Raw genomic sequence first — 134,137 nt, forward strand, 5'->3', positions numbered from 1 at the left:
CAACAGCCTCCAGGTCACTGAAGAGGGGACAGACGCTGGTTCTAGTCTGGTTTGGGAGCAACAAGAGCAGATATTAAGTGCCTATGTCCCAGCATCTTAGCAAAGACATAGAAGCAACCATTCCAACCTGGCCTGGCAGCTGCACTGCCCCTTTTGGGGGTGACTCAGCAGGTGCTAGCCTCTGGCCCACACCTGGTCCAAGCCAAGTGCATGCAGTAAGGAGGTGGTGGTGCCTTAGAGGACCCATTCCCAGCCATGGCAGAGGACACAAGGGAGAGGAACGGTTGTCTATCTTAGCATCCAAACAGAACTTGTCTTTGGAGGCTATGCTTTTCATTTTGCAAAGGTTTCCATAGATGAGGAGGCTGGTCTGTCAATGATTAGGTATTAAGTGTGTCCTCTGGGCTTAGAGATGGAACCCTTTATTCCCAAAGGAATAAAGCACTGAGCTCTAGCAGTAGCAGACTGTTGAACTGGAAAATGTGCCTTCAAATGATCATCCCAAAGGAAAATGGCTAAGTAATTCTTTAGTATATACTCAAGAACTTCTTGATAATCAGCACTCTCATGGGTAACCCAAGAAGCTCTAGATGAAATGTCTCACATGAAAGCTGTGACTTTGACCGACAAAAATGACTTAAGCCATTTAGTGTTTAGCTAATAATGTGATGTTGTTGTTGTTATTTTAAAGAATCACTGTTGTTGCTTTTTGGTAGAGGAGGATGAGTTTCTTGGTAAGGGCTACTTCCTCAAACTTGCTATGGTTTCCTATCTGCCTGCTGTTTATACTTCTTGTGAAGCCTAATCTCTGAAAAACCTGTGTGCTTCACTCCTGGTCTGAGCATTGTGTGTGGGAAGCTCTGTCACGTTCCTTTAAGAGCATACTTCTACAAAGGTGGTAAGAGAGTTCGTACATCTATCATGATGTACCCAGAGATATGCTTACTGCAGGTTGTTTATACAATTCTCTTTCCCCTACTGGACTGAGGACTCTTAAGGTCACATGGATTAGTCATGGTAGTTTAACTGCTTAAAGAAGTCTCAACTTAGTGACTTAACATCATAAAGGTTTATTGTTGTCCTTGTTGCTACTTTTGTTTTGTTCTCATGTCAGAGTCCAATGAAGTCAGTTAGAAGTGATTTATACCACAGTCATTCAAGGTTCCAGTCTCTTCCATCCTGTGATTTCCTTTTTCCTGAGGAGGTACGAGTCTTTCACCAGGTCATCAATGTTTGGCTCATAAGTAAGGAAAAAGAGCCCATGTAATATTGTGAGAGAGATTTTACATTTTTAAGGGTCAGAACTGGAAGTGACATTTCTATTTATGTCCTACTGGTGCAAACTCAATCACAACACCTCCCCAGTAAAAACGGGAGGGTGCCAGCCATCATAAACTTTCCTTCTAATGAACTTCTTCCTGAAATTCAAGTAGGCATGCGATGTGCACAGGGAATGTCAACAAATGTTCTGCCTGTGAGCCTACTGCCTGCACACGAACTTTTCTCTGTGCTGAGCTGGAGCCTTGCTCTGCAGCTTCACTGGGCCTGTGACCTTCCTTTAGTCTGTTTCCATCTAGCTGTGCATTGGGAAAGAACAGGAAAGACAGCTGGGCTGGCCTTGTCTCTGTTACATGGAGGATTGTGGTGTATTCTTTGTGTTTGTGATGACCAACATATAGGTTATAATTAATAACCTGCCTCATTTATTTTTTGTGAAATATTTATTTCCTACATGAATAAGATGAGTATTTCCTAAATGAGTAAATTAAATGAAATTCGTTAAGATTTCTAATTAAAATAAATGAAATCTATGAATGTTGGATTTCTGTAGCCAAAGGAAATTGCTGATCTGGTTAGATTTAGAGGAGAAAAAGAGGGCTTGGAGAAAATGAGAATTCAAGTGGGCTGGAATACTTGTTGGTCTGTGTCCTTTGATTCAATGACTACAAGGATAATGAGAGTGCAAAACTAACCCTCTCTGTTTCATTTGCTTCTCATCTCAGTGAATTTCTTCTCTCCCTATTAAATTGCTTTCTGCCTATGTTTGTCCACTCTCCAAGGAATATGCCAAAGCTTTGCAAATTCGGATCCTACTATTCCTGTAGTGTCACCAATGGCCTTAAACACACTTCTACTTTGCAAGTCACTAGCAGCTTAGCAATGAATAATAACTTCAGTTGACTCTATGACAAATGCTGCATAGACACACACTGCAATGACACATCTCCCTTACATTAAGTCTGTGGTAACACAAACAATAGTGCCCATTATTATAGCGGTAGATATCTACCTTCATCCACAAAGTAGGAAGTGGAAAAGTGCAGTAATAGGATGGGGCTGGGGATGGATATAGGGTCCAAGGACATGACCCCAGTGACCCACTTTCTCTAAACAAGCTCTACCCTCCACAGTTCTACCACCTGTTAGAGGTCTCTTCAAAATTCTAGTCCATCAAGGGATGAACTTATTCATTAAGTCACAGCCTGGTGATCTAATCATCTCTGGAAATGCCCTCCCAGACACACTCCAGAGATGTGCTTTTGTCATCTCCTTGACATTTCTCTTACTCTTAATCAAGATTAGACTTAACTGTCTCTCCTTCTGAGCTCTTAACTACATGAAGGTGTTCAGAGGACCAAAGTTGGGAGCTCTTGATGGCAAAGAATAAAATCAATGACTACTAGTAAGAGTTGATCATCATTCTGGTTTGTGCTAATGTCAACATAGTGGTTATAAACAGATATCAGCTAAATTAGTCTTGTTATAGGATACTTTAAGGAGATAAAGTCAATAGATGGAAGAATCAAAGTTCGCACCCTGATAAGTCTGAATAAAAGCTAGGCCATGTTAATGTAGGAATACTCAGTGCTAGCCAGAATGGCTGAGTCCAACATACAAGCCTAAAGAAAACTGAACACAACATCTAAGCCTGGATTCCCCTGATCAATATTCCTCCTTGCTTTCTTACTTTATTTTGTGTTCTACTTCATTAGTCTTTCATAAGAATTTTATTTCCATGATTTTATTACATTATTGCTACCTAATTTAATTATACTTATCAGCCATAAACATGAAAGTATTAGGAACCTACTCTAGGATTTCAGATGTTACTTTACCCACAGAAAATAAATGTGGTCAAGGCACAAAGTGTTACACTTGGATTTTTCAACGGTGTTCAACTTCAATCTTTACCAAATGTTGTGTAAAGCTGAAACCAGGTTTTTAGACACCAGGTCCAAAGTCTAGGAATCCCAAGTTCATTCTGGCCATATGCTCACTCCCAGAAGCCAAGAAAGATGATTTACTACGTGGAAGCACTTCAATTTGTTTTCAGTCATCTTTCAAAGTATAGACATGGGCTTTGGGTTAAATAAGGAGAATTGGGGGGGGGGGAGTTATGCATGTTAAAGCAGTCCCAAGTCACATGTGTGGCCTGGTTGACTAGTATCTGGTTTTTGTTCCTGGAGGAGTTCTGAAGAACTTTTCACTTTATTACTGGTACAGAACAGGGACAGGTGGTCTCCTGAATTTTTGGCTGTTTACTTTAAGATGATAAGGAAAAGGCTTGTTTGGGGGTAGTTTGCCTTCCATATAAGATGGTTATCACAGAAAGTCTTCTCTTTCCTCCCAGAAACAAAGTGATTACAAAGGCAATATAGCAGAGAATAGCTCAGATCAAAGGTCACAGATTCCAAGTTGGGGAACTTGAAGTGAATTCACAGGAGCCAGCAAAAGCTTCCACTACCCTAAATCATATTCTGGGTCACTTGGTAACTGCAACAGCACCAGTACCTTACCAACAGCACTAGTACCTTACCAACAGCACTAGCACCTTACCAATAGCACCAGTACCTTACCAAAATTGCAAAGCAATTGTGCATCAGCCAGTTTGATCATTATCACAATGCAGTGTGGCAGAGACAGAGTTGTTTGTTGTAAATCCTATTTGGCAGGAGAGAACACAGAAATTATGTGATTGTCCCATGGTCATCTATTTATTATGTGGGAGACATGGAGTCATAAACCCAGGCTATCGTCTACAAGCCTTTAATCCTTTCTGTTCTCTTCTTATATACATCTTGAGTCTATTAAATCATATTGTTTTATTTTCCCATTTGCTCAAGGACAGAATCTTAGATGAACATCTGGATACAATATTCCTTCCATAAACTCTTCAGAGCTTGTTCATTTTAATGAAGCGGTTTTGTCAACAGTGTTAACCCCTTGGGTTGCTTCTCAGGAAAGAAAAAGTAGGACAATAGAAGCTTAAGAAAGAACATTATTGTTGCTGTTTTTAAAATGCAAGGAATAGAAGTTGCATCGTGTCATTCTGCAAAATTAAGCATTTGTAATCCAGTTGAACTTTAAAGCAACTTTATGTGTCTTAAAGTATTAGCTATTTCCAGAGTCCAGAAAGGAAAAGGAGTCAGACATGAGGGGAGGGAGGAGTTTTTCGTCATGCTCTGAGCAAACAAGAACAGTTGAGGTAGACCCCGGAAGTACTGAGTCCAATACATTTGCAGGGACAGGGATAGGAGGAAAGCGAAGGGAACCTTAGTCCTCTAACGGTGGCGGGCAATATCCAGGCAATGTGAAATCAAAAGTTAGTCTTAAATCAGGTTGTTTCTGGGAGTTGAGACCACTGATTATCAAGTTTTGTGGCAAAGGAAAAATGGCTGAGGCCAAGATCTTTGTCATGAGCTGTTTATGTTCCATTATGGTTGGCATAACACAGCCAGTGATGTTCAAGCCAGAACTGCAACTTAGGCAATCTGGCTCCAGAGTTCTAGAAACTTAATGGTGTAGACATTATTGAAAAGAGTTTTAAGTAAGGTGGCAATTGAGTGCTTTGGGGGGGTGTGGAAGGAGATAGACCATTTTGTCTAGAGGAAATTAGGGAATCTTTGGAACGTGAAGAGGAAATTTTTGATATATGGAAAACAGAGTATGAATGACAGAAGAAACAAAAATAGAAACAACAACACCCCCCACCCACACACACAAAAAAACACCCTAATGCCTGAAATGTTTAAAGGAAAAGGAAAACATTTTGGTTGATGTATATAAAAAACCTAGGAAGATTAGGCCTGAATTCAGCCAAATCAGGACTCTTGAACTACTATATCATACAGTTCCTCTCTCCTATATCTGCTTTCAGCCATGTTGGTTCCTCCATCCAGCCAGGCCTCTGAGCAACAAAGTGATTGTAGTGGGCTGGGAATATGGCCTAGTGGCAAGAGTGATTGCTCACCACATATATAGAAAACAACCAGAAGTGGAGCTGTGGCTCAAGTGGCAGAGTGCTAGCCTTGAACAAAAAGAAGCCAGGGACAGTGCTCAGGCCCTGAGTCCAAGGCCCAGGACTGGCCAAAAAAAAAAAAATGATTGTAGCTAAACAGTGGCTCAGAAGTCTCTCTAGGACTGCATTCTTAACTATTGCATCAGATCTACATCCTGGGCAAACTTTCTTAGACTATATTCTGAAGAGAGAAGCTTATGTGTGGAAATAATAGAGCAATTGCCTATATGTTTGGGAGTTATTTTAGGGGTTGGAGTGTGTTTCTTGCAGGGGTGGAGGGTGGAGGGCTGAGTGTTGGTTTCTTTTGTAGCTCCAGGAATTGAACTTGGGCTTTGTGCATGTTAGACATGCCATTCTGCCATTGAGTTACATCCCCGTGCTTGCTTGTATGTTTCTATACCTTAGTATTAGAATTTCTGTATTCAATGGTTTGCTTCACCTTCATACCTGCCCAACTTCAAGAAAATCTGGCTTCTGAATATTTATGAGTTGATAAGAACAATCAATATTGACTGTATATTGATATGGGTCAGCAATCCCAAATGGTTTCAGAAACTCCTTCCCAAGAGAAAACACACTGAGGGCCATTCAAAGGAAAACTGAGATGCCAAAGAACTCTGTGAATCCTCCATTAACTAACCAGGCCCTGAGTTTAACCCTCAGGAACAGCACAAAAACAACTAAAATAAAAAATAAATGAATAAATAAATATTCTGAGATGAGAAATGTCTTCTCCAAATTTATTCAGCCTAATTGATTAATGCTTACCCTTCATGCCTGGTGATAGAGTTAAAGATGGGAACTAGAAGACAAGAATGGAGGTAACAGAAAAGAATCAATAGAGATGGGCTATTGTTGAATAATGGTTGACTTTTAGCAAGCTCTTACATGTCTGCTCTAAAATATTTGAATGAATGATTGGCATGAAATTAAATTGAATGAACAGCCAAAGACTGACCATGCCTGTTCAATCATTTCAATATCATCAGAAAGGCCTAGCATTTCATTCTACCCAAAACTTTACAAATATTAAATTCCCATTCATTTAACTTCAAGTGATCTTCTATTAGGCAATCACACGAAGTTGCCATTGCATGACATGATGTGCGCCTTCCTCTTCCCCCTGTACTTCCAGATGACAGACCAACTGGCCAAGTAGATCGCCATCCTTTTCTGCACCATAGTAGCTCAAAGGCTTTGTTCTAAGAGCAAGGTCTGATGGCATATTTGTGCAGTGAAATCTCTTGGAACTAAGTATGATCGCTTTTGCAACCATTCTGCCCCAAAGCACATTTATCAGAAAGTAGGTTCCACTTTGTTCCTTTCAAATTCTCATTTCCATCAGTCAAGCACAGAGCTCTGGAAGATTAAATTATTTTAAACTATTTAAATGTCATTTGCTGACACTATGTGGTACTTTTCCTGGGCCAAATGGTTCAAGTTCATTTGGATTAAGGACTTCCATTAGCAGTTAAGTAAATTCCTTTGTGTCCTTCACCCTGTAATCAAAACAAATGAGGCTGTGACCCTGGACTGCAATCTGAGGAGCCTATATAAATGTTAATAGAGAGCCTCAAAGTTACTTCCAGTTCACTGGAGTGTGATTCAAACAAGATCCAGCTTTGCTTATAGTCCACAGGCTGAGTCAAATTCCCCCTTAGACCACAATTTAGTAAAAGTAAATTCTGTTAGAAACAATTACAGTTTTGGAGAGCTGAGATAGATTATTTGAAGAGGCATTATGATCACTCTTGTACATCTTGGAGTGGGGAAAGGACAATTAGGTAGCTCTGTTAGGACTAAGCAACGAAGTCTTGATTTCTACTCTGGCTTTCCTCTGGCCAAAGCCCTTTCCACAGAGTGAGCTCATCAAACCAAGATTTTCCTACCCTCCTTCTCCAGGCCATCACCGAATGGCCAGTAGCAAATGCTAGGTCCTATTTGATCCTCCCTGGGTCTCTCCTCCCAAAGGATGTCATTGGCATACACACACTCCTAGGCCTGAGAAAGGTACCATGTTTGTCTGGTGGGGGAAGATGCATGCAAAACTTCCTTTCAAATAAGTGATACATAAACCGAAGGCCAGTTCATTTGCGGTAAAAACTAAAGCCACCAAGTCAACTTAGATGCTGGTTCAAATATTTGGTTCCTCTAAGAAACTTGTCAGACTGCGATCAAAAGTGCTCTTGGCATACACAGAGTCAGAGCTAGAAGAGCTAAAGGCATGGCTCATGCAGCAGGTTGGTATATTGAGATATCTATCTCCAGGATTAGGGATACACCTCTTATGGACCAATGTGTATCATGTCATCTTGATATCTTCTCCTATGAACAATGCTAAACACTTATGGACAATTTTTGATCTTTGAATCCCCTGAAGACCATGCATACTTGGTTTATGAATCATAAATATACTAGTTCCAGTGATTAGTCAAACTTTTCTTTACCTTGTAGACAAGATTCAAATGCATTTCTAGGCTTTGTCTTTCTTTTGGGGTAAGTATGCCTTTTAAGATGGAATTGTTGGAAAGAAAAATCCCTATCCATGTTTTATTAGACTTAGTGCCAATAGCAAGCTCGTAAGTAAGCCAGGAGTCGCATTGCCATAGGAAGGTTCATGACTTTATGACAGTATTTTGAGAGAGATTCCTGTCCTTAGCCCAAAGGAGGCAGATGTATTAATAGCCTCTTCTAAAATTGTTGAATAACATAAACCAATGCCTATTACTAAGAAATATGAACAGAGAGGTAAAACAGTAAAAGAAAATTGTCTCTGGGGAGTATGAAAAGTGTGCAGATAAGAACTACAATTTCAGTATAATCTTACTAGTCCTATTCAGTTTCTGAAACTATGCACACATACTATACTGACAAAATGGTTTTCTATATTGAACTTTGCCGAATTCCAAATGTATCCAGATCAATGCATTGGGAAGTCAGCATGACTCATTATCTAAAGGCAAAGAATCACAGCCTCTTCAACCTTACTTACCCTGCAATTACAGCCCTTTATCCCCTGTAATCCAAAAGCACTGTATCTAGGGCAGCAAATTCCCCAGGGCTAGGGTGATGGCGAAGGTCTATTCCCAGTGTTTCTGGGATTTCTGCACACACGTTTCACATGCAGAAGACATCACTAATGGCATTGGTGAAGGAAGAATTGGTGCTATAACACTAAAATACTCTGCAATAACAGATAACCATTGGCAATAAGACACTTTGTTTTTAAAGGACTGTACCTATTCAACTGCTGCCAACCATCATACATTTGTGTTCTAAATGAAAAAGAAACTGCAAAGCTGGGAAATGTTAAGCAATCCGTGCTTTTTAAAGATGAGTTCTAGCCCCTTGGGAGATCATACAGCTCCTCTCACAAACTCATTTGCACTTCTTTGCTGTTTATTTGCACGTACCCAGCTTCACATAAGTAATAAAAGACTTATTTCTCTCTGTGCGTATCCTTTAGTTACACACCAGATGCCTTACCTGAAATTTGAAGACCAGGGAGAGGCTGTTCCAAACAAAAGTGCCAGAGCTCAGAGCCAAGGAATTCTCTGAAGACAAAGGCTTTAAATCTGGATGAAACAGAGAGCTGATGAATGTAGTAGGATGGTCAGTAACTAAATTCCTTACCCTCCTAATGTGTAAGAAAATAAAAGCTCAGAGAAGTTAACTAATTGGCCAGAGTCACATATTTAATAAGACACAGAACCAGGATTCAAAACCCCAGAGTAGCCGGGTACCTGTGGCATATGCTTATAATCCTAGCTACTCTGGAGGCTGCAATCTGAGGATTGAGGTTCAAACCAGAATAGACATCTCTGAAAGATGCTTGCTCTAATTAACCACTGAAAAGCCAGAAGTGGAAGTGTTTTGCGAATTGTGAACAAAGTGCTAATTGTGAACAAAGAAACTAAGCAAAAGCAGGGGGCATAAGGCTCAGAGTGCAAGGCCATGTACTGGCAAGAAAAATAACAGTTAAAAAGTGGATGTTTTCAACCTACTATACTTTGGTAAACTTATACTTTATACTGTTATCAGCCTCATTTTATTAAGTTATTGTCAATGAGAAGCTTTTTTTTTTTTTTTGGCCAGTCGTGGGCCTTGGACTCAGGGCCTGAGCACTGTCCCTGGCTTCTTCCCGCTCAAGGCTAGCACTCTGCCACTTGAGCCACAGCGCCGCTTCTGGCCGTTTTCTGTATATGTGGTGCTGGGGAATCGAACCTAGGGCCTCGTGTATCCGAGGCAGGCACTCTTGCCACTAGGCTATATCCCCAGCCCAATGAGAAGCTTTTTAATCTCTTAATTTTATATATTGCCTGTGTTACTTCTTATAGTTTGGTCTCTGTATTTATCTGTATTTATTATATCAATACATATCCATAAGAAGCCTGTATTTATAATTAAGACACCAGAAAGAACGGATTTTGCACCTGCCTGTGGATGGTTTAAAGTAAGGAAGACTAGCAAATAGGTTGCTAATGAGCAATGAAAAGCAACCACTTTCCCAAGATACAGCAGTAGGAATAATGTGGTGTGTTGATGAACAGGCTGTCTAAAAGCAGAAGCTTGATGTAAAGCCATTTCCTTAAGAAATGTCAGAGGCCAAGAATGGACTTGTGCTCAGGAGGCTACAGTTGAGTGGAAGGAAAGAGTTTAAGACTTGGATTAGCTGGCTGAATGAAAGTCTTGCTGACTGAGCAGCCCTAGGGTAATTATTTGCCTTGCTGAGCTTGCCTCTGTTGAAGATGGAGAGGAGCCACGTACCTCCTATATATATGGGTGTGTTGTAAGGATTGAAGGAGAGGATGTAGGAAACATTTAGTAAACTTGAAAGACATTCTCCTCTAAATGGTTTGAAGGTCAGCCATTATCAACTTTATCCAGCGGTTTGTTAGGAAGGTCAATGGTCAGGCCCAACTCATCCCTACTGAAATAGCATCTGCATTTCACCACAGCTCCAGCTGGGTTGTGTACATGGATACATTTGAGGAACCAGGCTTCAAGGCACTACATGAATGTAGCTTCTGATAACTTGAGGAGCTATTTTTTCTTCAACTCCCAAGGAAATATAACATGGCCAGATTTTAAGGACTGGGCCTTTTCAGAGGTTTCTTCCGTCTTTCTTCTTGGATCCTGACAAATGTACCAGGTGTGAGGGACAGACGCCAACCTCACAAGTGGATTTTTCTTTTGCTCAGGAAAGTACCACTTGAGAGAGTTGCTGCCTTATAAAAATTCTTCCTCATTTTTTTTATGTAGGAGAACCAATGAAATTCAAACCTGGAGAAGACTGTTAAATTTGATGCTAAACCTAAGTGTAGCCAAAGTGCAGTTGAAGTGGATTTTAATCTTTCCTCTCTGAGCACCTGAGAGCCACCTCTAAAGAAAGCAACTCAGAATGGGAGGTTCCTTATCATAAATTTCTCTTTTATATTCTGTTATGTTTAAGAGACCTATAACCAGTATTTCAAGAATATCTGTTAAATATTCCATTTGCTTCCTTCCTGCTTTGAGGTCTTTAATACAATAATTAAACTATTAGGATTCCAGGAATTGGATAAGTAACAAAGTAAGAACTCTGACTTTTGGCTAGTTTAACTCTACTGTAGTGGACACACACACACACACACGAACACCACCACCACCACCATCCCCACCACCACCATGCCTTTATTTCTTTGTAGTTAACTTTTTATGTCTTCACTTTCCACCTAAAATCAACCATGAGGAGAAAAGAAATCAAGATGGCAGCACAGTAGTGAGAGGAATTAACCAGCGCTCCCTCTGCTTTGATGAAATTCGCTTCATCTACATTACTCTTATTAATTCTCTGTCCTCCCCTTTCCTTTTTTAAACAGTCTTAGTGGGTTTCATTATGCTGTGCATACACACACACACACACACACACACACACACACACATCATACTCAGTCCCATCACCTTCTCCTTTTTCTGTCCTCCCTCCTGCTGGTCACCCATCACAATATATATAATTTAATAACATGTCCAAGCATCATAATAGAATGGAAATGGAATGATGCCACTTGTAAATCACTACAAAAGTGTTTTGCATTTCAAAAGTATTTAAATAGATATCCTAAATAAGGTTTAAGAAGCAGTCTGTTCCAGAAAGTCTATGACTAAGACATGAATAAAAAAAACTAAAACCCACTAATGGAGTGTCAGTGCACAGAATCAAGTCATTGTGCATTGTCCCAAAATACCAGGAATCCTAAAGTCCATGGATTTGTGTTGCACAGAAGTGTGTGAAGGAAGAGAAAAATCTTCCAGTTGGAAAGTGTCTCAACTGGAGGATATTCCAGTTGGATTTGTGTTCCTCAGGAACACAAATTTTAGATTGTATATTTATTTTAGATTGTATATTGTATTTTAGATTGTATATTTATTTGGACACAAAAGATCAGAGGCCAGGTGCCAGTGGTTCACACCTGTAATCCTAGCTACTCAGGTGGCTGACATCTGAGGAACATGGTTTGAAGTGAACCTGGACAGGAAAGTCTGTGAGACTCTTATCAACAAGTAACTACCAAAAAAGCTGGAAGTAGATCTGTGGCTCAATTGGTAGAATGCTAGCCTTAAGCAAAAAAAGCTCAGAGTCCAGGCCCTGAGTTCAAGCCCCAACACTGGCACCAAAATAAAAAGGAGGCAGGCCTATCAGAAGGGCCAATGAGCGACTCTACTTGAGCTTTAGCACTGAGCACCAACGGCTTCAATGCTAGACAGAGTGATCTCGGTCCCCAAGATGCTTCCCAAGTCCAGCAATATGAAAGCTAAAGTTGAACCATGTTTGTCCTGGGATCCATTGGAATTTCACAAAGGTGCCACAGGAGTTGTTTGTATTCTACCTCAGTGATGGGATTATGCAAAAGATTAATTTGGCAACTGGAAGTTCTAGAAAAGATGTCTATACATTTGCATCTATTTCTTTGCAGCATGTTCTAAACCCTACATTCACTCAAGTATCTTTGACCATAGGGTGAGTCCCCCGAGTCTCTTTATATGAAGACCCATGGGCTCGCAACTGAGAGCAAAGAGAGGCAGTAGCCATGGAGGTTAAGGCACCAAAGGTGGTGGTGGAGACAGACTCCTCAACATGGGCCTCCTCAATAGAGGCTGTGAGATACAGCCTCCAATGGCCAATAGCAGCAGCAAATTGAGTAGCTATTTGAGACATTTTTGCTAGTTATTGGAGGCTGAGTCAGTAAGTTTGGCAATGGTTATGATGAAAAGCTACTTCCTAAAGAGCTACCAGAGAGGAAGGAGAAGAATGGCAACTGCCTTATCCTGAGGTAAGGATGGGTCATGGTGTGCTATTGATTGACTTTCAGATTTTCAGAACTGGTTAAGGCGGGACTTGGAGGTGAGATTGGGGTAAGCGCAGGGCCAATGAGTTCTAAGTAGCAGGTTATATCAGAGAGAAATTTTGCAAAATAAATTAATTAAAATGTTACAATTTTGCAAAGGTACTAATAACGATTTTGCTTCCTTTTCTCTCCTGAGTCCAGTGGGATATGAAAAACAAAGGAGAAATAGAAATGTCTGTAGCCTGAGCTACAAATCAAAGAATGAGCCATTCATGTTCACAGAAGACCCTGATGGTTGATAACCAGATGGCACTTTATAACTGGAACCCAGTCATTCAGTTGGCAGCACTTGATGCTGCCCATCCATTAGCAATCAAATCACCAACTGACACAATCCAACTTCAGCAGCTACTCATGAACCACACAGATGTCCAAGCACCAGCCCACTGTTCCCCAACTGTGTGTAGCTTTAACTTTATCTAGCACTCTTACATCTTCATTATTGGATAGGAATGACTGTTCAAGATCTATAGTTCTGGGCTGGGAATATGGCCAAGTGACAAGAGTGCTAGCCTGGAGCAAAAAGAAGCCAGGGACAGTGCTCAGGCCCTGAGTCCAAGGCCCAGGACTGGTTAAAAAAAAATCTATAGTTCTGATTTTCTTCCTTGACTTTTATCTGGGTCACCAGTAATATGTTCTTTAAAACAAGGTGTTAATTTTCTTAACAAATGAAGATATAGCATTGTGATACTCCAGCAAATGAGACCATGAAAGTCCTCAGCAGAAAAAAATGGTGCAAGGAAAACTGCTGGAGATCTGAAGCAGAAAGTTAAGGGTCCTATGAGATCCTATGTTTGCTGTCTAGTAATTCCAGAGCCTCAGACAAGCTACTTACTCTGTCTTACATGAAATGAAAATAATAACAATTCTGCCTGGTATGGGATCAGTTGAGATGAAGAAGTGTACTGAAGATGCTTATTATTTCCTTCCCTCCACACTCCTTAGAAAATCTATCAACCATCACCAGCCTTAGCTTTTCAAGGGCATCTCTAAGGCCATATGATCCTTTTATCTGAGCCAGGTTGGACCAGGCAGATTCTCTTTATGAAATTTACCTCTTGAGAAACAGATATTTAGCCTTGAAGGAGAAGTTGATTGAGACTACTTTTGATGTAGCTGATGAAAGCAAACGAGTGGACAGACCAGCCAGACTGAAGAAGGAAGAATGATACCTTATAGAAAGAAGTAGGCAAGAGGAGCCAGGTGCTGGTGGCTCATGCCTGTAATCCTAGCTACTCAGGAGCCTGAGATCTGAGGATCACGGTTCGAAGCCAGACTAGCCAGGAAAGTCCATGAGACTCTTATCTCCAATAAATTACTCAGAAAAAGCCAGAAGTGGTGCTGTGGCTCAAGTGGTAGAGTGCTAGCCTTGAGCTGAAGTGCTCACAAACAGCACCATGCCCTGAGTTCAAGCTCCAGGATTGGCAAAAAAAAAAAAAAAAAATAGAAGAAGTAGACAAGAGGTATAATTCTGGTGGCTGTCTAATTCCTAGTAAGCTTGCCTATACTTCCTATATTGGTGTATGATTGTCCGTTTTTATACAATAAATCCACTGCTCTAGCTAGGTTGAGTAATTTTTTGTTCCTTGAAACAAAATAATAGGAAGAGGGAAATAATTATAAAACTGGGAAAAGGAGAGCATCATACAAATAACAAGGTTCTTTGATACAAGTTTTGTCTTTCATTTTTCATACTTTGGTTTTGTTTGTTTGTTTTGCCAGTCCTGGGGCTTGAACTCAGGGCCTGAGCACTGTCCCTAGCTTCTTTTTGCTCAAGGCTAGCACTCTGCCACTTGAGCCACAGAGCCACTTCTGGCCTTTTCTATATATGTGGTGCTGAGGAATCGAACCCAGGGCTTCATGTATACAAGGCGAGCACTCTTGCCACTAGGCCATATTCCCAGCCCCATACTTTGGGTTTTTTTTTGTTTTTTTTTGGCCAGTCCTGGGCCTTGGACTCAGGGCCTGAGCACTGTCCCTGGCTTCTTCCCGCTCAAGGCTAGCACTCTGCCACTTGAGCCACAGCGCCGCTTCTGGCCGTTTTCTGTATATGTGGTGCTGGGGAATCAAACCTAGGGCCTCGTGTATACAAGGCAGGCACTCTTGCCACTAGGCTATATCCCCAGCCCCATGGTTTTTTTTAATACTAAGTCACTTTTAGGGAAAGGGAAACTAGTAAAAGGACTAGCCTTCCAGGCAAGAGCAGCTCCAATCCCTCAAGAGGGACAAACACTCTCAAACGTAAGCTATCAGGATCTAGAATCAGCCACTGGCCATCTTGTGGGGAAAATGTTCAGTCTTGATCAGGGCTGGCATTCATACAAATACTTTGAGCTGCATAATAGGACCTAAATCTGATCTGGTTAAGAAGCAAAGTAGAAATGTTTCAGCTCATCTAACTACTAAATCCACAGGAGCAAATCTGACTATAAAATCTTGTTCCAATCTCAACCCTGCTTTCCTTTGATTAACTTCATTCTCAGGCGAGCAGTTAATTGGCCATGGTGATAAGATTGGTCTCTAGCAGCTCCAGACTTCTTCCTCACAGCTTGACTAGCTCTACAGACAGCACCTCTTTGCTCATAGTCTCAGGGAATGGTTCTTAATGACCCTAAGCCAATCACCGTAGCCAAAGCAAAGCAACCATTTCTCTGCTCATGTCTGAGTCATGTGTTTTTCTGGAAGGTATCAGCTTCACTGGAGGCCATGGAGATCCAGATTAGGATAGTTCACAAGTAGACAAATCTAAGCTGCTATAATAAGAAGGGGAAAGACATGTTGGGAGGATTTTGAAGAGATTTCCCTAAGCACCACTAGCCTTTGAGACTTAAGAATAAGAAGTAAATTTTCTTTAGAAAACCCTGGTTTTTTATTTTGAAGTGAGCCAAGTGACTGAAAGCATTATATTCTTTGCTGACTCCATGCATTTTATCAAGCATCTACCACAGACTGAAAGGGCAGTACCTGTGGGTGACTCACTCTAGTCCCAAGCTTAGCTACCCACCTACAGTCTCCCTGCCAGCTCACTGAGTCACCCCAGGCCGCACCCTATGTGTTTCCCCACAGTTTCCTTGACTCTCCTGGGACAGATGGCTAGCTGCTGGAGCTGAGGAAAAGAAGTAGTTTCCAGAAACAAGAGTGCCTCTCCTGGTAGCAAAGCTAGCAGGAAAGCTGGCAGTGGTGGGCGAGGTGGGAATTACTTGCTTCACAGTGTATGTGCATTTAAAGTCAGATTTTTCTTTTTCTTCTTTTTGTCAGTATTGGGGGTGGAACCTAGGCCCTCACACATGCTAAGCAATCCCTCTACCATGAAGCTATATCTTCATCCCTAAACATCAGATTCTTCATTATACAAAGTCAATTCATGTATATCTCCTCCCTTCTTCTGTTGCTCTATTTTAAAACAAATTCCTTTGCACCCAGTTAGATCCAGATGTTCAGGTTTCTCTTCTGCTTAAAGCTTCTCCTTGCTTGCCACTCATCCTCTTTCCCATTGCCCTGAGAGGCAGCATTTTAGCATCCCTTTTCTGCACTGCCAAAGCTTTTGTGATACCAATAAGGTGATGAATAGTCATGTGGCTGTCTGGCTAATCCATGATATCTCAGATAGCTCAGGAATGGCCACAAGTTTCCCTTGTTCCCCAGCACTTACACAGAACCTAGCATATCTCCACAAACAATTGTGAATGTGTGAGGAGGGAGGCAGTGAAAAGGAATGAATTATAGTATGGAAAAGGAAACACCATCCAAGCGGACATGGCCATCCTCCGCCAGAGCCACAAATACTCAGCTCCGAGCAGTTCTAAGAAGCTAAAACATTCGCCCTACTAAAACCAGGTTGGTTTTGCTGCTCTGTCACAGGGGAATGTGGAAGAGGCTTCCATTTGAGGGGACATGGCAGACAGAAAAATCTAAGGTCCTGATGGGATGAAGGTAAGCCAAGCATTTGAAGCCGGCCTTGCGGAAGGAGGAAGTGACTCAATCACATGAAATGGACCACATGGATTTAAGACATGGAAAGCAAGTGCTCAAGTGTTTCTCATTCCCATTTGTGCAAAGTTTGACCATGGTCCTAGAAAAACACAGCCAGTCAATAAAGAGCACAAAAAAAGGAGATAGTATCCTAATCAAAGTTAAACCTCACTTCATACTTGGTCAGAACTGTGTTCTTTGTTCTAGCTGCCTGTTAGATCTCTCTTGTAACAGTGTCCTAATAAACCTTCATTTCTCCTAGTTTCTTGTTCTGTCAGTTCTTTTTGCATATCATTCTTTTTTTTTTTTGCCAGTCCTGGGCCTTGGACTCAGGGCCTGAGCACTGTCCCTGGCTTCTTTTTGCTCAAGGCTAGCACTCTGCCACTTGAGCCACAGCGCCACTTCTGGCCATTTTCTATATTTGTGGTGCTGGGGAATCGAACCCAGGACTTCATGTATACGAGGCAAGTGCTCTTGCCACTAGGCCATATTCCCAGCCCCTGTCAATTCTTTTACCAATCCTTGGCTCTGAACAATATCTACAACATCTTGCAAAGCTCGCGGTAGAATATGTAAAAAGATCATTGACATCAGGAAGGCTTTGGTTTGGGGTTTGAAGAGGATTTGGGGGGCAGGGGAATGAGGAAGCATTGGAACTTGTTGATGTTTAGCCTAGTCTAGCCAGGAACTTGCAATCCCTCTGTTTTAGCCTCTAAGTGCTGGAGCTACAAGTCTCTACTACTATGCCTAACTTTTTCTTAGTTTTGCATCCAGGGGGTTAACTGAGAGCCTTTATCTTTTAAACATATCTGAGCAGCTTGTTTACTGTGTGTAATTCCAGATACTGCTCCTGAAAACCAAGAGTGCCCATATGCAACAGAGAACTTTTCTCAGTAATTGTGTAGGATGACAGGCTTGAGATTTTACAGTTCACATCAGTGGGAATACCACAGCAACCTAATTATGGATCTAATGTATTCAATGTTTGGATATAATAGGAAACCATCATTAAATGCTTTGTGATTAATCTGTAATTAATTTTGATGCTTAGGCAGTCATGCTGTACAGAATTAAATGCAGCAGTACAAATATAAATGAAGAATAAGAAGCTGTCATTGACTATCTGGGTTCTGGAATCCTCTATCAGACAATAGGCCATTTTATCCTCTGTGGTAGTCATTTAGGGGCATTTAATGGACTTGGAGAAAAGAATAATAATCCCTTATTCTACATAATAATAACATAACAATAATCTTATTATTCAAAATAGTAGAAATAAAGATAATCACAGTGGAAGAATGAGAAGAATTCAGATCAATTTGAGTATACTTTCTAACTCCCTGTTAAGTTGGAGGATAATATTTCTATTTACTTGCATGTCACCCAATAGATGCTCATTTATCATCTGTTACATTCAAAGTAACATGTTTTTGATCTATAGAAGATGGACATGTTAAATAATTTACCCTAAACATAACAAGCTGAAAGTCATTAGAGAGGAGAATTTCTAAAGTCTATTTACTTATTCAAAAAATATCTACCCAGAGATCAAACAATGATTCCTATAAGCATATAGTATCTTCCACTTTACAAAGAGGTTTCATGTAAATATCTCATGATGTGTTCACAAAAACCCTTAGTGACAGGTAAGACTATCACCAGTTTTATAATGGGAAGATGAAACACAAAAAAGGGAATTTTCCAAGATTACACCAATGAAAACTTAATTATGTCAGCTCTAACCCGAGTCTCCTAGCTCTCAGTTTCTAGACATTTAACCAGTTGGTCAGAATGGTATGGTTCAAAATGTCTGGAGCACTCAACTCCGGTAAAGACATGTTATCAAGTTATTCTAAAAGTCAATTTCATTTTATATTTATGTAGGGTCATAAAGAAATGTGGTCTTTAGCAGCCATCCCTTCCTCAGAACCCATCCAGGAAAAGGCAGGCTCTATACTCAACACTATTGGTAAATTCAAAGTCTCTGGAGCATTACACAACCCCTCATCAAAAATGCACCGGGTTCTAAATCCTTGGATGGTTCTTAAGAGCTTAACCAGCTCTTTAGAATCTGACACAAAAATCAGTGGTACTTGCCCTTGAACACATGAAAGCCAAAACACTTTTATCTCTGCCAAGTGAAGGTTACACCATAGTATTTCTATGAGTGAGGCTGATATTTAGCATTCCTAAGTGAGCTGTTAATCTCTGATGCAATATAAATAGATGTAACTTAGTGGCTGGTGACAGGAGGTTCCATTCTTCTCCATCTTTCAACCTTCCCTCTATCCCATGTTATGGCTAAATGACCTCTAATCAGCTAACAGACTCTGAAGAAAGAACACTTACCAGAGCCATTAGTGGGGTGGTGCATTTTGGTGGTCTCTTCTAAACTCCAAAGAGTACTGAAGAAATGACGAAATTCTCAAGGGATCGTGAAGTAGTCTAACAGACAGGGCTAAAACTTAGCACCTGAAAACATGGCTCAGTTTTTCTCCATGCATAACTTCTCTGTGCCTCAGTTTCCTAGTCTGTACAAGGTGAAAACAGGAACAATTTCCTTCCCTTCTCAACATGACAAGGTTGTGAGACTCACATGAGAAATCATGAAAGTGCTTTGAAAATGCCACCAGAGTTGTTTTCCTTTTGTAGATATTTAGTTTCATGACTCAAACCAGATATTGTTGGGAATGTGTCACTACAGAGGAAATCCAAAAATTGCATAGGGCAAATGAATTAGAATAAAAACTTTTTTTAAAAAGGCAGGTTAACAGTACTATAAGGTATTTTTCCTTATAAAATGATAGAGGGTTGAACACACGTAAGACAACTGTAAGTGAATTTTCATGTTCATTTATTTAGAACAAAACCCAGCAGGTTTAGTCTCTTTATTAGAGCTTACAAAATTATTGAAATTTCATTTTCTTATATGATTGTTTTATAATATTATAACTAAATTGATATATAGAATCTGACTGTAAATCTTGGCAAAGCAGGGAATTAAGATACGGGGAATCACTTGAAGATAAAAATGGTACTATTTTTCATGGTTGATCTTATGCGATTGATCTATTTTTTTGTGATTGAACTTATGCTATGTTATCACCAATGGCACCTAGCCTCAGTTTTGTAATATCTCAACTTGTCTTTAAAAAGCTGTTTTAAAAATAAATGACTTTTGGGCTGGGAATATGGCCTAGTGGCAAGAGAGCTTGCCTCGTATACATGAAGCCCTGGGTTCGATTCCCCAGCACCACATATATAGAAAATGGCCAGAAGTGGCGCTGCGGCTCAAGTGGCCTTGAGCAAACAAGCCAGGACCCAGGACTGGCAAAAAAAAAAAAAAAATGACTTTTAACTTTAGTGTTAAATTTACAGAAGAAAAAAGAAAGGTAGTACACAGATACCCATGGAGCCCCCAAGCAGTTTCCCTCTTACTAATCCCTTATATTATTACAGTATACTTACCATAATTCATGAGGTACTATTGATAAGTTATTGTGAACTAAAGTCCAGGCTTAGTTAATACTTTATTTAGATTTCCTTGGTTGTTATCTAGTATACTTTTCCATTCTAGGGGGCCTTGACAATTATCTAAATTAGAGAAGTACTGATTGACTGTTCAGTAGAATGTCTCAGAATTAGGCTGCTGATTTTTTTGTTTTTTCTTATGATTAGAGTGAGGTTATGAGTTTTGGAAAAGAAGACTCTTACAGGGTATTTTAATTACAAAGAGATAGGGATAGCCCAATGAAAATTCAGATATTTTTCTGGCATGAGGAAAAGCCTTTTGCTTGAAGCAACATGGTTTCAATGCTCATCTCACAGTTGGGAAAACAGTGCAAATCCTAAGGAAAAGTCTGTTTTCCCAGTAAGTTTAAGTTCAGCATGCCCAAGGTTACCACAGGCCTGAGCACCAATGTAATGCCTTTCTTTCTGAAAACCTACCATTATTACTATTATTATCATTATTTTCTTTAAGTAGTTGTATAAAGGGGTTTCAGATCTGAGGATGATGTGTTGCTAGCCAGGAAAGTTCATGAGACACTTATATCCAATTAAGCACCAAAAAAAAAAAAAAAAGCTGGAAATAGAGCTGTAGTTCAAGTGGTATAGCACTAGCTTTGAGCAATAAAACTCATAGATAGTGCCCATGCCCTGAGTTCAAGCCCTAGGACCAGCATATAAACACAAAAAAGAAAAAGGAAAAAAATTAACTATGAATCTAATGCAATGTGCATGTTCTACGTAGTTTTGTTTTTATATTTGAAGAAAATGTGTTGGTGTACATGCATTTAGTTACTCAATAACTTTATAATCTATTGCTATCTTTTTCTTTGTCATGATTCAGTTTATGGAAATATTATTTAAGACTTGTCTATTCATTATGTACTTTATCTCAGTTAATCTTATTGTACCACTGTCCTCTTCTATTAATGAAGGTAACCAAGGCTTAGGGAAGTTAAATAACTTGCCTAAGGAAACACAGATAGAATCAGGACTTGAACTCTGGCTTCAAAGTCTCAGCTCTTGATCACTCAGTTAAACTACCTTTGAGTAAAGAAGTTTATTTCAAAGTGCCTTCTGCGAGAGCAAGAACCATGTTCTTTTCTTGTTAGGGCTACACCATTAATTTCCCTCCTCATGGCCCTTATAAGAAAATGTGCCGTGGAAATAAAAAAGAAGAGAATGTATTACTCCTACTGACTACCATAATGAAAAGTAAAGAACCAAATAGCCTTGTCTAGGTCACCGCAGTCCAATAGTAAGACAAGGACACGCCAACCACTCAGCAGCCCACCTGTGCCCTGGGACTTCACGGACAGTGGCTTGGCTCTCCTCATTCTACAATATAGAATATTTTTGAAAATTAAGGTGTCATAAGGCCAACATACTAACAAAGAGACAATTGCCACCATCAAGGGGGTCATTTGCTTATCATTCTCAAGAAAGGCCTTGCCACAAGGTAGACCACATGCAGAAGCACCGGTTCAGTCAGGAGGAGGTGGGAAGGGAAGAATTGCAGGCAAGAGTTGTGACTGTGACACCAAGAGCATGCAAGAGCTAGTAGTACATGCAGAGTTAGGACTCTAAGTTTGTTTGAATATCAAGTTTAGCAACATGGGGGCACAAGAACTTGCATCTGCCCAACGGGGTACACCCATTACATAGAAATATTAGTGTTCCTCAAATGTTAGAAAGCAGGGCCATAACTCTTTCCCTCAAATCTATTTCATTAACACACTACATTTTATACTGTAGTATTTATATGTACATACACACGCACATACACATACACACACACACACACACACACACACACACAGTAATAATATATCTAAATGGGAGCCCAGCACCAGATAGCACTCATTATCTCCCAAAGCCCACCCCCAGAGCCACCAATCACAAGATATGATGTTTAGTGGGTCCAAGGTGATGTGACCTTTTTGTTGTTTTTATTTTCCTCAAAAGTTAAAAATACTCTGCGGCAACGTAACATCTAGACCTGTTTATTTTTACTTCTTTCCCAGCTTCTAAATACCAGAAGCAAGATTTTCAAATCCACAAGAACTGTTGTTAACTCCAGGAAATGTTTGCTTCGGAGTCATGGCAAAAGTCAAACACCTCATTCATGAAAGTTCCTGCAAACACTTTATTCTCCTCATTCATGTCTGGAACGGTTGGAAGCCAAACCTTGAAAAAAATCCTCCAGCAATAAAATTTAATGTATTTTACAGGAAAGACACAGTTGAAAGAAGATATTACTGTCTGTTAACTGAATATCTGGACTGTTTTTCCTCTGGTAAACTCCACACACTTGAATAAATTAGGCACAACGGCGATAGAAATAAAAGAAGTAATCTGTGAAGAATATCCCAGCAAAGAAAGGATCTGTCGAGCAGTCTGCTAAGTCCTGTGAGAACAAGAGGAAAGGGAGAAGAGGATAACAAAAATATTAACTATCATGAAAGTGTTTTATTTCGTTTATGTATTTAGTTGTCAATTTCTTACTTACTGAAAGAAAAGAAAATAAAGCAAGCTTACTGGTGCTGCTACACGGAAATGGTATGCGCTATCAGAGAATGGGGCTACAGGGAGGCTCCAAATGTGCTGGTACCCCTAAATAATGAATGAGAGAGATGCATCTCATAACCACGTTTTACACTCATTTGGAAGGCCCATAGGCTGGGCAAGCATTCCCGTGATGACTATAGAAAGGCCATCTGTGACAAGTGCTTTTGATTGCTGGGTTGCTAGAACCATCTATCTCGCAAGCTTCCAAAGGGAGGTGCAGAGCCTGTAACCAGGGTCTGAAAGGCCTAGGAAACACTGGCATCAGGCCCAATATACCCCCTTCCCCCAGTAGGAAGCAATTCTAAAATTAACTTTCACAAGCTCGGGGACACAATGGGGAGAAGCCAGAAAATCTTACCTGGGTCATCTCCTGGGTGACTTCCCCATGCATGGGGATCCTCTCTGTTTCCCTTTTACTATGGAAACATATATTCCCAAGGGTGAATTTGCACTGGAAGACTATCAGTGGCTCTGTGGTGCTTCAAGAGACAAAGGAAAGAGAAGACAAACGGGAAAGCAATTGCCAGCTCCTGAGAGGCTACACTGGATAAGAAGAGGGAAATCCCTCTGACACTCACAATTGGCATTCTATTAGCTAATGTTCGATGATGCTAACAGGCTAGGTCACATCACATTACTACAGAAAGAAATCTGCCTTCAGAAGACTCCTGAAATAGCCTGTGATGATGGCAATCATCTTACATCTGATGGCTTACATTTTTTAAAAGTAATTTTTTATATATCTCTCCTCTTGTCACTCACTGGCAGCTGAATTTGTACTTATCTGAAGCTCTTATGATTTTTAGATTCTGGAAACTGCTGGTTTGTGTAGATAGCATTTGAAATACCAAGCATAGAAATATAAGTAGGGACTTGTGGATGAGTCCCATTAGAAGTTCCTAGCTTTTCAACTTATCAGACTTGCAAGAAATGATTGTTCTTCTATAAAAGTCAACTCATTCATCCTCACTAAAAGCATGAGCTCCATCCTCCTATACAAATGTAGAATTTGCAGTAGTCCTCTCTTATTCATGAAGATACAGCGCAAGACCCTAGTGGGTCTTGTGTGTGTGTGTGTGTACATATATATGCATATATGTGCATATGTATATATGTTCACTGAGGGCTCATGTATGTATATATATGAATGTATTCTCTTTTTCTTAGACATATGTACCTATGTACATATGATGAAGTTTAGCTTAACTTATAAATTAGGCTCAGTAGAAAGGTGACAATAATAACAATATAAAATATGATCATTATAACAGCACATGTTTACATAGTAATCAGTCATAGGTAAGTAAAGTTGTAGAAAATGATTCTGTGGGAAAGTGGAGTACTGTTGTTACACATGTTGGTTTGTTTTTAATCACCACATTTGAAAAGTGGCCCATAAACCAAGAGGCCTGAGTTAGTAGCTGAAGGTGATCTTCCACTCCTTCGAGGGATATGTATATATCCTTCCACTGAAAGCTAGGAATGAAAAAGGAAACACCATTCCAAGTTACTTAGGGAATGCTAAAGAATAGTACATTTGACTCTCCTGAATAGTACCTTTGGCTTTCTCTCTGCTTTGAACTGTGTTAGTTTCTGAGTCAGGAAACATTAGATACTTGAAAGTAACCTTTCCAAGGAAAGCAGTTGAGTTGAGTATCATTACCTTCTCTTATGTGCTCAGTTGATGAGAAAGGAATATAAAGTCTGGGTGAAATGGAGGAGATGAGGGGGAGTGAACGATAGAAAAGCAGTAATTTGTCTTGATCTATTACTCTTGATCTCAGAGTAGGGGGAGAGTGAGAAGGACAGAAATGAAATAAAGGAGAAAGAGGAAGAATAAAGAAGGGAGAAGAAGTGGGGAGAGGAGAGACTAGAACCAAGACATGAAATAAAACTGTCTTCACAGTGCATAACTCACTGCATAGTCTTTGAATGAAGTGGGTATGAAGTGCCCTCATTATTTAAAATATGAGAGAATAAGCCAGGTGTGGTGTTGTCCACTCAGGAGGCAGAAGCAGGAAGAATAAGAGTTCAAGGCCAGTCTGAGCTACATAGTGAGACTGTATCTCAAAGCACCAGGGGCTGGAAATGTGGCTTACTTGAATAGCCCTTGCCTAGTATACACAAACCCAATTCAATCTCCAGTACCCCAAGTGAAAAAAATATATGTGAGATAAGAATAGGTAATGTTCTGTGATGTAAAAGGAAAGGAAGATACAATGAAAGCTACCATTTATTTAGCAGCTACTATGGGTCAGAAAGGATGATGTCCTTATATCTGTGGGAGAAGGCAGGACAGCCAAGGCTGGAAAGATGGGCTGTCTTTAAATACCAGTCATATTACTTACTAGATACGAAGAATAAGACATTTCTAAGTCTCTCTATAGCCAAGTATTACATCTGTAAAGCATAAACTAGGAAACAATATCTTGGAAGTATAGTGAGGGTGATATGATACAGTATTAGCATATCCACTATCTGCCAAATGCTCTGTGTTCAGCAAGTGGTAGTTATTATTTTCACCAATAATTATAATAATTTACACAGCAGCTCATGTATCCTATAATACATGGTATAATGTCATTTTTATTTTCCAGCTAGGCAAATGGTAGCTCAGAGAAAACAAGTGGCATTTTCCAAAATCATAGGATTAGTGACAAAGACAGAAGTAGAACTTTGGTCTTCTTCCTTTCTAACTCTGCCCCTCCCCACACTTTTTTTTTTTTTGCTTTGCTTTGGTTATTTTCCCGGGACAAATAGATGATATTTACATTTACACTGTTACCAAGATTCCCCAATATGTGCAGTCCTCCCCTCTAGGGCCATGTCCTGACTTGCATTCCCACTCCAGTTCAAAAGGAACTAGCCACAGGGAGCCTGTAGCTTGTGAGCCTCGGACCAGTCATCCTCTTCACTGACGTAAGGGCGCAGTGTAGAGCCCTCCTGTTTCTAGAAGGGATCTGGGGGGATCCCCATCCCCATTCTAAAAACTTCTCCTAGGCTGGCCACTTCGCCACCACCCTTAGTGAACACAAACTAACAGACTTTTATCTCCTGACTTACTGACCAAATTGTGAGGTAGCATCAGATTTGCTGTTCAACTAATGAGAAAACCAGAATTCTTTCTTACGGCCATACACTTACTTGATTTCCAGAGAGAGCTTGACGTTGGTGGGTGTGTTCTTATTAACTGGAATGTTGTAATTATAAAATCCAGGCCTAATTGTAGACGAAAATAAAACCACAAATCAAAGCATGCAGGAAAGGCTTCAAAATGCTTTTTGCTACTATGTACATATAAACTAAGAAATATTATATGAATAAATAATACATACAAGGAATGGAGATTAGCCTTATATAGTTGTTGGGGGTTTTTTTATTGGTGGTGGTGGTGCTTTTCAGAAATAATGATGGAAAGTCAAGACTGAGACCAAACATACAAAATTAAGCACACAGGAAATGACTTCAGTTCTCTTTATAGATACACAGATTTCAGAAGAAAAATGAAGCAAAGATCTCACTTACATCTCCTCTGACAAGACTGGAAATAATGCCACCTTTTCTATGACAATTTACTTCCTTTTCAACAATATTGACAGGAATACATGCCTTTAGAACCTGAGTCTGCTATAATGACAATAGCCCTGGTTATCTAGCAATGGAAAAAACTGTACGGCTGACTTGCTTATCCTTCAGTCCCTCCAATCCCCTCCCCCAGTTTAAGAAAGATGGTCAAGGAAATAGAAGATTCCTATATTGATTCCTATAATGAAAATCTCCAGCAAAATGACATGTCTGTATTGAATACAAGATCTCTTGTGACGCATCAACCTATAGATCATGTAGAAAGACAACTTAAAATCAGGTAAGTAGGAAAAAGGGCCATTTTAGCTTCTCTCTAAATAATCATAAACTCCATTGTTAGAAATGTGAAAGCAAAATACAAGATTTGAAAGAGCCGACATTTCATAGTGCATAAAAATACCAAAACAAAACAATACAATACCAATAGTGTACCTCAAAACAATAGTGTACCTCAAATGCAAACAATTTTTACTTGTCAAAAACAGAACTAAGGGCTGGGGATATGGCCTAGTGGCTAGAGTGCCTGCCTCGTATTCATGAGGCCCTGGGTTCAATTCCCCTAGCACCACATATACAGAAAATGGCCAGAAGTGGCGCTGTGGCTCAAGTGGCAGAGTGCTAGCCTTGAGCAAAAAGAAGCCAGGGACAGTGCTCAGGCCCTGAGTCCAAGCCCCAGGACTGGCAAAAAAAAAAAAAAAAAAAACAGAACTAAGAGAAAACAAACTAAAGAAAAAAGATAAGAGTATGACTTATATACTAAGTTGGAAACTGTTATTTCATTGAATGGATGTATTAAAAATATATATATATATATGTGTACAAAGATTTGCCTTGGGGTCAGCATTGTTTTATTTGGCTGGGAAGCTTGGATAAATGGAATTCATTTCCTATTATGTGCTTTCCAATATCTGTGTGCTCCATAGCCACCCAGCTCAGCTTGTAGCACCCCATCTTAAGAATCAGAAATGTGAGGAGAGTAAACATTTTGTCTGAGTCCCTGGGATTGAGCCTAAATCCTCTCATTCTTTTGCACAATAACCTCCTACCACATTGATTACTGGCTTCCTTTCTCACTGAGCACTATAAAAAGAGGAATAAATAATACCAACCTCTGAGGGTGTTTATAATAATTCAATGTGATAATAAATAGTATCATCATAAGCAAATCAAAAAGTACTATAACTCGGAACCATCCACTTTCCTAAGTTCTAAGTAATAAGGCTGGAAATGCAATGGATTTGTGACATCAGTTCAAAATATTGGTGTTGCCTTTACCTATCAGGCAGCCAATGGACATTTATCAAATGCAAACGAATTTCCCATGCATAGTGATGACAACTTTCATTGTTTACTGAAACAATGTATCCCTTGCCTCCAGACATACCATTACCTGATACAGGTGATAAGCAGACACTGGAGATAAGCTTCTGCTAAGTCTAGAGTATCCTTCCCTCCTACTGAAAAGGCTGAGATAAGCTACATTTTCAGCATTTAAATAATATCCCTGTGCTATAAAGGAATATAAATATCAGGTTACTAATCACTGGGGACCATCAGTACCTGGGTTTTTTTTTTTCTTCTTCTTCTTCTTCTCTATAAAGTTCCCGAGCAGCTCTGAGCCTATAGTAAATATTACCTCAGAGAGTCAGTCACAGAGTTCCTCCCCTGGCTTTACACTTTGCCCTTAGCCATTAAATCAGGAGAGTAGCATCATCGGGGTTGTGGTTTTATTGACATTTATTAATATCAGCTGTTTTATGATTCCCGTGGCCACTGCATAACCAATGTGTTTTCACTTAAAGAACAATGTAAGCACACATTGACTTCATCGTGTAGCTTTAGTTTTTGTTTCAGTCTCAAACCTAGAGTTCAGAGTAAATTCCACAAACAGAGGAGGTGTCATTGGGAAGCTTACCCACCCGCACCGAAGCATTCTACTGCAATACCGGTGGTCTATTATTTGCTGTATTTCCATAATCTGAATAGAACTGATGGTTGTATCAATCCCTGAATTGAGAAAAAAGAAGTAGAGAAAAGTCAACTCTTGTAAGAGGATGGAGTTCCAGAATAGTCCACATATAGCTGAGAGTAAAAGATGTTCTCTACGTGAATAGATTCCATTTTCAAATGAAAAAAGGAGTGAAGGCCAAGGATGTTTTGTTTTGTTTTTGCTGTAGTAAAATTTAAGAATGTTAGTAAAAATCCAGGCTCCCAATAAACAGCCCCATAACATCCAAAAGAAGTTCTGTCCCACAGAATTCCTACATAGTGAAAAATTACTGATAATAAAGAGGGTTCAAAATGAAATGCCCTCTACTTCAGAAAATAAATTGAATATAGCCAGAATTATTAAAAAAGAAAAGACAGGGACATCAAATAAATTATTAAAAATCCATGGAGCTCCACCACAACTAGTCTGGCATCCAGTGACAATTTCTAATGCCTCATGAATAGTCAGACTGGCACTGATTATATAAAACATTGCCCCAAGAATGTGGCATGGAGGTGGGGTGCAGCCTTTGTCCCTGTTTCCCACTCCAGTGATGCTTTTACAGCTGTGATCCTACTTGACCCCCACAAAGGCAAAAAGAGTGTCACTTAAATGCTAACTTACAATCACTCCTCCAGTCAGAGCTGATGAGCACATCTTTTGTCAGGAAGGATTTGCTTTTGTTTCCTGCAGAGTAAAAACAGGCATCCTTTTTGGTCTCTTTCTCTTTCCCACCTTATTTGCCTAGTCCTTCAATTCTTGTTCTCACCTACCTAGAAGAAGCTATCTACTATGGGATGGATTGCCTGTCCTCAATTATACACTTAGTCCAAAAGCCCTGATCCTCAGAATGTGATTGTACTTGGAAACAGGATCTTTAAAGAAGTGCTTAGCATGGTCACTAACCCAACCTGACTAGCTACTTTATAAGAGCAGGAGATTAGCATGTGTAGGGAGACATCTGGGACTAACAGGCACAGAGGAAAGCCATGTGAGAAGCCAGCAAAGAGGTAGCCATGTGCAGACCAAGGGGAGAGGTTTCCAAAGAAACCAGACCTGCTGCCACCAAGAACATGACTTCCTGTCTGCAGCTGTAGGGAAATGAACATGTGTTCTTTAAGGCACCCAGTCAGGTGAATTCTGTTGCAGCACCAGAGAAGGTCCTGGAACAAACAGTAATATCTATGGCATATTACAGAACAGTTGGGGTGGTCACCAGTCACTGATCTATCTGCCACTAGATTGCAGGATGTATTATCTCTGGATTATCACTTAAATTTGCACAAACGTTTGCCCTTTCTTGACCATTTCTGAGTAAAGAATTTCTGTGAACATTCTTTGAATGTATTATAATTCCTGACATATAAGTCTTGGTCATATTATAAAAGCCATTTTTCTCTGATTAATGACAATCTAATGGTAGTTTTACTTCTTCTCTAACTTCTGAATTAGTAACGTTGCTAAGTGATATCATAAGATTTAGATGATTTAAGTTCTTTACTATGCACTCTAGTGTTAGTATCTGACAATTTTATGCTAATGTAAAACATGAAAGTAGGTGAGCAGAGAATCTGGAGATATTCACACACAATATCGCCAGCTGCTGAAGACTCACAAATTCTAGGAGAGCCCATTCCTTTGCTGGGTGATGCTAAATACCAGCCTCCCCTTCAACTTTACCCCTTTATTTTAATTTTATATGAGTCTGAAGAACATGGTTTAAAGACAACTGCTCTGCTTGAACCAAGCCTGGCTCATTCATGGTTTTTGCTGATTTTATTTCCCTTTTTTCTTTTCCTTCCTTCATTCCTTCCTTTTTTTTTTTTTTTTGAGTGAAGGCAAAGATCATTACCAATTCAACATCCAGAAAATAGGAAGTGCAAAGGAACAATATCATGCAGGTTGGAATTAGACTTCTGAAATATAAAAATGCTCATTTCTCTTCACTTATTTTTACTGTCATTATCCCCAGGGAGGAGGCTCATACAGTAAATGTGTTTTGGGGCTTTCAAAGCTGTTATCTTATTATACTGCATCCCACTGAGGACTTTTTGAAGCTTTTAAAAAAAAATTTCATGAGTTTCCTTTTTACTTTTACTTCTTCATTTTAAATTGGTTTTTACTGCTTCAGAATCATCTGGTTGAAAGTGTCATTGTGTGGTTTTCTCTTCTTCCATGCATAGAAGCCCCAGGGTTCTGAGGGCCCTGGACAGAGGGAAAGAACACATGGCCTTGGAGGAGAGAGACTGTCAGGAATAGCACAGCCTGGGTGAGGGATAGCCTTTAACTCTAGGTGAACATGGTACAGGGGAGGATATGTAAGGAACTCTCTAGAACCACAGAGTAGATACAACCTGCATCTTTTAGATTTGATCCGTTACATGAAGACCCCACGTCCAAACAAACAGTGGGAGAGTGGCAGGTGGGAAGGCACGTAGGACAGAGAAGCAAGGGATCCACATTCCCATTTTAGCTTGCTGGTAACTCAACTGGGAAAATATTCATTTGCCTCTTTAGGATTGGTATGTTTTAGTTTCTGCTTTTGTTTTTTGTTGGTTGTTGGGCTTGAATTCAGGGTCTGGGCTCTGTCCCTAAGCTCTTTTGCTCAGGCTAGCACTATACCACTTGGAGCCACAGTGCTATATCTTGTTTTTCCATGGTTAATTAGCGATAGAAGTCTCACAGACTTTTCTACGTGGACTGGCTTTGAACTGTGTCTGATCTTCAGATCTCAGTCTCCTGTGTAGCTAGGATTACAGGCATGAATTTAAACTGACACATATTGACTGTATATAGTTACAGGGCTCAGTGTGATATTCCAATAGATGTATACAATTTATAATAACCTGATCAGGGTAATTGGCAGATCTATCATCTTAAACATTTCACATTTCTTTGTGGTAGGAACAATCAAATTTCTCCCTAGCTATTTTGAAATATACAAGTAAATGTGGTTGACCACAGTTACTCTCCTGTTAGAAGACATTAGAAGTTAATCTACTTGCTTTGCACCTAGAACCAAGGTGATGTGAAGTTCTGTGATATGATGTAAAGAAGTTCTGTGAGTGGTCCAACGAGGCCCTTCACACAGTGACAGACTGCAAATGGAGTTCTCTAGTCAGGAAGTTTAATGTGAAGAAATGGAAAATGGGCTCTGATCACCAAGTCACTTTAGCATTAAAATGTAATTGGTAGAGAAGGCATGGAGAATCACAGGGTAAAGCTGAACCTCCATGATTAAGAGCCTCACTGACTCAGAGTGGTCATGGAAGAGGGTGCTCTGACTTTATAGAAATTCACTGACATGGCATACAGTTTGAGGCCAGGCATGTGTTTGTGAATTAATTAGAATGAAGTGATTTTCTTCCAAAAATCAAAAAAGAAAGAAGTTATTCCTTTTGTCCAACAGGGCATTTGAAGCAGGATCCTGGGTGGGCACTGGTAGCTCACACCTGTAATTCTAGCTACTGAGGAGGCTGAGATCAGAGGATGGAGACTCAAAGCCAGCCCAGGTAAGAAAGTCTATGAGATTCTTATCTTCAATTAACTATCAGAAAACTGGAATTATGGCTCAAAGTGGTAGAGCACTAACCTTGAATGAAAACGCTCAGGGACAGTGCCCAGGCCCTGAGTTCAAGCCCCATGACTGACAAAAAATAAAATTAAAAAGTAGGATCCTGTACCTCTGTTTTAAGCTATAAAATAGGTCACCTGTTATATAAATTAGGCTTTCCTGTTCTGAGGCCTTTGAAACCCTGGGCAGTTGCCTAAACAGTCAGTGGCATTTTCTGTGGACTTAAAAAGTAATGTATCTCCTATACATTTATACTATTTTTCAAATAAATAGATTAATAAAAAGAATTGGAGGTCAGGTATGGTGGTTCATGACTGTAATCCCAGCTACTTGGAAAACAGAGATAGCAGGATACCAGTTTGAACCCAGCTCAGGAAAAAAAAAAAAAAAAAAAAAAAAAACAGGCATGGAAGTATACACCTGTAATCCCAGCAGCACAGGAGTCGTGGATGGAAAGATCACAATACTAAGGCCAGCCCAGGCAAAAACCAAGAGGCATTAGCTGAAAAATAACTAAAGCAAAAAAGGCCCAGGTACATCGAGTGTCTGCCTTCCTGAGTTCCAGTACTATGAAAAAAATGAGTAATAGCATAAATAAGTAGCAAGCATAAAATAAGTAATAAGCTTAATAGCATTTCCAGTTAGTTTTTCTTTCTGTTTTGCTCAATCAAATCATTCTAAAAGTATGTAAATAATGAATTCTTAGGATGCCATGAGTGTAGTTGTCTTCAGACACCATACAACTCTAAATCCCCAAAGTGAAGCAAACATGGAAATCCTTCCCATTTTTCTCCAGTTGAAAAAAGGAAGTGAGAGGGGCTGGGAATATGGCCTAGTGGCAAGAGTGCTTGCCTCGTATACATGAGGCCCTGGGTTCGATTCCTCAGCACCACATATACAGAAAATGGCCAGAAGTGGTGCTGTGGCTCAAGTGGCAGAGTGCTAGCCTTGAGCAAAAAAGAAGCCAGGGACAGTGCTCAGGCCCTGAGTTCACGGCCCAGGACTGGCCAAAAAAAAAAAAAAAAATAGAAGAAGAAGAAGAAAAGAAAAAAGGAAGTGAGAACAGTTTCCCATGCCCAGTGCCTGGAAGAGACTAGACAGAGGAGTTGCCAGCTATGTCTGGGGTGGAGGGGGCACAGCCAGGTATGAGGAAATGGGTGTACCTTCTTCAGCAATTTCCATGGATGTGGGCACAGAGTTGAGCTGCCAATGACTGGCATGGACAAGAAGTGAAACGTTGTACTGAGGTAGAAGCTTGTTCTCCTGGCATTTCCACTGCTAATGGGAAATATGTTTTCAGATGGAATCTCCATCAGCTGGAGGGCCCAGCAACTCTGTGTGTGTGTGTGTCTGTGTGTGTCTGTGTGTGTGTCTGTGTCTGTGTCAGTGTCTGTGTCTGTGTACACAAGCTGGTACTAGGGTTTGAACTCAGGGTTCCTGAGCTTATTCTGAAATCTAGACTCCCTCAAGTCTCCAGTATTTGCTCTAGTTGCTTGGGCAGAGGGCCCAGGTCCCACACTATTGTTTTGTTTAGTTCTTAATGAGCCAAAAAAGCAATCCACACATGTGCAAGTATTTCACTTGTGCTACTATTACCATCTTTGTTGGACATCGACAATAAGAGTCTTTCACTTCGTCAAGAAAAAAAAAAAAGTAAGGACTTGAATCTACCACCATTCAATTCCTGTGCAGGGATCTAGAGTTTATTGCCCATTTGTGTACCTGTGTTTTTAAAGATTTTTTTTTTTTTTTTGGCCAGTCCTGGGCCTTGGACTCAGGGCCTGAGCACTGTCCCTGGCTTCTTCCCGCTCAAGGCTAGCACTCTGCCACCTGAGCCACAGCGCCCCTTCTGGCTGTTTTCCATATATGTGGTGCTCGGGAATCAAACCTAGAGCTTCTTGTGTAGGAGGCAAGCGCTCTTGCCACTAGGCCATATTCCCAGCCCCCGTGTTTTTTAAAGATTTTGCAACCCCAAATTAGAAGAAGAATGGAACCATTTTCTGGAGTCATAACTAGACTATCTAGGTAAATAGAGAGGAGGGGAAAAGCTTCGTTTCCAAGTCCTGGTTGTTGATCTTTTTTTTTTTTTTTGGCCAGTCCTGTGGCTTGGACTCAGGGCCTGAGCACTGTCCCTGGCTTCTTTTTGCTCAAGGCTAGCACTCTGCCACTTGAGCCACAGCGCCCCCTCTGGCCATTTTCTGTATATGTGGTGCTGAGGAATCGAACCCAGGGCCTCATGTATAGGAGGCAAGCACTCTTGCCACTAGGCCATATCCCCAGCCCTGGTTGTTGATCTTTGAGCAACATTCACCTGTCCATTGCCTCGGGTAGGCATCCTCCTCCTCCTCCTCCAGTTGCCTTGGCCCCATAGTTGGAAAGCCTCTTGTCATGCCCCAGATGGGGCAGCAGTACGTCTCCTGACAGGGCAGGATCTCACAGAAAGTGATTTCAGGCACTTGTAGGGAGGTCTGTGTGGCAGCCAAGGATGTGAGAGGCACTGCAAGGCATGGGACAGAGGGGCGGGAGATTAACAGGAAAGGCTGGTTTCTTCTGTTGGCACTTTCCCTGGGATCACAGCCACACTGTGAGGGTGAGGAATACGAAGGCTTTACCTGAGCGGGTGGTAGTGGGTGACAGGGTTGGCTCCTGAGAGCCTGTGATGTTGCTGGGGGAGGAAAAGGAAATGGTTACTGAAAGAAGCCCTTAAGGATCCTGCTCCCAAAAGGAACACATGATCTGAACTCTCACCTTAGAGGGAGACTTGGGGCATGTTGGTCTTGATCTTTTAAGCTAAGTATGTAAAGGGAGACTATTGTCAAGGCACTGTTAAGGAGAGAAAGGGAGAAAGAAAGGAGAAAAAAAAAACATTACGTGGCAGCTTTGTTTCCAGATATAACTCATACCATCAGCTGGTCAAAGATGTACTCTCCCTCACGGGACACACAGATGGGAAGGGTGGGGGAGGAGAGGCCTAGCTCACCGGGAAACCAGCAACACCATGGAAACCAGCCCAGTTAGGCTTTTCTATCCCAGTAAGAGGCAGCCTGGGGCTTCCTGCACTCCCAGGCTCCTGGGGTGCACCACACGGATGGAGTTTTCCGCACAGCAGCCCCCTGGCCCTTGGCAGGCTAACACTAGTGGAAGATTACAAGAGGAAGCATGTAAACAGCTGGAAGCAGCCCTCTGCTCCTCACAGGATAAAGCCAGGGCAAAGCTCACATCCCCCTGGCACAGGCCTCCTGGACAGTCACACCAGGAGATGAAAGGAGGCAGAGGTTTAATCAGCTGTGGATGCCAAGCCCTTTGGTTACTTCTGACATCTATCGGCTGACTGTCTTTTCAGAGTACAATCCCTGACACTATGCAGAGAAAGGAAACAAATGCAATTAACTACTTATTTCCATACTCTCTGACTTCTAAATAATCTAAGTGTCTTTCTCTCATAATTTATACATCCAAATGGAAACTTTCCTTAAAGATTCTGGGGTTAGGAGAACTGATCCTAATAATGGATTCACAACACTTACTGTTCATTTTGGGGTGTCTTTAGCACTTTCCCTTAAGCCACACAAGAGAATCTTCTGATGATTTTATGGCCTCATTATTTGAAACATGGTTACCTGACAACTGCACCTTGCCAGCCTGACTCTACAACTCATTCTCCAAACTGAAGGTTTCATTATTCAGTTCCCCATCAAAGTGGGGAGTTTATTACTATATAATATACATCAAGGTGCCACCCATTTGAATGTCACTCATAAAGAGTAAATTCCTAAAGTGTGCTTAGCAAATAGCTAGTGACTGCCCAGAAGGCTCAGTCCTGCCTGGGAAAAACCATGCTGAGCCCCAAAGATGCATCTGTCAGAATCTGTGGTGTTGCCCTGGTAACTGTTTGCTGTGGTCCAGTCTCCCTTCCTCCATTCTCTCAGTTTCCATAGCCCCATTTCTAAGCTTTAAGTCCTTTATCTGATTTGCCTTGGGCATCTGCCTCAGTGCACAGCCCAGAGGACTTAAAGACCAAAGAATAAGATGAATATTTGCTTCCTGCATGAGTAATAAACCCTCATTTTGATTCCCCTCAGGTATGCCAGAGGCTAGAAAGGAGATAATAAGCCTAGTCAGTCCATTTAGGGCCTTCAGAGTCCACAACATTGGAATTGATAAGATCTGGTCAAACATGTTTGGAAAAAACAGTTGTCTTCACCTTAACAGATTTCCTATCAGCTCTCCATATTAAGCTAGGAATCTATGTCTCTGGGGAATGTAAAATATGACAGCTAACAGTAGTAACAGTGGGTTCAGCTTTCCTGTGTTGGGAATCCCAGCAGGGGAGGACCAGCACTCAGAACAGTGAATGAGGAAAGTGCCAAGGCTCCTGATGGGAATATTCTGTGTGATGTCACCAAATACTTGGACATCTTCCCACAAGGGGAGTAGCCAGGCATGCTGAGCTGGGGTATAGCCAGTGGTCAAGTTTGTGCAGTAAGACCCCGGGGTTCAATCTCTCCAACACTAAAATAAATGGGGAACTGGCAAGGGGGAGAGAAGGGTATAGCGGGACCTGAACTATCTTCTGTAGCTGGAAAGTTGCTATAGATCAAAGGACAGGAAGAACCTTGGGACTATCACTTACTTTGACTCCATGAATGATTGCCTTCCCTAAGAAAAGGTCCAGCTGCCAATCCTTTCCCACACTCACAAAGCATTTTCTTTCACCTTTCACCTTGTAAATAGACTAAACCTAAGAAAGGAGTATTCACAGGCCCAGAGAACACAGGCAGGATGACCAAGGGTCAAAGGGCAGGAGGCCATCACAGCAACAGGGTCCTGGAGACCAGAGGCCTGAGCCCTGCATTCTAACAAAAGACCCCCCCCCCCCGCCCCACTTCCCAGCACTGGGATGGTGGTCAAGAGCTGTACAGTTTGCTTAGCAAATACTGTTGTCCTTGATTTAATTGCTCAGGAGATTTGGCTGCAAGGTCAACATATTGGATGCCTTTTCATACATCTTGGTATCCCTTTTGGCATGAAGTCTTCACTGAAGAATCCACAGGAATCCTAATGGATATGAGTGGCCAAGGAGAGTGGGTTACTCTTGATTTTCCTACTCACTCCTTTCCCCATGTAGACAGGAAGGGGGAAAAAAGTAATTTGAGAAAGTTATTTGCAAAGCCAAGAGAAACCCATACACACACACACACACACACACACACACACACACACACACACACACTTTGCTGCTAAAATACAGCAGCAGTCAATTGAAAATGACAATCAAGCTGAACGTAATAGTTGTAGACCTCTAATCCCAGTTACTCTGGAAGAAAGACAGTAGGATTTCTCTTTGAGGCCAACCCAAGAAAAATTAGGAAGACTCTCTCTCTCTCAAAAAAAAAAAGTGGGCCAGACACAGTGGTTCAACTCAAGCCTACCTACCTGGCTACCTATCCTAGCTACCTGGGAGGCGAAGATCAGGGGATTTCAGCTAGAAGCCAGCCCAAGGGGAAGAGTGGTATTGTGAGGCCCTATTTTGGCTAATAAGTTGGATGAGGTGGCACAGGCCTGTTATCCCAGCAATGCAAGGAATCACAAATAGGAAAATCTCAGCTCAGACTAGCTCAGGCATAAAGTGAGATCCTATCTAAAAATCAACCAACACACACAAAACAATTGGTAGAGTGGCTCAAGTGATTGGCCTAGCAAGCGTGAGACCCCTGGTTCGAACAAACAGACGCTGTGGGAATGGGATCATGATTCAAGTGATAGATTCTCTAGCATAGATGAGGCCCTGGGTTCAATCCCCAATCTAAAAAACAAAACAAAACAAAAAAAAAAACTTGTTCCTGTCACAATGATGCACAGAATAAGCTCTAAAGATGCATCTTTATCTCTAAGCTACCAAAGGTGAGAGCCTGGTTTAGAGAGCTGCTTGTCTTCAAAGTAAATAGAAGGCCAGTCCCCAGTTCATAGGCAAGAAAAAGAAAACTTGGAGGGGGTAGGGAAGCTTGACATACAACACTGATAATATTCAAGTTTTTCTTACCAAACGGTCATCACAGCAATTAAACTTATAACCAAGGTCTGGAAAACCCAGTTAGGACACGACACTTTTTTTCCTGAAAAATAAACCTATAGAAAGGTTCATTAATGAACGATGACACATGGGCACAATAGATGTGAGAAGGAAGTCTAAAACTCTGCTCCCAGGCAGGAGCTTCGCCATCTCCCTTGGGATGGTTCCTAGCTTGTCCCAATTTACATCTCTCTCCGCCCGTGCTTCTAAAAGCAAGGCTCCTTCAAAGCCTCCCCAAGTTCTTTTCTCTCCTTGATATTCCAGCTACTACAATCCTTCCTTTCCCTGACACCCTGAAGGACAATTGCCATGCCATTCACTCGCCACTTGTTCTTTGCCTTCTGAGAGAAAGCAACTTGTGAGATGAGACACTGTCAAAATGCAGATGTCCATCTCACCACAAAAGACTTTGGAACATCAAAAGTTCTTCCAGAGGTAGAGGAATAAAGACCAATGGGAGAATTTGCATCATGACAAACCATGGAAAAGAGTTTTGTGCATAAAATACTAAGAACTCCTTGTATCAGTATCTAATGCTCCCACCTGTTTATAAAGACTGCTCTGGACGTCTTTCTTAATATATTCTTATATCCATCCAACCCATATTTATGGGATGCTACTAGATTCACACAGTAAGGGGCATGGAAATTAATAATTCAGTCTCTATGAAGGTAATATGACAAACCCTTAGGGCTAAAAATTACTGGTGTAACACCAGTATATATCCAAGAAGTACAGGATAGGCAGCTGAGTACCGTGTGGAAAAGCCAGCTTAGGTTCCCTGAGCATCTAAACAAGGAGCTCTTGGTCTAGAACCAGTGGCTCACACCTGTAATCTAGCTACTCAGGAGGCTGAAATCTGAAGATTACAGTTTGACATCAGCTCAGGCAAATAAATCAGTCTGAAGTTAGCCTAGGCAGAAAAAAAATCTGAAGGACTCTTATCTCCAATTAACCAGCAAAAAGCTGGAGGTAGAGGTGTGCTTCAAAGGATAGCCTTGAAGGGAAAAAGCCAAACAAGAGCGTGGGGCCCTGAGTTCAAACCCCAGTAGAAGAAAAAAATCTAGTTTCCCACCACACAGTGGGGGTATTGTGTTTGCTTCCTTGTAGGGAGATTGAATAGAGTCATATTTTTTTGTTGGAAGGCATCAGAGAGTGGTAGTAATTAAGAAATAGCTTAAAATTGGTCTTTAGTTTTAGTTTTTTAGGCTTGTTATCTGATGGAGGAAAATACCTTCAATGTAAGATGGGAGATTGATCACATAGAACTCGTTAACAAGTACACAAATGCTCTAGGCTGTTGTAACTGAGTCATTCATGCGAGCCGCCCAGGAAGCCATTCTGAATACCAAGAAGCCAATGGTTTGTACTATTCCTGTTTCACTGGAACTGATGTGCTAACAAGTATATTGTACAGAGAGGGTACTCCATGAAATTTGCTGAATCACTTGGAATTAAATAGTGTTTTTCTCAGAATAAGTGCTTCCCCATCCAACCTGGTATTGAAGTATTTTAAATTTCCATGGTTTTGCTCAAAAAGCCTTTGACCCAAACACATAGGGGCCTGGAGTCAGACTTAGAACTGAGTTTTGAACAAATCGTCTAAATGTTATTGGTCTTCATTTTTCTCATCATTAAAATGGAAACAATAATGTTATACTTGCTTACATTTCAGAGTTTTTAGGTGAGTCAAACTAATAGTGCAATGGTTCTCCAATTCAGACATGCAAAAGGATTACTATGGAACCTATTAAAAGCCCAAATGCTCCCTAAAATTCCGTTTCAATAGATTTTACATGGCATGGGGAGTAGGATCTCACCTCTGAGAGGAAGTAATGAAAAGTGTGTAGCTATGCCTATTCCTTTCCCTAGTCCCTTCTCCTCCATATACTCTAAATTGTAGCTTTAACTTGAGGGCTTCCCACCTCATCCCACATATACAGAGAAGGAACCAACCACCTTCTTCTAGGAGATGGAGAAAGAGAGGGAGGAACCAAGACCTGGATGAACAGCACACCAAAAGACCTCAATCTTCCTCTAGACCCTGTCTCTGCCAGCACTAGGAGCAGTGTAGAAATCAAAAGAGGTCCCAGCCCAGCTTCGTACCATCTTAGAAGGCTCATAAATGGCTCATGGTAGCCATTTTTCTCACTAACACCCCTTCAGCACCTAGTCTGAGTACCACTCCCCACCCACACTCATGTATTTCAATGGCCTAATCACCCAAAGAGGCCTTGGGGATCACAGGTCACTCAGAGCTGGTGGTGGTAGGAAAGGGAAAGTCAATTTTGCAGAAACATTTGAGGTGTCCTTCCAAAACTTCATAGAGGGAAGAATACTACTATTGTTTATATCTTGTCAAACTTCCTGGACAATTTGACTACACACCAGAGTAGGAGACCCATTAAAATGATAGGTTTGTAAATATTAACAAAAACAAACACACATCCAGCACTTACTGTGGTCCCATACACTCTTTTGAGTTCTTCACACACACTAGAGTATAAATCTTTATACTCATCCTCAACAACCCATTTTCAAGACAGTAAAAATAAGTCAAAGGAAGGCTAACTTCCTCACCTAAGACCTACAGCTAATAAGTCACCAAGTCAAGATTGCAATTGGAAATTTTTGTCTCCACAATCCATACTCTTTTTTTTTTTTTTTTTTTTTTTTGGCCAGTCCTGGGCCTTGGACTCAGGGCCTGAGCACTGTCCCTGGCTTCTTCCCGCTCAAGGCTAGCATTCTGCCACTTGAGCCACAGCGCCGCTTCTGGCCGTTTTCTGCATATGTGGTGCTGGGGAATCGAACCTAGGGCCTCGTGTATCCGAGGCAGGCACTCTTGCCACTAGGCTATATCCCCAGCCCACAATCCATACTCTTAAACATAATTTTTTTCTATCTGGCAAAAAAATAGGATACACAATGCAACTATTATTATTATTATTAGATGTCCTAATGACATATCAAATATTTGGGTCATTCCAGCCTTATCATCACCATCCTCCCTAACAAATACCAACCTATCCCTTCAATGAAGCCATTTCCAGCACCCAGGCTTTTACTTTTATGCCATTCCATCCAAAATCTCCTCCCCAGATCCATGGCTGTCTGACCACAGCACACTGTGCCTTTAAGGCCAGGCTCCCAGAAATGCTGGGTCTCTCTAAGCCTTTGCAGCATTTAGTACAACATATTCAACTGTTCTTTGTATGTTGTGCCTTTGAACTTTCTTAGAAGAGATCACATCTGACTTATCTTTGCCACTAGCCAGCGTCTTACAAGCATTAAATGGGTGTTTTTTAATGCTCCAACTCCAACTCTATCCACACACACACTGTGCCCTCTAACATTTTCAGTTTTCACTGTGAACCTTCAGGAATATCTTCAGACAGTGCTCTCCATTTCTGCATTCATCTTGCAAATATTTCTTGAGTACCTACTATGTGCTATTCCCTGAGAAAACAGAGTAAGGAAGTCAGGTACATGGCTTGTTCTCACGGACCATACATTCTATTCAATAGTCTGAGATAACTAAAAAATAAACAGAATCTCTGGATAAGGTTTCAGATGACTAAGATGCACTTATCTGGGCTGATGGAAATAAAGACCCCATTCCCTCCATCCTATTTCAATTTGGTTAGTATGAAGAACACCTTTCCCACCCTGTGATTTTAGTGTTTTGTGTTTATTGAACAATATGTGCTAGGCTCTGTGCATTATGGGAAGAAGAAGCATTTAAGCAGGAACTCAGGGCATTATGGGAAAAAAGTGCCATGCTGGGCCACATGTTCTCTGCCGTGTGTGTGTGTGTGTGTGTGTGCGTGTGTGTGTGTTCTATCACAATCTACCTAAGTGAGGAGGCCTAACTCTCCTTCATCACCCATCCCTGTCATCCCTAAGAGTATCTTCAACTTAATAAAACGATTAAGCTTCACATTTGACTGGAACTGTCCTACTTGATGTAAATTGTCTTTTTAATGAAACCATCATATTTTAATCCTTGCAGGTATGTGAACGTCTAGCCCTCCATTTGCACATTTAGAGCTAAATATCAAAGGAAAAAGAGGGATTTGAGGATTAACTGCAGTCCCTTTGGGGTCTTCTGAAAGACAAGGTAAGGCCTTAGATGAGGTAAAGCTGACTCACAGAACTTGTAGCACACAGCCTCCTGACTGTGAGCACCACTGGGCCCACCTGACTGGACAATGCAATCATAAAAACACCAGGGGGGTTCTGACATCAACATGTTCTGGATTCTTTTCTCTAAACATTTGCTATTTGAGAAATCATTAATACTCCTTAAAGGACTAATGAAGTACATTAGGATGGAAATTAGGGGGAAATACCAACCGTTAAATGGTAGGAACATTGTTGATCAGTTTCTCTAAGGACTTATAATTTTGTATAGAAAAACACAACTTTGGTTCATTATAAATTTAAGTCTATTTACCTTGTTGTTTTTTTTGGAAATGGCCCTTCTTGGAGAAGATGTGCTAACAGCTCTGCTAAATTTGCTTTAAAAAGAGAGAAAAGTTGATTACTATTCAAATGACTCTGTAGGAATTATATGACAAAGGCCCAGGCTGTCACAAACACAGCAGCATGGCTTTCTTTTATAAAACATAGATAATTTGAAGAGGGGAAAAAAAAGACAAAAGCAATTGGGAGTTCTTTTATTTGGGGGGGGGAGACTGTTTACTAAGCATAAATGAATGCATTCAATATTATATTGCTCTTTTTCTCAGAAATTGACCACAGGAAATGTACATTGACTTTCTTAATAAAAACCAAATAATAAAATTATTTTCCCAAGAGGAACGAACATGGCTTTCTAAACCTAGAAATGATCATTTCTCAAAGCTATCCTTTTTCTAAAATATAGCAGTTCTATAACAACTGCTATTGAACAGATGGCTTATATTTTATTGTATTTATTATCACCCAAGGGAATATGTCCAAAAACACTCCAAGAGAAGAGTAGGTACCTTAATATCATACAGTAATGACTGCTGCTTGATGGAAAAGACCAGTTGGTTTGATCTGGTAAAGAAACAAGCCCACTCCTTTCCCAGATTCCTACACAACTGGTAGACATACCTGATTGAACTTGCACCACTGGCTGAGGATTTCCAGCTACTAAGGCTCTTTAGCCTGGCCAGCTTCCTGTTCCATATTTCTAACTCTTCTATTCTTTCTTCAAGGTTGTTGGTTAGTTTACAGAGCTGCTTTACTGCCCCTACATTTTCCATGAAGATCTGGTCCTAGAAAGGAAAATAATACAAGCTGCAGACAGTCACAGTGTAAAGCCACCAGGGAACTGTCCATGGCACATTCAAAGACAATCAGAGCATACCTTTCCTGAACACACACATAACTGACAATGGCTATATACCCACAACTTCAAAGTCACTCACGATAAATCTGGAAAAGTTCAGCACTTAAAAGGGTTGTTTTTGTTTTTATAAATTTTCCTCTCTAATAATGTGGGTATGGTAAATAATTATAAAACATAATTAAACAAAAAAATTCCCATAAGAAAAGAGAAAAAGCAAACAAATTAGCCTAATTTAGTACTGAGTTTCTTGATGTGGTCTTACAGAAAGAAACATACAGCAAAAAAATCTTAAAGTTTTATTGACTATGTTATTAGTAATGATGGTATACACTCTTCTTCTATCATACACATTTATACCTGGATAAGACAAATAGCTACATTAGAAATTATGAATTTTTGCACTTAAGAAAAGAGCTATAGATACAAAAACATCAAGTAAAAATTATAGGAAAATTAAATTGAACCTAGATATGTTATTATGATTTTCTGGTATATTTGACTTTTTAAAAGAAAAAGATATTGCTATGCCCACTGAGTAGGATTAACAAGGTAATTTCCAAGTTACTAACGATGAGCACCTTCATTGTATGCTAAAAACCACTTCATGGAAAAGAATCAGGACTCTTTGGAGAATTAGTAATTCTTAGAACTGTTTGAAGAGAGCCTGGAACACCTAACAACCTGAGAAAGCAGGGAGCTATCATGGAGTACAGTGGTTATGCCAAAATAACTCTGGAGCCAACTGAAGGAGCTACCTTGGGCCAAAGATAGAAGATCAAAGTAATAATACTGCAATAGATCAAAGAAATGACTGTGTTTTAAGAATATGCAGAATCCTATTCAATTTTTAAAAGGAATTTTAATGGGCTAGGGAACAGGGTGCATGCTGGTAGTCCCAGCTACTGAGGAGGCAAAGGTAGGATTGTGGTTTAAGACCATCTTAGACAAAGTTGGCATATGATCCTATCTGAAAAACAAAATTAAAAGCAAAATGACTAGGGATTTGGCACAAGTTGTAGAGTACAAAGCCATGGGGGGGGTATATTTAAAGGATATTAAAATTTTAGCTCATTTAGTAAAAATTCATAAGTAAGAGAACCAATGAAGCTTTATTCTGCTTTTCCTGAATATCAGCTCATATTTGGGGAAGGAAAGTTTTTTGTTTTATAAGAACTCCAGAGAATAAAGAAGATATGATAGAGTATCACAATTTTCCTCCTCTGATAAAACAACGGATCTAGGCAGTAATTCCCAATGGCTGTGAAAACCATATGCACCATTTTCCTCAAGAGGCCTTTTAGCCATGAGAAGCAAGCAATGGCTAAAAATGTCCAGTTACTCATCAATAATGATGAAAAGCAGACTTTACTTTCTTTTTTTTGGCTAGTCCTGGGGCTTGGACTCAGGGCCTGAGCACTGTCCCTGGCTTCTTTTTGCTCAAGGCTAGCACTCTGCCACTTGAGCCACAGCGCCACTTCTGGCCATTTTCTGTATATGTGGTGCTGGGGAATTGAACCCAGAGCCTCATGTATATGAGGCAAGCACTCTTGCCATTAGGCCATATCCCCAGCCCAGACTTTACTTTCTTCAACTCAAACTCTCCAACACCCTATGTCTTCTCATAAGTCTAATACACAGGAGATAATTCATGTACTTTCCCATTAAGAGAAAATAAAGACAGGGAAAAAATTTACTGCTAACTTCCTGATTAAAATTTTGGCCTGCCATCACTTTATAGATCCAATGGAAAATTACCCAAACATAATTTCCAGGACATGTTTTAGAGATTAACTCTTGCTAACATATTTAAAGTTTTGATTTTTGTCCTCTACCATCACAAGGATGTGAATGTATTCAAAAGTATAAGCTAGAGTTTTCTGAAAATGTCCTTTCCTACACAAGTAATAGAAAAGGATTTGGACTAGGAGTGTGCATCATAAATGCATGAGGAATTTTTTTTTCCCAACACTCATGTCCAGGACCCAGGGAAAGGGTTGGACTTATTAGAGCTGATATGGGAATTTGCTGTGTTACTAGGGTATTTTGAAAAGTATTCTCATCTGATGCTTATCTTTGCTTATAAACAATTTTGTATTTGAACTTCAGTGAATTAATCAGCTGGGTCCCGATATTAATAGTTCTAACCCTGGCCCACTCCCTCAATTGAAACCCCATACCTTTACAATTGCAATGGGAAACATAATTACACTGACATTTACTGTCAAAAGAAAAAGGAGCAACTGCTTCAAATCACACAAAAATCTTTGACACACTTTGGGAAACACTTGTTTATTGTTCAACGTGTGTGCATCGACCACATGAGGGTATTTTCTGAACAGACATGTGGGGCTGTTTGACAGTTGTGGATACATATAAAAAAAAAAAACCATGCAGGCATTTGTGAAAGCAGAGCTATTACAGTGGAATCTTCATCTAAAGCTTATCTTTCACGTTTGTTCCTTTCACACTCTATCCTCTAACCATATTGAACATTTGCTGAACATTGTATACATCCTCCAGTCTCTGGGGCTAGCACATGCTGTTCCCTCTACTGGAATCACTTGTCCTCTCCTCCTCCACACGGCCCTACACTTGGTGTCATATTTACCTATATAATAAACACCTAGAGAAGGGGATCAGAAATTACAGCTTGCCTCTCACACAGTAAATCCTCAAGCAGACTAGTAACTGAGAACATAGTTAATAATCAAAAGAAAGAATATCCTCACTGTTCATGCCATGAGGCACTGAGAGGCCAAACCATTGCTCTCTAGTGAGATGAAGAGAGTGGTCAACTTTTGCTTCATTCTTTTATCTGATGTTTCTTTCAGAGAAGCAAAAATTATAATAAATAAGATCCAGTTTTCCTTCCCATGTTGGGAAATGCACATGAAAACGCAAGTGAATTAACAAACACTGGTGCTTATCATCTTCAGTGCAATAGTTAGTAATTTGATTGTATCAGGCTACTCGGCTCCATTCCAATTAGATCCTTTCCTTGTGGCAGGGTGTTGGCTTAGGAGACAGATAAAAACTCTCCAGTCTGAAGCGTGGCCTCCAGGAAACTCAAGGACTCTGCTTCTGCTCCTTTTGGACCTTGAAGGTCAGAACAATTGAGGCACAGCCAGGCAGGCAGTGGAGTTACTGTCTCTTCTTTTTGGAACTATAACTTGTTTACTTAACAACAGTGGATGAGAGTGACTTAGCCTCATCACAAAGGAAGTTGAGACAGGGCCTTTTTTCTTTCCCAGTAAGAGTCACAGACTGGAAGGTCTTTCCTTGTGGTAAATCATGACTTCAGTGTTACATGGACAGAATGGTATATAATAAAATCATGAGAACAAAATAACCTGCAATTGGCTAGGGTAAAAACAATTGCCAAAGGGAGAGAAACTGTGTTTAGCTAATGGGTGTGTGTGGCAATTGTTTGGACTTTGCATAAACACAGCTTTAGATCTTCTTCCAAGAGTTTGTTTTGTGTAGTGCTTACCAGGCTCCAACATGGATTAAAGAATAGAATTCCCAAACCAGAAAAACGGGCTATTGGGATGGTGTGAAAGTGCTGGCTGCCAGTGGAATTTTCCGACAGGTCCCTGGAGGAGAGGCTTTCCTCAGAGGTATGTTTCTCTTGCAAAGAGAACTAGTATGCCACATATCAATCAACCTCTGCCTTATATGGCAAGAGCATGAACTGTGCCCAAGTGTTTAAAATTCTACATATCATTGTTGTCCTGATTTTGCCTTGTTACTTTTGTTTAAGTGCAATTTTCTGTGGAAAGAGCTTGAATCCTTGGAAGCAAGTTTCCAGGTAAACTGACACATACTCAATGTAGTGTAATTCTTTGATTTGTTGGCTTCCCAGGGTGACTAGTGACTTTGTAGGCCAGTGATGATGCCTATTCCAAACCTGACACTTTCTTCCCCAACACAATTTTTTTTTTTTTGTCAGTTAGGGGCTTAAACTCTCAGCCTGGGTACTGTCCCTGAGCTCTTCAGCTCAAGGCTAGTGCTCTACCACTTAAGCTACAGCGCCACTTCTGGTTTGCTGGTCATTAATTGGAGACAAGAGTCTCACAGACTTTCCTGCCTGGGCTGGCTTTGAACTGCTATCCTTAGATCTCAGCCTCCTGAGTAGCTAGGATTACAGGCATGAAACACCGACACCTGGCTCCCAAGACAACTTTTTAACATTGCCTCATGAGAAATGAGAGATGAGCAATGGTTTCAAATATCCAGTTACTCATGAATAAAGATGAAAAGCACACTAACTCAATCTTCCTAAACTTCTACCACCATAAGTCTTCCAGGAAGTCCAATAGACAAGGAGGCAATTCATATCTCTCAATCTCCACCAACACCCGCTATTATTGGACTTGATAAATTTTGCAATTCTTCTTGAGTTAAAGTAGGACTCTATCATTTTAATTTTGCTCTTTTTTGATTCATAAAGTTGTACATCACTTTCTTATGTTAGCTACTTGGTTTGCTTTACTGTGAATTGTTGGTCTAATGTCCCATCAGTTTATCTGTCTTTTTCAGAATAATAATAAAACCTTTCACTTGGCTCTATTATTTTATTCTTTCCCAGTGGGCTCCAGAATAAAACTAATATGCTAAACATATAGCAATTGCTATGGATGGTGACATTATTTTCTGTCCAGGGAATTGGTTTCCTTCCTAGAGCTAATTACAACTTTAAACTTTATTTGTGATTTATACTTGTTACTCTTGGTCAGTCTCCTCTACTAGGCACTCTGTAGTGGCAGCAACGGTGTCTATTTTATTTGTTTTGTCTTCTCTTATTATTTAGGAGAATGTTTAGCACATCATAAGTGCTTGTCTAAAAAGAAAATGAGGGCTGAGGATATAGCCTAGTGGCAAGAATGCCTGCCTCGGATACACGAGGCCCTAGGTTCGATTCCCCAGCACCACATATACAGAAAAAAACGGCCAGAAGCGGCGCTGTGGCTCACGTGGCAGAGTGCTAGCCTTGAGCGGGAAGAAGCCAGGGACAGTGCTCAGGCCCTGAGTCCAAGGCCCAGGACTGGCCAAAAAAAAAAAAAAGAAAATGAATCCATTCCTTAATAAATCCATTTTTAAAGGCAACAGATGTGAATGTTAAATGCTATCAAGAAGGAGAAGGAGGAGAGGAGGAGGAAGAGGGGGAAAGGAAGAGGAGGGGAGGAGGAGAAAGAGAAGGAGAAGAAGACGCTGCTGCTGCTACCTTCTTGTCAGACTTGACTTGACCCATAGGCATTGCATCTGTGAGCTCCATCCATAATCTCTCCCTCAATATCTTCATCATGACCACAGCTTCCTCTCTACCCACGATACCTCTTTCAAGTTCCATATTCCTAGTCACTTCTTTTTGGACATGTCATCTGAATATTCAGTTGATACCTCAAAGTTAAAACTAAACATCTTTTCCCCAGAAAACCACATTTTCTTCCAACATCCTTATGTGAGTAGAACCAGAGCTCTTCACTTCACTGAGATTTGGAAACTGGGCATGAACAACTTCTGCCCAGTGCTGTCTACATCTTATCAGATGCTGTATAATCAGCATAAAGATTAAACAAGCTCTGACCTCCAGAATCTCATGTCTCATAAGGAGACAGTAATCGAAAGAAAATGACAATGCAAAGTGATAAACACTCTAGAAGATGTATTTCCATAAGCCTAAGGCAGTATAAAGACAGGATCATCTAAGTATCTTAGACCTCATTAATTCATCCTACCAATCTTTGCTGAAATCTTACTGTTCTCTGAGCCTCGAGGTAAAAGCCACAATAAAGTGCAATTTTGAAAAACACAGATTTCTTCTCTCACAAAACTACTTGGGGAGAGTGGCAACAAACAAGTGGGTAAATAAACAGATAATTTCAGTCAGGAATAACTTTCAAAGCCTCTGTGAACAACACAGAGGCCCAGCTGAGAGGGTGGGTGCTGTCTGCTGCCAAAAGAACAGGTTTTCATATCAAAGAATGAAAGGCACAAAGGTGCAAATAACCTCAGCCCCTAGCAGTGACCCTAAGCTTTATAAACAGCATGTGTCTCAGTGTGACAGGGATTATTTCAGATGGGTGGTTGGGAAGGCCTTGCACTGAGATCCCACAAAAAGATTTTAGGGCAGAAGACATTCAAAGGCACAGCTCTGAGACAAGAATAAAGGAGAAAATAGGACTGGGGTGGGAAAGGCTTGCAAACAAGAAGTGCCTGGTGCTGGGGTAAGGGAGACCACCAAATCCTGAGAGGGAAGAATCTCAGCAGTTTGGAGACAGAAACACCTGGCTTTTGAAAGAAAATAAAGGAATGCTCAGTACGGAGTGGTGAGAGGTGGCAAAGGCCAAGTTAAAGACATAGCATGTACAGACACATGGCATTCTGGAAAGGTCCAGCTTTTTAAAGAAGAAAATGAAAAAGTCATTGTTCAATGTGGCTTTGTCTGAAAGTGTAATGGGATTGATGGGACTGGTGTAAGAGTTTGGAATTGAATTACAAAGAGCAGATGCAATTGATGGTGTTGAAGGTCATTCTGTAACCATTAAAGATTCAAAACAGGAAAGAGACATCATACAAGCAGAGATGTTTTTCTCTAAGTTCTGTGGATTTATTTGTTAGTTTATTTTGGCTTTGTTTTATGTTGGGGGATGGCAGTATGGGTTTGAGCTTGCTAGGTGAGTGCTCTTCATTGGAATCACACTCTAGCTCTGGGCCAAGACCAGTGTGGAATAACTGATACCAAATGTCTCCACAGCTCAGTGAAGCATTCTGTTTAATGCTACGTTTCCTGGAGAGGTTTCAGCCCATGATGCTACCATAGGAGAAGCTAGTGGGAGATACCTACGAATTACCTTATCAACCATGAGGAAGTTCTCCAATTTCTCTCCATTTTCACAGGTGACTTCACCAACCTCTCTTACGGCTCTGGGCAGGATCTCTTGCACTTCCTGGGCAATCATTCCTATATACAAAACACTCCAACAGATTTAATCAGGAAAAGACCTCTGAGGAGAAAATTCTCACATGATTTATTCCTTCAGAATGAAACGCTGACAGCCACAGGACACACATCTTTGGAAAAAGATGCTCATCCCTTCTAAGCTCTTCTTTTCTCTAACTCTAAAATGCATTTGAAGCAAAAAAGGAGCTTTGAGCCAAGACTCACTATAGAATTAAAAGCAGAAACATTGTGTGTTCTAGAGGAGACAAAGGGGAGAATACATTAGAGAATCTCAGGATCACAGTGCAAAGTCAGCCCAGGCAGAAAAGTCCCCATGAGACTCTTATCTCCAATTAACCACTCAAAAACCAGAAGTGGTGCTGTGGCTCAAGTGGTAGAGCACTAGCCTTGAGCACAAACAGGTTCAGAGACAGCATCCAGGACCCGAGTTCAAGGCCCACAACTGACAGAAAAACAAAGAACAAAACAAAACTTAGAGATCATAAAAGTAAAAAAAGACTCTACCAAATGTCAAAAAAGTTAGTAAATACCTTAAAATTCCTGTACATAGACAAAAGACTCAAGCATTAACTTGATTTCCTTTTTTCTCCTATAGGAGGCTCTTGCCCCTAAACTTTCCTTCTCTTTATGTTTTCCTAAACTGGAGAATAAGCATCACTCTCTGGCTCTTTCTCTCTTACCCAGACCCACCTGCCCTTCCACCTGTTTCCATCCTGGCATCCTGTCGAGTGTTGTCATCACACAGGCAAAGCTACCATCAGCCCTGGAGCCCTCATCTCATATAGCAAGAAGATGCTCAGTAAAAGAAAGCATACATTCAATACACTGCCAAGACTTGGAGTGCAGGGGTGAGGACACTAAGTAAAGATGGCCTAGAAATTCTTTAACCTGTCCAGTTCTAGTGACTCCAGGTTTCATTGAGGATGCATTCGATCTACACGGTTTTGTCAAATGCCATAGCACACCTTAAAATAAATAAGGAAGTCAAATTTTGGTAGCTGATAGCAGAAAAATAAAAGGGGAAATTATGTGTTACCTGTTTGATGGGCAGTGTTTATTCCCATTGCAGATGCAAATTCAGGTTTGTAATCATATTCAACAATCCTCATCTGGGCTATTCTTCTCAGCTGTTCATTTGTGTCAACCTAGTTTAATTAAAGAAGAGAGATTTCACCCATCTAGATATTTGCTATTCAGATGAATGCCCAGAGAGACACAGAGAGATTAGGACAGTGACAAAAAAAACTGTTACTTCTCTTCTCTCTCTTTTTTTTAATGTACTGGTGTTTAAACTCAGGGCTAGTTACTCAGGAGGCTGAGAACTGAGCATTGCAGTTCAAAGTTAGCAGGAAAGTCCATGAGACCCTTATCTCCAGTTAACTACCAGATAACCTTAAGTGGCGCCGAGTAGTAGAATGTTAGCCATAAGTGAAAAACTCAGAGACAGTGCCCAGGCCTTGAGTTAAAGCCCCATGGCAGAGAAAGAGAAAGAAAAGAGAGAGAGAGAGAGAGAGAGAGAGAGAGAGAGAGAGAGAGAGATTGAGAGAGGAAGCAAGCAGTGCTTGGTTTAAGGACCAGCCTTTAAATGTTGATGAGCCTTTTATTATTAAATTGCTTGTGGACATATTGCTGGAGAAATTTTCTTGGAATAGATTGTAAGCCTAGATTATCTAACTACTGATATTTTGGGACCCGGACCTCTGTCTCTGCTAGAAAGCTACCTCCCTGCAGGTCTGGTTGATGAAGGCATCTTTGTCTGAGATCCCTGCTTTTTTACTTAACACTGTCCCACTGTCACTATAAAGCTCTTAACAAGAACAGAAATCCCCTCACTCCTCCCAGGAAAATGATAACCATCCAGACAATAGACTGAATTTCCTCTAAAACTAAATTTTTTTTGAACTACAGCTTTTTCCAGAAGCTGAGATTGGGAGTATTGTGGTTTAAGGACAGCCCAGACAAAAAGTTAGTGAGACCCCAGTAAAACACTAGGCTCAGTGGCATGTATGCCCGTCTATTCTACCAATGCAGGAAGTGAAAGTAGGCGGATCCCTGTCTAGGTTGGTCTAAGAAAGAAGTGAGACCTATGTGAAAATAGCAAAAGCAACAAGAGCAGAGGATGCAGCTCAGAGAGTAGAGCAAATCTAAGATCTGGAGGTCAAACCCAGTTCACATAAATGAATGAATGCATTCTTCATTCCTGAGGCTAAAGTTTGTGTCTTTTTCATTGCTGGGTCTGCACAGTTTCTACCAGACTATGACAAAACCGTCAGTGAAGAACAAGGGAATTGAAAGAAGGAAGGTTGTGAAATGGCAGGACAATTCCTAAAAGAAGTAAACAAAACTCAGTCAGGAGCCAAGACCAGCCTAGGACTACAGGGTCCTATCCAGTTTCTCACCCTGAGACCCCTGGAAGTTGTTCACCCTTTCCCTTACCCCTTTGTCTTCTGCACAACCTACATGAGCCCCCATCAGAGGACAAAATGGAGGCAGGCTCAGGTCTGCCCTCCAGGTGGAGAGCAGAGGAGCTGTGTTTCATGCAGCTGCCCATTCCTTCAAGATAGAAAATGCCCCTGGGTTTCTAAGTGGAATCTTTTTTTTTTTTTTGGCCAGTCCTGGGCCTTGAACTCCAGGCCTGAGCACTGTCCCTGGCTTCTTTTTGCTCAAGGCTAGAACTCTTCCACTTGAGCCACAGAGCCACTTCTGGTCATTTTCTACATATGTGGTGCTGAGGAACCGAATCCATGGCTTCATGTATACATGACAAGCACTCTTGCCACTAGGCCATATTCCCAGCTTCTAAGTGGAATCTTGACTACAATTTTCCCCCCAAACATTGTTAAATATAGCAAATAGATTCTCTAGTACTATTGCCACAATTCTTACTGTGGTTTGGACGCAATTCCTCAAAAGCTCAACTGTCAAGGCTTGGTCTAGCTGGTGGATGCAACCATTGAGAAGGGATTAGATAACGATAGCATCCACCTCATCAATGGACTCATCCTCAGAGATTCATAATTCAATGCCATGACTGGGAGCTGGTGGACAATAGTGCATGGTTGAAGGATATAGGTCACTCAGGGCATATCTTTGAAGGGCATCATGTCCCAGGTCCCTTCCTGTTTTGTTCTGTTTCCAGGGTATCATGAAGTGAGCAGCTCTGTGCCACTACCCTATCTTCCAAGATGTTTCTGACATGCCTCAAGCCTAAAAGCAACAGAGCCAGCAGACCAAGGACTAAAACTGTGATCCAAAATAAATCTTTCCACTAGGAATTCGTGGCTCACACCTGCAGTCCTAAGTACCTATGAGGTTGGAATCTGAAGGATCGTGATTTGAGGCCAGTCTGGACATAAAAGCCTGCTAGACTACATCTCCAAAGTAACCAGCAAAAATCCCTTGACAGGGGTGAAATTAAGATAAAAATTTCCTGATTCACAGGCAACAAAACAGAAAGAAGTATCAAACACCTCTGAAATAATATCCTAGCTACTGGACTCGAGATAAACCACCAGCCTCCTAACTCTAGTCAGATTCTCTTTATTCCTTCAGGCTGCTATAAACCAGAAGGGGATAGAAGAACTTCATATCTAGAGCCTGAATTGGGATGACATGCTATTTCTATGGAGAAAGCTTTCTAGGAGGAAATAGAAGTTCCAGTGAAGCTTATTTACAAAAATTTATTTTGTGCAAAGCAAGGCAAAATTCAGAAGACTTTGAGCATAGCTGGCAGGGCTGTGAGAGTGCACTCTGCCTGTTTAGCCCTCTGACATGGGGGAGAGTGGCGGGCAGGGTGAAGTCCTTTGCAAGGGTATCTTTGAAGTGGTGTGTTCTGAAATGCAGACAGTCTCGCTCAGGAATTCAAAGGCTCGATATCTAGGGCTAATATTTGGAAATACATGTGAGAACTTTCAAGTCCTGAATTTTCATTCAGCTAGAGGAGGAACTACTTAGCTCCTTCAGCTCAAGCTGCAGCTTTGCAAGCACTAGAAAACTCCACAGTTACAACGGTCCTTTGGAATTCTCTCAGCAGAGGAAGACATTCCTTGGCTGGTTCAGAAACGCCAGTGGAGATTTGCACAGAGAAAGGAATGCAGTCTGGAGGAAGGGCCAATGATTAACAGATTGGGTCTCCTGTTAGCTAAAAGAAGAAAGAAAGGAGAAGAGGAGGCAGTGATGGATGGGTAAAAACACAACAGCCTCACAAATGCTTCCTGGAGAAAGAGGGGACTTGGGGGGAAGCCATGGTAAAGAGCCAAAACCAGGAAGTGTGCTGGCTAAGTGATCAGAATCTTCATCCCAAATCAGACTGGCATGCATAGCAGTTGTGACTTTCCACAATGATTCTGTACAAATCTCAACTGGTGGGGGGAAAAAAAAGACGCAGAAGTCAGGCAGACGGGCACATTTCCATTTTAGAGATGAAGACCTAGAGTTCAGCCAGGGTAAGCATTTTGTATAGGGTTGCTTTGCTCAGGGGAGCCCCAAATAAAAAAGTGGTTTCCTGATAGCTAGGCCTGATTTTGATTTCAACCTGGCACTGCCTCTGCACAATGGGTAAAGTCTTTGCCCAGACCTAGAGGGCCAGAGGACGGATGGAGTAATGCTGAGCCTGGGGAGCTTCACAAAGATTATTCATGGAGAAGACAATGGCCAGCTGGTCCAGGGCCAAGGTCCCTGGGATACGAGGGTGGAGAGATCCCAGGTGAAATACAATGTGCAGCTGCACTAAAGCAGTGTGCAGATAAGCAGTGGAATTGAGAAGAAGAAGCAGGCTCCAGCAGCCTGTGGGAAATCACCCTGAGACTTGCTATGTGTGAAGCCAATGATAAGCTGCCAATGCCCACTGTGCTAGGTAAGTAAGTCCATTCTCTGAGGGTAGGAAATGCTTTCCAATCTCAGCAGAGATGCCCAACAGCTCCAGCAGTCATCATTTGTACGTAGTATGTCTGTCATGCACCAACAAGAGACATAGAAAGAAGCCCAATCTAAACCATCAGAGGCCAGGAGCCTCTGGGTGACCCCCAAGCTCACCTCGTGGATATTCTGTTTCACCCGGCTGTCAGAGGGATGCATGATTGTCCCCATCATTTTCAAGTTGCCACAGACAACCAAGGCTTCATCCGGTGTGTCTGTGTTTATCCCTACTCGACCATGACAGACAACAGATTCTGGAACTTGTCCTCGCTGCCATAATGCATCACTGTCATTTTCAAACTGCCCAGGGTTAGAGGCCTGGAAGAATACATAAACATATTGCCATTAAAGTTACAGTAACAGGAGTAGTGATCAGTTGGGTTCAGAGCAAAGCAAAACAGAATGTTTTCTCACACAAGATTCCTATACTGGGTAGGAGATCCTACCATGTCTGTATAACTCTGGTGCTGACAATAATAGCAGCTCTCTATGCTATGTATGGTTTAAGACATCCAATCGCTACTATATTGCCCTGGTACTGAGAATGTGTTTGGTTCTACTAGGTGGATGATATGAAAACAAAAGAAAGTTAAAAATAATTCTCTTTTCAGAATGATAATAAAAACAACAACAATAATGATAATTTAATTCCAAACATTACATCAGGAAATTTCGGTATTTTTAAAGCTCAAATAAATAACACCTTGCCTTAATTTATACTTTAAGATCCCTTATAGTCTCAAAGCACTCATTTTTATGATTTCACATGCAGTTAGCAAGCGAATGATAATATAAATGCATTTAAGGGCTGGGAATGTGGTTTAGTGGTAGAGTGCTTACCTAGGCAAGCATGAAGCCCTGGGTTCGATTCCTCAGTACCACATACACAGAAAAGGCCAGAAGAGGGGCTGGGGATATGGCCTAGTGGCAAGAGTGCTTGCCTCGTATACATGAGGCCCTAGGTTCGATTCCCCAGCACCACATATACAGAAAATGGCCAGAAGTGGCACTGTGGCTCAAGTGGCAGAGTGCTAGCCTTGAGCAAGAAGAAGCCAGGGACAGTGCTCAGGCCCTGAGTCCAAGTCCCAGGACTGGCCAAAAAAAAAAAGAAAAGGCCAGAAGAGGCACTGCTGTTCAAGTGGTAGAGTGCTAGCCTTGAGCAAAAGAAGCTCAGGGACAGTGCCCAGGCTCTGAGTTCAAGCCCCAGGACAGATAGATAGATGATAGATAGATAGATAGATAGATAGATAGATAGATAGATAGATAGATGTACGTATATGTATATATGTATGTATTTATATACATATACATTTAATTTACCCTCAACTATTCCCTAAACACAGACAGCACTAAAAGAAGACTAACAATAGCTATGTTTTGTGTGCTAATTCACACTACAATTCTTTGATTGACGTAGGGTATCTACATTTTATTGACATGAACATTCTAAAATGATAAAGAAATTGTCTAAGAACACATGTCTAATAAGTTCTAGAGGTAGAACTGTATTTTCTCTGGCGATTCAGTAATGACTTTAACTTTGCCTGGTTAATGGTGTTGCCTAAACATAGCCAGAGCAGTCTTCAAAAACTAGTAAGCCAGTTGAAGTGCTGAAGGTTATACTCTTAAATACAATTCTTTGCCAAAGAACTTCCCACTGTTCTACCTTCCTTCCTCCCTGCTTCCCTTTTAACTGCCAAGTGTATTTCCAAATATCATTACATTGAGAATGCTAAATCTCTCAGAGCCCTTACCACAAAATTTATATGCTTTTAAAATGAGGACATATTCTTCTAAATGTGATTTTTTTGTATTTGGACCTCAAATCCAGACACAGTTGATTCTATGCTTGAAAGTCGGCAGGAAGCCAGGTACTTAGTGGCTCATGCCTGTAATCCTAGCTACTCAGGAGGCTGAGATCTGAGGATTGCAGTTCAAAGCCAGCCCAGGCAGAAAAGTCTGTGAGACTCTTATCCCCAACAAACTACTTAGAAAAAACCAGAAGTGGTGCTGTGTCTCAAGTGGTAGAGTACTAATCAGGGACTGTGCCCAGGCTCTTCAGTTGAAGCCCCAGGACAGGCAACAAAAACAAACAAAAAGAATCAGCAGTTATACAGTGACCTCACTTTTTGCCTTCCAAGTGTTTTATGAGACAGATACTGTGAGCTTAGCATAAGGTCTCTCTGAAGACCAGTCACAAAGGAAGAGTTTGGGAGTTCCAGGTACGGGGTAGAGGGATTATCACTGTTTTCTGTATCCTTTCTTGGTATTGTTTGAATGTTTACTCCACACATATATTGAACATTTAAAGGTCATTACAAGAAGTTACAAAGCTCAGTTCTTATCATAGTTTCAGTTAAGGAATTTCCTGGATGGGCCCAATGGCACAATTCTATAATCTCGGTTTCTCAGGAAGTGTGAATTGGGAGGCCAGACATACAAAATTTAGTAAGAGTCAAACCTCACCCCTACATCTCCCTCCATTTCAACAAATAAGCCAAACATAGGCATTGTGGCCCCCGTTTATGGCCCTAGATATTCAGGAGGTAATAGGTAGGAAAATCTCAGTCTAAGGGTGGACCGGGGTGAAATGGAGGAAGATCCTATCTATAAATACAACTAAAGCAAAAATAAATAAATAAATTCACATGTTTAACTTCCTATCTCATTCCTACCTGTTTGAACTTTGAGACACTTAAAAGATGAAACCACTAGGTCAACTACAGACAAAAGTAGTGCAAGAATTCACCTGAGCAAAGAGCCATGTGCAAGATCCCTCAAGCACCCTAAGGATGCAATGGCAAATTGGCTTTGATGCAAGTTCTTTTATGGTGAGCAATGAATGAAATTCACAAGTATGGCATAGAAAATGTTGGTATATTATGTATGAAACTGTAACCCCTTTGGTACATCACCTTACAACAACAAAGAAATGTAAAAAAAAATAATAATAAAGGAAAAAACACAATGAAGCCACTTCAGGAAAACAAAATCGAACAGTGATAGATTTTTTTTGCTAATGAGCTTTGGGATAATTAGACGGTAACTTGATACTAGAACAGATATAAGAAGACTTAATTTTTTTGGAAACAATTGCAACATTTTCACTTGCTTTTTAGCAGACAAAATCTCAAATCCCTAAAATGTATCTCACATCATTATAAAAATGGACAGTGGCTCCTTCATAAGAGGTTCTCATCAGGAATAGGAGAGATTATTGTAAGATCTGAAAACATATTTTCCTTCTCTAGAACCCATAACCTTCACAACTCAAAGAAGACTGCAATGTACCTCTTTCCAGAATTATGAATTTGTATTTATGTTTTGCCCAATGGTGGTTTCTGTATTTCAAATGCCAAAGTATTTTGTACATAGTTTCTGAGGCACTTTTTTTTTCTCAAGACTAGCACTCTGCCACTTGAGCCACAGCACCACTTCCGGCTTTTTCTATATGTGTGGTGCTGAGGAATTGAACTCAGGGCTTCATGTATACAAGGCGAGCACTTTACCACTAGGCCATATTCCCAGCCTTGAGGCACTTTTTAAAAATTATTTGTCTCATAGCCTTATATATTTAGGGAAGAACTGAAGATTCTAGTCTAAGCTATGACACCCACCAAGTGGCTGTGTGACCTTAGAGAAATCATAGCCTTTTTGTGCCAGTATCCTTCTCTGAAGAATAAAGACAATCCCGTCTTCTTTATCCATCACAAAGGGTTTTTGTGGGATTGGTTAAACATGGATGTTTTGAAAAATATTATGCTCTGCTGGCTCCCGCAGTGACCGTTTAACCTGCAGTGGTTTAACCTGCTCACTGCAACACACCTGCAGGAGTTCAAATTCCTGGAGGCTCTGTTCACCAATGCCAACAGCGCCCCCTGCAGGCCCTTTGGAATAGGAAGAAGCATCAGTAGTCATTTGAGACCTACTCTAAACCCACAATTTGTTTGCTTGGCCATTGCTTGTAGTTTTACAGCATGGCCAAAGAAAGGGTAGAAAAGCTTGACCTGAGGATGGCAGCTCTTGGGAAAGTAAGTTTTGCATCTTTTGAAAGAGTTACTAAAAATGAGAGGAGTCTGGAGATGCTGTCCATCAGTGCTATTCAAAGTGTGGCCTGCAGATTAGTGCATCTACCAGGAATTTGCTGGAAATACAACTTCTCCAGCACAGTTGACCTATTACACTGAAAACTCTGGAGGCGGGCCTAGGTGTCTATTTAGACAGGCTCTCCAGGACGTTTTGATGATAAGACTTGAGACCTACTTGCTCTTTCATTCTTTCATTCTCTCTTTTTTCTTTCCTTCCTCCCTTTCTGCCTCCTTCCTTCCTTCCTTCCTTGCTCCTTCCTTCCTTCCATCCATCCTTCCTTCCTTCCTTCCTTCCTTCCTTCCTTTTTGTGAGGCATTCTCCCTATGTAGCCCAGTCTGGCTCTGAACTCAAAAGATTCTCTTGCTTCAATCTCCCAGGTGCTGGAGTTACAAGTATGTGCTACCATGCCTGGCTCTGAAACTACTTACATATGCCAAATACTGTTGGTGCTGAATTAGCCCTGCCATCATTGAAAGAAAGCTCTGTTGAGCTCCAACTACTAACTGAAATCAACAAACAAGTTCTTTTAGGTAACTAAAAATTCATCTGACTTCCAGATAGAGAGATGTGTGTATGTGTGTGTATGGTGGGGAGGGTATGATCCAAAAGAGGCAAGAGACAATGAAAATGAGCTGATACCCAAAACAGCCCCCCTCTCTCCCCACCTTTGACATCTTTGCATATATGTGGTAACTGTTATCTCCCAGGCCACCAGGTGTTGGATTCCTACCACAGTGTGATTTGCAAAGAAGGAAAGAAGGAAATTTGGAGGGTGTGGCCATTTCTATTCTTCTGAGAAAGAAACTGGAATAATTAATTCATTTTGACAGTAAGGAAATTCCAGAGTGTCTTAGAAAAAGGCAGCCAAAAGTATAATCAATCCTCTTGCATTCAATACAGCTCTCCAAAACAGGTTTAATGAAATGTTTCAGAAGGAAGGTGGAGCCTCACCATTCCAAGGGAAATCCCCTGGGGAACTCCACTGGGAACACTCCCCAAAGCAAAGGAGTTTACTCCTTTGGGAAGTAAATCTGTTCTTTGGAGTAAATCTTAATTTTCATGAAATTGGTCAAACCCCAGCACAGGAACATAATATATTTCCAAAGTTGTTTAGATTGACAGCCTAGATGACAATTACCTGGCTCCGCTCACCATTCTCTCTTCCTGGAGAATTCTGACAAACTTGGGGTCCTGCCCACCTCCCTGGAGACCTGGATGTCATCAGTGCAACTCTCCAGCAATCACTTGGACCACATAGTACTGTGTTTCTCAACACCATTTAGAGAACTGGTTCTTAGTCCACAAAATAAATTTGGAATTGCCAAGTGCCATTTGCAGCTCTGTAGTTAATGTGCTCAGGACTTGCTGTGTTTTTAATTATTAAATTTTTCTTCCTGCCCTTTATTCAGGAGCTCAAACTAATGGAATGAGGACATGCCTTAAGAGGTCACAACTGGCTTGTAAAGTAGGCTGAGCTGTCCTGTCTCTAGCCCAATGTATACACTGTACCTGAACAGCCCCCACGGTATCGGGGACAGAAAATACACTCTGTGAACACAGCTTAAACTCAGCTATTATTCTTGGTTGGTATGTTAGATACACAGTAAAGTCTTTCCCCTCCACATTTTAATTGGAGGCTGGAAGGTTTATGGTAGTATCATCATTATTTTCCTCATTGCGTCTAGGGAAACCTCATGGTGTCCTGCATACTTACAGAATAAGTATTCCCTTGACTAAAAAAAATAATAGCTAGGTGAAACCTATCAATTCTGTAATATTTTTCTGTGTGTGTCTTTGCATACCAGCACTGGGGTTTGAACTCAGGGCCTGGGTACTATCCCTGAGTTTTTTTTTGCTCAAAACAAGCACTCTACCACTTGAGTCCAGCTCCATTTCTGGCTTTTTGCTGGTTAACTGGAGATAAGAACCATGCCCCTGGCCTGTAGCTCACCCTGTAATCCTAGCTACTTGGGAGGCTGAGATCTAAGGATTGTAGTTCAAAGCCAGCTGGGACAGGAAAGTTCATGAGATTCTTATCTCCAAATAAACAACAACAACAACAACAAAAAAAAAAAAAAACAGAAGTAGAGCTGCTGTAGAATGTTAGCCTTGAGCAAAACAAGCTCATGAACACAGGGCCCAAGCTCTCAGACCTGCTACCAAAAAAGTAACAATTAAAACAAAACTAACAACAATAAAAACCCACAAGAATCTCACAGACTTTCTTGCCAGGGTTGAGGTGGGAAGGCTAGAATTACAGGCATCAGCCACCTATGCCTGGCTATAAGCTTTTTCAAAATAAAAATTTAGTGAACAATAGGTCATCCAATCTATATCAAGTGTATTTAGTATTTTTCCTATTCATCTTGAATGTGAATCACAGGAACTTTCACCTTCTTAAAATCCATCCTATGAGCTAATTACCATCATGCTTCAGATACAAGATAGCTCCAAATAACAGTGACGTTTTAGTTACCAGACACCAGAGAGCCAAGCTCCCTCCCTCATACTGCTATTGTATGGACTTGAGCAGCAGACCCAACATGGCTATGCTGGCTTCCAGCAGCAAATGGAGAAACCTTGTAACAGACAGTGACTCAAGCACCAGCTACTCAGCTCAAGACAGCTCTGACATGAGATCTAGTCTATGCTAACTTAGACAAGATGCATGCTATCGCTATTCCCTCTAGAAGAGAAGTCAAAAACAATAAGGTCTCTGTGAGGGATGAACAGGCACCTCTCTGATTGCCTGGACAGGACCCTGCCTGCCTCTGCCTCACAGGAGCCTCATTTTCCTGGGCATGGGTGGGTGTGACCAGTCCCCACCTGGGATATCTGAATGCATAGGAATTTTACCTCATTTCTATCACTGCTTCACCTCCAGTAAATTGAAGGGTTTTCACCAACAGGTGCCTTATTATTTTTAATTGACTAAAAGAATTACAGAGGACCCTTTGTTTCAAAACAGCTTGAGACAGGCAAGGAGAGACGTCACTTCCTCTAAGTAAGTAGGCAGGCCTTTCCCTGGGGCTTATAGTTAACAGTCACCAAGGTGGGTCTGCCCATGGAGAATGATTTTTTTCCCCTTCTGGAGCTTGCACATCCTCTCTTCAAAGCCCTGTGGCAACATAGTCCCTCCCAGCACTGCCAGGCTGGTATGACCTCATGCCCCTGACATTCTCAAGAGTGCCCAGATTCAAACAGCTGCAGCTGCAGCTGCCAAAGTTTTCTGTTCTTGTAGCTGCCAAGGCTCCTGTCCACAGCTGCAACCATTCAGCACATTGGCTGAGCCATTTCTAGATTAGAGGCATTAGCCCAGATGCCCTGGGGTCACCAGGCACTTTAGGGTGTGGAAAAACCTTCCTGGTATTTTCTCTATGCTGGGGCTTTTGAGTCAGAGAGAACTCGGTTGTCATCCAGTCTCCATTGTTTACAAGCTGTATGATCATGGAGAAGTTAGTTAGGCTCTTGGGCCTCTATTCCTTTGACCATAAAGAATAGAATGAATAAATGATGTCCTGTAGATTGTCTAGCTCTGTGCCTATAACACAGGGCAAATCTCAGGATCTCAGTCATGTTGAAAGGACTAGTCCTTTGTGTGGAGTTGTCTTGTGCATTGTAACGTGTTGAACAGCATCCTGGACACAAACCCACTAGGTAACCATCATGATGACCAAAATAGTCTACAGATATTGCTAAGTGATCCGTGAGGTACAAAATTGCCCCTGGTTGAGAACCACTCTGTTAAACACTAAAAATGATAGTGGCTGCTATTACCATCACACCATCAACATCATCGATTAAAAACCAGCATAGTTCAAGTGAGTCACTGGATATTTAAAGTCTTCCTACAGGGAAAAAAGCATGTGAGAATCTAGGAACATCAGAGAATAAGCTTACCCTCACAATGATCCTTTCAGAGATGTGGGCAGATAACAGATAGAACTGGTCTTGGTTAGCAGCATACAGTCCAATCACCAGCATGAAGTATCTAATTCAGGAACAGTAGACCAATGACAACATCAGGAAACAAAGACATGATTTATGTAGTCAAAGGCCACCCAGAAACAAATCAACAGTGAATTAATCTAGACAAGCTGGCTTATTCAAACAGTGCCTTTCCCCCTCCTGTTCTCAGTTGAATTTCCAGAGAAAAAAAGAGGGCAATTGATTGACTTGACATTGTCTTGGTTACCCCTTTACCCTATTGGAGGTGTTTGTGAACTGTTTTGTAAGCCCCAAAGCAGCAGGAAACGGAGAGAAATACATGTGGGGGAGGGGAGGGGTGGCACAGCTTAGGCTCAGCTCATCTGTGGGTACATAGCCAGGTCTCACCCCACAGCATTCCTGGGCACAAACCCAACAGGAAGCAGCAGAGATCCCTAGATCCAGAGCCACCCAAGCCCCATGCCCTGGGCCTTTAGAAGGTACTGGCTTAGTCCCACCCTGCCTTGCTCTGGCCCATGTATCCTGCATCTTTGATATCCTCAGACCTTGGCTTTAGGCCCAAAACTGAATTCCCTCCAATTGGTCTTAAGACAATGCTTCGTGCTGTATTTTAGTTGTTTCTTTAGGTTCTAGCAACAACACCACTGTTAAGATATAAACTTATCCTACCAGAGAAGCTTTTGCTTTAAAAACTTCATGGAAAAATAATTTACCAACTTCCTTGGTAGTATTATAAGGCCTGGCTCTGGGTCCAAACACTTGCCCTCATTAAGAGAAAATGACATCATATATGTGTTATTTATGAATTTATATATAGTTATGGCCAAAGGTGAGGAGAGTGAAATTCTGTCTTCACCTTGCCCACAGGAAGTAAGCATGTGATGGCTTAGCTGTGGGCCTCAGTTATGGTAACAAGGAGACAATCTTTATCTTGATTGGTAAGTCTGTCTCCTAGTCTTAGGCTCTTTGTAGGGAGCCATTCCAATTACCAAATGGTATTTCCCATAGGGATCCTAATTCCTACCCCACTGCCCACCCCCATTACAGTAGAACTTTAGGTGTTCCAGTTCCTAGAGAATGAGTTCTTCTACTTAAAATAAATTAGTAATAGAAACAATGGCTATTATTCTTGTTACAACCACTGAGGACTCAAAATGAGTTATGTGCTGAGCTAAGTGCTTTTCCTACATGATTAAGTCCCCCAAACAATCTTGGATAGTATATTGTTCTTGCCCCCATGTTACAGGGTAGAAAATTAGTCTCAAGCCTAAAGGTAAGTTACAAGCCTAACTTCACCGAGCCTAAAAACAGCAGTTTCACACCCTGCCTAACCGCTAAACCTGAATCCAGGGGTTCTCAAACAAACATGCAGAGGAATTAGCCAGAAAGTTTGTTAAAATACTAATTACTAAGCTTTACTTTTGGGGTTTTAATTCACTGGGTCTTTGATGAAGCATTTCTACCACATGTCCCAGTCCCTGCTGGTCCCAGGAAGGCAAATCTCTTTTTATTTCCTTTTTAATCAGAAAGCTTATGACCCAGCTCCAGGACCAGCACATAGGTTTAAGAAATGCAACCCATCCCAGGATTGCAATGAGATGTGAATTTATAGGAATCATGAAGGTGATGGAGGCTGGGGAGGCAAACAGGTATGCCTAGAAGTGAGGACAGAGAAGACATCTGCTAATAAGTGAAGCACATAATTTCATTGAAAGAGTTAGAGAAGGGTAGTATCTTCAGGAGGCTCCATTTGCCAATTGAAGATCGGGACACTCCAGAGGCCATTTATTTTCTAGTCAGATAGGGGCTCTGGTTGCCCTGTCTTCACAGTGACACCAATACCTCTGGTCAGGATTTGGCTTCCCTTTCTTTCTCATGTTGTTTGCTGTGGTTTCGCTGAAGTGTAACCGGCCCAGCGTTACTTTGTTGACTTGGTCAGCCACAAGGTCAATTCTAAAACAAACAGCAGAAATAGCAACAGACTTTAAGAGAACACAGGGTCCTTGATCATATCTAATCCATACTTAAACTCTCAAGTATGTTTAGTCCCCAGTTCTCATCTCACTGTGGAGAACAGTTAATTCCAGACAGTAGTTATTAATCAACAATCCCCAGCATGGGCAGGAGTGGCTGTCAAGGAAGGCTATGGAGTGACTTTCAGGCCATAAGAAACCCACACATAGGAGAAGCTCCTTCCTGAATGTCTGACTCATAAGGGCCTCATGCTCAATAGGCCACCCTTGGGTTCTGTTTCCTCTACAGTGGAAACAATAGCTATCTTCCCTCTGTACTGCTGCCACTGTCACTGTAACACACACCTCCCAACTAGCAACTTCTCTAGGTTCTCCAAGGGCACCTAGGCTTCTCCTACACACATATGTCCTCTCCTGTCTACTGATGATGGGCAGCTTCTGCAAAGGAAGGCCATGCACAGCCTTCCAGGCTAAGGGAGGACCAGATGCAAGGGAGTGCTGTGTTTGCTCAAGTGCCTGGCTGCACCATCACTCTGTGCAAGCCGGTCTGTCCAAGATGTAGATCTGTCTTCTTTCCAGTCCAAATGGGATTTGGGAGGGTCAAACACAGAGATGTCTCAACTGCATCCCAGGCCAAAGGAGCCAAACAGCAAATCCTACTTCAAGGCATTCTAAAGAAAAAACTTTGTACTGCAACATTACTGTGCAAAATTTCCATCAACATAATCTTTAAAAATAGGGAAAAATAGAACACAAACAAGGCTACACTAAAGTTACCAGCACAATCATGTTCATTGCAGCATTGTTTACCATAGCTAAGATATAGAATCAACCCAGATGACCCTTAGTGAATGAATGGATCAAGAAAATGTAGCATATATACACAATGGAATTCTTTTTTTTTTTGTTTTTTGTTTTTTGTTTTTGTTTTTGTTTTGTTTTGTTTTTTTGGCCAGTCCTGGGGCTTGGACTCATGGCCTGGGCACTGTCCCTGGCTTCTTTTTGCTCAAGGCTAGCACTCTGCCACTTGAGCCACAGCGCCACTTCTGGCCATTTTCTGTATATGTGGTGCTGGGGAATCGAACCCAGGGCCTCATGTATATGAGGCAGGCACTCTTGCCACTAGGCCATATCCCCAGCCCCCTACACAATGGAATTCTATGCTTCCATCAGAAAGAATTATATTGTGCCATTCAAAAGGAAATAGAAAGACTTGGGAAACTTTATATTAAATGAAGTAAGCCATACCCAAAGAAACAAAGGTTGCATGGTTCCCCTCATTTGTGGTAATTAGAATGTGCCTGTAAAACACACTGGATGGTAAAATAAACAAACATCAGAACATGATGGGTTACACAGGTCTCTAGGCATTCACACAGAGTAAGATCAAAGGAGGATATTCTTTAGGAGGGATCACAAAAGCACAATAGCTATGTGCATCTGATTATATAAAACAATATTTATTGAAATGAACTCCAGGAAATGGAAAGAAGAGACTGTTTTTTTCTTTGTTGCTGTTTTTGGTGTTTTTTTTTTCCTTTTGTCTTGTTGGTTTCTTTTCCTGTCTTTGGGAGGATAAGGAGGAACACCGAAATGGTGGGACAAAGGGTGAACAAATGCAGCAGTGATGCTCACTCGATACTATGAACTATACAACTTGTGGGTGGGGAAGGGAGGGAAACACTGGAAGAAAGAAAGAGAAGGAGTGAAAAAAGAAATGTACTCTTTCTATCTGACTTATACAACTGTAACCCCTCTGTACATTGCCTTTACAATAACAATTAAAAATGCAAAAAAGGGGCTGGGAATATGGCCTAGTGGCAAGAGTGCTTGCCTCATATACATGAAGTCCTGGGTTCGATTCCTCAGCAATTTACATACATACATACATGTATACCTATATATACCTATATATACATATATATACATATATAGGTATATATATACATATATATACATAGCAAGAAGTGGCGCTGTGGCTCAAGTGGCAGAGTGCAAGCCTTGAGCAAAAAGAAGCCAGGGACAGTGCTCAGGCCCTGAGTTCAAGCTCCAGGACTGGCAAAAAGTCAGGAATCGTTCTCGTGAAGCTCGGAAAGACCAAACACCCCTACTCAGATTTAGACCTGCTGGTGCTGCTCCACAACCTCTACCAAAGCCCGCGTAAGGAGCTGGATACTTAGAGAGTGAAGAAAAGCTGTCTTCTGGGGGAAATAAATACCAATGGAATTTTATTATTTATTTATTTATTTATTTATTTTGGCCACTCCTGGGGCTTGGACTCAGGGCCTGAGTACTGTCCCTGGCTTCTTTTTACTCAAGGCTAGCACTCTGCCACTTGAGCCACAGCGCCACTTCTGGCCATTTTCTGTATATGTTGTGCTGGGGAATTGAACCCAGGGCCTCATGTATACGAGGCAAGTGCTCTTGCCACTAGGCCATATCCCCAGCCCCAATGGAATTTTTTTTAATGCAAAAAAATAGGGAAAACTGAGTTACATGCACATTACCTGTGCACATAAATTTTGAACCTCAAATTTATTCAATTAATTTTGATGTTAATTTAAATTTAAAAACTAAAAGACTGATCTAGCTAAAATCTATATTAAGGACTTGAAGTAGTTAGTGCATTCTTTTTGTCTGTGATTTTGTGCCAGTACTAAGACTTGACCTCAAGTTCTCCCACACTTACTTGGCTTTTTTTTTCAATCATGGGGCTTAAACTCAAGGCCTGGGCACTGTCCCTGAGCTCTTTTGCTCAAGGCTGGAATTCTACCACTTTGAACCACAAGTCCACTTCTGATTTTCTGGTGGTTAATCAGAGATAAGAGATCAGAGATAAGACTTTTCTGCCCAAGCTGTCTTTAAACCACCATCCTCAGATCTCAGCCTCCTAAGTAGCTAGGATTACAGGCATGAGCCACACCAGCTCCTGGTTTAGTTGGCTTTTTCAGTCATTGCTAATATTCTACCACTTAAGCCATACCTCCACTTCTGGCTTTTTGCTGGTTAGTTGGAATTAAGAGGCTCACAGAGTTTTCCATCAGACTGGTCTCCAACCTCCATTCTCAGATTTTAGTCTCCCATAGCTAGGATTAAGGCATAATCCAGCTACCAGTTTCCAAAGTTACTACTAAGATTATTAGCAGGTTGTTTGTAATAAAGGATTATCAAGGACAATTGTTTTTAAAATGAGTCTTTCCATTGTTGTTGGAATGATCAATGAATTTTCTCCATGTTACTTTTGTTGATAAATAGGTGTTCATAATATTAGTTCATAATATTAACATACTACTACTAATTTAGATTCTACAGTGGTTATTCTGTTGTATTTTGTTTCACTGGTACTGAGGTTTGAACTCAGGGCCTCATGCTTGCTAGGCTGGCATTCTTTTTTTTTTTTTTTCAAATTTTTATTATCAAACTGATGTACAGAAAGGTTACAGTTTCATACGTTAGGCACTGGATACATTTCTTGTACAGTTTGTTACCTTGTCCCTCATACCCCCCTCCCTCCTCCGTAGGCTGGCATTCTTATCATTGAGCCACTCTTCCAATACTGGATAAAGCAAGATAAATTAAATGATAGATCTTATCCCCAAAATATTCACCAGCAAATTCAGAAAAGAAATTCTTACTTAACAGGGTTAAAAATCCTTTTGCTTCTATCTGCTTGGGACTGTTCAATAGCAACTATTTGATTGGTGGCTTCTGCCTGTATGAAAGAAAAAAAATTTAATTAATATATTAATTAATCTATTAATAAAAGTGTTTGTAGAGAATATTTAGGTCCTTGGAGCATTTCCAAGATGAGATTCTAGGCTCTGAGTAGAACAAATTTCTGAAAAGAAAACAGGAAAGTGGCTCAGTCTAAAAGCAGCAAGGTATCAATAAAAAGAGAGATAAGCACCTACAACACTAACAAATGAGTACACGAGGCAGCAGAGTATAAGCAGTGAAAAGAGTGGGCTACTAGACAATTGAACCATCAGGGGCAAAAATCAGAAGCAGGACAGCTTAGAGGTTATATGCATGTCTGGAAGTGATACTATAGCTCAAGTGGTAAGTGTAAGCCTTGAGCAAAAAGAAGCTCAAGTACAGTGCTCAGGCCCTGAGTTCAAGCCCGAGAACCAGTTTTTTAAAAAGAATTTAATATATATATGTGTGTGTGTGTAATAATATACCTATATAATATATGATATGATACATTATATTATATATTATATTGCATATAATATAATAATATTATATGCTATACACACACACACACACACACACACGCACACACAAAAGCCTGGTTTCAAATCTCTCTGATCTCAGCCTCCTGAGTAGCTAAGAGTATCGGCGTGAGCTGCTGGCACCTGGCTGAACATTCTTTAAATCTATCTGCCATGCTGTGAGGAAGTGCAAGCCATCCCATAGAGAAGTATACCTGTACTCTAATGGACAGCCAGCCTAAGCCTGGCGGGTGTGAGTAAGCCAACATGGATATGCCCTCACAGAGCTGCCCCAGCTGATGAGTGCAGTGAGAAGTGAGTTGTCATAGCCAAGCCCTGACCAAGTTGGCAGATTCTGTGACCCAAATAAATTACTGCTACTATGTTAAATCACCAAGTTTTGAGATTGGTATTATACAGCAATAGACAACCAGAACACATTATAAATTCTGACCAAATTAAAGTGAACAAAGTAAATGATTTACCTTAATTCCAAAAGCTTTCAAGTAAAACATTTCTATTGGCTTTAGGCCCATTTGGGTTTTAACAAATTTGGGACTTCCCCAGACTTGAATGTGGATAGTTATCTGAAAATGATTCTTCTTTTGGCAAACAAAAGCTTCATCAGCTGGAGAGAAATTAAACCCTTTGTCTGTGACAACTTGAAAGCCCACATCAGGTCTAGGAAGAGAAGAATCAGAAAACCAGTTTCACACATTTTCTTTCATTGACAGTTTCAATTATGCAAACATCTCAAGAAACTACTGTAGAGCATATTTAATCAATTGACTTCTAAATTTGTACTGAGGGAATAAAAATGATATTTCAAAACATAGCTGGCTAATCTCCTGGCTTTGTGTCTTCTCACATATAAGTATATTTTCTTTGCTAAATGGAAGCATTGTTTCCTTAGACTGATTTTTCTCCCCTTTGTGCTTTCTAAACTTTGCATGTAACTTTAGAATACAACAGAAAGACATGGCTAGAAATTGAAGAACATTGCTCAGAATTAGCTAAGACAAAATTAATCTCTTCCCATCTTAAAAAAAAAAGTCTCCAAGTTCATCAACACTACCATACTCAAATAGTCACTCAGATAAATGAGTCAGCCCATTTGACTGTCATATTACAAAATGGCCCACTGCATGTAGCTCATGCCTGTAATCTTGGCTACTCAGGAAACAGAGACCTGAGGATTGAGGTTCATAGCCAGCCTAGGCAGTGACACTCTTATCTCTAATTAACCAGGAAAAAGCCAGACATGAAGCTGCGACTCAAGTGGTAGAATACCAGCCTTGAGTGAAAAAGTCAAGTAAGAGCTCGAGGCCCTGAGTTCAAGTCACCAGTAGCAACACACACACACACACACACACACACACACACACACACACACACACAGTAGACTGGTAAGAATTACCTAGAACAAGTTTAATCCAAATTAACCAGAGCTGTTCATTACACTGACTGGAAATCTGTTTTTCCTAGAAAATGGCCATTTCTTTTTTTATCCTGCCAATCTGGTCATAGCACTGAAAACTTACCAGGCAGCTTTCATCTACAGGCAGAAATGAGATGGGGGGGGGTAATTAGACTTTTGTTTTATTTGTTTTATCTTTGCTATTTCCAATAGCAGCACACTGTATGTAATATACTTACTTTAAAAAAAAACTTTGAAAATATTAATATTTTTAAATGTTTTATTTTTACTAAAAGAGTATATTAAGTGCCCAATATTATCAAGTAGAGAAGATAATACAAAAGTTAGAAAATTCTTTGGTGAGTAATAGATATAGGACATCATTTTTAATCCTTAGGAGTTCCTAAATATGGACTCTTTCCCTCAGCTCTTTGTCAGAAGCACCCGTGGATGAGAGCTATACTTACTGTACTAGTACAACAAATGCACCTTTGCTCCCTTGATCTCAATGTGGGTGGTGGTCATTATCATCAACAACATGGAGTGTCTAAATTTGGCTCTGCTTCCAGAAATAGAAAGTATTAATGGGTCTCTTGGGAAAAGTGTCCATGTTCTTTGCAAGGTAAGCACTCCTCCAATGGATCAAGGCATTGGCCATTGATAACCTTCAAGTGGTGGATCAATTAAAGGCAATCACCATCACAGTGCTCACCAGCAGCAAAAGGAAAATTCATTGAGCAGGGAATTTGGTAAGGACTATATGTTGTATGCCATCTGCATATTGACTACTTGTATATTGACTTAGATTTCTACAATTAACCTGCTAACTTGCTGGAGATGAAGAGAATTATATCCATGAGTGATAATAAATGTCCTGATTCAGAAAAAGAAGGATATTTTCTGCCATGTTTGAGGCTTCATCATCACTACTCAAAAATAAATAAAAATGTAAGGCTTATAGTTCAGTTATGAGCTCTGGCCTGAAACTTAACAACAGCTAGATGTCAAAGCTGAATCAATCAAAAGAATTATACTGAAGATTATGGTGAACTTTAAACACCAATTGCTGATCACAGAAACTGGTTTACTCAAGAAAGGCAACTCTGCTTTTGATGTAAAAAAATTGAGTATAAAGTAAATTAAATTTGTTTTCAGAAGTTCTTTTATAACACAAGTTTAAAGCATCATTCCAAAAGATATTTAATAAAATTGTAATCTAACTTCATTGCTTTTAGATAACCCAGGTAAACAATCTTTTGAACAAATTAAGGGTAATTATCTATGAAAAAGTAACTGATTTTTCTATCACAGCGACATGAATAATGAAATCAAGAGAGCCTGATTTATCATCTGGGTGAATAGCTTAAGAAAAGTAAATTATAGCTAAATATTCAAAATAAATCTGCCTCCATAACTTGTGTTCTCGCCTCTTTTTTCCAGATCAGTGGAGCAAAGATAGGCTATTAAAGTAAGTTTTTAAAAAAATCTCTTCAAATGAGGAGAGAGATGACTCTTACTTCAAAAAAAATTGACTAAGTCAGAAACATAGAGACAGAAAAGCATTAAAGATTTTAACTAAAATATATGACTGGTTGTGACAGTTTCATATCTTGGGAACCAAGAAATTCACCCCTGAAAGACAGTCAAATGAAAGCTACGACCCAAGACCCAGGACTTTCACATTTTATTTTCTCTTTCTCATTCAGTTTATTTTTATGATCATTAATGAGCTATAAAAAAAAGAGTTTCTGATTGCACAAAATAATATTATGCCTCCTACATCAACTCCCTAGACTTTAAGGAAAGTGTTTCTTCCTTCTAGCCCATCCAACATAAAAGTCCTAGTGATAAGCTTATTCCTTATTAATATTTTGTGGTGACTCAAGAAAGCATTTTCAACCAAAGAAAACTGTAGAAACCTTAGGTAAATAAATTGAAAGCTAAGGAATAAATAGACGATTTAAGGTTAATAATTGATAAATCCACATTTTTGTGTGTTATACCAGTATTGGAGCACAAAATCAGAGCCTGAGCACTGTCCCTTAGTTATTTCATTCAAAGACTGGTGCTCTACCACTTGAGCCACACCTCCACTTCTCACTTTTTGGTGGTTAATTGGAGATAAGAGTCTCACAGATTTTCTTACTTAGGCTGGCTTCAAACCATGATTCTCAGATCTTAGCCTCCTGAGTAGCTAGCACCACATTTATTTTTCTTTCACTATAATGTCATAAAATAGGGTGAAACTTTTCCAGTACTAGGGTAATTTCTATAATTTTATTTTATATTGTCTGTATGATTTAACATAATGAAACCACCAACTATGATTGCAGGCTAAATAATCAACATATGCCAAATATGTTGACAATAAACTTGATAGTACTGATTTGTAGCACAAATGTTAAGGATGATCAGTAGCTAACAATTTATTGTGCTTCTGTGGTATTATAAGTTAACAGCAAGATTAAATGTTATTGGTTGGGAAAGCTCTATTTTCTAAGCTTTACTTTAAACTAGGCATGTGATCCCAGGAAGATTTCCCTTTCCTCTAGCATTTAGTAGGTAAACTATAGTGATCTGGATTAACAAGTCAGGTTCCTAAAGGCCAGAAACTCATATCCCAACCATTCATTCATTAGAATATAACACAAAAGGTGTAAGACTTTCTTCTTGATCATCCCATCTCATCAGTGGTGACAAAAACTAGCATTTGGTTTTGAGGTTCAGTGCTTCTCTTCCCCTCCCCCATCCACCTTTCCGTCTCCAGCCCACCCCAAAGCACATTGCTAAGGCCTCTTACAGTTTTTCATAATGACTGTTAAATAAGCTATGCCAAGGAACACTTTGGTATGGCCACCACTTCAGAGCAGGAAAGCACTGATCCACAAGCACCCCATTCTGTCCCTCGCTGTCATGGTTCTGTACATCGCTGCTGTGGCTCCTACTTGTCACTAGAAAGAAACAGGTGGGTTAGATTCTTCCTACCAGACTGTCTTCCTAGACTCACAGAAAGATATACAGAGCTACTACTAAGCAGGCTAGGGGTGAGGTGGGAGATGATGAGCACTGACAGAAAGCTGCAGCTGGTTTATGACCGCATCTTAAGAACAGCTTGGGGTCAGGGAATACCTAAGAGGGAGGTGATAGACCCTTGGGGTGAGGGAGGGGGTTGTACTTCATCCTCAAGACTTTCTGAAGACTTTTTCTTAATTTCCAGTCTGTGTGGTAACAGGGAAGCCTCTATGTAGTCTAAGGAGGGTAAGTAGCCCAAGGTATATTCAATCAAAGTACAATATGCAGTACGTGCATCCAGAATGGCCCAAATGGCTTCATTCAATAAGCAGGGTAGATCTCATCATCTCAGGGAATGTAGGTTTCAAGATAATCCCACTTTTCTATAAGAGTTGAACCTGGAAAATACATTCCCAAGAGCTATTGGCACCATTTTGGTATGGGGATGGGGGAGGGGTGTGGGGGAGGGACAAGCCCATCTGGAAAGCCAGGACAACAGAAAACAAAGTTAACCAAGAGGGCTTCCAGTCCTGAGAACAGTTTGAGTTATGGGCCCAATCTTAAACTCTTGGAATATAAGAGTCAGTAGATCCTCTAAATTTTTGTGTGCCAGAGGGTGTTTTATTTTGTCAGTTTAGTTGGGTTTCATTTGTTTTTTAAGAATCTTCGCTTTTTTATTTTGTCAATGGCAACCATATGTCCTAATTCTTGGTACCACTGATCTTTGTGGTACCAAGAATCTGAACTCAGTTCAGGATTCTGAACTCAGATGAGTTATGTACAATCTTACAAAGCTCAGATATAAAATAGAAATAAATAAAAACATGTGCTCCGCCCGCCTTGCAACATGTGGCAAGCAGAGAATAAGAAGTGAAAGCACTTTCAAAACTGAAAACCAAGACAAAGTAACACAGAGAAGCTCTTGTTAGTCTGGAATATCAACTATATGAAACTGCCACTTCCACGTGCCAAAAATAACCTAGTAACAGCAACTTCGCAGGGACAGTCATTATCTTTGCATAATCCCAGCTCAGCTGTCGGTCTTAATTTGAGTAAGCCTCCCAAGCCATTCATAATTTACGTCATGTTATGTAAAAAACTATTGTGGTAGTTGTTATTCCCCTTTCTTCTAACTCCTTACCATCACTCATGCCTGGGGTGAAAGTGAGAAGGAAATGGTGGGTGGTGGGAAGACCAGGTGCAGGCTGCCAGCAATCACACCACAGTCAGCCCCTCCTGAATATACACTACCAAGCCACATGTGGGAAATGGGCTGGGTTTTCTTTTACTATTTCAACTCTTGTTTCTTTCTACTCTCCTTGTGCTTCTCATAGGATAAATGAACAGAGATGCTTCAAGTTGCTTTTGATCCTGAATATCACAGGAAAAATGTATCTTTCTTTGGATATAGGAATTAAATATAACCTAAGCAAAAATGTAGGGTTTTTTTCTTTGCATAAAACATACATGTTTGAGAGATTTAAACTCCTAAAAAACTTCTTCCCATCTAAGAACACAGGAGATGGATAATACAAGTATTCCTATGCCTCACACCTCCTAAAGCTCCCTGGTATAACATCTTCTCAAAAGCAAAAATAAGAACAAAACTTGTTCACCGCACTGCTTCCATCAAATTCTCAGAAAGGGAGAGCTTATTCTTCCTGTTTTTTTCTCTCTCTCCCTCATACCATTGAGAGAAGGTCTAGGAAGGTCTTTTCCTAGGTAGAGCCTCACCAGCTGGTAGGATATGCTCAAAGAGATGCTTCTAAACCTTCTTAAAGTAGTTAAAAGACAAGAGTTTCTCTCTCTCTCTCTGTGTGTGTGTGTGTGTGTGTGTGTGTGTGTGGTGTGGGTGGGTGGGTGTTGGGGGAGAGGTTATGGGCTTGACTAAGGGCCTTGTGCTTTTTTTACTCAAAGCTGGTGCCCTACCACTTTAGACATACCTCCACTTCCAGCTTTTTGTTGGCTAATTGGAGATAAAAGTCTTAGGGACTTTTCTGCCAGGGCTGGATTCCAACATGATCGTCAGATCTCAGTCTCATGACTAGCTAGGATTACTGGTGTGAGCCAACAGCAACCAGATGGAAGATTTAAAATAGCATTAACGAATGTGGAAACTCCCATAAGAAATTGGCAGTTCTATTTCTGCCTGTAAGATTGGTGTGAACCCCTCTATCTGCCTTCCATTGTAATCTTCTTTCCCCTGGGCTCTGAAATATCAAAGTAAGAGATCTCCACCAGAAAACCTGTGTTAAAACTATCATGAAAACTTGGCATTTGGATTCACTCTTTCCTATTGCTTTTTTGTTTTTGTTTTAGAGGTTTTGTTTTATTTTGTTTGTTTATTCCCTTGAGAATCTGATTGTTTTCATTCTTAAGAATTGTCTGGAACCAAATACCTTCAGTCAGTTTTTCAGTGACCTTTAAATAGAACTTAAACAAGGTTTCTGGGAGTTCCTATCTGTTGGGACATCTAAGTCATTCTCTCAGAACTCTCTGGAAAGGTGGTGAATAAAAAAATCAATGTCTGGAACAAGCAGCAGAAAGCAGCTTAACTCTGGAAGGGCCAGAATGAATTAGGCAACTGAAAGCATAGGTATCAGCCATCCCAGAGGACCATGCAGAGATAATCACAGGCAGGAGAAGGTTCATAAGGAGGTTTATTAGTGGGGCCATAGTTCCCACAGGAGAGGGAGCTACATGGCGTCTGCATCTTATCCAAGTGGCAGCTTCTCTCTCTGGGGGTAAAGGGGAAGAAGGTAGGTAGTGACTAGGAGTGGCTCATTAGGTATGGGTGGATCTGGGGGCTAGTGGGAGGAGCTGAGGACCTGAGGCTGGGGAAATGCTAACAGCAACAATCTGGTCCATTGAGGAAATGGTTGGAAGGTCCGAGTGCCTTGCCCTGTATCCCCTAAGAAGCTGGGGCATCTGCGGGAGAAAAGAGCAGATGGTTCCCTCAGCTGGCTAGGAATTTGTTCAACCTTTATGTGTTAGCCACAGGCTGGCTGCAGAGATACCCAGAAAAACTAGGCTAAGCTGGATGACAAGCTGCATATTATCCAAAAAAAGGATTTGAATAGCATTGCTTTGGACAGCCTAGCAATGTTTTGATTAGCATTATGTTTCTAGCCCTGGAGAAAGCAAGTGGACTAGTGATCATCATGGATCTGCAAGAAAGGAAAGGCAGCAGTAAAGGATGTTTATGTAAGGCTAGATGCCCAGCACAATTCTGACTTAGCTCTCCCAGGAGATGGTGACATGTGTGAATTGGCTGTGAGGCTGATGACATTGTCTACCCTCCAACAGCCCTGACTGGAACTGAAGCCTGATCTCCCTGGTTGGGACAGCCCACAGGGCTGTTAAAGGCAAAGACAGCAGTTCCACCTGTGACTCACTTGTATGGTGAGAAAGTCCTGTGCAGCTCCTCCAGAGCTGTGTAACCCTCTAGAGCTTGGGGATGGGAGCGGGAGCAGGGAGCTCCAGAGGAAATCTTGGACTCCTTGCCCAGCTGACTCAGGTATACAGAGAGATGGGACTTGATACCCTGGCACTGTTCACCCTTCCTAAATGAATATTTACAGGCTGGATGGACCAGCCTAGAGTATTATCTTTTTCCTAGGAAAGGTTATGGCATTTGGGCTGTGGTAAAGTCATGTCTTCAAATTCCGAAAGACCAGTTTGTTCCCAACTTGATCAGATCACTAAGCTCAAAAGACGATATATATTGAATGAGACCGTGGAAGAATTTCAGTAATGAAAATATGAAAGTTGGTGGGAAGGTAAGATGTGGCCCTTCCTGTTCCAGAATAAAGACTTGCAGTTCATTGGTGGGGGAGGGTGGGAGATGATACATCACATGTTATATAAGACAGAAAACTAGGTAGGCCATTTACTTGGGCATCGGGCATTTCTGAAAAAGACTTCTAAAATGATTTTATAAAATTTCAAAGGTCTACTGGAAACCTGCCAGTTGGAAATGAGTTCAGGTAAAGCTCAACTTTCTACCTTCCTCCCTCTGGAAAAAATCCTCTAACATCTTGCTTCTCAACGCATCTTTCATGAATCAGGGGCCTTGGCCTCACCTGGAAGCTTTTTCAGATTTATGAAGTCAGAATCTACTTTTTTACCAAGTCCACTTTAATGAATTGTGCATTAGGGTTAAGGAGGATTGGGTTGGGAGGGGAAAACTGAGAGAAAACAAGGGAAAAACACTGTTCAAAGAGAACTGTACTCATTACTTGACTTATGTAACTAAGCACTCTGTGCCTCACCTTTACAATAACAGCTTTAGAAAAAAGAAATGTACTTTTTATCTGACTTATGTAACTGTAACCCCTCTGTAACCCCTTTACAATAACAATAAAAAATGTGCTTAGAGAAAAAAGTTAAGGAGGATTGCAGTGACCAAAGCCGTGAGTCCTTGAAGGCTCTTAAGACAACTGTACCACTTGCATCCTCTCAGACATATTGCTCCGGAAGTTAAAGCTTGGCATTTCTTCTGTACCAGTGAGACAGAAGTGCATCCCTTCCCAGGAGCAGCTGTGTGTCCCACCTGTATGACTCACCTGGATGCAGGACATGTCAAAATGGAAACAGAAACTCTCAAAACCTACCGTTGCTCTTCTCTGACAGAGAATAGAGTTTTGTGGTGCTGCTCAAAAGCCAGTAGCCAAGGTTTCAATGACCCTGGCTTTGTCCTAGCCCAGGTTTGCTCACTTGGTCTAGCATGGTGGACCCACACTTGGCAGTCCTCAGAGTCCTCCAGGGTCTGCGTGTGCTTCCTCTTCTTTATTGGAGGCAATGAGACTCTAAAGTCAAGAAATCAAAAGGGGGGTTAGGGTTTCTTCCTCCACAGCCTATTAAATCCAGCTTAATGTCCCAGATCTCTGTTATCAACTTGAGAACAGAGTCTAACCTCAATTAGTTGAGCCCTAAAATTCTAAAATATAGTCTTTCTTTATCCAATGAATATGAGATTTACTTGCCTGAAAAATAAACTGGCAACATTTTAAAGGCTTATTGAAACACAGATATCCATTTTAAATATAGGTTTTACTGTATGTGTGGTGTGTGTGTGTGTGTGTATGTGTGCCAGTACTGGGACTGGGACTTGAACTCAAGGGCTTTCACTCCTGCTTATCTTTTTTTTCACTCAAGGCTGGTACTCTACCATTTGAGCCATACCTCTATTTCCAGCTTTTTGATGGTTAACTGGAGATAAGAATCTTATGGACTTTCCTGTTTGTAGTTAGCTTTGAACCTTGATCCTCAGATCTCAGCCTCCTGAGTAGATAGGATTACAGGCATGAACCATTAGTGCCTGACAATATCAAGTTTTGGTGGTCTTTATTTTCTAATCCAGAAGATGAAGAAAAAGGAGGAAAGAAGAAAAGACGATTGGTCTCTCCTTACTTCACAAACTAATTCCCTCAGTAGTTTGACTAAGGTGCCTCATCAAACAATGCACCCTTCCATTGCTGGAATTTCCCGTGTATTCCTTACATTTTGGCTTTTGGTGGAATGGGGACCGTGAATTTAGTGGGTTTTCAATGAATATTGTCTAAACCAAGAATATGTGTCCTATATACGTCTCAATACTGCCATCTTCTGGACAGTCTTAGGCTGTCCCATTGGCTCTGAGGCTTTTTTTTTCTTTTCTTTTTTTGTTTTTGTTTTTTTTTTTTTTTTTGCTCAGGTCTTTTATAACTAAATATCTTGCCCTTTACCCAGGAATGTGGCACAAAGGCTGCTGATGGAAAGAACAACTTATCCCCAGGTGGGAAGGCACAGTTTGGTGCAAAGGATGATTGGGGTCTGGGTAGCAGTTGTGAAAGTTGCTGTGGGTTTGGCCAGACTCGCTCATTCCAGGCATGCTCTGCAGTGGATGGGTGGGCCGTGTCCCGGGCACAGCCTCTGCATGGAGAAGGGCATCTGGAGTCTTCTCAGACATAGGCTTCAGGGCCTGGCAGCATGCACCTGGGAAAGACACAAGCAAGAAGTACCACTTTCTCAGCTTCCACCGGCCAAGAATAATAATAGTGCAGGATGTGCAAAAGTTAGAAGACACTCACCTTTGACCTGCGGAGGAGAGCATGGGTCTGATGAAGAATAGGGTGGGGTGTCTGGGAGCTGGCGTTGCCTGAGGATTAGAGACATGGATTGCTTTTTGTTGTACTCTATTCCACCATACTTTTATCACAGACAGGAAGCAGCCCTCAGACTACAGCCCACAGTGATGGCTGTAGGTGCTAGGGGTGAAGACAAAGCCCATCAGACTAGGTCGGGTGCCATGTGGCATGGCTAAGTGACTGGGCTTTGAAGATCAGCTCCCTCACTTCCTAACTGTGAACAAGTACTAAACATCTCCAGACTTCTGTTTCTCTACCTACAAAATGGCAACAATGATTATACCTACTTCAAGTATTGTGAGCATTGAGATAATGACTATAAAGCCCATAACACAATGTGCAAACAGTGTGTGCTCAACAAAGTTTAATGAACATTGTCATTGCTCTTAACATCCCTTCCCTAGAGAGATAGCTATGCAAACTGTTTGGGCCAAGGTCATGTGAGGTGTTGTCATTAAAGTAATGGCTACTAGCTGGTGCCGGTAGCTCACGCCTATAACCCTAATTACTTAGGAGGCTGAGATCTGAGGATTCTTTTCTCCAATTAACCACCAGGAAACCAGAAGTGGCACTGTGGGTCAAAGTGGTAGAACACTAGCCTTGAGCTGAACAGCTCAGGGACAGCGCCCAGGCCCAGAGTTCAAGCCCCACAACCAAAAATAAACAAATTAATTAATAATAAATAAAGTAATGGCTACTATATATGTAGGCTCTGTGTGGTCCCAAAGCTCTTACAGAGAACTCTGAGGCTTTATGAAAGAACATGGCAAAACCAAGAACTTTTTTTTTTGCTGTTTTATATATTGAAATACAAGCAAAAGGAAACTTTATTTAGGATCACAAGAGCCTAATAGCTATGCCCCTATGAATGCATAAGATAATGCTAAGTGAAATGAACACCATGTTATGGAAACGAGTGTTATATCACTGTTGTAATTACTTTCAACATGCCACGTGAAACCATAGCTTCTATTGTTGATGATCCTCTTGTATCCCCTTCCTGTGGTTGTACCTTCACTATCACTGTATCTTATCTGAGTACATTGGAAACTGTATATACTGGTATTAGAACTAAGAAAGTGAAAGGGAATACCAAAATCAAGAGAGAAAGGATAAAATGATGAACAACTCCAAAAGCAATACTTGCAAAACCATTTGGTGTAAACCAACTGAACAACTCATGGGGGGAGAAGGAATGGGGGAGGGGGAGGGGGGAGAGTGAGGGAGGAGGTAACAAACAGTACAAGAAATGTACCCAATGCCTGACGTATAAAACTGTAACCTCTCTGTACATCACTTTGACAATAAATAAGAAAAAAAATTTTTTTAAAGAAATGAATATGACTACTAAAAAGAAGTACAAAAACTTCCAATGTAAAAGACTAGCAAGTTCCTCACTATCCTTCATTTGCTTGCTATTCTCAAAAGGTTAGTACTCCCAAATAACACAAAGAAGAGTTAGGTTTAGGGTTGTTTTTTTTTAATCCCTTAGAAAAGTTATACCTACTCTTCAGATTTATTCATTTCCTATTAATAAGGGAAGAAAAGGTATACATTTGCCTTCCTCTAAAGCCTCAATTTAGGCAAATGCAAAACAACAAAGAAGCATATACACAAAAAAGGATAGAGTACATGATCAGAGGCCACATGACATATGACAATAATATGGGTCAGGCAGAAGTAGGGCAGACCAGATTGAATACACAAGCAACAATACTACCTGGGGATGGTGAAGGGGACATAAGGAGTCAGCAAGTTATACAATCAAGCACACTCTATGACCTGCTGTCACCTCTGAATTAAGGGGTATTGTGAGGGAGCACTTCAGGGTTTGGGCTTGATTAAGAAACAAATAAGTCATATCAACTTCACCATGCATCATCCCAAAAGAAGTAGGAATGGTTTATTCTATGGAGAAAGAGAACCAGGAAAGCTATGACATTAGGTATCAGGTACAATTAAGGCCATGTGTGAGTTGCTAGACTCAACATGGAAAGATGAATTAAACAGTAAATGCTGCTGGGCACTGGTGGCTCATACCTGTAACCCTAGCTACTCAGGAGGCTGAGATCTGAGGATCAAGGTTCAAAGCCAGTCCAGGCTGGAAAGTTCGTGGGACTCTTATCTCCAGTTAACCACCAGAAACTGGAAATGAAGATGTAGCTCAAAGTGGCAAGATGCTAGCTTTGAGCAAAATAGCTCAAGAACAGCATACAGGCCCTGAATTCAAGTCCCATTACTGACCAAAAAAGTGTGTGTGTGTGTGTGTGTCTGTCTGTCTGTGTGTGCTGAATTCTTCCTCAACTCTGATTTACAGGCATTTAAACAGATTTCCCACAACTAAGGAATTGGAATGCTGTGCCTAACAAATATTGAACACTAAAAAAAATCTTAAAATTAAAAAAGTTGGGCACAGGAGACTTTGCACTGGACTTAGCTCCCAGATGCATCTGTTTGTCCTCTGGTGAGGGAGGGCTGGGTGCGGGCGGTCCGCCGACCCTTTCCTTTCTTGGCTCGCCCAGTTGGGGCGTGTTTCCCCATCTCTCCTGCAGGTCAGGACAGCGCGGGAGGCTAAAGACCCCGACAATGGCGCCCAACGTGGGGCAACGAGGAAGATGTACAAAGTGAAACTATCGGCTGGCCAAGCCAAGCGGGTTCTGAGGTGAGGGTATCCCTGAAAAGATGGGGCAATCTCAAACTCAGCATGAGGATCCGGCGCTTAAAGCACTGAGATTCAGGCTTATACACATAGGTTTAGAGATCTCAAGCCCCCAAGCCAAAAAGGTCTGGAAGACATTGACGCCCGCCGCGCCCTGGCTAGCAGCTGCCAACCTTTTCAAATGGGCTACTTGGAACCATGCAGAACAAGTGGTGAGGAAGAGGGAAATTAACTTGGGAGAAAATCCCCCTCTTGGGGTCTACCCGACCCTATCCCCCCTCAAGGCTTATTTCTCCCCAGGCCCCCCATGTGGTAAAGGGACACCTGGGGACAGTAAAGGCCCTTTTAAGACTCTCACTCCTCCCTCTTCTGAGGTGACCTTAAAGAGCGACTAGGCCTGGAAAGCATTTGCTGAGGAATGTCTTGGATGGAGGGGAGACAGTCCCCTCTCTGCCCAGGAGGAGAAGGGCTTATTTGCTTAGCATTTGCTTTGAAAGACACAAAGAAAGGTTTTCTGTTCTTGTTATTGATGTTTGCTAAGTTTGGAGGTTTGGTTGAATTCTGATTGTTGTTGGCTAAATCCTAAATTTTCTCTAGCATTGACCACATGGTGGACAATAGAATGGGTTTTAGCAAGCGCCTCCCACCCACGCCCCAGGTAATGGCGTGCAGAAGTCCTGGAGGCTGGGCAGGGATGTGGAGACTCCAGCTCCCGGTAACTCTGCCCCCCACCCTAAAGTCTGCAACTGTGGCCTTGCAATTCATTGTACCTTGCAATTCAAATGTGCCTTGCAATTCAAATGCTGGAAGGCGAAGGTGTCTTGCTCTGAGCCTGCTGAGGCTCTGACCAGCTCTGCCGCCATTTTGTCTGTGTTCTGTTGGTGTCTTGTCTTCCATCTCCTGGACCTTCTCTGGTCATAGCATCCCACTTCAGCCCCCCATTGGAGCTGAAATGGTTTCTCAAAATGTGGCTTCTTCATTTCCTCACTGGATAATCTGTGAAAATTTTTGTTTGCCGAAAAAGTTTTTTGTTTCCTAACTGACCACGTGGTTCTAAAATATGGGCAAAATAATATCATTTTGCCACTGGAATTCTAGTAAACTTACATGGCCAATTAAAAAAAAAATTTTTCTAAGCGCGCCCCAAAGCTTGTGCACAACTGTGTGTATGTCTGTCTGTCTGTCTGTTGGTAAAACATGTAAAAACTAGCATCATGGTTTAAAAATTACTTGCCTTTTTAACTACTATTTTAACTTACTTTAAGTCTTATGTTAAACTGATCTTTGCAGCCTGTGGGTGCGGTCACAGGGAACAGCCTGGAGGCGATCCTGACTCTTATCACCAGACTCCAAGCCAAAAGAAAAAGAAAAAAAAAAAAACCAGGTTTTAAACCCAAACTAATCATGTTTGGGTACAAGCAAATATGTCTAAAAAGAACTCCAAAAAGTTCAAATATACAGCATGTGGTATAAGTATAATGATGTAAAATTAGTGTTATTTTTTATGTCTATCTATGCTAAAAGTCAAGTGTACATCTGATCCTGACAATTCTTTGGTATAGACTAAGATTTTACTTCTCTATTTTTCTCTCCTGTGCTCTCATAAACTCTATAAGATCAAGGGTCCACAGTCATTTTGGAACAAGTCCACAAATGTGGCTACTAACCTCGATTTTCCTGACCCAGGATTGATATTTTGCTTTAAAGGATGCAGGTTGACGTGTGTGCTAGCTGTGTGGACTGTGGCAGACCATGGCTACAGGAAGCTGCCTCCACAGTCTGCTCCCAAACTGCCTGGTTTCACTACCAGTGATTCCTCTCTCTCTCTCTCTCTCTCTCTCTCTCTCTCTCTCTCTCTCTCTCTACATGAAAAACTGCTCAGGGAATCTAGGAGTCCTGTGAAGATTTTAACAGGCCCAGAGTGCACCTGCTCTGGCTCTGCCCACCCCTGCAAGATTAGAGTTGAGCTTATAGCAGGCCTATCATGACAGAGTTACAACCGAGACTTACTCCAAGGTTAAAACATCCGAGTTGTTTGGTGGCCACAGGGTTGCATTGGGATAGCATTGGTTTCTTCCCTCTCCATGTCGCAGAAACTGTCATGACTGCTGCAGAGAGAAGACTTGGTTGGCCTTTGGTCTATGTGGATTTTGTGACTAGGAAGATGGTGAAATGCCCAAGCCTTCTAAAATTATTTTGAAGTTGTCACCCTACTTAAATCAGTAGGACACCAGCCTACAAAAGCCAGAGTACTCAGAGTAAGCAACCAGGGAATACTGGGAGATTTCAAATGTCTTTAACCAGTCTGTGTAGAAATTTGCAGGCAACCCAGCAGGAGGTGTGACTAACACTCTAACCAAGGGACTCTAAGAGATGCCACTACAGCCTTGCCCAGATCCAACCCAACTCTCCTGCCTGCCTCCATCACACATAACTAAGGAGGCCTGCTGATTCGGTATGGAAGACACAGCCGCTTCCAATCCACTGAAGCTGAGACTTTTACATTGTCCTGACCCTTTGCCCTCTTGATTGTTATTCATTTGTGCTCTCTAACACCTGCCGGTAAGGTTAAATGATATGATTTGATTTGATGACAACTATACTTTAGTGGAGCTACAAAACTGTTAGATGAGATTAACTGGTTAAGGCCTTGGCTTTACCTGCCTACAAAAGATCTGCTTCCGCTCTTTGACTCCTTAAGGGATAAAGCCCCCACTGATATTATTACAATAACTCCATCACATCAAGTAATATTTCAAAAAATTCAGATGGCCTTAAATATGGCACAATTGGCTCTCTATAGGCCCCAATGCCCCCTTTGTCTTTGGATCCTTCCCGGCTCAGAGCCATTACTCAGTTGGGCGAGCCTCTCCAATGGATACATGCATCGGTGGGAGGAGCTCCCAGGTTTTACTCCCAACTAGACCAGCTAGCTGACCTGGTAATTAAGGTCAGGGATACTTCCCTGAGACATTATGGGCAGGATCCTGACGTGCTAGTAATTCCTTACTGGCTGTCAGATTTTGAGTGGGTCAAAAAAAAAAACATAGGGCTGGGGATATAGCCTAGTGGCAAGAGTGCCTGCCTCGGATACACGAGGCCCTAGGTTCGATTCCCCAGCACCACATATGCAGAAAATGGCCAGAAGCGGTGATGTGGCTCAAGTGGCAGAGTGCTAGCCTTGAGCGGGAAGAAGCCAGGGACAGTGCTCAGGCCCTGAGTCCAAGCCCCAGGACTGGCCAAAAAAAAAAAAAAAAAAAAAAACATAATAGGGTATCCATGCCTTAGAGGGTTTCATGGGGAAGTTGGACTGTCATTATGGCACTTCAAGGTGGGTAACCTCATTTTCAAGGTTACAGTGGACTCCCCTATACTTTTCTCTACCAAACCCCTTATTAAAGCTGTAAATTTTTTTTTTTTTTTTTTTGCCAGTCCTGGGGCTTGGACTCAAGGCCTGAGCACTGTCCCTGGCTTCTTTTTGCTCAAGGCTAGCACTCTGCCACTTGAGCCACAGCGCCACCTCTGGCCGTTTTCTGTATATGTGGTGCTGGGGAATCGAACCCAGGGCCTCATGTATACAAGGCAAGCGCTCTTGCCACTAGGCCATATCCCCAGCCCCTGTAAATGTTTTTACTGATGGGGGAAAAGCGGAATCTGCTGCGGTGATATACTCTACCTCCTCCCCTGCCAATAGAGAAGAGGGCACCACTACTTTGAGCCAGTTACAGGGTCTGCACAGTTTAAGGAGCTATACACAGTTGCCCTGGCATTAACCCATGTTCAAAAACCGATGAACCTGTTTTCTGATAATTTGTATGTAGTCAATTTGTTACCAACTCTAGTGTCATCGGTCAAGCTATAATTGAGAGGCATAATAAGACCCTAAAGGACCAATTAATAAAACAAAAAGGGGGAAGCAACCCCCATGACCAGTTAAGGACAGCAATGCTTACATTAAATATTTTAAATTTTTCCAAAGACCAACTTCTGATGGCTTTCCACAGGCATTGGTCAAATCAGACACCTTATTTAAAGGTAGAAGTCCGATGGAAGGACCCCCTTATTGGATCATGGCTAGGTCCTGACCCGCTTATTAGTGTGGGAAGGGGCTTTGGATGCATTTTCCCGATTGGGGAACCAAGCCCAATTTGGGTACCTGCTAGAGACCTAAAATACTGTTCACCAGAATGACTACCCAAGAGCACCCCCTCTTGAGGTATGATTCCTTGTTTGTTTCTCTCTAGGAATGAAAAGACCATGGTGGATTTTTTCTGAAACTTGCCTGCATGTATCAGCAATTGTGGGCAACAATGGAGGCAGCCAGCCTCCCTTCCTTCCAGTTGCCCAGCCCTATCCCCTTGTTCAGGGGTATCCACCCCTACCCTTTCTCTATTAAATGTTACTTGCTTTGTTGGACTCATATGCCCCCACTGATGGCGCGGTGTTTCTCTGTGGTGATACCGCCTACAGCTTATTGTCAAAGAATTTGGAATGGAGTTTCAACTATTGTTTCCCTTTTGCCGGACGTTGATGTTGTCCCCAATAATTAGTCTTTACCTGTCCCCGCTGTCTGAGCTTAGAGGTTGCTGTTGGGGTGGGAACAGGCATTGGGGGTCTTGGTACCTTAACTCATGTTTACGATAAACTGTCTACTAATGATATGCATCAAGTTGCTAGCACCATCCTAGATCTGCAATCTCAACTTGACTCCTTGGCTGCCGTGATCCTGCTCACCACCAGAGAAGGGGGACTCTGCCTGTTTTTATAAGAGGATCTTGAGCAGTGCCAAAACGGACTGAACTCCAATTTTCTCTGGACTGGGCTAAATGGGTGGCTCCCTTACCTTCTCCCCCTTGTGGGCCCCTTGGTTACCATAATTCTTGTGTTTACATTTGGCCCTTGCGTGGTTAATAGGCTTCTCCAATTTCTTAAGCAACAAGCCAGAGCTGTCCAGTTAATGGTGGTCTGACAGCAATATGCTGCCTTTAGCCGATTGGGAACCCTATGAGGTTGGCCATGACCCCTACCAGGGTGTATAGGCATGAGGCAAAAATAACAGGGTCTCCTCTTGAGTGTCAATTTCTCCCCCTGAGTCCTTCTACTGGGCTGGCAGCCCCTGCACGTAGGATTTCCTGAAGAGCTAGAGTGGTAGTCAATGACAGTTAAGATCCTCAGAGGGGGCAACCTAAGACAGGCACACTCTTGAGTAGGGTGGCAACCTGCTGATAAAGCAAAAAGGGGGAGATGTGGGACATACTGGGGCATGTTACATAAAAAAGATGCAATTAGCTGGCCCCACCTGTTTCCCAGCCCTGGGGCCATGTGGCTATTACACCAGAAACCAGAAAGGTGGATCTAGCTGGCCCCGCCTCCCAGTCTTGGGACCATGGTGGCCAAGATGGCACCTGATGGTGAACCCGGAGGCGGTCCTGTGGACTGTGATGTAAAATAAGGCCACCTCTTAGGATTGGTCCCTCGGCCCTCCACCCTTGATGGACAGCTGAGGCCTCCCCTCATAGTCCCTAGATAGGTGCACGTACACCCCTCCCCTTCCTGCCAATCTTTGACCTGATTGGCTCCTGTGCCTTATTTAATGGTGGGATCTACCTCAATAAATGAGACTTTGCACTGGAAAAAAAAAAAAAAAGTTGGGCACAGTGACTCAAACCTGTTGTCCTAGCTAGCTGGGAGGTAGATATCAAGGGATCATATTTCAAGGTCAGCCTAGACAAAAAAAGAAATTCTTAAGAGTCCCTCTAACCAGTGGCTGAGTACAGTGGCCCATGCCTCTCATTCCAGCAACACAGAGAAGCAAAAATAAGAAGATTGCAGCCTATGACTTGTCCAGGGCACAAAGTAGAACCCTACATTGAAAAGAAACAAAATAAGAATCCAGAGATGTGACTCAAATAGTAGAGCACCCACCTGTTTTATAAGTGTGAGGCCCTGAGTTTCAATCCTTAGTACCCTCAAAAAGAAGTCATTTAAAGAAAACGAGAGAAAGATACTGCAGAGTCAGACTACTTTGTTAAACAAAATGCATAGTTGAACACAATCAGCATGAGATTAGGGAACTATAGTAAAGTAACCCCATCTCTCTCCCCCAAATGCAGAGATACCCAGAATTTCAGGATTTATTTGGGAATGTCTTTGCAGCTGTAATTAATGAAGAATTCAGAAATAAAATAATCCTGGCCTTGGGTGACTCTAATTCCAATATCTGGTCTCCTTCTAAGAGAGGATACTGAGAGGCAAAGACAAAGAAGAAACAGAGATACAGGGAAGGCATGTGGAGGCAGAGGCGCATACATGATGCCATAAACCACGCAATCCCACAGTTTGCGGGCAGCCACCAGAAGCTAGGGTGGAGGCACAGACATATTTTCCCTTACAGTGTCTAGAAGGAACTAATCCTGCTGACAACTTCATTACGAGCTTCTAGTATCTGTAATCGAAAGACTCAACTTCTATTGTTTTAAAACCATCTGGTTTAAAAACTCAAACATGGAAACTCAACATCGAAACTCATCTGGTACTTTCTCATAGTAACCTCAGGAAATTAATGTACTGAGGAATTGGAAACGTTTACCTGCCTTCCTCCTCCTCTTTCCTGCTCACCCAGACACAGATACATTTTCTACCACCTTTGAGTCTTTGAAAATATTGGGGTGCAAATTCTACTAAAGCATATTCTTACTAGGTTCCTATGAAAATAAAAGTTACCCAAGAAAAGTGATTAACTAGTAACATAAGGTAGGAATTTTTTAATGATAATTTTATATATCATTATGGAAGTTCTTTTGCTGATCTGGACAACATCTTAACTAGATTTGAATGAAAATATTTGAAGGGAAAAGCCAATGCTCCTGGATATTAGTTTCTGAGAGTTGCAGTTATTATAAATAACGAGCTTATCTTTAAAACATATTTAACATCATCTTAATGCACTAACGCTTTTGGTGATATAGAACACTTGATTATGGTTTGCAGCTCACAGGAAAGTATTTTTAAAGCAGTAGATTTAAATATGAATGTGCTCTCTATTTTTCTAGTACAGCAGGACTGTAAATTCTTTTAGGAGATGAAAATCTGAGACGATAATTAAGTCTATATTTCTTACCACTTTAGGCTACTTGGAAGAGTAACAATGGGTACATTTTCTGTCTACTTTCTTGTCAGGTACTTGTACACAGGCTTTATTAAGTATAAAGAAATGAACCCAGTCTAAATTTATTATAAGTCTTTTTATTGATAATAGCAAAAAAAAGCATAATTTTTACTTCCTCTGCAAAAAAATGGAAAGAAAGCAATTGAACATACTCAGAGGTAAGGTAAGAAGATGATATTTTGAAGTTACCAAGGACTTATCAGGTCCCTGTCTGATCAGTACAGAATTCATCCTATAGTGAAATTCACCCTTTGAGCATAGTGATTGCACAAAAACTTCTTCAACAGGAACAACAAAAGTCCAGATATTCTGATAGCTTTTGAGATTAAAAATAGAAAACCAACAACCAAATAGGAACACAGAACAATAACCAATACCTCTTTTGCTTCTGAAATGACTGGTAAACTCCTAGCAGAACTGACCTCCTCTCCAATTAAAACTCTTAACTTCTCAGTTAAATAACAGAGAGCAAGAGAGTGAGAGATAAAACTATTCAAAGACAGTAGAAAGTGAACAAAAGCAAGAAGACTGTAGAGGGACACTGAAATTTAAAGGAACAGGTAATGGCAGTGGATGCTACCTGTTTTCAGCTTTCAAGGGGGGTGGGGCACAGTGCCAGTACTGGGACTTGAACTCAGGGCCTGGGTGCTATTGCTTAGCTTTGTCACTCAAGGATGGCATTCTACCACCTAAGCCACACATGGACTTCTGGCTTGTTGATAGTTAATTACAGATAAGAGTCTCATAGACTTACCTACCTGGGCTAGCTAGGAACTACAGTCCTCAGATCTCAGTCTCCTGAGCAGCTAAGATTTTAAGCCTAAGCCAACAACACTTGGCTTTTATTAGCTTTTAGCCTGAAGGCTGGTCAAAATCTGAACACAAAGCTGCTAAAACTGTAAGACACATCTACAGCTTTTCTGGCCTGAAGAACCAGAAAATAGAGTTTGAAATGAACATGGCTATTGAAAAGTAAAAGGTGAATTTTGGGAAAGGAAGGGAAGGGCTGAAAGGGGGATACTAGATTCTTTACATAACTGCCGAAGTTGCTTGCTGATCCCTGAGCCATCAATGTGTAAAGCAGGAACCAAATATACAAGCCAATTCCCAAGGGGTGGAGTTTACAGTTTGACTCTAAGCAAAGCAATTGCCTGCTAAAGCAAAAAGTATATTTACTCTATAAAGAAATATTAAGGCCATTTTGTGAAGAGACGAAGAGTGGACGGTTGTTCCTTCGTTGTCGACCTTGAGCAGCAGTCAACTTCTCACAGAACCTGGGAGTAGGAGATTCGAGTAGAATCTCTTTTCCCTCCCGCCTTCGGTGAGATTTTTTTTATCTTCAGCTACATTTTTCAGCTCTGTGAGGAGCAGACTATCAAACACAATGGCTAGCAATGTTACCAACAAGACAGATCCTCGGTCCATGAATTCCCGTGTATTCATTGGGAATCTCAATACACTTGTGGTCAAGAAATCTGATGTGGAAGCAATCTTCTCGAAGTATGGTAAAATTGTGGGCTGCTCTGTTCATAAGGGCTTTGCCTTTGTGCAGTATGTTAATGAGAGAAATGCTCGGGCTGCTGTCGCAGGAAAGGATGGCAGAATGATTGCTGGCCAGGTTTTAGATATTAATCTGGCTGCAGAGCCAAAAGTGAATCGAGGAAAAGCAGGTGTGAAACGATCTGCAGCGGAGATGTACGGGTCAGTACCAGAACACCCTTCTCCGTCCCCTCTACTCAGCTCCTCGTTTGACTTGGACTATGACTTTCAACGAGATTATTATGACAGGATGTACAGTTACCCAGCACATGTGCCTCCGCCGCCTCCTGTTGCTCGGGCTGTAGTGCCCTCTAAACGTTAGCGCGTGTCAGGAAACACCTCACACAGGGGCAAAAGTGGCTTCAATTCTGAGAGTGGACAGCGAGGATCTTCTTCCAAGTCTGGAAAGTTGAAAGGAGATGACCTTCAAGCCATTAAGAAGGAACTTACTCAAATTAAACAAAAAGTGGATTCTTTACTGGACAGCCTGGAAAAAAATTGAAAAGGAACAGAGCAAACAAGTAGACCTGTCCTTATCATCGACAGTAGAGGTGAAGAATGATAAGTCAGAAGAACAGAGCAGCAGCTCCCTGAAGAAAGATGAGACTAATGTCAAGATGGAGTCTGAGGGGGGTGCAGATGATTCTGCTGAGGAGGGGGACCTACTGGATGATGATGATAATGAAGATGGGGGGAAGACCAGCTGGAGTTGATCAAGGATGATGAAAAAGAGGCTGAGGAAGGAGAGGATGACAGAGACAGCGCCAATGGCAAGGATGACTCTTAAGCACATAGTGGGGCTTAGGGATCTTATCCCATTGTTTCTTTACCTAGGCGCATGTCTTAAGATCAAAATTTCACCAGATCCTCTCCCCTAGTATCTTCAGCACATGCTCACTATTCTCCCTATCCTCATCTTTCCCATGTTCATTAATTCATATTGCCCTGCACCTAGTTCCATTTTTTTGCTTCCTTTGATGCTCCTGGTAGTTTTGTTAAGTCTTACCCTGTAATTTTTGCTTTTAATTTTGATACCTCTTTATGACTTAACAATAAAAAGGATGTATGGTTTTTATCAACTGTCTCCAAAAGAATCTCTTGTTATGTAGGGAGTACAGTTCTCTCCATTCATACAAGATTTTAGTAGTTGCTTCCCTAACTGCAAAGGCAATCTCACGCATTTAGTTGTAGCACTGGATAGCAGCTTTAAGTCAGAAATATGTTTATCATACCCCACATGAGACTGCTGTGTGGGGCGGTTTAACACAATGTAACAGTGTATTTTTGTGAACAGAGTTGGCATGTCAGATGCATCCTTTAGAAAATTAGTGTAATAGTCTTAATATTTGTTTTCTAAAGTTGATACTGTGGGTTATTTTTGTGAACAGCCTGATGTTTGGGGCCTTTTTTTCTCAAAAAAAAAAATAAGCCCTTATTAAACCAGGAATTTGGAGGGGAAAAAAAACACCTGGTTTTTTTATTTTTGCATAAGTGTTCACTTCAAATTCTTTGTTTTGCAGCGGCCTCCACAAAACCCTGAGATTGTGCTAAATATTTATATTTGTAACATCATGTATTCAAATCGTTTTTCTAGTAACCTTTATATTGAGCTCTGCCTTAGGGTTAAACGGAAAAATAGGAAAAGCATTTCTTTTTTGTTCTTCAATTCCCTTAGAACATTGTGGGAGTTGTGCATATGTAGTTTCCTTAGAATGATCTAGTACTTCGCCAAATTTTAGCCTCTTAACCTTTATCATCCCTTCCTTAATTCAAGCCCTAACCCCATTTTTGTCATTGTAACCAGGTAGCACCCAGCTCTCCTAAGGACAGATCGAGTATTTAATACCAAAACGCTAATGTTTAGTTCTGAAAAGTCCAGGTAATTCATGTTTTATGCTTCAGTTTTTCCAGTACAGCAGCAAGGAAGACAATTCTTAGGTTTGTAGAGACGGACCTTGGATTCCTTGGGTGTCAAGATTCATTGAAGCAGGCTGTGCAGGCATTTTTTGTTTGCATCTTCACTACAATGGACCAAAGTTCAGTCATGTTTTTAATAAACATGTTATAGGTTCTTTATCTGGATTAGAACAGTCAAAAACTGCCCTTCCCATAGGCCAGGCAGTGGTGGGTAAAGCCTGTAATCTAGCTACTTCAGAGGCTGAGAGCTGAGGATCACATTTCAAAGCCAGACCTGGCAGGAAAGTCTGTGCAAGTCTTACCTAATTTCCCAGCAGATAATTGGTGCTGTGGCTAAAAGTGGTAGAGTTCTAGCCTTGAGCTACAAACCTCAGGGATTGTGCCTAGTCTGTGAGATCAAGCCCCACAATTGGCAAAACAAAGCTGCCCTTCAAGTTCAAATGCATAATATAAAAGTAATCTTTCTTGTTAATTCAGTGAGAAAAAAAAAAGACAAAATTTTGGGGTTTTTTTTTTTTGTTGTTTTTTGTTTGTTTGTTTTGTTGGTTCTAGGGCTTGAATTCTGGCCTTAGGAACTGTCCCTAAGCTCTTCAGCTCTACCACTTTGAGCCAGAGCATTCTTCTGGTTTTCTGGTGGTTAATTGGGGATAAGAGTCAAACGGACTTTCTCCTCCCCTGGCTGCCTTTTAACTGCAATCCTCAGATCTCAGCCTCCTGAGTAGCTAGGATCCCCTTGAGCCATTGGCAACCTGGCTTGTTCTTATTCTTTGATGTGATCTGTTACAAACATTTCAAACATTTAGCAGGTGGAAAAGTCAACTGGATGCTGAAAATACCAAGCCTATGATACTAATAAAATCAGTTTAAAAAAAAAAAAGAAATATTAAAAGGATCTCTGTGTTCACTCACAGCAATATGTGTTTGTTATTTCAGAATGTTTTAAAATTTTACATGTTTTCCTTACAGTTTATTCTCCTTTCCAAAATATATAACTACTTCTTTATTTCATTGATGTTTTATCCCCTGCCATGTTTAAGGCATTTTACTATATCTGGAGACATTTAGCCATTCTTTTTGAAGAATTTGAAGAAAGAACTGCCTTCAAAACTAGGCAAATTGTTAAGCAAAGGTAATGAAGAACTTGAAGAAAAACACTATTTTGGGGGGATCAGCCTGTACCTCAAAGCTCCTTCCTTCCTGTGATCCTTCTGTCAACAATCTCAGCAGCATACAGTAGACTGTTGTGGGCCTCTGTGCTCTGGATTTGTCTTACACCAAAGGGATTTCCATACAACAGACAGACACTGGAGAGTGAGAGACAGCAGAGGTCACTTTTTGCATAGTCGACACTGTCTTGCTTCTAAAAGACATAGCTGTAGTCATCTAGAGGTTCTTACTAGGTGATGAAAAGTATAATGATTTGCCTTCTAAACTCTGCCTTCTTGGATGTACAACTTGCTTTTGATTTTTGGAGGATGAATGGAGAAGCACAGTCCTCTGGTGTTGAGTGCTATGCAAACCTAAAGAGATGCCATAAGCCAGCTGAGATGCCCTGTACATGTGTTATCTACAAAGCAGCCAGTATTTCTTTCAGATGGCAACCCTACTGTACATCTGTACTGTGCAGACCATGTGTCTACTGTGTACATGACTGTACAAGTGCCAGGCAAGAACCCTCACAGAATTAAGTGTTAGTCTTCACCTGACCATCCTAGTGGGATGACTCATAGTCCAATTCTGTTTGCTCTGTGACTCCCCAGTGCCTTCACTCAGCACCAAATGCCCCCTTAGTAAAGCCCCATTGCACTTCACAAAGCACTTCACTCAGCACAGGCCTGGTCCAGAATAGATGCTCAATAAATACAAACAACTTTTCAATTTTTTTCCAGCAGCAACAAATATGCTGTGTATGTAAATTCATGTGTACAGAGGGACTCTGATGACCACTCAGTCAGAAATGGTAGCCTTCCCCACCCCTTTCTCGATTCCCTTGCTTATTCTTAACGTCTTTGTCTTACTGAACAACTTTAGACCATCTGCCCTTGTCTTTCTCTTCCCAGTGAAGTAGCAGGACAGGAGTGAAGTGCCAAGGGCAAGAGGAATGGCCTTCCTCCAGCAGCAGACAACAGGGAACTGCAGTCTGTAGAGAATTTAAAACAATACTGACTCCAATGAGGAGTCAGTCTGCTTTTCCTTATTTCCATGTATCACCAATTCTGGAAAAATGCCTGGACGTCTTGCCAGGGCAGATGGGACCCAGCACATTGACTTTGATCAGCTCTTCAAAAGGATCCATTTATTTTGTTCACTGCTACACTTCAGTTGCAACCAGAAAAAAATAGTTGCTGTGCAAGACATTTTCTCTAGTTTTTCATGTGAATAACCTATCTCCCCACATAGACTTTCACAACAAGAATATGGTGGTGGTGGTGGTGGTGGTGGTGGTGGTGGTGGTGGTGGTGTGTGATGTGTTCTCTAGTTCCTTAGAAATTAGTGCCCTAGAAGTAAGTATGTGGAAGGCATTTAATCAGTATTTGTTCAGGTATGGTTGGGGTTTTGTGCCCACTATCCCCAAGCTGAGATCAAGGGCTCTGGTCCTTGATATCAGTAGCTAAAAGAAGGCCATGAAAGTTATTTTAGGACATGACAGCAGAAACAAAAACAAAAACTACAACAAGGAAGGCCTATTCCTCCCCCATTCTGTTTGCAGGGGTCTGGACTTTCCACTGGACTACCACTCTTCTGCTTTAGCACAGATCCTGTTTGTTTAGTTTAGTTTTGTTTTGTTTTTGAGAATGTTGTCCAAGTTGGGCATCATGGGAGCCCTAGCATGCATTGTCTCACCTAATCTCCACTCTCCCCATTATAAAGAGGTGCCATTGTTGTCCTTACTCCATAGACAATAAAACCAAAGTTGATGGGTTAAACACGTCATCTGAGACCATTCATCAGGAAAGAAGTCCAGCTGAAGTCAGATGGTCTTCCTCAAGAGTTTACCCACTAAATAACAAGAGTTGCTTAATCTTAACTAGAGATACTTTCAATTCACATAGGTGCTCCTTGGATGGAGAAGTTCAGGGTAATGTTTTGGCCCGGTCTTCCTCTTTAAGCTTTCTATAGCATTTTGAACCGAAGGATAAAACTTGTCAATGAACTCAAACATCAAGCTTGTTTTACAGAACTACACATCCCCTGCTCCTTTTACAGCAAAGACACCATAGCCATTCTACTCTGGCAGAACTGAAATAGGCAGCTGGCAATTGGCTCCTGACTCCTTTTCTATCCAGTACCAGTAAGCCAAGTTCTACATAAAACTCAGAATATTAACTGCTTAAATTCAACCATTAGAATGAAATAAGGGTTGATTCCTTCGTGACCAAATGAGTCCCTAAGTCCTCTGTTCTATAAAGTCATCTATTTAAACTTTCTCACAGACCACATCAGAACACTCAGCCTAGCCCCTTACTCCATATGCAGGATCCCAAGGTTATTTTAAAGTTCACTGTGATACAGAGACCCCATTAAACACACCTATACAAGCCAAACCATGAACATTATACATGGGCCACTTAACAGCATTCCAGTCTGTTGTTGATGACCCTACAATAGTGTACTACCTAGTGATGTCATATGTGTCTATGATACTCTAATAATTTTATGTGTGTGAGTTGTTTCCTTGTATGTGTTCCAATAAAACTTTGTTTACAAAAACAGGTGATATGTATGTGGTTTCTGAGCACAACAAAGGGATTACCCACCATGCAATTCTCACAATGTATCTCCATCATGAAATGATGTATCCTTAAGTAGCTGACAGAGGATCTAAGAGATGGTAAGGAAGGACCCATGTGTGTGACTTAATGCAGGGCTTCTCGAGTTTTGCTGTGGCTATGAATCCCATTGGAATCCTGATTCTGTATTTCTGGTCAGGGCCTATGGAGCTACAGTTCCACTTCCCAGGTGAGATCTGTGCTGCTTGCTCCCTGCTCTTTGGCCCCACTTTGACTTCAGTAAGGAAGTGGGTAAAGGCTTGAGCAATCGTTCAAAGAAAGAAAACTTGACCTATGATTCACTAGTGTCTTTCTTAGAACCTTTCTTCTTTTACACACACACTTTTTGTCCCTTTTCACTGAATCTCCAGTTTTATACTGCTCCCTGAATCTCTTTCTCATTCCAAGCAGCACTCCACACCTGCCATTTCCCAGGATACCCCCACACTCACCTGTGTTTCTAGTAGGTACCTGTCTGGCTAACCTAGGAAATCAGAGAGGACCTCAGCCTGTTCCTCCTAGGCAATTAGCTGCCCCTGGATCTGTCACAGAAGGAAATACAGGGTTAAAGGCAATTTTCAGACACCTTCCTTGCTTATTTGACTGGCCTCAGCTTGGCATACTAACTCGATTTTCACAGAAAGATGGGAAAGTTCTAAGTGTTAAATCCCAAAGCTCATATATATCTCCCCAAAGGAGTGCATGGCTAAAGAAGTCTGAGAAACACTACATACCATTTCTCCAATTACACATGAATACATCAAAGACATTTCTACAGTAAAGATGTTCATTTAATTTGGTTTAATCCAGTAAGTCAAAAGCTGACTTACTGATTGTGGAATGTTAATTATTTCTTACTCATACTATCTCATAGGACAAATTTTCATGGGAATATTAAGGGCCAATAGTTCCCTTTTAAATATATTTAATATCTCAAGCCAGGTGTGAAGATGCATTAGGGAGCAGAGGTAGGAGGATCAAGAAGTGGAAGCCAGTGGACTACATAGTGAAACACACACACACACACTCACAAATCTGAAAATCTGCCTAGGAGATTCAAACTGACTCATAAGTTTTATGATCTAGTGGTCCCTGAGGCCATTTAGGTAGAGTTCACATTAATATTTTTTAAAAGCATTACTCGTAGTTAAGTTAGTAGTTGAGAAGTAACTCAAAGCTTGAAGTAAATATAGAATATAGAATCTCAGTTCTGTTCCACCATGCAAAACACACACACACACACACACACACACACACACACACACACACACACACACACACACGAAAACCCTTACATACTGGGGTTATTGGGAGAAATGCAATTCTCTGCATAAAGAGCCTGGTACGTAACAAACCTCAAAGCTTGAGGTATTTGTACAGATTGTACTGATGTAATAATCATTGAACCATAGCCCATTGTCCCTGCGGTCATGGACTGAACCTGTTTCTGCTTGTTCTTACTCAGATTTTTATTGTGCCACACTTAACTGCCTGCACCTGAGCATTTTTTTTTTATCAAATAATGACAGGTTATCTGATCATAGGACTTTTCTTTAGTGAACTTTTAACAATCTTTACAAAACCTTGGCTTAGATCTATTCTGAGTCATACCTTTAGATACGTTTAAAATATATTTCCCAGAGCTTCACAATCATCTAAAACATGCCCGAAAATATCAATTCATATTTAAGCTGCATGTAGAAGAAAGAGCTTGTACGCCAGAGCCAAACAGATTTGAATCCCAGTTTTGCTAATTGTTGACTCATGGAACATTACTATACCACTCTGCACCTCAGCTTTCCTCCTCTGTAAAATATTGGTAATACTGTACCCATTTGGCAGTGTCGTTAAGAGAAGGAAATATACATCCTAGTGGATGTAAAAGTGTAAATAATAATGTCCAATGCTTAGGAAATGCTCAATGATAGAACTTACTTCTCTACCTCACTTGTACCTAGCTCCTTCAACCTGGTCCCAAACATAGAGAATGCTATTGAACAAATCAGGCCAGAATCTCAGCAATTGGGAACTCTATAGCTAGATATGGTCTTAGAACAAAGACCATTATTGACATGGACACAAAGACCCTGCGGCAGATTTCAGACCTTCTGGATAAGAAGAACATGACTCTTTAATTGAGACTTATTTACTTTTCCCACCACAATCAGATATTCTTTCTGCCAGGTACAAACTGGTCTTAAAGTAAAACTCAGAGAAAATAAGCTGTACTTTCTTTTAGAATGAAGACTAAAAATTAAGGAAAACATTAGACAAACCCTGGCAGAGTGCTTTCAGGCAGAAGAAAATATATGCATGCCCAACCTTCCCACCTGAATTCATGCCAGCTGTTGAATGGTCAAGGAATGTGAACGTAGGCAAAGAGGCAACTAGTATCTGAGTTCAGCCTATGCTGTGGCTAGAGTAGAACAGCCAGATCAGAGTTTGGGCTCAGGCACTTGGCGACATACCATTTCTTTCTGTGTATATATGTATGCTTAACTTGCTTATAAAATGCTGAGACTCCTTTTTTTCCCCACAAAGCACTGGCAAGGATGTCAGAGTCTGGTACTAGAAATATCCACAAATAGGTTTCCTCATGACTATTAAAATTCTGGCCTGGCTTCACTCTGTGTCTTGACAGAGCAAGAACAGTTTCAGGTATGCCAAAGTGGATTTAATAAGAGAATATCAATGATAATGACAGAGAAGGACATATCAACCATTATGGAACAAAAGACAAAGAGTTGAAAAAAAAATTAACAGAGTCTTAGGAACTTGTGTAAAATATCAAAAGATCTAAAGTGTTTGAATTGTTAGAGTCCTGGGAAGGAAAAAGAAAGACATTGGTACATAAAAATAAACATGAAAATGATAACTGAAAATCTTCAAGATATAGTAAAAAAAAAACCCACAACATGAATTTTTATAGTTTAAAAAAGTTCAGCAAATGCTGAGCACAGTGGCTTACACCTGTAATCCTAGCTATTCAGAAGGCTGAGATCTTAGGAACATAGTTCAAAGCCAGCTTGGGTAGATAAGTCTGAGAGACTTTTATATCCAATTAATCAGAAAAAAAGCCAGAAGTGGAGGTATGACTTAAGTAGTAGAGGCCAGCCATGAGCAGAAAAAAACTAAGTGAGTGTGCCAGGCTCTGAGTTCAAGCACCAGTACTAGCACATACAGAGAAAGAGAGAGACAGAGTGAGAATGATACAGAGACAGAAAGAAAGCTAGTTTAGCAAATCTCAACCAATATAACCTTAAAGTGTTTTTTCCAGTTCTGGGAATTGAATTCAGAGCTTGGCCTGCTGTCCCTGACTTCCTTTTCCTCAAGGCTAGTACTCTACCATTTAAGCCACAGCACCATTTCAGGCTTTTTCTGAGTGGTTTATTGGAGATAAAAGTCTCACAGGCTTTCCTACCCAGACTGGCTTCAAACCATGATCTTCAGATCTTAGTCTCCAGGGTAGCTAGGATTAAAAGTTAGAGCTACCAGCATCTGGCCAAGCAATAGAATGTTAAACTAGCACTCATGCCTAGATTTATAATAATAAAATGGGTACAAACCAAAGATAAAGAAAATACCTTCAAGTTGGGAGAAATACTATGTGTAAGGGAACAATGATTCAAATGCATATTTCATATCAAAAGTCATGGAGAATACAAGCTAGTGGTTCAATCTTTCCATTGCTGGAGTGCCTAAAGCTTACACTTACCATACATACACATAAAGCCAAAGTGTTAAAACAGACATTTATAGCATTGAATGCTTAAATGAACAAAGAATTAGGAAGTAAGCTTTCATCTAAAACACTAGAAGAGAAAACTAATCTCAAAAAAAGCAGAAGGAAGGAAATAATATTAGCTTACATCAGGAGGAAACAGGTTATGGGAGCTGCCAGAGTGATCATGACTCCCAGTGTCCTGAAGTCAGGCAGGCTCTACGACCTCACCCTAGCAGTTAAGTTTCTAGCCATGTCATTCAAGTGGAGGAATACCACCAGGAGTAGGTCACTGGGAGCACAAACAAGAGAAGAAGTCTAGGCCACAAATGGCATAAAAAGAAGGACCTAGCTAAATACATTCTAGCTACTCAGAAGGCTTGAGATTCAAGGATCACAGTTCAAATTCAACCAGGGAAGACAAATCTATGACTCTTATCTTCAATTAACCAGAAAATGGCTGGTGAACAAAAAAGCCAAGCAATGAAGCTCTAAGTTAAAGCTACATTTACAGATTATTAAAAATTCCAACCAGCCAGGCACCAGTGAGTCATACCTGTAATCCTAGCTACTCAGGACAACTGAGAACAGAGGATTACAGTTTGAAGCTAGCTTAGGCTGGAATGTCTGTGAGAGTATTTTCTCCAATTAAGCACCCCCCCCCCAACCCTCCAAAAAGCCAGAAGTGGAGCTGTGGCCCAAGTGGTAAAGCTCTAGCCTTGATAAGAAAAGTTCAGGGAAAGCATCCAGGTTCTGAGTTCAAGCCTCAGGTTCAAAATAAATGGGTGTGCACACAGATGCACCTCCCCCCCCATATACACACACAATTCAACCAATGAATTGCCCTCAGATGCATAAAGATCGATGTAAAAAAATAAGAAATATGAAAAATTAAGCAACATGACAGTACCAAAGGTCAGCAACCCTACTATAAGAAATATTAAGGATAGCAAAGAAAGAAAGCCCAAAAAAAAGAACTTAAAAGCATAATATTTAGAATAAACAGCAAATAAAAGAGGACATATGTTACAAAATGAATAATGCTGAAATCTAGAGTGGAAAGTACCTACATAGAAGAAAAAGGTGAATGAATTCAAAGAAGATAATTTTTTAACCCACTTGGAAGAATTCTAACAGAATACAAACAAAAAACTTAATAAAGAAGATAATTGAATGAGGACATGAAAAAAGTAATTTAATAAAGACACATAATCCTGAAAAATAACCAAACTAAAATTCTGAAAGTTAAAAATTAATTAAGTCAAAGAAAAAATGCAGTGGAACATCTTTTGAATAGAGTAAACCAAATTAAAGATAGAATTATAGAGCTAAAGGACAAGGTACCTATATTAGAACACTTGGAACAAGAAATTAGGGGGGAGGGATAAGAATAGATGAAAGAAAAGAAGTTCAAGCTAAAAGGACAATAAAATAATAGGAGAAAATGCTCTACATCTTGGAAAAAGAAATATGCACTCAAGTACAGGAGGCTTTTAGAAACAGAATAGAGCAGAAAAAATTATTCAGGAATCTGCAACCTGAGGATTATGGTTTGAAGCCAAGCCAGGCAGCCAAATCCATAAGACTCTTATCTCCAATTAAAAAGCAAAAAGCCAGAAGTGGGACAGTGGTCCAAGTGGTAAAGTTCTAATTAGTCTTGGGCAAAAAAAAGCTAAGGAACAGAGCTCAGTCCCTGAGTTCAAGCCTCAGTACAGACACACACACAAACAAAACTCATTCCAAAACACAACCTAGTTAAAACATTAAGAAAACAGAACTAGCAAAGAATACTGAAAGTCATAGACAGGTATATTAAAGTCACATTTAATAGCATAAAGTAGTAAGTTCATCGTGACAGCAGATTTCTTACCCAAAACCTTAAAAGCAAAGAGGTCATGGAATGGTGTGTTCCATGCAATGAAAGTAAACAACTGCCAATGTAGATTAATTAATCCAGAAAATTATCATCCAGAATCAAAAGACAAATAAAAATCTTCCATGGTAAACAAAAACAAAAGTAACTTTGACTACCTCATCAGCACTATGTGAGAGGAATCTTACATAGAGAAAAGGAAGATAAATATAACTCTGAAATTAGGAGAGAAAACAAATCCCACCAGGTGACCAGATAAGAAAATGAAAAGTAGAAAGGAATCATATACTGTAGAAACAACAAATGGTGGGAATTACTACATACTTTTCAGTCATAACACTGAACATTAATGGTCTCAAGTCTCCAATCAAAAGACATAGAATAGTAAATTAGATTAAAAAGTAACAGCTCTGGGCTGGGGATATAGCCTAGTGGCAAGAGTGCCTGCCTCGGATACACGAGGCCCTAGGTTCGATTCCCCAGCACCACATATACAGAAAACGGCCAGAAGCGGCGCTGTGGCTCAAGTGGCGGAGTGCTAGCCTTGAGCGGGAAGAAGCCAGGGACAGTGCTCAGGCCCTGAGTCCAAGGCCCAGGACTGGCCAAAAAAAAAAGTAACAGCTCATTTTGATCAGTACATTCCACCTGTATACATGCTAAACTATCATATTGTACCTCCTAAATATATAATAATCATATATATAAGGAATGCTAATGTATTCAATATGATAAAAAAAATTGGTCATGTTTAAAACATTTTAAAAGCAGGAGATTGGAAGGGTAGCAATTATTATGGAATGACCTGTGTGGATCCATTTATTCCCTGATGATACAAAATAAACGTCATTCTAGCAGATAGTGGCAAACTCACACACACATACACACACATGCACACACATGCACACACACACACACACACACACACACACACAAGGTAACAGTTCACCATTTGATGCCTACAAGAAACACATCTTACTGAAAGCAAGCATTGACCTAGGATGAAAATTTGGAAACGTTCTATTAAGCAAATTGACCCTCAAAACAGTAATACACCTTATAAATAAGGTAGAGTTCAAACCAAAATTACTCAGAAGAGACAAAGAAGTTCATTTCATATCAAAAAACAAAACAATCCATCAAGAAGAAATAACAATTGCTAGCTATACATGCCAAATGTCAGGGCATACAACTTCATTAAACAACACTATTGGACTTTAAAGCACAGATAGACTTCAACAATGGTGGTAGGAGATTTCCATACTCAATAAAGAAACCTTAGAATTGAATAATAAAATAGATCAAAGACATGTACAAAGTGTTTCGTCCAGAAGCTACAAAATATATGTGTATCCCATGTAACTTTCTCCAAAATAGAGTATATTTTAGGGTGCTAAGCAAGTCTTAAAAAATAGACAAAAATTTATAAATTCCTATAGTCTTTCTGACTACATGGAGTATAGCTACAACTCAATAGCAAAATAAATTATAGAATATAACCAAATATATAAAAACTAAACCATATTGTGTTGAATGACTAGTGGGTCATTGAAAAAATAAGGTAGGAAATAAAAAAGTTCCTAAAGTCTACTGAAAAGAAAATAGATTCTGCCAGAACCTTTGGGGTAAAGCAAAGGCAGTTTTAAGAGGAAAGTTTATAGCTATGAGTGTTTACATTTAAAAAAACATATCTCAAACAAATAGCCTAATGTTATACTTTAAACTCCCTCCAAAATGATATAACAAACAACCTAACAACCTAAACCTAAACTAGCAGATGGAAAATAAAAATAAAGATTAAGTCAGAAAAAAAATGAATTTGAGATGAAAAATATACACAAAGACTTAAATAAAATGTTGAGTGAGAGTGACAAACTCTTAGCCATTCTAATGAAAATGATGAAAGAAAAGACCTAAGTTAATAAAACTAGAGATGTAAATAGGAATATCACAAGAACCAAGAAAATCCAGATGATCATGAAGAAATATTTTGAATACCTATATTTAAATACAAATATAGAATAAATACATACATTTACAGATATATTTGAACTACTAAAATTGAATCATGAAAATATAATGCACTTAAATAAATCCAAAAAAGAAAATAAATTGAAGTAATAGTAAAAAAAAAAAATCTCCCAATAAAGAAAAGCACAATGAATTCACAGTCAAACCCTACCAGATATTTAAAAAACTAACACCAATATGTCTCACATTTTTCCATGGAATAAAAAGTGAAGGAACTTGACCAAAGTCATTTTATGAAGCCACCATTATACTCACTCCAAAACTAGACAAGAACACACATAAAAAAGAATGATAGACCAATACCTTCAATCAGAGTCTGAGATCATCTCCAGGCAAAAATACAAGACCCTAACCCCCCCCAAAATAAACTGAAAAGGGTTAGAGCATGGCTCAAGTAGTAGAGTGCCTGCCTAGCATTCATAAGGCCCTTAGTTCAAACCCCAGTACCTTCAAAAGTAGGAAGGAAGGGAGGAGGGGAAGGGAAGGGAAGGGAAGGGGAGGGGAGGGGAGGGGAGGGGAGGGAAGGGGAGGGGAGGGGAGGGGAGAAGGGAAGGGAAGGGAAGGGAAAACTAAGGACATAGTATTCAAACTAGTTATTTGAAAAAGTTAAAGAAATTAATAAACCTCCTTCTAGATTGGTAGGAAGAAAGGAAGGAAGAAAGAAGGAAGGAAGGAAGGAAGGAAGGAAGGAAGGAAGGAAGGAAGGAAGGAAGGAAGGAAGGAAGGAAGGAAGGAAGGAAGGAAGGGAAGGAAGGAAATCAAGAACAAATGAATCACTACCAATCCTATAGACATTAAATAAAAAGAACTTTGTGCCAGTGAATTGGACAACTTATATGAAATAAACAAACTTATTTAAAGACACAAATGGCTTAAACCCATAGCCACCAATAGATAACCTGATTATTTTATGTCTATAAAAGATAGTAGATTTGTTCTAAGGATGGGGGTTGAGGAAAATAGGAAGAAATATCTCACAAAGAAAATTCCAGGCCCAAGTGGCCTCACTAATGAAATCTGCCAAATATTTCTGGGTGAAATAGTACCATTTCTACTCAAGTTCTTTATGAAAATAGATGAGGAGAGAATACTTCTCAGCTGATTCATTTCATAATTTTTTGTAACCTCAAATGGAAAGCAGTTCTTATTACTTACAAGGCTCCCAAATCGAAGTCATTGCCCAAGAACTCTTCCAGCAGACTGGTATCCAGAGCTGTGTTCTCCAGAGTCTCATTAGCTCCCTGAGCTGCAAATGAAAATTGAAGATCTTAAAAACCATGGTGAGTTTGGAATTGCTACTAAAACTCTGATACATTTATATCCAAGAAATTTGAAGCAATTAGATAGCTCAATGCAATAATCAAAAATAGGGTTTTTCTTCTATGTACCTATTTCTTTCAAAAATCTCTTTAGATGTCACTTTCCTCCATCAAGCCTTCCTGACTGTTCAAGGCTGATTCAACTACCCCTTTTTATGTAGTGTATGTGTGTGTGTGTGTGTGCGTGTGTTTATGCTCAGTTGAAGTCCTTCATTGTAAGTATGAGGCCTTCAGCTCAAACCCTAATACCACTTTTTTTTTAAAAAGCTGCCTTTATTTACAGATAAAATGACTATACCTGTCAAACATAAGAGAAGGGAATAATATTACTGATACCTACATGTGAGGATAAAATTTGCCAGACATCAGTGGTTCATATCATATCGATAAACTAGCAACTTGGGAGGCTAAAATTGGGAGGATCTTAGCTTGAGGCCGGATAGAACTGAAAGCTGGTTGCAATAGATTACAGCTATCATGCCAGCTACCACAGGAAACCTAATGTAGGAAGATCAAATTTTAGGCACAAGTTGGGCGGGATGCAATGCCTTATTTCAAAAACAACCAGCACACACAAAAAAAGGAATGGAGGTGTGACTTAGCAGTAAGAGTAGCTACCTTGCAAGTGTGAAGTCCTGAGTTCGAACCCAATACCATCACAAAAAGTTAAGAATCAAGAAGTTAAGCAGACTGGTGAGTTAAAAAATCAACTGTGAAAACAAATTGCCTTATATAGAAAATAACCAATTAACCGTTCAGATAAATAAAATGGGGGAAAATTCCATCCAAAATAACAAAATTATAAAGCATCTAAATATAGAGTCAAATTTTTTAACTAAAAACTTCACAGAAAGCCTTAAGAATAAATTTAAATAAATGGAGAGACACTAGTTTTTGGTTTAAAACAACCTCAATATTGCAAAAACCAGATATTATTAAATATTGACAGACTAGCCTTTTCAACTTTTGAGGACTGGCCCCTTGCAAAGATCATTTCCAGTAGCCCTATTTGTAACACATAATCTCTATAGGAACCTTGAATCAGGTGATCCAATCCATTGGTTAGTCAGTCAACTGAAGATGTGACCAATTATTTCTCTGATGTGTTTGAACTAATGGGCTTTAAATTTGGTATTTAAGTTTAATTCACCCAATAGCTAAGGCAGAAGACTAGAATGACAACCTAAATATTTCTACCATATTTACCCAAATTCTACCTGACTTTTTACACTTACCAAATCCTGGTTGCTTCATTTTTTATTCCAATTACATGTCAAACTGCTTCTGTACCAAGTAAACTCTTTAAATTTGTTTGTGAGCTACATAAATCAAATAATACCATTACAATGTTTTGAGTTGAGTAAGATGGCTCAAGCCTGTAATCCTGGCTACTTCAAAGGAAGATACCAAAAGGTCATAGTTCAAAGCCTGGGAATGAAAGTGAATGAGACTTACTCTCAACCAGTGACTAGATGTAATGGCACATGCTTGGAATCTTACCTATAGGAGAAACACGATATCTAGATTGGTTGGTGAATGCCTTTCCCAGTAATTCAAGGAATTACAAATAAGATAACCTGAAGCTCAGGCTAGACTGGGCATAAAGTGAGGCCTTACTTAAAAGTAACCAAGGTGCCTTGGTTACTGGGCATTCTTGGCTCTTAACTTTAATTCTAGCTGACACAAGAGGTTGAGATATGAAGGATCATGCTTTGAAGTCAGCCCAGGCAGGAAATTCTGCAAGACTCCAGCTTCAAAGTAATCAACAGAAAGCCAAGCTGGAGGTGTGGCTCAAGTATCAGAACATGCCTCCCTAGCAAGTGTGAGCCTATAAATTCAGTCCCCAGGACAAAAAAAAAAAAAAGGTTGAAATAATTTGTTGAGATATTTGTTCTCTAGAGGAATAGATGAGAATGGAAATAAGCAGAAAAGTGATGAAAAACAGGAAAAATAAGTACAGAAAGGAACACAAATAAATCAAAATCACACAGACAAGCCCAGAATATTTAAAACAATGTTCTATACATGTATAATAAGTGGGATTTGACTTCATGATTAATATGCTTTGACACTGGTGAGGAAATACTGATTATTCTATAAACATGGGCGTTGGCTAGATGCCTAAGGGGGAATTCATAGATCATTTCCCAGCAGACCAAATTCCAGATCATTTTCAATATAGAAAGAAAACATGAGCCGGACAGCAGTAATCCTAGTTACTCAGGAGGCTGAGATCTGAGGATGGTAATTCAAAGCCAACCTGGGCAGGAAAATCTGTGGGACTCTTATCTCCAATTAATCAGCAGAATGCCAACAGTGGCACTCTGGCTCAAAGTGGTAGAACACTAGCCTTCAGCAAAAGAGCTCAAGGACAGTGCCCAGGCCATGAGTTCAAGACCCACAACAGACAAAAAAAAAAGAATATTTTGTGATGCTGAGAATAACAGGCTTTTCTAATCATGATATGAAAATGAAAAATAATAGTGAAAAATATTGTTGAATTATTTCATATCTATGGGCAGCTATAAGAAAGCAAAGGAACTTGCCTATGCTCATATACCCAATATTAACTTTGTATTGTATTTCCATTATTCTCATTCATACACACAATCCACACAGATCCAAGCATACATATGAACATACACACACACACACACACGCACACACATCTTCTTATCATATCTCAAACACTTGAGAATATGTCGTCTTTATCTTTGAATATTTCAATGAAATAAACTTAGGTACACAAAACATTACTTTCATAACAACCCTTTATTATAATAATCAGAAAATTTACTACTGATATAGTTTTATTATATAACTTATATTCCATATTCAAAGTCTGTCTGTTGTCCCAATAATGTTATCAAGAGAATGTTTTTTCTGATCCAGAATCTAATTCATAATTATCTATTATATTTAATTGTCATGACTTTTTAGACTTTTTTTGAAGCATACAGAAGATTAGGTTTATATACATATATGAAATGCCCCTTGATTTTTATTTTCATATTTTACTCAAGGTTAAATTCAAGTTCTTTACATTTGCAAGAGTATCACATGAGAGATAATATGTTTTTCTGAGTGCCTTACACTGAGAGAATCATAATGCTTCAATATTATTGATTCTAATGTTGAGCTGCCTACAAGACTGGAGTTGTAGAGCCCTTGCCTAACAAGAACAAAAGAAAAATCAGCTAGGAAAAAAAACAGTGCCAAGTCAATACCTCTAATGCTTGCTTATATTGTGCTCAATAGAAAAGGCTCATAATGGTAGAAATTATAGTTGTCTTTATCCATCACTGTAACCTTCCCACCTGGCCCTTTTCCCTGGCTTTCAGCCAAATAAGTGAATGTCTTCACTTGAAAGGCCTAGGCCAATAATCTTCGAGTAAAGAGGTGACACAAATGGAGGATAGGCTCCTGATTCTAGATGCTCCCCTCTGCCTCATTCTCTGCCATTCACAGACGGGGAAACCCGTAGCATTTCAATAACAGACACTTGAAATCTGAGTTTCCTTCACAGACTTCCTCTTAGGACACAGTTTTTAATGCCAGGAGGGCTTCCCGACCAGCCCTCCCATTCCAAGTAATTGTATGGGAGCTTCTCATACCAGTAGCTTCCCCTCCACCAGTCAATCGGAAGTTTCACCCAAAGGTTAAGCTAAAGGCAGCAGTTTATTTGTGCTTAATGCAGTGGAAGCCCCCTTTGCTGCAATCAACTACTCTCTAGGTGGCCAGGAATAAACAAAAGCCTTCAAACCCATTATTTCCAAGGGCATGAAAGACACTGAAAAGTGGGGAAATTATCTTTTCCCCACTTTCCCCACTTTCAATCTCCAGTCTTTGTTGTCTAAAATACTTCTTTTCTTGGAGCATTAAAGTATTCACACCTACAAAAATGTGAAACAATTGATATTCTTTTGGCTTTTGCTCACAGTGGGAAGTGAAGAGGTTTTTCTTCCATCTTATTAAAATCTAAAATAGATGATAGACATTGTAGACATAAATTTGCATGCTGACTTGAAACCCTATTGTAAAATTATTTAAAGATAGGGAAAAAAGTAAATTAAAAAGGAAAAATATCGGCGCTGGGGATATGGCCTAGTGGCAAGAGTGCTTGCCTCATATACATGAGGCCCTGGGTTCAATTCCCTAGCGCCACATATATAGAAAATGGCCAGAAGTGGCGCTGTGGCTCAAGTGGCAGAGTGCTAGCCTTGAGCAAAAGGAAGCCAGGCACAGTGCTCAGGCCCTGAGTTCAAGCCCTAGGACTGGCCAAAAAAAAAAGGAAAAATAGAAAAATAAATAGACTTAAGAAAGACAATATAGATTTTTTTCCAGGTATGATTAAATATTCAGTACTTCAACTCCTTACCCTTTATACCCATATCTGTCATGTTCTATGTTGCCTTCTGAAAAAATATGGACACACTCTTCTTTCTGTATTTTCTAAAATTGTTGACGTAGTAGAAAAGAGGCAATCACCAACTCTATTCATGTGCTAAGAGGGAAATGGGTGGATTATAGCCCAGGTCTCCTCCAGATTCAGAGAAGACGTTAAGACTGTCAGAAATGGTCTCACAAGAGAGTTTAGTCTTGAGCTAGCCTTTGAAGAAAGGATAGGTTGCAGATGACAAGAAAGACACACTCTTTCATCAATTCAACGAATATTAACTAAGCAACTACCAGGTGCCAGGTGCTGTGGAAGTTTCTGGATACATGGCAGAGGAAAAAAAAATATTAAAAAGCAAGAACCGCCATCTACAGGACTCATACTGGAACCAGTTTAGATATCCATGACATATGATAAACAACCAAGATACACTCAAGACAGTGATGAAAATAAAATAGGGTAGTATAACAGAAGAGGCCTTTCCATTCGCAGGCCTCTCCGGGCAGGAGCTAGCTAGGCAAACATCAAGAGTACAACACTCTAGGCAGAGGGAGGGGTGAGCGTAAGAGCCTGGAGACTAAACTGTGCTTAGTTTGTCTGAAAAGCTAAGCACCAGAGAGCAAAGCCCAGGTGCAGAAGAGGAGAGAAGGCCAATGGAAAGTCTTTGGAAAAGGACATGATGCATTTCCCATTTTAAAAAGGTCCTTCTGGTGGTTTTGCAGGAAAGGATCATAAGAGAACAAGAACAAAAGAGAGATCAATTTGAACATTACTGCAGTTGTCTAGGGATACTCTTAGTTTGGATTTCTTGCACTGGAATAAGCAAAGGGATAAGTGCTCTGCCTACATTTCATTTCATAACAGTCTAAGGAAGTGAAAATCAGTATTAATCCAAGTGTGCAGATAAAGCCAGGTGAGTGTATGGGTTACTGTGCTTGCCCAGCATTAGGTAGCTTATAAGTGATGTACTAGGAAACCAACCCAGGCCTCCTTGATTGTTGAGCTTGCTCTCACTACTGTCCTCATCACTCCCACCTCCATCCCACACTCCTTCACTTTTGGCAACAATGCCAGCCAGCAACAGAGAGGACTGACTTATTTCTACTGCTTCACTGGGCTTTGGACAAGCCAATCGCTAAGCACAGCAGATGGAGCGAAGAATCTGTTCAGCTTCTCTGTGAAGCCCCTGCTGGTATTCCATCTGCTTTACACAATCACACACACACACACACACACACACACACACACACACACTTCCTGAGGTGGAAATAAGTAGTTCATACATTTCAAAGATCTGGCCAATATATCACTTGCTTTACATTACCTTGCCTGCTCCACAGGTAGAAATAAGAGGTATGCCTCAACTCCCAGAACCTGCCTGGCATGACTTATCACACACTTTGATGAACAAGCCCCCTAGTAGCAACTTCCTGTCCAAAATCACATCTGGGCTTTCCAGACCCAAAAGAAATTGCTCAAGAAGATAAATCCATAGTGTCAGATAAGCTGTTTTCAGGGAAGTTTTGCACACAGAGAGCAACTCTCAAATGGCTGTTAAAATAAATCTTATGGTTTTGTTTTTTTAAAATCACTTTGCTCTAAATGTCTTAAACACTTATTTATAAGACCCAAGTCTGCAAAAAAGGGCATCCTTGGGCATCCCATCTCCTGTCAAGAGGCTACACAAATCATGTGTGGCTGGGCAGGGCTGCCACAGTCCTGTTTACAAGAGGAGAAACTATCTAAGACCCCTATACAGAAAAGCTATTTACTGATTGTACTTGAGAATTACGCTAGCTCTGCGTCCTGTTCTAGGCAGAGACAGTTGCAGGATAGTACAATAGTAACCTGTCCTTCAGCCTTGGTCTTAGGCAGATAAGCAAACAGTGCTTGTTAATGAGGGTAAGTCCATCAAGGAAGACACACAAACCCAAGTTGCATACCTAGGACCTACTGCTTAATATGTATATGCCTTGGGAGCTTCTCCAAAGTGTGAGCTAGACCAGCACAGCAAACACCTTCCTTTACTTGCTCCCTGCCTCCTCTATTCATCTTTTCATGTGCCCCAATCAGTCCTACTTAATATCTCTTCTTATCATAGGTTGACTCCCCCCAGCCCCCAATTCTTTAAAATCATGTTTCACACCTCTTGTGCATGCTGTTCCTCTCTGCTTCTACTCTTTCATCCTTTTGTGCCACATAATGATGCCCAGAGGATTCAGTCAGCAGGCCAAGGTGAGCAAATGAGTTTGTTAAACTAACTCCACTAAAATTTAGAATTCTGAAAAGTAATCTCCAAAGTAATTGTCCTTTGGATTTAAACACAGGTTGTTTCCTATATTCCAGTATTCTTGAGAAACTAGAGAAGAAATAATAATAGTCTGAGGATGAGAAGGTGGTGATGGAGGAGGAAAAGGAAGAAATGGAAGAAAAAGAGGAGGAGAAAGAGAAAAAAGAGGAAGAGGAAGAGAGAGGAGGGGAAGGAAGAAAAGAAGGAAGAAGAGAAAGATCCAAATAATCTCCTTGTGTTGTTAAAGTATCTTCAGTTTTGAAAGTAGAATTCGATCTAAAACCTTGGTGTTTAGAGTCACACCAGTTCAAAGTGAGATAATAAGCATGACATTTTCCTAGAGATATTCCAAATTATTTACTCCTTGTTTCATTTGCTTATTTTTATATTTACTAAGTGTCTACTCTGTGTACAGGAATAAAACCAGAGACAAGTTCGCAGTTCTGTAAGAAGCTGAGTACAATGAGCTACAGCAAGGCAAAGTGCTAAGTCTTAGAACCGGCATATACTTGAACACTATAGAGATTATTCAACCCCCCTGGCCAACAGTGAGCTGAGGACTTCCTGCAGGTGTCATCTGAGAGTGAAGCAGGTTGGACAAATGAGACAAAGAAATCCTATTATTTTTTAACAGACATCAAAAGGGCCAAACTCAGAAATTAGAACCAGGAAGGAAACTGAAAAAGTGCAGTTAGCTCTTTTCTACCATCTCCTTTTAGAAGTTGAATTACAAGAATAGAGAGACATACATGAGTTATCTGCATTTGCCCTGTCCTTTGAAATGTTAATAAGCTGCCAGGCACCTGAAGAAAAAGACAAAGAATAAAAGGTATATGTAGCTAAAGGAAGTACTGTAGTCTACCTGCATTTTGGATAGGCCTCACTCATTTTACGCATCCAGAATGAGTAGTTGCTAGCTGACATGACTACTTGTAGTCTCCTAACTCAGAAAGAATAAAGGCCACAGATAAGAACCACCATTCAGAGTCATTAACTCCCATTTCCTATGTATGGAGCAGAAAATATTCTTCTTTTTTTCCCATCTCTCTCTACCTTATTCTATTATACTCAAATAAATCCTTACTAAAACTTCTCCTTGTCATGAGATGCCTCAAAATGTTTTTCATGAGTGAATTTCAAAGACATACAGTTTTGTGTGGAAATTAGGAATAAAGGGAATCCCTTTATCTTTCATCAAGTCACAAGAGGACTGAGCTAGGCAGAAGGTAGTCATAAACATCCCAGACACAGAAAAGACAGTATAAAAAATAGTTTTCACTCCTGTGAAAATTTTACCAAGAATATCCCAGAGCCAAGAAGTGAGAGAACATGGCAAAGACTGAGGTCAATTCCCTTCATGGATCCTACACCCCATTACCCAAGTATACTTTTATTTCAACCAGATGGCAATTGTGATGTATATCTGTTTCTTTCCAGTAAACTCTAAGCCCTTATAAAATGTCTTCTATTATACAGACCCTAAACATCTAGAACAGGGTAGTTACTCAATACATATCAAATTTGTTGCATGAAGACATAAAATGTTGAATGAATAAATGTAATTTTGAATAGTGAAATGCATATAAACAGAGTGACAATATCAGATTTTAAGTAGAGAAATGGCATGACCAGTTACATAATTTTAACTGTATTTTTTGTCTTTTTTTTCTTTCTTTTGGTATTTTTTTGAGTGCTGGGGATCCAACCCAGGATGTTGCCCTTGTGCTTTGTCACTGAGCTACATCCCAGTCCAGTTTCCTAATTTTAAAAGGGAGCTTGTACTGAAGCAAAACAAGGCTAGAGCAAGGAGACCAGTGAAGAATATTGCCAACAATGGAGATGTGGCTCAAATGTAGACCACCAGCTGTGAAGGAAAGAAGAATATTAAGCTCCCCTCATTCTATCACTGAACACACACTAGACACCTGTTAGAGGCCAGGCACAATACCAACTAGTAGGCTCACAAAGACAGAGGAACATTTTTTTTTAAGTTTTTATTATCAAACTGAATTACAGAGAGGTTACAGTTTCATACATTAGGCATTGGATACATTTCTTGTACTGTTTGTTACCTCATCCCTCATTCCCCCTCTCCCCGCCCCCTTTCCTCCCCCCCCCCATGAGTTGTTCAGTTCATTTACACCAGTTTTGCAAGTATTGCTTTTGTAGTTGTTTGTCTTTTTTTACCCTGTGTCTCTCGATTTTGGTATTCCCTTTCAATTTCCTAGTTCTAATACCAGTATACACAGTTTCCAATATACTCAGATAAGATACAGAGATAGTGTAGGTACAACCACAGGAAGGTGATACAAGAAGATCATCAATAATAGAAGCTACAGTTACACATGGAACGTTGAAAGTAGTTACAACTGTGATACAACAATCGTTTACATAACATGGAGTTCATTTCACTTAGCATCATCTTATGTGTTCAGAGGAGCATTTGTAGTCAAAGATTCTGGTTCTACTCAGGCCTGGCCTCAAATTTTTTAGACATTTCTCAGCTATACATCCTTAACAAGTTAGCCTCTCAGTTTAATTATGAAGCTACTAAGAGCATCTACTTCATAGACCTATTATGAAATTAAATAAAATGTGCACAATGTGCTTAGCATAGATTCCATTTTCATAAATGCTGCCCTATGTCATTATAATCAGTTATAGAACAATTTTTTTAAAGTTCATAGAACATTTTTTTAAAACATAAATAAAGACATATCACAGCAACTTGATGCAGCAGTGGAGATACATACAGGGCATTGTGGGACAACAAAATGACTCCACAGGAGCAAAAGGATGCCAGGAAAAGCCTCTAGGACAGGGGTCAATGAGACTGGGAATTTTCACAGGAGTAGATTCTGTGCCATTGACTGCCATGAGACTTTGACCTGGTGCAGTAGAGATCCATTCAGGGAAGTAGAAGGTGCAAGACTATTACCAGAGCTAGCTTGCATAAACATGTGCATCTCATCCTTACTTCATATGCAGTGGCCTTGTCATGAAATTAGCCATAGGGTGGGAGTGTTTCTAAGATGGAACTTGCAAGCATTATAAGTCAGGCTGATGGTTCCTGTCCCAGAGTTGGTTATTAAACATATACCAGCATATTACTGTAAGTGAGTAATACTTAGGAGGACAAACCACTGGATTTTGTAACTTGTTGAAAGAAATCTAGGTTATTCTTTAGTTCTTATCACACTGGTGCCTTGAAATAGGAATGAGATATGAGTAAGGAGCTTCATCTCTCAAGACCATGCCATGTTGGGTAGTGCCCTCCCCACAAGAAAAACTCTAACTGATGACCAAGAGTCCTAGAAATTTCCTGGCCTTCTTGGACCTATGGTCTTATATATACCTAGGAAGAATGTAATCAGTTCTTCCCAACAGAGATAACATGACCACTGTTGGACATAGTGACTGAGTTCATAGACTCTCTCTGGACTTTAACATGATATGAATCACCTGGAATTTATGTGCTGATAATTGAGAGATAAAATTAAATTTTATTCAACTTGAATAAGGAGTTCAAGCACATTGTGTAACAGAATGGTAGCACACACACATGAGTTTTTCAGAGTTGTCAAAGATGAAAAATTCTATGAGACTACTACTAACTTAACTTCTGAATTGCCCAGAAAACAAGAACAAGCATTGACAAATGGGACTATGTCAAATTTAAAACTTTCTATGTATCAGAAGAGACAATTACCAGAAACAAGAGACAACCTACAGAATGGGAGACAATCTTCACCAGCTATTCAATAATTAAAAGATTGATATCTAAAATACCCAAAAAGCCCAGACACCTAAGCAGCAAAAGAACAAATAATTGAATTAATAAGTAGGCAAGTAAAATGAACAGCTCAGAGAAGAAACATAAAAGGCTGATAAATCCAACATATTTATCCATACAGGAAGTGTAAATTAAAATGACACTAAGATTTCATCTTATACTAATAATCTTATACATATAGATTCTTACCAATCATCAAGAAAACCAATAACAACAAAAGTGGTTTATTTTTTCTTAGCATACTGCTAGTGAAGATGTAAACTAGTACAACCACTATGGAAATAAGTATGCAGAACCTCAAAAAAAAAATAAACCTACCTCATGATTTTTGCCATTACCACTTTTGAGTATATTTACAAAAGAGTATAAATCAATATTCAAGAAGGATTCCATGCTTATTGTAATGCTGTCCACAATAGCCAAGTAAAGGAAAATAAGAAATAGCCAAGGTGCCTAACGAGAGATAAAGAACACATTAATATATGTGTGTATGTGTATATACATCATTGAATATATGTATCATATAAACTATAACACAACTATAAATTGATAGAATCGGAATAAAATAAGACAAAATTTTATATGAAAACTAGACCGAAAACTAGACCTAAAAGACCTAGATATATCAGGATCATGTACATATGTAGATATAGCTATCTATATACACAATTTTATATACATATGTCCACACACATAGAACATAATTATAATTATGTCTACTTAGGAGGATCAAGGGAGGGTAGAAGAAAAAGAAAAATGGATGGTAAAGAATTTCAAAATAATTTCTAAAAGAAAGATGGACGGTACATATGGAATCTCAATGAAAATGGTTAAGCAATAAAGGGTGTGGGCACAGGGAAAGAGAAAGCAATAGAAAGGCTTATTCTAAGCAAAATAAAATATATGTGCTATGAAATGCCCTAGTGAAACCCCTTGGTCCAATTAATATACATTAAAAGTAAAAATAAATGACAGGAAAGTTAAACAAGCAATGCTGGGAGAAAAACATAGGTACCAGCAGGAGGGGAGGGAACTAATGAAAAGAGTAAATGAAGTGGTAAAGTTGATTTGAATGTATGAAAACAAAACAAGGAAACTCACTGAAATTGTTTTAAGAAGGGTGAGTGGGATAAGGGAGCAAGGTTGGGATACTTTTGGATACATGGGTAGAAATGTTACAATAACTAAGGTATAACAATTTTTTTTAAAAATTGGTTTCAGGGCTTTTCTTATTTCAAACAGTGTCACCTCTTCCCTCCTTTTCTCCCAGTTTTCCAATCCTGAACCCCCTCCCAGACAAGTTATATAGTTCATTTTCAACATAGGATCTAATGAGTATCACTGCTGCATTTGTGCACCCTTTGTCCCACCATTTCTGTGCTCCCCCTTACCCTTCCTAAAACAAGTACACTTACGTAGAAGACAGAAGGTACAGATATCAAAAACAGCAACAAAGGAGAGAAAACAGAAAAGAAAAATAACATAGGAGAGGATCAGAAAGACTCAATAGCTATATGCAGCATATAAAATTTTGTTTATTAATATGAACTCCTAGAAATGGAAACAAGAGGATTTTTGGCATTTTGTTTCTGGGGTTTGAGAATGGAAGATGACATAAGGGAGCCTACGGGCTATACAGATGGACTTCCTTCCTTACTTTTTCTGTGTAGCTGCCTTGATGGCAGATTAGGAGACTCACAAGGGTCATGCGCATCTTGATTTCAACTAGACACATAACAAAATTGCTCATTCATTCATTCGGTCATTCAACATCCAATAAATATTTCACTAGATGTTGTCTGCCAGGAACTAGGGACACAGTAGTTTTACCTTCAAAGTAGGGGAGGGAAGCACAGGCAAGAAATGGGGCAGTAACAGAGTGTGACAAATCACACCCAAGGACATATCTAGGAAGGACTTCTAATCCAATTGAGGTGGAGAAGATGGGCAAAGGTGGATAGTGGTAGCTGTAGCTAAGATGGGGAAAAGCAGCGAAAATTACATTAGAATCAAACCGAATCAAGTGAATTTGTACCTGGGGGAATACTTGTCCACCAGAATACTAATCTGGAGAAGATATTAAAATTTAGCATAAAAGGATTCTGAACATCTTTCTTAATAATGTTCATATCACAGAACAATTATAAACATCCTCAATAATGTTATCTACAATTTGGATATATAGAGAAGGCAAACTATCCAAGTATTCAGACTACCAGATGGGTGGGCAAAGCCACAAGGCGATATAAAAGTGTTACAATCTAATTTTGACTAACAAGATTGATGACTGTCTCTGACAAGATGTAATTTACTAAGTTAAAGCCAGGCATGGTACACATACATATGATCCAAGCACTCAGAAGACCGGATGACCTCAACTTCAAGACCAGCCTGGGCTACATAGTGAAAATAAGTCTCAAAAAAAGTATATGTAAGCATGTAGCTTTGCTTTGCATTCACTTTTCTAATTATCATATACAGAATCTTGGCTTATGAGTGAATAGATGATAAAATCCTAAGTCTTTCAGTTGTTTCTTTATGAGGAAATATTAGACAAAGAAACCTGTATTTGTTATAATAATAAAAATCATTGAGTGACAAACTAGGATGAGTTTCTGGTTCTTCCATGTACAGATCAAATCTTGATGACATGAAACTTACATAGACATGGGAGAAGAATTCAGATAAATAACAGAATACCCAGAGGAGATTCACCAGTGAAAAGAATCACAAGTCAGTCCAACTGAGAAATAGTCAATGAAGATGAAGAAAAATTTTGGTAAGTTTAAGGAACACATAGTGTACTCATACTGTGTGTAGAATTGTACATATATTTTTTTCTTAAGCTTCACATCAATCTTATTCTACCAGACAGGTACTATTTATTATCTCCATTATTCAGAAACAAACAGCCTGATGAGCTTAAAATTTAGCCAAGTTGCACTAAGCCAGTTGTCATTCCATGGACTCGGGTGTTTTCTACTATATCGCACATGCCTTATTTTCCATAGAATCATACAAACTAAAAGAGAACATTGGTAAAAAAAAAAATCCCTGAAGATTAATAAAAATTTAAACATTACCAATGGAAATTTAAGCATGTTAAATGATTATTAATATTGTCAAATATCATCACAAAAGGCCTCTGCTCTTTTCAAAGGCAAGTTTAGTTGCAAAGAATTGGTGTTGCTGAATTACAAAGAAAAGAGAAGAGAAACTTGAAGTTAGGATACCTGATTTATGTTGATTGTGATCTAATAGAGTCAGGTCAAAGCTATCTTTCCTGGCTTCAAGGGCTCTCCTCTAACTTAGGTTCTGTGAGCAGGAAAGAGTGTCTGCTGATGACATTTGCCACGATGAGTCTATGTTCCCTCAGCACTGATATTATTGAAATTCCAATGAGTGTGTCTTTTATTGCCTTTTCACAAATTCAGGAGACACTTGGGGTAAATAATAAATGATTGATAATTGACTCAATGTCTTTGGACAGCTGCTTTTGTACCTGCCAGCCTCTCAGTGAAGAATCTAAAAATTCACCTGGGGATTAAAAATAGGAAGGGAGAATGAGCTGTCCTCTGTTATGAGAAAAGCATTTCAGTGTCTTCACTAGAAGACTTATCAAGTATGTACACACTCTTTCTTTTAAATTAGTGATGTAAAAAACAAATTAAGCAAGATTCTTCAGACTGTTGGGGAGTCTGTGGATCAATTTTCCCATCAGTTTTAGATCCTCACAGCTAAGCCTCCTTCCAACCCTATGACATGAGGATTAAAGTTGCATGCTTCATTCATTTTCTTGTCAATGACATATATATATATAGAACTAAGCAAAGCTCCTGAAGAGAAAACACAATGATTGCATTACACTTAACTACAGAGGATACATTTGGAAAACAGAAGCTGGTACATTTTCTTTAAGTGGCATAAGAACATCTTAAGTAATCTCATGGATTTTATAGTGCAAGGTGCTGAGAGTATTACAAAAGTATGTTAGAAAGTCTAATACTGCCAGAAAAGCTGGAAATAAAGGAGGAAAAAGAAGTAGAAAGAGAGTGAGGACTTGGGTGCTAGTGACTCACACCTGTAATCCTAACTATTCGGGAGACTGAGATCTGAGGATTTTGATTCAAAACCAGCCCAGGAAGTAAAGTCTGTGAGACTCTTATCTCCACTTAGCCAGCACAAAGCTAGAAGTCGAGCTGTGGCTCAAGTGGTAAACCACCAGTCTTGAGTGGACAAGCTAAGGGACAGCGCCCAGGCCGTCTTCAACCAGTTGAAGGACACTGGTCCACTCAGATGCAAAGAATAAAGGAAGGAAATCCCAAAGACCTGGAATCCTGAGAAGGGGCTCTGTATGGAATTTTTAATTGATTGACTCAATAAGTATTTGACCTTCAGTAGATGAGTGGATCAAGAAAATGTGGTACATATACACAATGGAATTCTATGCCTCTATCAGAAAGAATGCCATTGCCCCATTCATAAGGAAATGGAAGGACTTGGGGAAAAAATTGTACTAAATGAAGTAAGCCAGACCCAAAGAAACAGACTCTATGTTTTCCCTCATCAGAAATAATTAGTACACGTCTAGGATAATCCTAGTAGAAGATTACAATAGCTCAATAGCTATGTACATATGAATACACAAGATGATGCTAAGCAAAATGAACTCCAAGTTATGGAAACAAGTGGTTTATCATTGTTGTTGTTATTTTCAACATACCATGGATTATGCCCTTTTTCTTTTGTCTTTCTTCCACATGGTTTTACCCTTCATGTCACTGTAACTGATTTTAGTACCCTGGATATTGTATATACGTGTATTGGAACTAGGGAAGGGAAGAGGAATATCAAAATGGAAAGACAAAGGATAAAAGACAAACTAATGCAACATCAATACTTATAAAACTATATGCTGTAAACCAACTCATGGTGGGGAGGGAAATGGGAAGGGGGGAGGAGGGGGAAAATAAGGGAGGTGGTAACAAGTTGGATAAGAAATATATGCTCTGCCTTAGGTATGAAACTGTAACCCCTCCCTACATTACTTTGACAATAAATAAATAAATAATTTTAAAAGTATTTGAGTGGCTGCTTTATGTCACTCTTCAGGCACTGAAGTTTCCAAAATGGTTGAGATATACATACTTACTTCCACCTATTAAAGACAGATAGACACACACCAAGAGGCAATCAAATGTTTTGAAAGATGAAGTACAAAGTACTTTTAAATACACAGGAGGTTCCTGAGGGAATGACAGAAAAGCCCAGGCATTGAGGGACCTCAAGAGAACAGCAAGAATGTCCCAGGAGGAAGGAGACCGAGGTTGTCTGGAAGTTAAGAAGAATATGCATTTGGGAAACTGCCAAGTCAGGAAGAGCTGAGTTAATTTCTAGATTTATTCAATTTCTCTGGGCCTATTTCTCCATCTGAAAAAGGAGATGGGTCTTACCACCTTATAGGGGTACTTGCAATCTAAATATGATAACACTTATAACATCACTATAGGTGCACTAATAGATATGCATTCCTTGTCAATCTTCTCTGCTCCCAGATTCCATTCCAACCACCACACCCAGATTATTAGGGCTCAGAACAATTAACAATTGTTGAACAGTTCAGTTTCATCAAAGATAAAGACTAAGAAATGGAAATGTGCTGTCTCTGTTTAGAGAAAAGGTAGAGTTGTTGGTTAAAGGAAAATGAGAGAGAAGGGATGAAGAGGTTTGTTCAAAGACTGATTACGTTTACTTAAGTACTTTTTTTTCACATCAAACTCTAGAATATGGAAAACACTTGAGCCAATGCTGTCTTAATCTGCTGTTTCTTTTGGGTAGGCAGGGTGAGCTGTGTGGAAAGAATGCTGTATTTGGAATGGATAGATAAGGCTTTACCACCAACCTCTGAAATTTATGAACATGATCTTGGACCCATCTGGTAACTTTCTGAGGCTCAGTGTTTTAAATCTGTAAATGCCTTTCTTACAGAGTCATATGAGAAACCAATGAACTGATAGAAGTGGAAGTTTGTGCAATATCAAACAAGCATCATACAAGTGGAAAAGTGAGAAAGAAACATTAAAAAGGGGTTTCTTAAATAAGTATATAAATTGGTAATGGTATATGGATTTGGGGTTTTCCCAAGTTTTCCACAAAAAGTCAGCAAAGGGGAAGGCAGGCAGGTCCTGAGCCTTGTGCACGGCTGTCCTCCTTACCACCATGTAAGGTCCATTCAGAAGCCTGCTTCTTCTCTAGGGAAATGAAACGTTGGACTGTAAGAGAAAATGGTTGTGCACATGCTTCTTAAGATCTAAGGGGAAGAGATTTTAAAATCCCCCTCCTCTATCAACTAGAATCAGTCTAGATTTTATTCTCTTGTTTACACACACACACACACACACACACACACACACACACACACGTTCCAAAGGACATTTGCTCTCAGAAGAGCCTTGCCTAGTTGTTATCTCACAGAATTGTAATAGTTTGTCAGTTTCCATTCTGCCTCTTCCCGCATGTAGAACATTTTATATTGCTTTTCAATAAATTTATTTCAAAGCAATAAGTTTTCCTAACTCAACAAGGGTAGAAAATAGTGGATCATTATCTCTACTTTTCATTTATAAACTCCCACAAGTATATAAAATGATATGGTAATGAAGGGCAGTACAATTTCACACAAGATATTCTAATCTAGTTTGGTACTGCTTTAATATAGATGAATAAAGACATTGCCATGCAAATTTTAAAACTGTTTTCCATATGTGCTTTTTACAAGCTTTTAGAAATATGTTATACTGGAGTTCTTCATAAATTCTTAAGCTGTGATCTATTCTTTTTGGACTTCCAAACTTTTATCTACTGATTATCAGTGAATCAAAACCACAGAAGTAATTAAAAGGTTTGATCTCATTTAAGGAAGTAGAAGGTTCAGTTTAGTTATGAGCCTTGAAACGCCAGCTTCGCAGAACACTGTCTATGCATTGTTGAATCTCCTAACTGAAGTTAGTGGTTACCAAGGTTAGCAGATAACGTATTTTCATATGAATTTAACCCCACCTCAGCCTTTCCTCAATACTACATATAGATAAAAGAACTGGTTCTTACTGTAATTGAAGGCATGAAAATGACCAAAGTACATACATGTCAGTGAATACCACAATGTTACCCCCCCTCACCCTGCACAATTAAGGTGAGATGATTTGAGCATCACAGAATGTGGCTAACATGAAAAAAAATCCCTGAAAACAAACTTGCAGTCTCTCTACTGCAGAACTTCTTATGAGTTTGTTGTATAATTATCAACAGATGCTTTGGAGGTTCCACAAATATGACAGTAAGAACACTGTATTCCTTTTACTTTGATTCTATAAGGAATTCTAACTAAGCCTTCAAAATAGGGCTATTAAGTTTCACTGTTCTGTCTTTTCTGGAAAATGTTGATTTCAAGACCAACATGGAAAAGTTGAACCTTTTGCAATAAAAGGAAATACTCAGAACTTTGTCCCTTGTTGCTTGGCAACTAAGGGCTATAAATGGATTTTATGATTATAAAGTCTCTGGAATTAATGTGAGCATGCAAAAGTTATAATACTCTCTGGAGACAGGAGTATTTCCTTGAAAAAATAGAAATGAAGTTTATACTCATTATTGTTTCAAAAGAAACAAAGCAAGCAATTTAGGTTCTTTATGTTTGCAATATAATTAAACTCAATAAATACCATTTATTTAATCATTACTCCTCACTACCCTAAAAAGTAGGTGTTATCATATCCATTATACAGATGGAAAAAAAAACCTAAAACTCAGAAGCTAAGTATTTAGCCCAAGATTAGACAAATGAGAAGCAAAAGTACCCAGCTTCAAAGATCTACTTGAAAGTTTGCACCATGGATCTGCATGTCATAGAGATTCCTAGCCAGCATTTTTCTCAGTCTCCAATTTTTAAAGCTAGTGATAGCTTTAATCCTATGAAAGTAACATCAATTATAATTATTAAGTCACACGATATTCTCCTTAGAACAGTAAGGTGCCAACTACTTATAGTCCAGAAAAATTTTGTATACAAATTGGAGAGAGAGACAGAAAGAAAGGGTGAGGGCAAAAGATGGAGAGAGAGAGAGAGAGAGAGAGAGAGAGAGAGAGAGAGAGCTTGATTAAAAAGGATCTGTATGTTCCACAAGTACTCCAGTCAGTATTGCCTCACAACCAAATCAGAACACAGCCCACCAGTGTGTGTGATAGCTAGGATCAAGGCCTTAGGGTCAGACAGCTTTCTGTATAACTCCTGTATTTCTGTGCAAACCCAACACACTAATGGTATTGCCCTGGGCAAGATACATAATTTCTCTCTGTTTTATTGTTTGTAAATGATGATAACAGTATCTTTGTTGTATTGTGTATATTAAGTATTAATAGGGCTGGTTGTAGCTCAGTGGTCGAGTTCTTGATTATCATGCATGAGGCCCTGGGTTTAAAAGGGATATAAGAAATAGAAAGAACTTAATACAGCTAAATGCCTTACATAAAGTCAAGCATTGTCTAAAAGACAGTGGTTTTCTCTCACAGGCTTCTTCAGGGAACTCCTTTGTAAGAGTGAAAATTTTTCTCATAATTAGTACTACTTTACTGGATAATAATTGTACATTAGGCATGATGCCAACGACTTCACATATTTCATCTTACTTAATTCTCACACATCTCCTGTGAAGTGAATATTATCCCCATTTATGGACGAGGAAATAGGCAGGCCTAATCATTTGCCAAGGTAACAAAGTATTTGCCAAATATACTACTGAATAAGAATATGAAACCAGATACAAACCTATGCTGTAACTGCTCAGTCATCCACTACCACATATGTAGGCTGGAACCAGGAGCTTGAGTGTATGGAGTGATTTATAAAGATATCTGGTTTCTAGAACTAATAAGAATGGTCTGTTAGTCAGGCACCAGTAGCTCGTACCTGTAATCCTAGCTACTCAGGAGGATGAAATCTGAGAATTGCAGTTTGAAGCCAGCTCGGGCAGGAAAGTCCATGAGACTCTTATCTCCAACAAACTACTCAGTAAACGCCAGAGTACTGCTGTGGCTCAAGTGGTAGAGCACTACTAGCCTTGAGCACAAAGAAACTCAGGGACAATGTCCAGGCCCTGAGTTCAAGCCCCAGGATCAGCAAAAAAATAAAATAAAATAAAAAGGCCTGCTAAATGTAGCTTCAGATGGGAAAGAGACTGTAATCAGGCAATCCCCAAGATCTACCATTTTGCTCCTCAGTTTGACTACCAACATCTCCTAGTGACTTCCAAGTGTTGATCCTGCTTCTCAGCACAGCTCATGACCCTGTTTGACTTTTAACCTGAACATCTCCCCTGTGGACTTTGGTTTCTAATCCTCTCTATCCCAGGTAGCATCACTGCCATGTTTTCTACTGAGCATCACATCACCTCCAATTCTACCTGCTAATTAAGAATTCATTTGAATGAGAAATAGAGGTTCCCTACCAGAGGAACAATCACATCTGACATGCATTCAGAGGAGCTGAGAACACTCTCTCCAGAGTTGATTCTGGTATTAAAATAGCTGTAAAGGAGAGGAATACAAACCAGAATCTATGAACAACATGGTAAAGGCCTCTGATTTTCCACAAGAAATACTGGTCAAGAGTCTAATCATTTAACACATTTAAATTTAATACCATCAACTTTTAGTAGTCTGTAACACAATGAGCCTGTAAAGATGAATACGATAAAGCCAAGTCCTCACTTAGAAGTACTCGCTGTCTTCTGAAGAGACAGGCATGAAACAGGGACATTAACAACTCACAATTATCAGTGTGAAGGGACCTTGCATAGAGTGTACTGTCTTTAACTAGTGCTTACTAAGTGAAGGACCATAAAAAGCATTCTGAGGAAAAAGCACAATTAAAGCCTCAATACCATAAAAGCAGAGTGCATTTAAGAAAGCATAAAAAGCTCAGTGTAATTGATGAATCGATAACAATAACAGTATTGTGGGGTGGTGCTGCTATTGCTAACAACAAACGGTAGTATTCTAGGTACGCATTTCAGTCTCATGGTTGTCAAATCTTTTAACCTTCACAGTAAACCTTCAGTTTTAGAAATACAGACCTAAGGCACAAAGAGAGCAAATAACTCTCTCAATATTACACAGAGAGCAAAGGGTGGTGTCAAAATTAGAACTCTGAAATCTCTTCTCATTGCTAGATTGCATTAAAGTCTTCAGCCTCCATCCTCATCTAGGCTTTGTCACTGTCCCCTCGTGTTTACACGTAGAAATTCTCTCCTATTTACTTACATAGTGTCCTTCCTGGTTCTCATCTAGCCTCTTTTCCTCTCTTTTTCAGTCCTCTACCCCGTGTGTGTGTGTGTGTGTGTGTGTGTGTGTGTGTGTGTGTGTGTGTGTAAAATACTTCGACCTCTGGCAGAATCCAGAGGAAAGTGTGTTGAAAAGTGAAGTGGAAGTGAGGATGGAAAAGAATAGGTATTTATTTTAATGATGAGAGGGGGAGAGAGAGACAGGAGAGAGAGTTTTTGGAGGAAGAAATAGAGTTGAAGAGAGAGATTATGAACCTTCTTGCTGACCCACTGATACTTCAGTTTCACTATTATCCTTCAAGGAGGTTCTATTACTCTCTCCTTCCTTGTGTTTTGACTTCTGTACCAATTTTGAAGGTTTCCTTTCATGTCAGCTATTCCCAGGAACTCTTAAAAGCAACTATTTGAGGCATAAATAGCTAGTGTATGTTGGCTCACTGTCAGGGCATTCTTCCTATCAGATTCAGCACCAGCTCATCCCCTGGAAACACCTCTTCAAGTGTCTCTGGCATAGCATTTTCAGCAATAGTTCCTAGAGATAGATGAAAAGCCCAGCACAAAAGAACCATTCACTTTCCCAGTCCTATCATCTTAAGGAGAAGTTTTCTGGTGTGTTTTTTTTTTTTAATTACTGTTCCAACCAATAAAACTAGTTGGGCCAGGAGCTAGTGGCTCACGCCTGTAATCCTTTACTCAGGAGGCTGAGATCTAAGGATAATGGCTTGAAGCTAGCCCAGGCACATAAATTGATGAGATTCTTATCTCAACTACCCAAAAAGTGGGACGTGGAGCTGTGGCTCAAATGGTAGAGCACTAGCCTTGAGAAAAAGAAGCTCAGTGACAGCCCCCAAGCCTTAAATTCAAGCCCAGGACCAGCATACATACACACACACATAGAACTAGTTGGAAGACTTCAGAGAATTCTTTTTACTTGTTGCAATATTGTCTTGATATAAGTGTTTACAGATGTTGTTATATCTCAGAACATAAAAAGGAAATGGCAGCTTTTATTAGTCTTTAATCACTGTTAAATTACCTTTTATCATCCCTTAACATTTGGAAAGGAATCAGTTTTTCTTTTTAAGACTCTGATGGTTGAAATACTCTCTAGCGCAGAATGAACTTCCCCTCCAAGAGTGACTCCGTGCTTTGGCAGTGCAGAAGAAAAGAGACAAAAGAAGCAGCCAGTAACCTAGGGAAACCATGTGGTTTCAAACTTCTTCTTGGATGTACCTCAGGGAACATCTGGTGAAAGCCATGGCACCTTTCCTATAACTTCCCATTCACAAATACATATTTCTGCTCAATTTCACATGGCTCTATTCCTCTTTCCTCCACCTCAGAAATGTTATCCCAGTCAAAAACTCTAGATATAGAGAAACTTTCTTTAGGGGAAAGAGGTAGTGGGATTCGAACTCAGGGCCTTTCACTTGCTGGACTGCCACTTTGCCACTTGAGCCACAATGAAAGAGTAAATGATTTAGGATCCAGGTACCCAGGACAGCATCTTGGCCTAGCAAGCCAAAACCAGATGCAAAAGAGACATTGTTTCAAAATAGCTTGCCTTTGACCTTCTCTAGACCCTTCTAGTTACAATAACTTGTTCATGACCCTGAAGAGATTTGCAGAAGGCACTTGATTAGGAACTAAAAGTCAAACAGAGTGTTGTAGGACCAAACTAATGAAGTGTTACCTTCCCCAAACATGTAATCCTCACAGGGGCAACTAATAAGAGCACAGCTTGGGGTATAAGAACCCGGAACCACCAAAAGACAGTGTTAAACAGTCACAAGGATGGTTCAACATCTGTAAATCAATCAATGTAATTCACCACATAAACAGATCTAAAATTAAGAATTACATTGTTATCTCAGTTGATGCCCAAAAAGCCTTTGACAAAATACAACATCCATACCTATTAAAAGCTTTGGAGAGAACAGGAATAGATGGAACATTCCTCAAAACAATAAAAGCCATATACAACAGACCAACTGCTAACATCATATTAAATGGAGAGAAATTTAAATCATTCCTCCTAAACTCAGGAACAAGACAAGGATGCCCACTCTCCCCACTTCTTTGCAACATAGTGCTGAAAACACTAGCCATAGCAATAAGGAAAGAGGAGGACATCAAAGGGATCCACATCGGCAAGGAAGAAATCAAGCTATCCCTATTCGCAGACGACTTGATCTTATATCTGAAGGACCCAAAAAAAACTCAGTCCCCAAACTCCTACACCTAATAAACCATTTTGGCAAAGTAGCAGGATACAAAATCAATCCACAAAAGTCAGCAACTTTTCTGTACACCAGCAATATACAAACAGAAAAGGAAGTTATGGAAACAATTCCATTTACAGTAGCCAAAAAAAGAATAAAGTACCTAGGGATCAACTTAACCAAGGACGTGACGGACCTATTTAATGAGAACTATAAAAATCTAATAAGGGAAATCAAAGAAGACACAAGGAGATGGAAAGACCTCCCATGCTCATGGGTAGGCAGAATCAATATAGTGAAAATGGCCATATTGCCCAAATTGTTATACAAATTCAATGCAATACCTATCAAAATCCCAGCCACATTCCTCACTGAAAGAGAGAAACCAATCCATAAATTCATATGGAACAGCAAAAAACCTAGAATAGCCAAAGCAATTCTAGGCAAAAAAAGCAGTGCAGGAGGTATCACAATACCAGACTTCAAGCTCTACTACAAGGCCATCATAACAAAAACAGCATGGTATTGGTATAAAAACAGATCGGAAGACCAATGGATTAGAATTGAAGATCCAGAAATAAAACTGCACTCTTACAGCCAGCTGATATTCGACAAAGGAGCTAAAGACATACAATGGAATAAACATAGCCTCTTCAACTACTGGTGCTGGGAGAACTGGGCAGCCATATGCAGAAAACTCAAAGTAGACCCAAGCCTATCACCATGCACCAAGATCAACTCAAAATGGATCAAGGACCTCAATATCAGACCTGAATCCTTGAAACTACTGAAGGACAGAGTAGGAAAGACGCTAGAACTTATAGGCACAGGAAGGAACTTCCTGAATAGAGTCCCAGGGGCACAACAAATAGGGGAAAGACTTGACAAATGGGACTACTACAAATTAAAAAGTTTCTGCACAGCTAAGGACATAGCCACCAAAACAGAAAGACAGCCAACCATATGGGAAAGGATCTTTACCAGCACAGCAACAGACAAAGGCCTGATATCTGTCATCTACAGAGAACTCAAAAAACTAAGCCCCTCCAAGTCCAATAAACCTATTAGGAAATGGGCAAAGGAGCTAAAGAGAGACTTCACAAGAGAAGATATAAAAATGGCAAAGAAACACATGAGGAAATGCTCAACATCCCTGGTAGTAAAGGAAATGCAAATAAAAACAACCCTGAGATACCACCTCACCCCAGTTAGAATGGCCTATACTATGAACTCAGGAAACAACAAATACTGGAGGGGGTGCGGGGAAAGAGAAACCCTTCTCCATTGTTGATGGGAGTGCAAATTAGTACAACCACTTTGGAGAACAGTATGGAGTTTTCTCAAAAAGCTCAATATAGACCTACCCTATGACCCAGCCATACCACTCCTAGGCATCTATCCTAAACAGCAAACCCCAAGATATCAAAAAGACATTTGTAGGGGGCTGGGGATATAGCCTAGTGGCAAGAGTGCCTGCCTCGGATACATGAGGCCCTAGGTTTGATTCCCCAGCACCACCACATATACAGAAAACGGCCAGAAGCGGCACTGTGGCTCAAGAGGCAGAGTGCTAGCCTTGAGCAGGAAGAAGCCAGGGACAGTGCTCAGGCCCTGAGTCCAAGGCCCAGGACTGGCCAAAAAAAAAAAAAAAAGACATTTGTACTTCCATGTTTATCGCGCCACAATTCACAATAGCCAAAATATGGAAACAACCCAGATGCCCCTCCACAGATGAATGGATCCAAAAAATATGGTACTTATACACAATGGAATACTACATAGCGATTAGGAATGGTGAAATATTGTTATTCACAGGGAAATGGTCAGAACTCGAACAAATAATGTTGAGCGAGACAAGCCTAGAACACAGAAAACAAAGGGGCATGATCTCCCTGATATATGACTGTTAAGAAAGGGAGACGGAGAGACAGTAGAGACCAAGTCTGTGAAACCAAAAACTGCTTGTCAAATAGTATTCCCCACAGGATTGGGGCAGCGACCCAACAGTATGTAACTAAAACCAAACAATTACTCAACATATAAAGGTCAAAAATTGACCTCTGAGAGGAATACAATAGCTCAAAAGCTATGTATGTATGTTCATATAAGACTACTGTCGACATTACATTTAAAGCCCTAGGCGAACTTTCTTGGGCCTGGCCACGTGGCTACTGTATATGTTCTTGATACATTGTATATTGTATATATGTCTACCTGACCTACAGAAGGGATAGAAAAACAGGGTGTAAGATAGCACAAGAAATGTACACACTGCCCTACTATGTAACTGTACCATTTTTGCACAACACCTTGTCAAAAAAATTGTGTTCAATTAATAAATAAATTAAATTTTTTAAAAAGACAGTGTTACAGACACCCAGAGACAGAAGAGACCAAAAGAAGAGAAACTGGATGACTGATAAAACACATGATGAAGTCTCATAAACTTCTCTGCCCATCCAGCTGGCTTCAAACCATGATCTTCAGCCTTATGATAGCTAGGATTATAGGAATGAGCCAAGAGCACCCAGCTCAGATTATTTTTTTATTGGCTGACAATAAATTAAAGGAATCAATGATAAACTTGCAAGCATTAACTATCCAGATTACTCCTAAGCAAGCTATTTAACTTTTTTTTTTTTTTGGCCAGTCCTGGGGCTTGGACTCAGGGCCTGAGCATTGTCCCTGGCTTCTTTTTGCTCAAGGCTAGCACTCTGCCACTTGAGCCACAGCGCCACTTCTGGCCATTTTCTGTATATGTGGTGCTGGGGAATTGAACCCAGGGCCTCATGTATATGAGGCAAGCACTCTTGCCACTAGGCCATATCCCCAGCCCTATTTAACTTCTTTATTCTCCCAAGTTTCTCAAAGGAGAATAAAAACTTGTCCCAGAACTGTTTTGATAGTAAGTGGAGAAAATTGACATTAATTAACAACCATAAAATATCTATTGATTACTGACCTCTCTACCTAAGCCATAATACTTTATAAACAAATTCTTGAGATGATTATTTCCGCTTTATAATTTTTTTAAGTTATGCAAGCTGGGTGCTAGTGATGAACACCTGTAATCCTAGCTACTCAGGAAGCTGAGATCTTAAGATTGTGGTTCAAAGCCAACCTGAGCAGGTAGCCCAAGAGACACTTATCTCCAATTAATCCCAGAAAAACCCAGAGGTGGAGGTGTGGCTCAAGTGATAGAGTGCTAGCCATGAGTAAATGTGCTAGCCATGAGCAAAAGGAGCTCTGGGACAGTGCCCAGGCCCAGAGTTTAAGTCCCAGCACTGGCAAAGAAAAAAAAGTTATGCAAAGGCTCACTGGTCCCTAGTCTCAGGGATAGTAAATGATAGAGCCAGGATTCATACTCAGCATGATTGATTCAGAATGTGTATCCCTATGATTGCATATCACACATATAAAAAATGTTCAATAAAGTGCTAATTAGGTTGTAGATGAGGGGTTGTAAATATTTTCTATAAAGAACTAGATAATAAGTAGGTTCGTTTTTTAGGCCATCTGGTCTCTGTTGAAATCACTCAACTATGCCACCATAGCATTAAATGTATTCCTATAAACTTTAATAGCCAAAACAGGACACTGGTCAGATTTGACCTGTAGGTCACTGTTTTGAACCTCATTTGCAGGTTAGTATGGATAACTAATACTAAGAGATGTTCACTCTATGTTGCATAAAAAGTGCATTACTGAAGAGGGAAGTAAGCAGCCTTGAGTTGAAAAGCCCTAGTAGTAACACACACACACACACACACACACTAAACAGTAAATAATACCCCATCTTAAAACATACAAAAGCACACAAATAAAACTGGATATGGTAGTATACACCTGAATTTCCAGCACTGTGGAGGTTGAGGCAGGAGAATTTAAGTTCAAGGCCATCCTGGACTATTAGTGAAACTGGATCCTAAAATAAAACAAGAAACACATGCACACACACACACACACACTGAATACCAAACTAAATAAATTAGTAGTGATGATATACTAATCACTACTTGTAATCATTACTGATGATGACTATTTTTCTGGGTTATCTAAATTTTCCATGCCCACATAGTGAATGTTTAGCTTCTAAGACACCATAGAGTCTTACAGAAACTCCAAAGTGACTTTAATGGTAACAATATCAATAATACCAAAGGTGATTGTGAGTATATTTTCCCCAGAGGGTTATCTGGATTATTTCATTTCAGGACCTCAAAAGATGGTGATAAGCCCGGTGGATTTTAACTGTAATGTGCAGGTCAGCTTTGAGCTTATTATAGCACATTTTAAATTCTAATTAAATCTCCTTTACCTTTGGATTCCCTGGTATGAATGAATAAAAGAGATTTGTTCTGGATGTTTCATGTCAAGACAAAATTGTCTCTAACCACCTGCCCACGTCAGCTAGAAATGTACAAACTGGGCACCGAAGCTCAGGCGCCTAATTCTAGCTACTCAGGAGGCTTAGATCTGAGGATTGTGGCCTAAGCATTGGCAAGAAAGTGTATGAGATTCTTATCTACAAATAATAACCAAAAAGCTGAAAGTGGAGCTGTGGCTCGTGGTATAACACTGGCCTTGCACAAAAAAACTCAGGGACAGTGCCCAGGCCCTGTGTCCAAATACCAGGACCAGTGCACACGTGAGTGTACACACACACACACCAAAGTACAAATAATCCTAAATCACTTGCATGATTGGCTGGCTCTACTTATTTTCTGTATGTTCATGTTCCCAGTCTCTTGGAAAGCTTATATCTCCACAGAGAAATAGATGCTGCTTTACAGATAAACAAAATCTTGCCTCTCTGGAGTAATTGCAGACACAATGGATGTGAAATGGGGTCTAAAATCCAGGCTGGGCTATAAACCAAATTTACCCTGGGAGAAGATATTTAAATGTTCTCTCATAGAACTTTTTACTTCCCTTTTACAACTTTAATGTTTTTTATAGACTTTGCTTACTAAAGGTATAATGAGATAAGTGCATTATGTCAATTAAGAAAAGTGATTTGTAATGAGTTAACTTTAAAATCATCTTCTATATATTTCACCTCTACTCTCTTTTTCCCCAACAATAAACCCATTGCCTGAGAGCACATGGAACATTTAGAATCAACAGACGTAGTGTTTTCACTCATGGT

General features: G+C 40.2%; 1 protein-coding gene and 1 pseudogene across 2 annotated transcripts; one reads left to right on the forward strand and one right to left on the reverse strand.

Annotated features, from left to right (window-relative positions):
* Nucleotides 1–22,153: 22,153 nt before the first annotated feature.
* Myrfl (myelin regulatory factor like) lies at nucleotides 22,154–110,350 on the reverse strand. Its single transcript, XM_048340635.1, has 25 exons — nucleotides 110,329–110,350; nucleotides 105,787–105,877; nucleotides 79,900–79,967; nucleotides 79,555–79,804; nucleotides 78,545–78,636; nucleotides 73,617–73,767; nucleotides 69,885–70,080; nucleotides 68,821–68,897; nucleotides 65,055–65,165; nucleotides 63,165–63,255; nucleotides 55,293–55,493; nucleotides 51,295–51,403; nucleotides 50,149–50,258; nucleotides 43,057–43,220; nucleotides 42,410–42,473; nucleotides 37,927–38,012; nucleotides 34,632–34,706; nucleotides 34,496–34,548; nucleotides 34,195–34,380; nucleotides 28,934–28,996; nucleotides 28,239–28,326; nucleotides 25,879–25,953; nucleotides 23,093–23,213; nucleotides 22,705–22,779; nucleotides 22,154–22,573 (listed from the first exon to the last, which is right to left on the reverse strand). Exons 1-25 carry the CDS (start codon nucleotides 110,348–110,350, stop codon nucleotides 22,487–22,489), a joined length of 2,706 nt encoding a protein of 901 aa, XP_048196592.1. The 3' UTR covers nucleotides 22,154–22,486.
* On the forward strand, nucleotides 90,995–92,397 carry LOC125361299 (annotated as a pseudogene). The gene is made up of 2 exons (XR_007212934.1): nucleotides 90,995–91,484; nucleotides 91,524–92,397. The product of XR_007212934.1 is annotated as a heterogeneous nuclear ribonucleoprotein C-like (transcript).
* Nucleotides 110,351–134,137: the final 23,787 nt, after the last annotated feature.

The sequence above is a fragment of the Perognathus longimembris genome, chromosome 1, assembly GCF_023159225.1.
Source record: "Perognathus longimembris pacificus isolate PPM17 chromosome 1, ASM2315922v1, whole genome shotgun sequence".
Taxonomy (NCBI): Eukaryota; Metazoa; Chordata; class Mammalia; order Rodentia; family Heteromyidae; genus Perognathus; species Perognathus longimembris.

Coding starts and splice junctions, on each gene's coding strand:
- Myrfl (XM_048340635.1), bottom strand. CDS start 110,350: ATGACAGATATGGGTATAAAGG. Junction 73,768..78,544: donor GGTCCACCATGCTAGACCAA/GTGAGCAAACCT, acceptor GTTTCTTTCTAG/TGACAAGTAGGAGCCACAGC. Junction 51,404..55,292: donor TGAAACAGAATATCCACGAG/GTGAGCTTGGGG, acceptor TAATTAAACTAG/GTTGACACAAATGAACAGCT.